The sequence below is a fragment of the Grampus griseus genome (genome assembly GCF_964374135.1).
Source record: "Grampus griseus genome assembly, chromosome: 2".
NCBI classification, from domain to species: domain Eukaryota; kingdom Metazoa; phylum Chordata; class Mammalia; order Artiodactyla; family Delphinidae; genus Grampus; species Grampus griseus.
In genome coordinates this window covers 143,330,480-143,472,961 of record NC_139018.1, presented here as the reverse complement: position 1 = coordinate 143,472,961, position 142,482 = coordinate 143,330,480, and the positions used below count along the sequence as shown (strand labels likewise).

Genomic DNA, 142,482 nt, shown 5'->3' with positions numbered 1-142,482 from the left:
TCGAGTTGCCAGATCTTCAGATCTTCCAGGAAAGCTGAAAATCTAGCAAGTCGTGTGAAATTTCTCAATTTTTGAAATTCTTAAAGATGCTATGCAGGCTGAGGCCAGACTTGGTCCCTCGCTGCCAGTTAGTGACCTCTGCTCTTGGCCTTTAGAATCCAAGGACTGCCTAAGCACAGGGTCCCCATACAGGTGATGGGATGGAGGTGGGATGGCGAGAAGGTTTGAAGAGGGGACCCAAAGTCCACAGGCAAGCAAGGCATAATCCTGCCCCCACTCCCCAAAAAGGGCAAGGAACTGCTCCAATTCTTCTTGGTTCTCATCTGCCATCTTGGTGCAAATATAGGGGCAGGAGGGGAGGGGTATGACTTCCAGAACTTGGACCTTGTTTCTGTCTCAGGCATTTCCAGTTGCACTTGGCCTGACCTCATTCTGCTGGCTTAGCTGATAAAGTTTGCCCACGAGGAGGGTCTTTCTCCCACTCTGCTCCCCTCTCTGTCCACAGCTTCCCCCCCCCCATAAGTCCTTGTGGCCACCAGAGCCCTCCCACTAGGAGGTCTGGCCCGTGACGAAGCTGGGAGGCTGGTGGCCAGCCAATCAGAGCAGTTGGCAGTATTGGTGGGAATTAATGACAGTTTAGCATAGGGGAAGACAGCACAAAATTTAGGATCAGACAGATCTGGATTCAACTCACAACTCTTTCTCCAGCTAGCTCTGTGACTTTGAGACTGTTATCCAACCTTCCTGCAACTCTCTTCCATCATCTGTAGAATGGGGAGAGTAATTTCTCCCTGGAGGAGATTAAATACAAAGGTTATGGAAAGTGCCTAGCACGGTACCTGGCACATATATTAAGAGCTAATCTATAGCTGTCATTGATCTCCGACTCTTCTTTTTTTTTTTTGTGGTATGTGGGCCTCCCACCGCCGTGGCCTCACCCCGTCACGGAGCACAGGCTCCGGACGCGCAGGCCCAGCGGCCACGGCTCACGGGCCCAGCCGCCCCGCAGCACGCGGGACCCCCCCCGGACCGGGGCACGAACCCGCGTCCCCTGCATCGGCAGGCGGACTCCCAACCACTGCGCCACCAGGGAAGCCCCGACTCTTCTTGATTTGAATTTCTAACAGAAGATACAGTGCCAGGTTCTAAGCACCCAACTTATAAACACACTCTTGGAACAGAAACAAGTTGGATACCATCTGCCCATGTTTTATAGATGTATTTCCATTTCATCTTTTACCTTCATCTCCTCTAAACAAAACCATGGTGGACTGAAAGGTAATAAATTATGTATAAAGTAGCCTTCCACTTTTCTTCTCTTCCTACTTGGCCTCTCTCCACCCACCAGGACCTTTACTCCAGTCTCCGGTGTCCATGACTCATCAGCCCACAAATATTTATTGAGCACACATCTTGCTCCCTGCGCTCCTGGGACCCACAGCCAGTGAGGGTGGCAGATAGGCAGACGGATGATTGTAGCCAGCATGCGGTTAGAGGGAAGCTCGTGGTGCTGGAGGGGCCAGGGGCAGGGAGGACGTCTGGTGATATCTGTAGTGAGGCTTCAGAAAGGATCAGAGCTGTGGAGGCAGGAACGGAGAGGAGACGGAGGCCCGAGACCTGCAGAGGGAGCATGGGGAGAAGGTACTGGATACTGAGATGCCAGGGATGAGGCAATGGGGAGAGCCGGGAGGAACCCCCGTTTCTGTTTAGATGGCTGGGTAGATGCCACCAACTGAGAGTGAGAGCGGCAGAGAAAAAACGTTGCCCTGAGAAGTGTCAAGTTAGACTGTGCAAGGTGGCCTTGGAGGTGTTGGTGGGACATTGGGTAGAGCAATCCTGTAAGTGACAATAGTGAACCTGCCATGAGCCAGGATACAAAGTGTCTTCAATGCTCTCTCTTATTTAATCTCCACAATGGCCCCGGGGGGCCCGCTTCACTTTTCCGGTGAACATATATCGAGACTCAGAAATGTTAGGTAATTGGGATTGACATGTATACACTACTATGTATAAAATAGATTAACGAATGAGAACCTACTGTATAGCACAGGGAACTCTACTCAGTGCTCTGTGGTGACCTAAATGGGAGGGAAATCCAAAAATGAGTGGATAAATGTATACGTGTAACTGATTCACTTCGCTGTACAGCAGAAACTAACACAACATTGTAAAGCAACTATACTGCAATTAAATTTTATTTTAAAAAGTGTTCATGGCTAGTATAAAGTCAGTGATGGCTTTCACTTTTGCCTTAAAAATCTGTATGTTTTTAAAAAATCTAAAATTCTATATAGTCCCCCATCAAGGACACTATGGTTTTTGTTTTGGTCTCTCAAGATCTAAAAACACTTAAACTACCAACTTGTAAAACAATTCTTCCTCATAGAGATCTATTTTCTTAAGAACAGCTTATAATAAATATTTTTTAGATTAAAAAAACAAAAAAGAAATGTTAGGTAACCAATTGGTCCAAGGTCACACAGTGAGCCAGTAGCGTGAGTCTGTCTCAGACAGCCAGTCTTCCCACCCATTTGTTCATGCATTTGTTCAGCTGCCGTTTATTGAGCACCTACTATGAGGCTGGCACACTTTTGGTGCTTTGGACTTATCAGTCAAGAATATCTTCCCTTATGTGGGTCCTCTTCTACTGCACATGCTGACTCTGCTCAGGGGCGGCTGGGTGTGCAAGACGGTGTTTCTGGGCTGGAAGAGCAGGCGGGTGCTGTCAGCACACCAGGGACAGCCGATCCTGCAGAGACTCTTGCCCTGGGTGCTTTCACCCGGCTCCCAGCAGCCCTGCCAGGGCTCAGGAGAGAGGCCTGCCACTCACTAGGGAGACAAGCTACGATGACGGTGGCCCGGCACCTGGGAAAGTAGGAGACCTCCCCTCATTTTACAGAGAGGGAAACTGAGGTAGGGAGGAACCAGGCATGGCCCAAGGCCTCCCAGGGAATCGGGGACAGAGCAGATGAGAACACAGCCCTGTGTTTGCCTGGCTTCCCCTCGTTCAGGTCATTGACTCTCCATGGGGCCTGCCCTGGGGGAGCCGGCCTCACACACTCACCTCCCAGGAAGGCAGGGCCCCAAGGCTCCCCCCAGTAGGCACTGGGGCAGGTCCGAACAGCCCGAGCTGGCCTCCCTGGGACCCACGCCCAACTCAGGAGCAGCTGGTCAGTGGGCGTGGACTTCCTGCTCACGTGACCCCTGCCCCTCGTGTGCCCCCCTCCCCTTCCTGGGGATGAGCTGCAGCTGCCTGAGCCCCCAGGCGGCCTGTGCCCCTTCCCTTATGGCTCGGGGGTCCCGGGGAGAAGAGCCGGCAGTGAAACAAGCCGAATGCCAGGACGCAGGGGCAGGAGGGGGTGGAAACAGCTGCAGGCCCCTCTTCCACATTTAGCCAGGCGACTGCTTTGCCCTGCTCCTTCCTCTTTTTGGGTGGCCACTGCCTCCACGTGGGAGTGTGATCCTGACGGCCACTCCCAGGATGACTCATGGGCCGTGGCGGCCCAGAGAAGAATGCCTGCTCCTGTCAGTGGAGGCTTTTTTAAGCCAGTTGAACCTGAGCAGCTGCTCCATAGGGGGCTGGGGCTGAGGCCAAACGGGGCTGCCCCTTGTGTCCTGTGTCCCCACCTCCCCTTCAGGGCCTCCCAGCTCCAGGGAGCCTACATTATGTCAGCAGAGAGCGAGGGATGCCAGAGGCCGCTCTGGGAGCCTACATTATGTCAGCAGAGAGCAAGGGATGCCAGAGGCCGCTCCGGGAACGCAGCGAGGCTGGGGCGGGGAGCCGGGCCGGGCCGGCCCTGGGTGGGAGAGCAGGGGAGGTACCAGACCCAGCGCCCAGAGCCCCAGAACCATCACATACCACAAGCAATTTCTGTTCATTCTCTAAAAAGAATGTCCAAATCAGCTAGTCCACAGTGTCCCAAATATGAACGATTTGTGAAATGATTTCAAACGTGGACAAATTTGAAAAAATTTTTTGACGTAATGAGTGATTTGACACTGATTTATTAGAGGATGGAGCTACTATTTGAAGAGGGATACGTTTAAGACATACATTAAGCAGGACGTCACTGGCGGTCCAGTGGTTAAGACTCCACGCTTCCACTGCAAGGGCCACGGGTTCAAGCCCTGGTCGGGGAACTAAGATTCCACATGCCGCATCGCCCCCCAGAAAAAAGAAAGAAAAAAGGACATATATTAAGCAAATGTTGTGCTACAGCTCGTATATAATCACGTCATAAAGAAAAAAACCTCAGGGATATATAAATGAGTAAAGATTGGAAATGCTGGTTGCGGCCTCCTTCCTTTTGGTTTTCTGGTCTTTCCCTCCCTCCTTCCCCGGGTCTCCATCCAGGGAAGACAGGTGTCTGAATGTTTCTGTGAATTTGACTTTGGTTTATTGGGACCAGGGTAGCACTTATTACAGCCTTCAAGAGTTCCGTGGTGACTTGGGCTGTCGCCTGGGATGGGGCAGCTGAGCCATCATCAGATAGAAAGTCCTGTTGGTGAGGTAGATAGAGTCACTGGGTGGGGCTGGATTAGAGCCAGGAAAGTGGGAGAAGGTTGTGATCCTGGACGCTCGTGTAGACGCCGATGAGTGGGGAAACCAGCAGACGTTCCGGGGCTGGCCCCTCCTGCCTGCACCGTCCGGATCTGGGTGAGCCCTTCTAAAACACTTCATCCCACCCGCCCCGGCGACAGCTCAGTCTGACCCTGTCCTGGGTGGGCATGCCCTCGGCTACACGCCCATCCCACCCCGAAACCACTGCTGGAGGGTAATGGACAGGTGTTTCCTCTCCCCACCCACTGAGTCTGCACCTCCATACAAACCTTGTGCTTTGGGCCAGACCAGGTGGAACCAGAAGGCTGGGCCTCGGAAAGGACAGCTGATGGAGCCGTTTTTGCCTGACGCTTCTGCTGGATCAGTGCGTGCCTCCCCCACCCAGCGAGTAACGCACACAGTGGGTGTGGGACCCGCATTCACTCAGCCTGTCAGCCTGCCAGGAGCACCTTCCCCTGCTTCCTCAGGCAGGTCACATGCATCTTGCAGGTCTGAGTATCCTGAGGCTCTCCCTGCCTACCCCCTTCCCAAGCTACATTTACTCCTCCTCTTGTCCTCCTTCACAGCATCCCGTGTTTTCACTGAGCGTAACTCGTTATGTTGTTCGCCATTATGCATTTGGTTTTGTGACTCTTTGATAAACGTTGGTCACCCCAATAGATTGTAAACTTCAAGAGGATGAGGAACAAGGTGGTTTTGTTGAGTATTGATTTCCCAGTGCCTGGCTCAGAGCTGGACTGTTGAATGAATGAACGAATGAATGAATGATAGACTTTGGAGTGAGGCAAGTCAAGATTGAATCTTGAGTCAGCTACTTCCTAGGTGAGGGGCCATGAGCATCCTTCTGAGCGTCACCTCCCTCTGCACCTGTCAACAGAGGCAAAATTGTTCCCCGAGCTGTGCGGTTGAAAGGATTATGATACTGCATGGAAATCATGTAGACCGAGCCCAGCTTCATATTATGAGTCTTACGATAATAATAATTGATAATAATAATGATAGTTCTGGTGTTTAATGAGTGCTCATATGTGTCCCATGATTTACAGGCACGCTCTAATTTAGAGCATTCTCATCCCTATTTAAAAAAAAAAATATTTATTTTTGGCTGCATTGGGTCTTCGTTGCTGAGCGCAGGCTTTCTCTACCTGTGGTGAGCAGGGGCTGCTCTTCGTTGCGGTGTGCGGGCTTCTCATTGCTGTGGCTTCTCTTGTTGTGGAGCACAGGCTGTAGGCATGTGGGCTTCAGTAGTTGCAGCTCGAGGGCTCAGTAGTTGCGGCACACGGGCCCTAGAGAACTTGGGCTTCAGTAGTTGTGACTCTCGGGCTCTAGAGCGCAGGCTCAGTAGTTGTGGCACACGGGCTTGGTTGCCCCACGGCATGTGGGATCTTCCTGGACCAGGGATCGAACCCGTGTCCCCTGCATTGGCAGACGGATTCTTAACCACTGCGCCACCAGGGAAGTCCCCTCATCACCATTTTATAGATTAGACTATTGAGGCTCAGAGAGGCTGACTTGTCCAAAGGCACATGGAGAGCAAGCGACAGTGCCTAGGGGTTTTTCTTTTTCTAACAGCTTTACTGAGATTTTAATTTACCTACCATAAAATTCATTTTTTTTTGAAATATACAATTCAGTAATATAGACGATATTGACAGAGCTGTGTAACCATCATCACCACCACTGTCTATTATTTTCAATTTTTTCATTTTTTGGCCATGTAGCATGTGGGATCTTAGTTCCCCGACCAGGGATCGAACCCGTGCCCCCTGCATTGGAAGCGTGGAGCCTTAACAACTGGACCACCAGGGAAGTCCCTCCACCACTATCTATTTTTTAAACACCTGATCACCGCAGTTAGCAGAGACCCTACCCGTTAGCAGTCACTTTCCATTCTGCTTCCCCAGCCCCTGGCACCCAGAGACAGCATCTACTCTGTCTCCGTGGACTTGCCTATTCCAGACATTTAATATGTATTTCACATATTGTATGACATCCCATAACAAGTGGCCTTCTGTGTCTGGCTTCTCTCACTGAGTGTAGTGTTTTCAAGGTTTATCTGTGTGGTAGCATAGATCAGTATTCCATTCTTTTTATGGCTGAATAGTAGTCCGTTGTATGGATGGACCACATTCTGTTTATCCATTCATCAGTTGATGGATATTTGGGTTGTGTCACTCCTTGGCTGTTGTGAATAACATTGCTATGAACGTTTATGTGTAAGTCTCTGTGTGGAATATATTTTCATTTCCCTTAGGTATATACCTAGGAGTGGAATGGCTGGATCAGTGGCTAGCTCTACGATTAACCATTTGAGGAACAAGTAGACTATTTCTCAAAGCTGCCTTACCATTTGACATTCCCAGCAGCTATGAATGAGGGAGCACACAGATTGAAACCTAGCCTGTGCTTTGACTGCTGGGTGGATTACTCTGAGTGGTGCCTTATCCTGCACTAATCGTGGTTGTGGGTCAGGGGCCTTTGGAGCAGATATTCATGTGCCTGGCCGGCTGGGCCAGCAAAACCGATGTTCAAATAGGATGTGCCCAAACTTGTCTTCCCCTTGGAGCCGTGGTGTTCCTGGATTCTGAGACCAGCGTCTTTGGCAAATGCGTAATGGCAACAACCAACACACAAGCTAACAATTATTGAGCATGTACTGTGTTCCACACAACGAGCTGACTGTTTCATGCAACTACTCTGGCTGGCAGAGTCTCTGTTTGGTGACCATCGGCAGCTTGGAGATCAGCTCATCTGTTTTTTCAGACACTCAGATGGAAATGAGGGAGGCTTGCCTACCGGAGGTTCTGATGCCATTGGCTGGGGAAGGATTTGTGGGGGCAAGCTTAAAATCTGAAAGATCACAGGCAGCTGAAATGAAAAGGAAGCTTCCTAAGCATGAGTGTGAAGCCCTGTTTCTTGGTTCAAAACTCAGCTACAAATATTAAACCTAACGATTATCCTTGTTCTGGTGAAATGATTGGGCAGGGGGATGGGGCTACAGGTAATTCCCATTTTCTGGCTGTGTATCCAAAGCCCTGAAGGCATTTTTTAAAAGATTGATTCCTGGATCATATCCCAGATGTATAGAATCAAGATCTCCAGGAAAGGGCTCAAGTATTTGTATATTTCAAAGTGCCCCAGGTGGTAATTATGTAGCTTTTGTGAGCCAGTGACTAGTGAACTTCAGACTCTGTGCAAATAAAAATACTATCCATAAAGCTAACCTGAGCCAACAGAGGCTTCCTAGGGTGAGGTGGAGCCTGGGTGCTCCAGCGACCCCAGCAGCAACTCAGGACCCCTTTATGAGGGGCCAGAGAGCTAAAAAGCCACGGTGGGTAGCAGTCAGGTCTGTCGCACCGTGAGACCCGGGAGTAGGACCCTCAGCATCAGATAGTTTCTCCCCTTCCTCTCCAGCAAGATGCCTTTGATCATGCACTGCAATTGGTGGCTGTGTGATGATCCTGGTTGCCAGGGGCAGCGGCCAGCAATGCTACTGAGAAGACAGGTCCTGCCTACTCCATGTGCTCAGAAGACCCACTCAGAGGCCGTCTTCTCCCAGCGTGGCAACACCGTGGGCTTGTTCAGAATGTTACAGAGTGACAGGATGCCGAGGCAGGCGGCAGATGCTAAGCGGCCTGTCTGCCCAGACAAGAGGGACCCGAAGCAGCAAGTGCGTATCACGAGCTGCAGAGACGCACGACTCTTCCTGGGATGCCCTCCGTGACTTTCCTGAGATGGTGATGCCACAACGCAGAGCTTTCCAGCCTGTGTCCTCACCTCCTGCTGGGACAGAGGGGAATTTATTCCCAACAGGGGGCCGTAGAGCTCTCCAAATGTTGAACAGGATGATCTTCAGACCTTTAAGAAGGAGATGACCGCGATCAAAGAGAAAGTGGATTATTTAGCAGCAAGTTTGGAAAAAACCTCCGAGAGAGCCCTGCAGGATACTACAGGGTCTGGGAGGGCTGATGGGAAGATCTCTGATTCTGGCCTCCACAAGCCACGTCGAATTCCTTCTACTCTGGCCTCGACACCTGGCCTCTGCCAGCCGCTTTCCTCTAGGGGAAGCACACATAACAGGGGCTGGATCCATGTATAGGCGGTGGTTCTGGGAAAGGCGCCCGTGAGAGATTCGGTTCCCAGGCAGCCGCCCCTCAGCTCTTCCTGCCCTGCGCTCAACACTTTGGTTTGGCCTCACGCAACCTGCACGACACCTTGTAACACATTAACAGGCCTGTTGGCTCAGGAACAGCTGGTGGGGAGCCTCAGCCTGCCAAGACCTAAGCCCACGGGGCTGTTTCTCCCGGGCCCCAACTCACGCGGTGGCTGGCATTTCCAGGGAGAGAGATGAAGTTCACATCCCCCGAGCTGTGGAGAATCTCTCCTGGGGTTACTCTTTCAATGCGCATCAGCAGGAAAGGAAGGAAACCACCTCCTGATGTTCCTAGGGAGGGTCCCAGACACCTCGTTGAGTCCCAACAGCCTGGGGCCGCTGGGAGCACCGAGCAGGTGGTAGGCCTGGCTGGCAGCCAGGTGCTGGCGGCTGGACCGCCGGCCCCGCATGCACCAGGCGGGGACTTCAAATCCTCTGACGGCTTTGCTGGCCCAAAGGGCACAGCCTGCCCGTGGATGGGAAGGGGGGCCTGGGCAGAAGGAAGGACTGGAGGAAGCTGTTGAACAGAATCACGGCTCCCAGCCTCTGAAAGCAAGGCCAGCCCTGCAGTGTGGGCTGCAGCCACCTAAGAGGGGCCCAAGCGGACTCTGCAGGGTCACCCCAGCTGAAGCGTGCTCTTAGGGCTCTCCCAGTCGATGTGTCTCCTGATGAGTTCACACCCTCAACCCTGTGGCTTCAGGGACTTTTTAAAACTGCATCTGCAGCCCACGCCGCTCGCCTGATCTCCGGACCCACCCACGCAGCTGCCTGGTGCACATCGATGCTTGGACGTGAGGGCATCTCAAATCCAGCAGGCCCTTCCAGCCAGCGGAGAAATCTGCTCCCCATTCTTTTGGCGGGGGGCCCACCCTCCCTCCACCCTCCGTCCACCCCAGCTACAAACCCCTGAGTCATCTTGATATCCTCCCTCTAGCTCACCCTCTTCACGTAACAGGATGAATTACCGGCTCTGCCGGTGCCCAGCGTCGTGCACACAGGAGCGAGAAGAATGCGGAGGAGGAAGGTCACAAAGGATGTGTAGGGTGTCTCTTAGTTTGCAAGTCATGTTTGGTTAAGGGGAGTGAGCAACAGAGAGAGAGAGAGAAAGTTTATCAGGAAGCAAGGTGTCAATTAGGCTCACCGGGAAGTCCTCGAAGTCAGGCAGAATGGAAATAGGCGGAAGGAGGCAAGATATATGAATAGGTGGGGGGACTTCCCTGGCGGTCCAGTGGTTAGGACCGCGCTTCCACTGCAGGGGGCACGGGTTCCAGCCCTGGTCGGGGAGCTAAGATCCCACATGCGGTACTGCACGGCCAAAAAAAAAAAGTTAAAAAAAAAAAAAAAGGTGGGAAGGGCTTCCAGGCAGGAGGGGCTGAGCGAACAAAGACACAGAGGGAGATGCAGGCAAGGACCCCCTGTGGGACACTGTGGGACCCACGAGGCTGCAGATTAATTGGCACAAAGTGTGATGGGTTAGGTTAGGGCCGCGCTCCGCCAAGCCATCGGAAGTTTGTAGGTCGTGTTGGGGTGGCGGATGGGGCAGGACCGGCTGCTTCTGAGCAAGACGGACACGTCATAAATGTGTGTTCAGGGACGATTCTGGCGGCAAGATGGGCCGGGGAGAGGGGCCTGTTGTGGCTGGGCAGAGCGTGGACTGTGTCAGGGTCAGGGGATCGGCAGGGGTGGTAAGGGCGGGGGAGTTTTGGTGGGCGTTGGCGGGGGGAGTGATTCGAAAAGAGAGTGGGGCACCTTCTTCCTTTTTTTAATTTTATTTTTTCAAATGAATTATCATTGGAGTGTCGTTGCTTAACAATGCTGTGTTAGCTTCTGCTGTGCAGCAAAGTGCATCAGCTCTACGTATGCATATATCCCCTCTGTTTTAGATCTCCTTCCCATTTAGGTCACCCCAGAGCACTGAATAGAGTTCCTCATGCTGTACAGTAGGTTCTGGGGCAGCTTCTATATCGGTGTCTTCTTTGCAGTCCTCCAAGGAGACAGACGGGTGCTGAAGGGTAGGGTGAGGAGAAGCCATATTTTTAGGAACTTTGCTGATACTAAGGGGGGAGGGAGAGCAGGGGTGGGGAGGGAGGCCCACAGCACCTCAGCGGGGCCACGGTACAGTGCCTCAGCCCAGCTTTCCTCCTGGTCTGTCCGTTCACCTCTTCACTCATCAGGGCTCTGGGGTTGCCAGTGACAGAAACCCAACTTGAAGTAACTTGCACCGAAAGATTCTAGGTAGCGTTGAAAGAGCAAATGGTAAAAAGAGTAGTAGGGGGGTCAGATCTCAGGGACGACTTGGAGCAGGGCTGAAATGCTTTCGAGACCTTGACCTGCCCCCCTCGTTGCCTTTTGGGTCCCTCAGGGTGGACTGATAGGGAACCAGGTCACTGCCAGGGCTGTTGCCTTGTATTGAATAGCTTCCCCCATAGCAGCAAGACTGTCCTCCATCTCGATTTCTAGCCCCAAGTCCACAATCCCAGGGAAGCGACCTATTGGGTGGCTTGAGTCAGGTGTTGACCTGTGGACCAGTCAGCTGGGGCCAGCACTGGAGAGGTGTCATAGGAGTCCCTGTAGTGACCACATGGAAGAGGGAGGGCCAGGCTTTGGAAGAGAGGAGGTGGGCAGACAACCGTGGGGTCCAGCACCCCTTCACAAAACAACAGGGAGAAATAAGGGAGGATGCAGAAGACAATGAGATGGGCCAGTGATTGGCTGACCGACTTAATCCCTCTCTGGATGAGGTTCTTTTTCAAGTTAAGACATTTGTTCGTGGATCTGTTGGTTCATTGATTCTGTTATTCATCCAACAAGCATTGACGGAATCCTTATTCTGTGCCAGACCCTGGACCAGGCATATAGAGGTGAAAAAAAATAAGATTCCCTTCCCTCCAGTAGCTCACATTTTAGCATGGGAGAGACAGGTGATAAATTCTATAATGATAATCATAAATAAGTACTAAACAGAGATGGGAAATAAGGAAGAAAATAGTGATTCATTCCTCTTGGAAATCCAATAAAGGCTCCAGGAAGAGGTGAACTTTAGTTGCCCTTGATGGGCGGGGTAGGGATTCTCCAGGCAGTGATGCAGAAGGAGTGCTATGCGGAAAGGCACAGACCGAGATAGTGTGTAGGGCATTGGGAGGGGGGGTCATCTGGTGGTTTAGGATCGCCAGAGTGTAGGTTAGAGGGTTGGAGATGGAAAGTGGCAAGAGGTAAGGTTGGCTAGGCGCCTAGGGGCCACTTCTCGAGGGGCCTCAGACATCACAGGTTTTGGAAGGGTGTGAAGTACAAGATGCTGTAAGACTATTCTGACAGCAGAGCGGGGGACGGATCAGAAGGAGGAAGAGACTGGAGACAGCAGGCTGGTCAGGAGGCCCCCGTGAGTGTCCAGGAAGGCAATGCAGAGGTCTCGTGCTCGTGATTGGAGAGCGGAGAAGCGGAAGGTGCTCGTGATTGGAGAGGGGAGAAGCGGAAGGAGGTCACTGCAGAACTTCACCGTGGGCGGGATGAATCCACGAGCAATGCAGGGAGGAGACAAAGTTGGCTGGGGAAGAAGCGCCCGTCTGAGAATTCCCTGTTATCCTCCTGAGGAACAATCAGCTCCTTATAATAATGGAGCAGCCGGAAAAAAGGCAATGGCTTGCAAGCCAGACAATTTGTACCCTAGAAGAGACGTGTCGCTTACTGATTATGTGAATTTGGACAAATGGGTTAACCTCTGGGATATGGGGGGGGGGGCAGATAGTAAATAGCCCAATGTCTGGCACATAGGATGTGCTCAACAGGTGTCATTCGAATCAGAATCGGAACCTTTTGGGAATCGATGGCTGGTTTCAATATTGTGTTTTGGAAATTGGAGAGGTACAAATGACAACTAATAGCAGTAATGGAATGAGTTGAGTCTCGAGGACAGCGATTCGTTTTCATGGCACGAGAAACGTTCTGACTGGCCATTTCCTCTGGCACCATCTTCCTTTGTACTGAAGCATATTTTTAAAAACTCTTTGGTCCCCATTCAAAGGAGGGTCTGACTCCTCTGCTTTCATGTCACGACACACTCTGAGGGATGCTCTCACCCCCTTCCTTTTTCCCTTTTATGCCAGGGGCCCTGGAGAAGAGACAAACAAGGTGGTGCTTATCTCGTTTGAAATCCTCAGAGAGAAAGAAGACAAAGCATGGGCTGTGCTAAGTGTCTGGAAGCTGTTTGTTTGATTTTCGGCTTGTTTTTGTTCCAACGTGAATTGAATTGTAGACACACGAGAGCAGCTCCTAATAGGTGCCGAAATAGCGAAGTGGTGAAATGTCCCCAACACCCCTCACTCACGTGTGCAGCCTCCATTGATCCTGCTCAGCTCGCTCCTATCCGGTCTTGGGATATGGAGTGAGTCGGGGGCATCACATCCTCTCTCCTAACAAAGTCGTAGCTACCGGAGAAGGGATTGTGTGGCCACATAAGAGAGTCAATAAGAATAGGGTAGAGGGCTTCCCTGGTGGCGCAGTGGTTGAGAGTCCGCCTGCCGATTCAGGGGACACGGGTTCGTGACCCGGTCCGGGAAGATCCCACATGCCGCGGAGCAGGTGCGCCCGTGAGCCATGGCCGCTGAGCCTGTGCGTCCGGAGCCTGTGCTCCGCAACGGGAGAGGCCACAACAGTGAGAGGCCTGCGTACCGCAAAAAAATAAACAAATAAAATAAATAAAGAAAGAAAGAATAGGGTAGAAATCCATGCAGAAAAATGTGTTGTCTCTGAAAGTACTAATGCCCATTTAAGACCTTAAGAGGGCAAGGCCAGATCACTCTTTTATGGGCTGAAGAACTAAGACTCTTTTATTGCAAGTAACAGAAACCAAGTTGAGTTAAATTTAACAAAAATGAAAAAAGCAGAAGGTTGGATTTATTATAAGGACACAGAGGTTGTCTCCTAGAATAAAAAAAAAGGCAGATATAAAGTCAAACCTCTGGAAGGGACTGGAACCAAGAGAAAAGGAATCGGCCAAGCTTTGGTCAGTTGTCCCCCGGCCCCGGTCCAATCAGTCTGGCCTAGGATCCAGGACTTTTATTGAACAAGCATGGCTCCAGGAGGGCCCACCCTGTGAAATGGGATCACGGAGGGTCTGGAGCACAGAGTAGAGACCTTGGCTCAAGACAGAGATATGGAAGCCTCAGAACATGGGGGTCTTAAAATATGATGAAGTGATGTACTCCGCATATGGTGTTGAATGATTCTGCAGTGTTCATTTAGGAGTTTACTTTTAACATAACAGAGATATATGAACGAACAGCTGTTTATCATTTCAGAAGATATTGTACCCCAGTGCTTCATATTCAGACATTCATATTATAGATTGTTGCTGATAAATATTTTATAGATGATGTAAGATAAAATTGTACATCAAAAAAAAAAAATGGGGGCTTCCCTGGTGGTGCAGTGGTTGGGAGTCCGCCTGCCGATGCGGGGGGCGCGGGTTCGTGCCCCGGTCTGGGAAGATCCCACATGCCGCGGAGCAGCTGGGCCCGTGAGCCATGGCTGCTGAGCCTGCGCGTCCGGAGCCTGTGATCCACAATGGGAGAGGCCACAGCGAGAGGCCCGCGTACCGCAAAAAAAAAAAAAAAAAAAAATGGGGGTCTTTGAAACTCTGAGAAAGTAATTGACCCAGTTTACATGGTGTGGATCTCATTGTAAGAGGTAAGACTACTTAGGAAAGAGATTGCAATGGGGAGTGTCGATTATAGACAGCAACATAAACTCTATGGGGAAGCACTGTTCCCTCATCTCTGGGCCCCTACCCTCACCTCCCCAACTCAAGGACAGCAGTGTACACGTAACAGGGGCTGGATACATGTAGAGGTTGAATCATATGAAACTACTATTTCTAAGTTCAAAATGTTTGAACAGCAACGATTTCATATTGTTCAAACTAAACACACGATGCACGTATGTTGAATTGCACGGGGACCTGGCTTTGAATCTTCATTATGGGACCTTGGGCAAATCATGGGCTCCATGGTTTTGAAGGTCCTTCCTTGCTCCAAGGTGCTGGAAATACAACTTCCAGATTTAATCCTAGGGACAAACTGACAGTCAGAGGCAGGAAAAAGCTGGAGTCAGATAGCTCTGGGTTCACATCCCAGCCAGGCACCACCCCAGCTTCTGCAGGCCCTCGGTGAGTCAGGCAGGCCTGCCCCGAGTTGATAATGCCACCTCCTATCTGAGCCAGCACTCTCCCATTTAATGGTGCAAAGCAAGGAATAACTTTTTCCAGCTGAAGCCTCTGGAACATCTTAGGCAGCACAGCCAAGTTGGGCTGAACCCAGGCCAGCATCCTGGGCCACAGCTCAGCTCAGCTCAGCAGAGGAAGCCAGAGCTTGAGGTGGAGGCTTTGTGAGCTGCCTGGTAGCTTTTCCTGGCTGTGAACCAGGTGTGGGCGGTAGCCCCCAGGAGATCAAGGGCCTGGGGAAGGCTTCAGGCTCTGTGCAGTCCCTCCCCTTGAATCCCATCTTCAATAGCGTCTGTCGGGCAGGAAGCCCAGGGCTGACATGCACGCATGCCCGGTGTCCTGACTTCTCAGGGCAAGACTTTCTCAAAAGCATTCCTTGAGCATCCGCTGTTTTCAGCAAATATGAATCAGTTGCTGTTCTGCCCTTTCCAAGAGCGAGAGCACGGCCAGTAATGGAAGGTAACTCTTATAGCGTGCTAACTGCATAGCAGGGGCTCTCCTACGCTCTTTGTGTACATTATCTCTTTCAATTTTCTCCAAATCTCCCTTAGATGGAAGATACTAACAGCTTTGTGTGCTGGAGAGGAATCTCAGCCTACAGTGTTGAAGGGAGGTCGTTTTAAAAAGTTGAATGGGGGGGCTTCCCTGGTGGCGCAGTGGTTGAGAGTCCGCCTGCCGATGCAGGGGACACGGGTTCTGTGCCCCAGGAAGATCCCACATGCCGCGGAGCGGCTGGGCCCGTGAGCCATGGCCTCTGAGCTTGTGCGTCCGGAGCCTGTGCTCCACAACGGGAGAGGCCACAACAGGGAGAGGCCCGCGCACAGCAAAAAAAAAAAAAAAAAAAAAGTTGAATGGGGAAGGGAAAATCAGGAAGAGGAAAAATAAATCCACAGGATACTATCATAAAATATTGAGCCACTACTAGGTTAAAAAGAACCTACGGAAATTTCCCAGAATTGCAGAGCCTTTTAGCGGCAGGGTTAGGATTCAAACTCACATCTGAAAATCAGAGCTCCTTCTCAGCAACATAGAGTAACATTTAGAACACTTACTATTTGTGCCACGGGCTCTGCCCGTCCCTTTGCATGTCTTGTCGCAGCCGTTTGAGGAAGTTTCCATTATTACCAGCATCTTACAGATGACGAAGCCTGGAGAACAGGGAACTACCAAAACGTGCCAGATTGCACACAGTTGCTAAGTGGCGAAGTGGGGATTTGACCCAAGGACACCCGCCTCTTGTGTATCTTACTGGGTTTGAGGACAGTGGCAAACATAGCATCGTCTGGCTGTGTTATAGTAGAAAAGTCGTTCCTCCTTTTTCCTCCCAAGCTCCATTTCACTTGGGGTTCCCTAGAACAGAAATATTAAAGCAATTATGGGGACTTCCCTGGTGGCGCAGTGGTTAAGAATCCGCCTGCCAATGCAGGGGACATGGGTTCGATTCCTGGTCCGGGAAGATCCCACATGCTGCGGAGCAGCTAAGCCCGTGCGGCACAACTACTGAGCCTGCGCTCTAGAGCCTGTGAGCCACAACTACCGAGCCTGTGTGCCACAACTACTGAAGCCCTTGCGCCTAGAGCCTGTGCTCCACAACAAGAGAAGCCACCGCAGTGAGAAGCCTGCGCATCGCAACAAAGAGTAGCTCCCACTCGCCGCAACTAGAGAAAGCCCACGCACAGCAACAAAGACCCAATGCAGCCAAAAGCAAATAAATAAATTTATAAAAAGTAAATAAATAAGTAAATTCTTAGAGCAATTATGTAGTGTAGTATATTCATGCAATCGATTACCCCTCAGCAGTCCTAAGAAGTGAACTATCGATACAAGTAACAGTATGGATGAATCCCAGAAGCATGCGGAGGAAAAGAAGCTTGACATAAAAGGCTACATATTAGATAATTCCGTGTATATGATGTTCTAGAGCAGGCAAAACGAATCTATGGTATGATTCTGATATTACTCAGCTAGACTAGTGGTTGCCTCTTGCAAGAGGGAATTAACTGGGAAAGGGCGTGAGAGAACTTTCTAGGGTAATGGTGATGTTCTATACCTTGATAGGTGCTTGGTTATACAGGTACATGCATGTGTCAAAACTCAGCCAACGTATACTGGAGGCTTGTGTGTTTCATTACACGTAAACTTTACCTCAACAGATTTTAAAAAATTAAATGAATATTGAACGTTAGTTAATAAAAAGCATGCTGAAGCAGTTAGAGGGAAAGGTTCTGGTGCTCACAATTTGCTTGGAAATGCAACCAAAAAATAAGGTTGATTTCTGGATGGATAGAGAGATGGATGAATAGATAGTTATGTGATAAAACAGATGCAGCAGAATGTTACTGGTAGCGTTTAGGTCATGGGTATGTTGGTGTTTGCTGTGAAATTCTTTCAACTTGGCTGTAGGCTTGAAATTTTTCATAGTAAAGTGTTGGGGGAAGCAGTTATGTGGAGCCCTGGGGTCCCCTAGTGGTGAAGCAGGGGGTCCCCAGAGCTCAGAGCTGTTCCAGGAGCATCTCCCAGCAGGCACCGTCCATCCTCATTCACGTCTGTTACAGCCCTTGTGCGGGACCCAGTTCTGAATAAGCACGAAAATACACATTTCCCTGGCTCTTCCTTTACAGAAAATAAAAAACGGAGGCCCGGAGGAGCCTTGCCCAGAGTCTCCCAGGATAGCCAGGACTGCTGATTTCTAGTCACTTCAGGTTTATCAGAGCCCGTTTCCCCCCCCAAGATCACAGGCTTTTGTTTCATAGCCCAAGGCTGCGAATCACACCTGTGTGCAGGAATACAGGTAACTGATCCCGGGCGCCAGGAGCCAGGGGCACACGGGGCAGTTAAACAAACCCCGGTTGGGACGCTGCCTCGTGTTGTTTCCTATAGGTGTATTTGAAGCAGTAGGAAACCAGAGTGCTTTCTACAAATAAATAACCCGGGAAAAGACAAGCCCCTCAGATCAAAGGCGGACTCTGGCCTAAACTTGAACCAGAATCGAGCATGCTCTTTCGACTCTGGTCTGGCGGGCAGAGAGAGGAGTGGAGAAAGTCTATCTGCTGTGCAAACATTCTCTGTCTCTGCCCTTCCTGGGTTTGTGTGAGCCTGAGCACGGGAGTGGGGAGGAAGGCTGCGCTCTCTGAACTTCTGCCAGGCCCTGCCTCATGACATTCCAGCCCGGCTTCCAGACACAGCAGGTGCCAGCACATTGGCTCCTTGTTGTGTCCGAACCCAGGGGGCTCCCCCGTGGGCCACACGCTGGTCTCAGGGCTCTCACGTCAGCCTTCTGGCGCCCCCGGTGCTTTGAGGAACCTTTCACAGTCTACCTCCTTTGTCCTGAGTTTGGTAGCCCTACTGGTTAATATTAGTGCTCCTGGGGGAAAAGGGAGATGGAAAGAGATGCACAGAAAACAGCAAGTCTGACTCCGCGTGGCTGACACGCTTTCAGGTGATGCTGACGACGCTAGTTCCTGGACCACACTCTGCGCGGCACTACCAGTGGTCCCATTCCCCCCCTGCAGGAAGCTTATGGACAGTAAGCAAACTCACAAGCAAATATATGATTATAAACTGTGGCAAGTGAAGAGAGGACACTGTGAAAGGTACTGTCCGAGAGGACCTTCTTCAGATGGGAAGAAGCTGTCAGGAAACGCATCTCTAAGAACAGGGCTTTTCATCGATGGTTGTACTGCAAATAGTTGTGATTTCTGTGTGCTCGTGAGAGGAGGTGAACTCAGGGTCTTTGTAGTCTGCCATCTTGGCTGACTCCGTCTGGGCTTTAACTGAGACCCGAGGATGGCTGGAGTGGAGGAAAGCATTCCAGGGACAGCATGTGAAAAGGTCCTGGGGCAGGAAGGAGCTTGATATCTTCAGAGGAGATTATAAAGGGGCCAATGTGGCAGGAGTGGAGACTGGTGTGAGAGGATGCTGGAGAGGAGGCCAGGCTGGGTGAGGAGTTCTGACTTCATTCTACCTGTGATCGGAGCCATTAGAGGGTTTGAAGCAAAAATGTGCCGTGACCTGGCAGACTGGCTGGTCTGTGGAAGATGGATTGGGGTGGGGATGGGGGGTAGGCCACTAGATGGTTCTTATGGAATCCTACAGGAACGTCCTAGACCATGGTGGTGGCAGTGACTTTCTTTTTTCCGAATGTGGGTCACCTTTCCAAGGGACATGCATGTTTGGGGGACCTGCTACAATTGGAGAAAGGAAGTCCCTTTCCCCAACAAAGTAATTTGAGGCCTCATGGATTACAATGGACATCTTATGAGAGCAAGAAGACTTGTAAGAACTAACCTCCGTCTTGCCCTTCCCTTTTTGTTCCTTATTAGTCAGGATTGTTTCTATAGCAAATGTCAAAGACACAACTCAAATTGGCTTAAACAAAAAGGAACGGTATTGGCTCAGGTAGTTGAAAAGTCCAGGGACAGCACTAGCTTCAGGCAGAGTTGGGTCTGGGTACTCAGGTGTCATCTCTCTCCACCTCTAGGCTCTGCCTTCCAATGTACAAGCTTCATTGTCAGGCAGGCTCTCCCAGCACAGAGGCCAAGATGGCCCCAGCGATTCCAGGCTTGCCAGCCATGGTAGGACGAGAACCAGCTGTCCCAATAGTTCCATGCCCTCTCTCTTTGTCTTGGGTCACGTGACCATCCCTGAGCCAATCACAGCAGCCAGGGAAAGGAACATATCATTGGCCAGGCTGGGTCACACATCTACCTCGGGAGCCAAGGTGGGTGAGTCAGCCCCACTTGAACCAGGGGGACTGAGATTGAGGGAGGATATAGTTCTCTATGCTGTACAGTAGGTCCTTTTTAAGTCAATCCCCCCGATTGGATAACTGATGAAGCACTGAGCCATGTGGACCCTGCTGTGATGAGAGGCGCGGTTTCTCTCATCACCCCCGCCCCAGCTGTGTGGTCCCCTGCCATCCTCTGTCCTCCCCATTAAGCTCCAGCGCCTGGCTTCCTGCTCCCGCCTGGCATGCTTCCCCTGCTGGGTCCCTCTGCCTGGATGTCCTCACAGCACCCTTGCCCTGTCCCTTCAGGTCTCTGCTCGTGTGGCACCTTCTCAGTGAGAACTTCCCTGACTGTCCATATGAAATAGCAGCTTCCCCCCACATTATCTGCAAGACTTTTCTCTATGGCTCTTAACATCATGGGACACACACAGGGTGTGTTTATTTGCTCTTCTTTCCTTCTCTACTCCCACCCCACCGCCACTCCTAGACTAAGCTCTAACCTAACCCAGGGCAGGGTCTTTGCCTGAGTTGTTTCCTCTGTGGCCCAGTGCCTAGAACCAGCATACAGTAGGCACTCAATAAATATGTGTGGAATTAATCCAACCCCGGCGGAGTCCTCCGGGCTGCACTCCCATTCTTGCCCGTCCCTCCCCTCCGTCCCTGCCAGCTGCATCTTTATAAAATACATGTTTTCCCCTGGCTCCTCCACTCTGCCAGGGGCCCCCCAAGCTTTTAGGATAAAGTCCAAACTCCTTAACTTCACGCCGAAGGTGCTTCAGGAACCGGATCCTGCGCTCTGCTCGTCTCTGCCGTTCCTCGGCACGGACTGCACCCTCACTCTTATTTAGCAGGGGAAAATGCTCTTTGAAATAAAGCTATCTGTGGGAATGAGACGGCACCCCTTAGTGTGGAGGATGGGTCAGAGGGGGCCAGCAGAAGACCCCAGGAGGTGGTGAGGAAGGGGCTGGAGCATGTCACAGGAATCTTTCTGGAGCCTCAGACACAAGCGGGCACATATAGGGCAACTCAGGCCAGGAGAAGTACCAAGCCAACTGCCGACGCTAGTATTTTCAGTTACGAGAACACAACGGATCAAGTGTTTGTTGCTACAGTCACCTACCCGCTAGCAGAGCACACAAAATGAGCGCGGAAGGTGTGTAGCCAATGGTTCGCCTTGGGCAGCTCCAGGTCCTGACTCGGTCCCGGGAGAGGCTTCCCTCTGAGGGTCGCTGAACTCTGCGATCGGGCTGCTCTGAGCATCACTTCAGTTTTCAGCTGCCAGCCGCGGGGGGCACAGGGCTCTGATGGCTGGGCTTCACGGCGTTTGCCCAGGACGGGGCGCAAGGGACAAACGCCCCGTAGCCGGGCAGCATCCCGGGCTCCCTGACAAGCTTTCCCTTGGCAAGGAGAGGAGTGCCAGCCAGCGGGGCTGCTGTGCCCTCTGCGAATCACGCCCCGCAAAGCCAGAGTTGAGACCCAGGTCAACTTGTCCTTGAAGTCAGGTGACAGCTCCTGTCCCCAAAGACCTACTTGCATCCGCTGATGTGTAAGGAGGCTAAAGAGGTTGAGGAAGCTGGAGTGGACAGGTGGGACGTACCCTGTCTCTCCAGATGAGGCTCGCTTATCTGTGGACCCATCGGATGCACTGGGAAGACCCGAGAGATGCTCAAAGGCAGGGAAGGGCAGTGAGGCTCCTGGGAGAGCAGTCCTGTACTGGGAGAAAGCATCACGTGCCCTGTGGACTCAATGTTGGGGCCAAAGGAACAGGGTAGAGGGGGACCCAGCTGCCCTAGCAGAGGGCTTTGCCCGGACCTGTGTACACTGAAAGAACCTAATACGTACCTTGGAAGCCTGGGCAGCTGGCTGTGGGAGCGTGACAGGGTGGACTCTTCCTCTCTGTGCGATGAGACGGGCAGCTCCCGTGGTGGGGACTCACCCCAGCGCCATGCACCAAGTTGGCAGCAGTGGGCTCGCCTCCCCTGCGGCAGGGGGGTAGGGGAGCGGTGCGGGGCTCAGCCAGCGGGGGGCAGAGATGTTGCTCGTTGCTCAGCTCAGCCCCGAGCTCAGTGGCTGGGGCATCCCGGGGCAGACAGGACTGATCTGTGGATGCGTGTAGGTGGCCAGGAGGAGTCTCAGACACCCCGGAGGAAAGAGGAACCAAGCAAGGGGCCGGACTTCCCCTGTGAATAAGGAGGCTCGGGGGTGTCAGGTGTCTAACGCCTGGGACTAAGGGTAAGGGATGCCGGGATGCTTGGATTACCTTGAAGAGTAGGTAGTGCCCTCTCCAGAGAGCGCTGGGGTTGGTGGAAGGGGCCAGGACCCTTCGCTGCAGCCTCTGGTCACCTCAGACAGTGGCAGAGGCGGGCTGGCCTTGGACTTGGTGAGTCTGGGAAGATGCACCCACATCAGTCATCTGACTTCCCCTCTTCCTTCGTGATCTTGGGGGAGAAAACCAGTTTTAAGAGGGAAGTTACTCTTTTTTCCTCAATTGAGGACTTGAAAGATTTTTTTTTAAAGAGTTATGATTTAAAAACTTATCAGCTTGTTACATGCCTCCAGTTTCTGCTTCCATACTCCCACCTGTGTTTTTCAGAGAGCATTGGACACAGAGCCCAAAAGTTGCAGAGCAGGCAAAGAGCCAAGTGGGTTGTTCCTCCAGCGATCGTTGGGCAAACCCATTCGCTCATTGTCTACGTCCACTGGGCAGCCACCTGTGTGTTGGGCTGCAGGAAAAGACAAAATGGGTTTACACAGAGGCTGCCCCCAAGGAGCCTTCTGCCCAGTGTGGGAAACGTTGAGGAGCCCCAAAGAGAGAAGGAGATAGTTCAAAGAAAGATTTGATCATTAAGCTGTGAAGGCAGAGGAAGAAGCAATTGCTATAGACTTTAGGGCCAGAGGGAATTCCTCAGGGGGATTAGAAATGGAATCTTAAAACAAACTGTCAATTTCCAAAGGTCAGACATGGCAGCTGGGAGGACCGTGGCAGAGAAAGAATGTTTATATCAAGGAAGCAACAGAGCATGCGCGAGTCCATTGGGGGGCCAGTAGGAGGTTCGTGTAACAGTCTGGGACCAAGAATGCCCGTGTCAGTGGCCATGCTTTCTGGGTACTGTTTCCTTCTCCCCATTCACCACCTTTTTAACATCCCCCCTCACCCCACAGGTGTCGTGTCTTCATCCGTGGAATTCCCCAGAGAAGTGGTCATTTAATACTGGGGTGTGTCCACAAGTCATCTCTTATTTATTTTTTTCTAGCTCCTTCCTCTTCCCTTTCGGGAGCTCTGGTTTTTTTTTTTTTTTTTTTTTGCGGTACGCGGGCCTCTCCCGTTGCGGAGCACAGGCTCCGGACGCGCAGGCCCAGCGGCCATGGCTCACGGACCTGGGAGCTCTGTTTTGTTTCAACGTTAGGCAAAGGCCAAGCCCTCGTGGAATAAAACAAGGAACCAAATTGCCAACCGAAAGGACTTCCTCCCACCTTCCCCCTCCGCCCCGTCTGTACTCTTTCTAATAAGAAAGCTTCCTATTTGAGGACCCAAGACTCTGGCCTGCTGTGTCTGCCACCCTTCACATTATCCAGGCAGGACTTTTTGCCCAGAGCCCAGGGTGGGGCTTCCAATAAGTCATATTTGTGTTTCTTCCCCCACTACAAAAACACATTGCACCACTGGGCGCGAGCTCCCTATGTAAAGTCCTCTAGGTCAAGCTTTTGCGGAAGCATCTCTTGTTTTGCGGTACCTCTCAGGGGATGGCATAGTGCTACAAATCTGTCCGTGAAAGAGGTTAAAAATCTCATTTAGTGAGCGAGGCTGGCGATCGGCTGCATCAGGCAGTGAACAGAAACCAGACAGGGATGATGGTGATAAACTGACATTATGGCATCTTACGGCCCGGCGGACCACTCACTGTGTCACACACGTGGCACGCATCTTTCCATCCCATCCAGGAGTCCCAGAAGGCAGCTGGAAGGATTCCCCCATTTTACAGCTGAGGAAACAGAGCCTTGGACTGTTAAATGAATGGACAAGTTCATACATGGCTCTTTTTTTTCAAAAAATTTTTAAAAATTATTTATTTATTTATGTCTGCACCAGGTCTTAGTTGTGGCACAAGGGATCTTCATTGTGGCATGCAGGATCTTTAGTTGCAGCATGCGGACTTCTTAGTTGCGGCATGCGGACTCTTAGTTGCAGCATGTGGACTCTTAGGTGCGGCACGCATGCGGGATCTAGTTCCCCGACCAGGGATGGAACCGGGGCCCCCTGCATTGGGGGCGCAGAGTCTTACCCACTGGACCGCCGGGGAAGTCCCCACACAGGGCTCTTAAGTGGGAGATCTGAGACTTAAACTTGGATCTTGTGACGCAGCCTGCATGCTTAGCCAATGAGCCGTCAGGTATTCACGAGTGACACTTAACTGGTGGTTGACAAGTGTCTCTGGACTGAATTGACCCTCTGAACTAGTGGCTCTCAAACTTGAGCAACGTCAGAATCACTGGAGGGCTTGTTACAACACTGAGCCCACCCCCAGCGGCTGAGTCAGTAAGTCAGTAGGTCTGGAGTGGGACTGAGAATCTGCGTTTCTAACAGGGGGAGTCAGGGACGCCACCATAAGAACCGTTGCTCCTAACCGTCTCGAAGCTCTCGTTTGATCTTCTAAACCACTCTGAGTATTGAGGCTCTAAATCGCGAGTTTCTACAGTGATGGGAATGTTCCAGATCTGCGCGCCCAACACGGTAGCCACGAGCTACCAATGGCGATCGAGCTCTTAAAATGTGCCTAGTGTGACCGGGGCACTGAGTTTTTAATTGTATCTGATTTGAATTAAATGTAAATGTCCATAGCCACGAGTGACTAGCAGCTACTGTATTGGACAGCACAGCTCTAAGCAAAAGGGCAAGTTAGATATGTCATTGTTGCTAAACTGTTTACTCCAGGGTTTAACCTCAAGCGAGTCAATGAGAAACTCTTCCTTAGGAAACATCTGGTTTGCTGGGAGGGTCAGTCTCATCATTTAGACTGCGATGCCTGATGCCTAGGGTGATGGGACCGGGGGATCTCTTTGGGGGCAGGGTTCTTAACCTTCCTTTTCCACCAGGACCAGCACAGTGCCCACTCATGGGATGCTAAGGCTACGTGTGTTGCATGAACAGGAGGGAAGACTGGTTTCAGAGCTGCCTTCTTCCCAGCTGCAATGGGTGAAGGCTTTGACGCTCCCAGCTCTGGTAGCTGATTCAGTGATGAGACGAGAGATTTGGATTTGATAGCACAGCAGGACCTGACGGGATTTGTTCAGATATGCTTGGGAATGGGAGTGGTCCGTGATGGTGAATTTCTCATATCACAGGGAACTGCAGTGTCTCTCCTCCTTGGCTTTGCAGGTGGCTTCCCACTGGGGATTTCCCCTATCAAAGGAGGTATTTTGTTTGGGGAAGATAATTTAAGACTCTATGGAAGTATAAAGTGTTCCTGAGGCTATCCAAACTGTGACTTAGACCCTCAGTTGAAATCGGGGCAGGAACAGATGGGCCCAGTCTTCCCCCCCTTTCCCTGTCCTCCCAGGCAAGCAGGGTGGCAGGGAAGGCGACACATGTCCCATATTTTGGAGTCAGATGGCAATTTTCCTATCCATTTACTGCTCCTGATCATGAGCAACAATCTTCTGCACTGTGGGCCTCAGTTTGCCCATCTGTAAAATGGGGAGGGTGGGATTGCGTGAGATCCTTGCTACTCAAAGCATGGCCCACCGCCCAGCAGCAGCAGCCTCACCTGAGAGCTGGTTGGAAATGCAGAATCAGACCCCACCCCAGACCTGTGGGATGGGCATCTGCATTTTAACAAGTTCCCCCACGTGGTTCAGGTGCACAGCCAAGGGCTGGCTGGAAAGGGTCTCCGATTCCCATCAACTCCTGCATTCTGTGAGCCTGACGCTAACTGGCAAGTGGCTTAGTCTTGAGGAATTAGAAGCCCAGTTTCTGGAGAAGAGACCAGGTTTTGGAATGTCCCTGGTCTTTGGGGAAGGTTTTTGATCTTTGCAGCAATGAGAGAGGTCCCCGGGGCAGGTATGTTTCCAAAAGAAAGGAGTCGCTCATGCCAGCGGAGCACGTATCACGGGGTACCCTGGGAGATGCTCTGATTTGCAGAAGCCAAGGGTCTTCTAAATGCTTCTCTCTGAGGAGGGGGGCGGGGTCCCTGTCCCTGGGGTCCCCGTCCCTGGGGTCCCCAGCATAGCAGCCTCACACTGAGAAAGGGCTCAGGGCTGCCAGCATTCTCCAGACTTGGGACGCTTCCTGTGTTTCTCTGTGATCCAGAAGGATGCTTGGGCTGCCCTGTCTCCTGCCTCCTCCTTCTCCCTGGGGATGCTGCGTCAGGACCAGGTGACCTTTCTCTTCCGGGGGGAGCTGGGCCTGGGCTGGGATGTGTGGCCGGCAGACCAGGGAGTTGGCTGCCCACTGCTTGGTTCAGGAGAGGAGCGGGGGGGGCCCTGCTAGGGAATGTTATGGAGGGGGTTCTGCAATTCATCAGGGGAGCTTTCTGTCGAGAGGGAACGAGCTCCTGGGGCTCTGCCTTCCTGTTTCCGTGGTTTCTGGTAGCCACTGAGGTGGACCTGTGGTTTCCTATCCAGAGAGGGATCTGAGTCGAGCCTGTGCAGGTGAACCCAGCCTGCACCAGCCCCGTTGGGCCCTCCAGGAACCACGGCATGGATTTTAGGGCCTGTGAACAAGAAACCTAGGTCATAGTGAAAGGGAACACCAATGCTTTCCTGACTGCAAGAGAGCTGGAGGGAGATTCTCGCCAGCTTCCCCAAACTTCACCCCGGTTTGCTGTCAGGATCATTAATCTGTCCACACGGCTCAGATCAAACATTGCCTCCTCCCACTGTGCCTGGCCGGGAGGTAGGTGGGGGTAGTGTTATTGTTCCTTTTTTATGAAGCGTGGACTCTGGAGCCGGACCTCCTGGGTTCAAATCCTGGATGGGCCCCCTGCTGGCTCTGTGACCCTCAGCAGAATCTCAGGCCCCACCACACACCTACTGAATCAGAATCTGCATTCTAGCCCGCTCTCCAGGGGATGTCTGCGTGCAATAAAGTTGGAGAAGTGCTAGCTGGGTTCTCCTCTCACTATCCTACCAGCTCCTACATTCTCTTAGTTTGCGATGACATTGCAAATCATTTAATCTTTAGGAATTGGAAGCAAGTTTCCGAAGGAGAGAGCAGGCTTTGAACTTTGCCACCTACTAGCTGTGTACCCTGGCTACCAAAAGAAAAGTGACACTCTTTGTGCCTCAGTTTCCCCATCCGTAAACTAGAGATTAATAACGACACCGAGCTACGAAAGACTCAATTAGCCAGTAGACGAAAAGTGCATAAAGCAGCCCCTGACACCTACAAAAGGCGGTGTTAGTGTTTGCTATGATTATCATTACTGGCATTGCTGGTGAGAAAGCCGCGAGCTTCAGACGGATTAACGAATTTACTCAAGGATGCCGTGTTAGCCTCCTAGGGCTACCGTAACAGAGTACCGCAGGCTGGGTGGCTTGAACGACAGAAATGTATTTTCTCAGTGTTCTGGAGGCCAGAAGTCCAAGATCAAAGTTTCAGTGGATTTGGCTTCTTCTGAGGCCTCTCTCCTTGCCTTGCAGGTGGGCTCTTCCTCCAGCATCCTCACGTGGTCTTTCCTCCGTGTGTCTGTGTCCTGCTCTCCTCTTCTTATAAGGACACCAGTCATACTGCATTAGGACTCACCCACATAACTTCATTTCCTCTGTCAAGGCCCCTTCTCCAGATACAGTCCCAGGCTGAGGGACTGGGGGTTAAGACTTCAGCATATGACTCTTGAGGGAACACAGTTCAGCCCGTAACAGGTTCAACCATTAAGTGGCATAAAAGTCAATCAAACTATGTCTCAGAGATTTCAAGAGGGTGTGGTTGTTCCAAAGCCCCCCCTGTCTCAGCAGGAGACAGAGTGGCCTATATACACGTGTGTCATCATAAAGGAAGTGTCCAGATCCATTAGGCTGAAATCAAATCTTTCCCCTGACCTCCGCTCAGTGAGGCAAAGAGGGAATGTCCAGACTGTTCTGTCTGGACAGTGGTACCATCTCTTTTATCTCCCTTTGCCCAGGAAGTGAGCAGCTGGTCATTTTGGAATATAGTGCCTAGTGTTCCTGCCTCTCTCTCCTCTTGACGGTAGGATATTCCGGGCTTGGGGGTGGGGGGCAGGATTCATATCTGACTGTTTTCTGTACCACTCACAGGACATAATCTGGAGACCAAGATAGATGAGCTGGTGTTTTTAGAGCCAGCCGATCTCAGCTGAGCCGCATAACAGTCACTCCCGGTTATGGGTAGTATTATTGTTCCCATTTTAAAAATGAGAAGGCGAAGGCCCAGAGAGTTTGAGTGACTTGTCTAAGGTCACACAGCTGGTGAGGGCCGGAGTTGGAACTCTAACCAGGTTCTCAGCTCCATCTCCCAGGCTCGGTCACCCATCGTGCTGTGTATCCTTCAGAACAACAGCTCCCACAGCTTGAGCACTGACCACCGGTCAGGCCCAGAGCTTTACGATCTTTGTATAGAGCATCTCGTTTGATCCTCACAGTGACCTTGGAATTTAAGGTGCATTATTTCAGTTTTTTTTTAATTTATTTATTTTTGGCTGTGTTGGGTGCTCGCTGCTGTGCGTGGGCTTTCCCTAGTTGCGGCGAGCGGGGGCTACTCTTTGTTGCGGTGCGTAGGCTTCAGTTGTTGTGGCGCGCAGGCTCCAGTAGTTGTGGCACGCGGGCTCGGTAGTTGTGGCACGCGGGCTCAACAGCGCAGGCTCAGTAGTTTCGGCACACGGGCTTAGCTGCTCCGCAGCATGTGGGATCTTCCCGGACCAGGGCTCGAACCCGTGTCCCTGCATTAGCAGGCGGATTCTTAACCACTGCGCCACCAGGGAAGTCCCAATTATTTCAGTTTTATGGATTAAAAAGGCGAGGCCCAAGTGGTCACACGGTTTTCCCCGATGTGAACTGCATGGCTGGGATAGAAGACTCTGGAGCCTGCGCTCCTGGTCACCACAGTGTCCTGCTGGTCTGAGCCGAGCCTCGTCTAGGTTTGCATGAGATGAGAATTGCCTTAGTGTGGGTGTGACAGGGAGAGTGACGGCTGTTACTGTGCTGTCTCCTACCCCAAACTGGCTTCCGGATCACCCTGCAGTCCATCTCACCCCCAGCCTCAGACCTTACACTGACCCTCCCCACTACCCCCTACTCTCTTTCTTAATTTCTTTTTTTTCACATCTTTATTGGAGTATAATTGCTTTACAATGGTGTGTTAGTTTCTGCTGTATAATAAAGTGAATCAGCTATACGTATACATATATCCCGTATCCCCTCCCTCTTGCGTCTCCCTCCCACCCTCCCTATCCCACCCCTCTAGGTGGACCCCAGGCTTATCTCCCTGTGCTCTGGGGCTTCTTCCCACTAGCTATCTCTTTACATTTGGTAGTTAATGATAATCCCTGAAGAAAGTTCTGGCTTCTGCAGGCTCTGCAGGCATGGAGAACCCACATCCCCCTGGGGTCGGGGATGCCAGGGGGCATGGACTTGCTAACGCTGCTGCCCCAGAGATGTAGGGGCCTCTCTGGAGGCTTGAATAACACCTGTGCTCCTTTCTCTCTGCAGGTGACAGGTCCTACCCCAGGGCAGCTGAAGGAAGAGCAAAGCCCCAGCCCCTGGCGTGTGATGGCAGCAGCGAGGAGACCCGGAGACAGAGGGTAGCAGGCGACGCCTCTCATCCCTGCTTTTCCTCCTGCCCCTCCACGCCCCTGGGAGGCCTGGCAGACACGGCGTGGAGCTGCAGCTGGACGGGAAGGTGCTGAGCTCCTGGAAAACTTCAGCTTGTTCTTGTGAAGACTTGTGGAGTATCCCGCGGTGCCGGCCCTTCCTCTTCCAAATGGCTGCCAGAGGGGTTCACCGCACCCTGTAAGGAAGAGCCCAGCTCAGGACCATCGGGACCCAGCAAGGGCAGCCTCCAGCCAGCCTCCAGCCAGCCTCCAGCCAGCAGCTTCCTGCGGAGCCTTCTAGCATCGTTAGCCAACCATGCACTCTTCGCAGGCCTTCAGCAGCTGGGAACCCTTTCAAGACTGTATGTTGCCAGCTGGAGAAGCTGAACCCTAACTCGTGTTGCCAGAGAGCTTTTAGTGGCCAGCTGAGAAAGCTGTCCTCTCTTGGTGAAGAATTCCCAAGTGAAAGTTGAGAAGCTTTGGGATTCACGGCCACAGAAGGTTTCTCGAGGTTTCTGTACTCAGGCCCTGGAAGCCACTCACGGAGGACCACCCCCAGCAATGTGGGGTCGCGACCTCTTTGGAGCAGGGGGACCTCTCTGTATCCAGTGGCACTCAGATATAGCAGGTCTCTCTCTTGAATGTTGGGGAAAAGAGGTTTTGAGCAGTATCCTGCCAGTGGGAATTGTTTTTACATCCATCCCGAAAGTGATTCCTTTTTTGTCTCTGAAATGGTCAGAAGATGTCAGGGCCACAAATTCCCTGTACTCCAGCCTTCCACTCTGCACACGGGAAGTCGAGGCCCAGAGAAGGGAATGTCTGGATGAGGGTCACCCGGCAGTTAAGGCGGGAGGGGCGCCCGCACCCAGATTGCCGCCCGCACCCGGGTACCTCCACCCTGGGTGCCGGCCACGTTCCTCTGCCAGCTCACGGCCCAAAGTTTGGGTTCCCTTGATGGAGCCCCAGGTTGATTTGGGGCTTCTCAGCAGCAAAGAGCAAACTACCTTTGGTTTTTCTAAACAGATGGAGACTCGAGAGCTGGGCTCTGGCTTTCCCCGAGGGCCACAAAACACTCCTGTCCCGGTGTCACCTTCTTTTTATTGCAAAGAGCATGAAAGCAGACACTCCTCTTCTGGGGGCCATGGGAAAGGCGCCATTCCCAGATGCTGTGACGCCTGACATCAGCGGCCCTGCAGAGGCGACTAGAATGGGTCCTGTTGTTCTCGGCATATCAGGCCAGGGCCAGGCAGGGTGCCCGCCAGGAGGACACTGCGGGCATTGACGTTGCGAGTATGGTTTCCTCCCTCCCCCGGCCTCCCCGGCGCACCTGTGCGGGAAGGACCAGGCACAGGGCCAGGGTGCTCTGTTTCAGACCCTCTTGCCGAGCTCACACAAAGTGCTTCACCAGGAGCTGAAAGGTCAGAGATGATCAGATTTGTCCCTGAGCTCGTTCAAAGGGAGGAGCCTGTGTGGGATGAGAGAGATTTCTTTCTCAGTGTGGGAGAATATCTGTTTGTTTCCAGGCATGACTACAGTCATGCTCTGCGGAGGACCTGGGGACGTGGGCATGGAAGCTGGAGCTGGTCACTCCCCAAGCCCCTCCTTAAGCACTCTTGTGCGGCACACAGGACTTGAAGACAGAGATGTTTCTCCAAGGGCATTATATTATGAAAGGGGAATTGGCATTATATTATGAAAGGGGAACTTTTTTTTAAAGTTCCTGTCTTGAGGTTTATCTAGACAGGTTCCCGTATTCACCTTCTATCTGAGTACAAGGGGGAGAAAAGTGGCTTTCGTAAAAGAGGAATGTAATAAAATTCATTTAATTCTGTCACACATAAAAATAAATTCACAGTCTAGGGCTGTTTCAGTTCTCCACAGGGTCCGAGCCTAGGTTCTTACTCTCTGCATTGTCATCTTCTGCACATGGCTCCCGTTACAAGGCCAAAGATAGCTGCTGAAGATCCAGGCATCATATCCGTATTCCAGCCAGCAGGAAAGAGGGAAGAAAGCCTTCCTGCTTTCCCTAAGGACATATCCTGGAATTCACACACTGTACTTTTACTATATTGGCCAGAACTTAATTCCGAGATCACAACTAACGTAAGAGAGACTGGAGAAGGTAGCCTTTATTCTAGGTGGCTGTGTGCCCAGATAAAAACCCAGGGGTTCTTTTCCAGGGAAAAATGGATATTAGGAGACAATTAGCTATCTCTGCCCTGCCTTCCTCTTGGATGGGTAATATTAGAAGGGTTTATAACACACAGGCATCATATTTAGGATCTCAATAGTATCATCAAGACTTGTTTTACAAGCACAGACTGATATTAGAAATCAGCTATAGTCCACATCCTCATTTTTCAGATTAGGAAACTGAATCCCAGAGAGGTTAATCAGATCAGCTGAGATCACACAGCAAGTTGGTGGCATCTATTTTCCAGCTCATGTTCAGTGGGAATATTTTTTGTTTTTCTCTGTTTTTAACTTAAGGGGGAAAAAAAAGCCCTTCATTCTGGAGGGTAGTGAGCTCGAGCGCCAAGGATGAAATTCCATCCATCACCGAGTCTCTGAGCTGCAGGACACAGGCGGGACAGTGACAGGGCTTTCATGACCTGATCTGCCCAGCCCTGAGTCATGGCAGCTGAGGACTTTGCATTGGCCGGCTGGAGTATGCCCATACTGGCGCGACCTCTGCGTGTGTGTGTGGCCCTGTCTCTGTGTGTGTGTCTGCCCCACAAACCGACTCCAGCCTGGGGAGGCTGCAGGTCTGACTCAGTGTGCTTTTTTATTTCAGGGAGCGCTCTGCCAGCATGAGAGCGGCTCACGGTCCGGACGTCTCCTTTAAGGTGCTGCTGACAATCGGCTGGTTCGCCCTGGCCCGCTTTCCCGGCGCCGCATCCACAGGTGAGCCACTGCAGAGCAGTTGGACCTCTGCATCTCCACGAGGAAGGCCAGGAGAAGGAGCCGCAGGGTGGGGTCAGGGTGGCTGGGCTCTGGCCTGCCCCTGCTAACTCGCTGATCCTGGGCACGTCTTATCCTGGTCTTCAGTTTCGTCATCCACAAAATGAGGGGGTTAGACTAGGCTCAGGGGTTACAAACTCAGTGTCTACAGGAACCAGGCACATGACACAAAGCAGTGAAGCTGGCCAGGTAGAGATGTGGTCACCTGGGGAGTTCACGCCCCTCTTCAGGGACACCCACTTCTCAGTCCCGGCCAGTTGCTGCCACATGGGGAGGCGGGGCCCCTGTTGCAAGACCTATTGAATTTTTAAGAGAAGTCAGAAATCTAGACTTTCATGTAAGAGCTCTCTACTTGTTAAAGGATGGCAACCAATTGAAATTTTACCAAACACTCGGGGTGGCGGTGGAGCAGAGCAAAAAAACGCGTATCTGCCAGCCGGCCTGCCGCCTCCGAGCCACCTGGTCTCAGTGTTCCCTTCCTGCTTTGCCGTCCTAAGATCTGGGCGCATTAAAGCACCTTGTTAGCCGTGATGCTCTAGGTGAGGTTTAGATCTCTTTTTCTGATCTCGATATCGTCAACTTTTTCTTTGAGTGATTTTGAATTAAAATCCAGAAGCACTAGGCAAGTTTGCGTGGGCTACAAAAAAAGCAAAATCAAATAAACCCAGCTTGGGGTGGAAGCTGAGAGATGGGGACCATTTAAAAATTTTGAATAGAGGTTGAGTAATAATACCATCACCATGGATTGCTTTTAAAAGAAATGCTATTATTATCACTTGAGCTGAATGCTTTTCTACAATAAGAATAAAGGACCTTACATTGTATTATATCTTGTTTTTCTCAACCCACTGGTGCAAGGAAGTAATTTCTAATCATAACTAGTGAAATCCCTTCAACGTGATTCCTTGTAGAATCTTTTTGATCCTTAGGGGACATAGCAGGCAAGCAATATTTTCACTCTCAGTGCAACAATTGTCAATATTGCCTGAATTCATTCATTTAGTCCTTCCATCATTTATTCAGTTAATAACCACCAAGGGGACACTGACCCTGTGCCAGGAACTGGGTTTAGGGTTCTCTTTTAAGGTGAATCACCTTGCGGCCTTGGGGAGGTCTCTGGGTATTTCCTCTTACATCCTGGGTCTCTCTCTTCTGTTTGACTATAAACCATTTGGAAAGGAGGCTGTGCGTTTGATTCCCTCTTGCTTTTCTGTGACGTCAGAGGGATGCAGAAGCCAACCCCCTGCCATTCATGCTCCGAGTAGGGCTTGCATCCGCTCTGAATCCCACTTCCTGCAGCCCCTCCTGGGAAGGGTGGCTGCTGTGGTGATATCTCAGCAAAGGCCTTGACCGTTGCCAGCTACTCACTGATTCCTACAGATGAAGAGCCACTGAAACCCACTTTTACCAAGAGCAAAATCTCCATCTCCAGCGAAGGGGCGTTCATCCACGGCCAGTCTTGTAACTGCTGTGCTTATGTTGTGGGGTCAGAGCTGCTGGAGCTCTGGGAATTGTGCTCCCGATGACAAGAGAGCCTACGAGTGTCAGGCTGGCCGCTTCCAAACCCGGATGCAAAGACTGATGCAAACACGTGCAGTTGGAGAATAAAGGGGCAGCTGGGATTCTCCTAGGAGATGTGGGTGGTGAGACCCCGTGGAGTTGGAACAATTCCTTCTCGGCACGCTTACGGCTCCACGCCTGGATCTCTGGGCTCGCCAGTCGCCACATGCGTTCCCCGCGTGGCTGAGGAGTCACCACCTTGGAAACAGACACTCCAGGTCCAGGACTAGGTGGAGGGCAGCCCAGGGCCTCTGACTGACCTCTGCTGAAAGCCAGCCAAGCACTTCACCCATCTGAAGGCAAACCCAGGGGTGGGCATTGGCCCTCAGGAGCCCCTCAGCTGGACGGAGGCCCCAGAGCCCTCGTGATCATCCTTGGTTACTGAGGGCCCAGGCAGAGGCCCCCAGCCCCCACCACTACCTCGGCCCATCCTGGCAGCTTGCTGGCAACCCTGCTCTTACATTAAAATGAAAACTCCACGGATGAGTAAATGCCACAGTTTTTCATTGTTTTGCCACTATTTGAGTCCCATGGGCTTTACAGAATCTTGGAAGAGCTGCTTTAGCAAAACTCCAAAAAAAGTGAAATTCTCTTCCTAATGAAAACGATCCAAACCCTGAGTTCGGGCTGACAGTGAGGCAGATGGGGCATAAAGGAGGGTGTTAGGGAGCATGGGAGGGGACGGTGGGGAGTGGGACTCAGGAAACACGCACCAAGTGCCTGCCCTGCGCCTTGCAGAGAAGAGAAGGGCCGGCCGCTGCTTTCAGATGGGCCGGGCCGATGATGTGATGGGGGCTTCCGGAGTCCACATCTGGCAATGCTGAGTAGATAAAGGAGCAGCGCCCTTCCAGTTCTCTTGAAATATATAAACGTGAGATCTTACCCTAGAGACAGCCGCATCGAAGTCGAGTCACATTGAGAACTGACATGCTAGTAATTGTACTGAAGCCAGAATTCCTTCTGGGGCCCCACCCAATGTCGTGGATATTGTCCACTGCACCCACCTGGCTCAAGAGACATGGCTTCCCTTAGGGACCCTTGCTCGGTGCCCAAGGGTGGAATTTGCATCCATTCCTTCCAGTACCTTCCCCAGGGTCTTCACCATCTGAAACCTTGCCCCCGCCATGGGTTTACTACACCTCACCTTCCTTCTCCATCCCGCTCCAGTTATTTAAAATCTACTATTTGGGCTTCCCTGGTGGCGCAGTGGTTGAGAGTCCGCCTGCCGATGCAAAGGACACGGGTTCGTGCCCCGGTCCGGGAGGATCCCACATGCCGCGGAGCGGCTGGGCCTGTGAGCCGTGGCCGCTGAGCCTGCGCGTCTGGAGCCTGTGCTCCGCAGCGGGAGAGGCCACAACAGTGAGAGGCCCGCGTACTGCAAAAACAACAACAACAACAACAAAAAACTACTATTTCATGCTTGCTCACAACTTTCTAGTGAGAGAAAAAAAGGAGGGCATTGGGGCTCCATCTCTGAGGCAAGCCATTCTCATTTTGTTTTGCCTGTTGCCTCTTCCTGTTCCTTTCCCTCTGGGTTTTTCCCTGCTGTCCAGGGAGATTTTCCCAGTTTCTGAGACAGTCCTCCTCTGTTCACCATACATGGTACCCCACTGGGGTACAGAGCCTTCTTAGCCATAGGAGGAGAGACTCCTCCCACTGCTTCTACTTGCGTCGGGGAGACGTCTGCAACACCCACCATGGGGGCTTTGAGTTCAACTAAACATTCAGACTCATGAGGCTACCACAGGCCATGCCTGGCATCAGGATAACTTCAGAGGGCCTAGGACAGAAACACCGCCCACCATCAGAGCAGCGTCAGGCGTTTCTCTTCCGTGAGAGTGGTCTTGGAAGCATTCTACAAGCCTCCAGAAGCTATCTTCTTTTGTTCCCCAGATGACAGCTCCTTAGGTGAGAGGGAACAAGACTGTGATTGGACAGGTGTGGGTATTGCCCCGTCAGAGCTAGTATCTCTTATAGCAACTCCATAGACGTAACTTTCAGAGTTGCTGTGTGGGATTTGCCCAATTACGAGAGTCCCTGCACAGGGAAGCCTTCAAGCAAGACATCTCCACCAGGATCATTATAAATTTTGCATAGTTCCTCCCAGTTTAGATGCCATTTACTAATCAGGGGTCACTTTTGTTATAAGATGTTGCTTGGTAACATGCTTTATAGAATACTATCTTTCTCAGGCTTCCAGGGAAACAGAGAAAATTAACTAAAAGTCAAATTCTCAGGCAGAAGGGGAAAAGGCTTTGCCAACTTTTTAAACAATGCTTTCCAGGGGAAAGGATGCCTTGGAATACAAATAATCTGGGTAAATCATTGCCTAACTTTAGATCTTGGAATGTCTTGAGGAGTCATCTGGTCTACCCTTCATTCTATAAAGGGAAAAACTGAGTCCAGAAAAAGGAAGTGACTTGTTCACAGATAAAGGATGAACTAATGAAGGACATTCGACTAAATCTCAGGCCTCCTGGCTCCTATATCAGGGGTTCTCTTTGCTTTCTAGGGCCCTGCTTTGAGCTCTAGTAGGGAGAAGGCAAGGGCCATGAAAATGCATGATAGACTCCCCACCCCACCCTGCTTGTGGTCTGTGGCAGTCCTTGCTTGGGGACGTTGGTGGGTGGTAGCAGTGACACCTCTCTGTCCTTTGCAGCGGCAGCTGAGTGCCCTGATCAGTGGCCTGAGCTGCAGCCCTGGAACCCTGGCCATGACCCAGACTACTACGTGCACGTAGGCCAGGGCAGAACACTGCTGCTTATCGCTTCTGCCACGGTGCATTCCATCCGCATCTCAGAGGGAGGTAAGCCAGTCTCCCTCCCCTGCCCCATCTCGCTCTGGTCCGCTGCCTCAGAGCCTAGCAGATGGGATGCAGGTTGCCATAACTGTAGATGGACAGAACAAATGTCACGTGCTTTGGGTTCATGTCAGTGCATCTGGTTGTCGGAGCACTGAGGAGTGGCTTGTCAGAGGTCCAATCTTAGTGAAAGAAGCATTTATAGAGGAAACTTCTTATTGGTGCTCTGAGCATTCCTGAGTATCTGACCTTCAGACGCTTGCTCGTCGAATGCAGCACAGGCAGCGATAGCAGTAAACCAAGCAGGCGTTATTTACACGTCACAAGGCAGAGAGAAAAGCAACCACCGTAAGCACAGCGAGCATAGAAGTATTGGAAAGACACGCCTCTTGGCCTGCCTGAGGGATGACATGAGGGGCTTAGGAGGTCTGCCCTTGCCTCTGCTGTAATCTCACCACTAAGACTTGTCTTCCTAAACCTCACTCCATTCCTGCCTCTTCAGGGAAGCTAGTCATTAAAGACCAAGATGAGGCAATTGTTTTGCGTACCCGGCACATCCTGATTGACAACGGAGGAGAGCTGCATGCTGGGAGTGCCCTCTGCCCTTTCCAGGGCAATTTCAGCATCATTTTGTATGGAAGGTGGGTAGACGGCTTCCATGGGTCACATGATACTCTTGGATCTGACGGGAAGGAGGTTTTTCATGGAAGAGTGGGAGGTAAGACAGCAAGGCTTTAGTGCAAGAAAGGAATTATCATTAGGTCCTGCCAGATGGTAATCATGAATGAGACAGACAGTGGCGATTCGGGTGAGTTGGAGGAGTGCGTGAGGCATTTTATTTATTGTGGCTCAGGTCCGGACTTAAGTTACAGAAACCCCTGCCAGCCTTCCTGCTGCCTTCTAATCACGTCATGGCTGAGGGAGTCTCTGTGAATGTTTATTAATAGCCAATGATGGACAAGATAAAGAAAAATTCCATGCAGTATTTGCCTCTGGTGTGCTCCCTCTTCAAGCAATTGAGAGTTCTCAGAATCAGTAACCAAGAGTACACAAGGGTATGCAGTCCAGGTGATCCCACATCTGATATGGACCAAAATATAACATATTTAGAACTGGAAAGAAGTACCAACATGTTAACTATTGATAAGTATTTCTGCTTGGCCTGTTGGGCACATTTTGGTCTGGTGGGGGACAACCTTGGTTGCCAATGCTATGTCTACGGACCTCGAGCAATCACCAGGTGTAACTGGGTCCAGGGTGGCCACAGTGGGAGTCAAGAGCAGTGCCGTCCCCTCTGGGCTTAGCATCCAGTAAAGAGAGGTGTCGGCCGACCATGGAGAGCTGTTCTCTCTTGTAGGGCTGATGAAGACGTTCAACCAGACCCTTACTTTGGCCTCAAGTACATCGGCGTCGACAGAGGAGGTACCCTTGAGTTGCATGGACAGAAGAAGCTCTCTTGGACATTTCTGAACAAGACTCTTCACCCCGGTGGCATGCAAGAGGGAGGTTATTTTTTCGAAAGGAGCTGGGGTCACCGTGGAGTCATTGTTCACGTCATTGACCCCAAATCAGGGACAGTCATCCATTCTGACCGGTAAGGTTTGCCCTCACGTGAACACATTCATTCATTCGACATACACTTCCTGAGCATGTGTCCTAGCCAGACGCCACTCAGGATGCTGGGAGCACAGCAGTGGGTGAAACAGACAGAAATCCAAGCTGAATTGAACAGGAACAGGCATGTTTGCACACACATACACACATGTAAGCACAGCGTAGTTTTAGGCTGTGATCATCGGTAATTAGGGGGAAGAGACATAGTGAGAGGGTAGAGGGTAGCTAGAAGAGACCACTTGGCATCACGCGGTCTGGAAAGGCCAGTGTGAACAAGCAGCATTTGAGCTGAGGACCGCTGGGTAAGGCTGAGTCAGGGAAAGAGTTTTCAAGACAGAGCGGCAAGTGCAAAGGGCCAGAGGTGAGAAAGGGCGTGATGTTCTCACAGGGAGGAAGGGCCAGCAGAGATACGGGAGGGCAGAGGGATGGAGATGAGATGCCGTAATGTCAGAGTTTTAGGCAGGGGTGGGTGTGGAGGCCTTGGAGGCCCAGTGAGGAGGTGGGTTTTATTCTTAGTGGGACGCAAAGCCACCGAAGGGCTTTAAGAAGGGTACGATCTGATTTAAAGGACCTGGCTGCTGTGTAGAGAGCGGATTGTTTGTGGAGGGCAAAGGTAAAGCCAGCAGAGGTGGTTAGGAGGTTGCCGGCGAGGACTCAGGTAGAGGCGGTGGCAACAGAAGTGGATGAACTTGAGAGATATTTCGGAGGCAGATAGGGCAAGTCTCCCGCTCCCTGACCCTTGCCCTGGCTCAGGTATCCTGGCAGATTCTGCAGAGGGGGCTCTCCCGGGGGCTCTCTCCCTGGCCTTGCAGAGGCTGTCCCAGGCCACTCAGAGAGAAAGATCCATTAGGAAGGGCACAGCTGGAATAGGCAAGCAGAGACAGCTTTCCTGGTGCTGCTGGAGGACGGGCGTATGGAACTCCTCAGAAACAGGTCATGAGCTGTGAGCGTCCACAGGAAGGCAGCAGGGAATCAGCTATGATATGGGACGGGGTGAGCAGAAGCACGCAGGACAGCCAACCTTGCCCTCTGGTGGATATTAGTAACAATAATACGGTCACTGGACTTTGTGCAAAACCCTGTGTTAACCACTTTATCTGCTGTATATAACGGAATCTTCAGAAACCCCCTGTCAGGTGGGTTCTGTTGTTATACAGATGAGAACGCTGAGGTTGGGTGAAGCTAAATTTGCTCAGAGTCTCAAGGCTGGGGAGTGTTGGAGCTGCGATTCAAACCCAGATCTGCTCAGGCCCTAAACCACTATATTGTCCCCACGGGGGCTGACAGCCACCTGCTTGGCCTGGGACGGAGCAATCCTCAGACCACAGTGTACGGAGCCAGGCTGAGCTGATGGACACAAAATCTATCAGAGAGCCTCTGCCTTCACAGGAGAGAGAACAGTCTCCTCAGTTGTGTTCTGACTCCTTGGTGCTGCTGCATTTTTGTTTTGAATTATATTATATTATATTATATTGATTTTTTTATTATTATTAACTTTTATTGGAGTATAGTTGCTTTACAATGTTGTATTAGTTTCTGCTGTGCAGCAAAGCGAATCAGCCACAGGTATACATATATCCCCTCTTTTTTAGATTTCCTTCCCATTTAGGTCACTACAGAGCACTGAGTAGAGTTCCCTGTACTATACGGTAGGTTCTCATTAGTTATGTATTTTATACATAGTAGTGTATATATGTCCCAATCTCGCAGTTCATCCCACCACCCCCCTTCCCCACCTTGGTAACCATAAGTTTGTCCTCTACATCTGTGACTCTATTTCTGTTTTGCAAATAAGTTCATCTCTACCATTTTTCTAGATTCCACATGTAAGTGATATTATACGATATTTGTTTTTCTCTTTCTGACTTACTTCACCCTGTATGACAGTCTCTAGGTCCATCCACGTCTCTGCAAATGGCACTATTTTGCTCCTTTCTGTGGCTGAGTAATATTCTGTTGTATGTAGGTACCACATCTTCTTTATCCGTTCCTCTGTCGATGGACACTTAGGTTGCTTCCACGTCCTGGCTATTGTGAATAGCGCTGCAGTGAACATCGGGGTGCAGGCATCCTTTTGAATTCTGGTTTTCTCCGGATATGGCGCTGCTTCTTACGTAGTACAGCATGGTTACTTGCAGCAGCCAACCTGAAGTTGAATTCATTACTGAAGTGCATAATGAGATGTTATCCCAATAGCTGATGTGGAGGTTCCAAAGGCAGGATACCTGCTCCTTCCTAATCTCCTTCGGGTAAAGTATGAGTCAGTGGGCTCAGGAATCTGAGAGCTGAATGTGTGTGAGTGAGGATATTAATAAACCCTGGACACACACAGAAACACAGGCTGTGGTCACCTGAGACCTGGCTACCTGGAGGTTACCTGCAGAAACAAGAACTTAGGTCGGCTCTTGAACGGTAGGAAGTATTTGATTGGCTGGAGAGAAGATAAGGATGAATGAGTGAAGGCAGGAGTGGGCGTGGGGTATGACCATGGGACCCTGAGCTGTACTAGGCTCATAGCAGACGATTCCTGGGGCGGAGCACTGGAGAAGGAGGGGGCCTAGGTGGGGTCAGACCAGGTTATGGGAACAATTAAAAACCAGTTTGAGGACTCAGGAGTGTCCATACATTCCCCCCCGCTCCCCGTACCACCACTGTTTTCCTTTTCCCAAATCTTGGCTATTCATGCTGGTTTCTTTTTCTAGACTCGTTTTAGAATTATTTTGCTTTAAATTAAAGAATTAATTTAGAATTAAATTTGAATGAAAGAATTATTAATTCTTTCGGAATTTCCGTTGTCATTGTACAAAATGTTTTTACTTAATAAGTTCACTTTACACTTAGAGTTGGAATCATCACACAACTGGGTCTTTCCTTTGTAAATTCTTGTCACCTGTGATATAGGTTTTTTGAGATCTATATTTCATAGCTATTGTACGTGGATGAGGGAGGGTTATCTTTGTCAAGTCTGAGATGATCGATTCTTGCTGTAATGAAAGCTTCTTTCTTTAAAAATCATAGCCCTTGAGATCTTTGGATGGCGTGTTAGTTGTCATACCACAGGTAGGTGCTTAGAGTTCTCTTTTTGGGCCGCTGTTAGGACTGTTAAAATCCCCTCTCTCTGCCCTTTTTAGGTTTGACACCTATAGATCCAAGAAAGAGAGTGAACGTCTGGCCCAGTATTTAAACACGGTGCCCGACGGCAGGATCCTTTCTGTTGCCGTGAATGATGAAGGCTCTCGAAACTTGGACGACGTGGCCAGGAAGGCGATGACCAGATTGGGCAGCAAACACTTCCTACACCTTGGATTTAGGTATCGCCCATCACTTCCACCTCCCCAGGGCTCCAGAACACTGAAGCATCGCTACCGGAGGCTGACTTTCCCTAACTTCCTTGCTCGTTTCCCCAGGCGACATCACCCTCAGTGGTGACCCTGGGGGGCGCAGACATGTGATCCATCCTCATTGGACACGTTAGGGCTTGTTCTTAAAGGGAGCCTGGTTTTCCTTGTAAGCATATTCCACTCTTCAAGCTCCACAGGTCTCTGTGTATATGAACTCATTCATTCAATCGGCCACTTACAAAGTATTAATTGAGCATCTACTGTGTGTAAAAGCCGTGCCTCAGATGTACAGCTAATGGTCATTTTCCCTTTCTTTAGCAGCGGGGTCAGAACACGCCTGGGGGGATTGGCAGACATCTGTTTTAGAGACCACGTAAAGTGCGTCTGCCCAGCCAGGCCCCCCGGCAGAAGGAGCCCTTTGATGTGCTCCAGGGCATGTTTTGTTTGCCTTGGATTGTAGCGTCATGCCTGACTTTGGCATGCACGCCTGTTGGCACCAAGAGGAAGCCCTTTACCCCACAGTAGCCACACCTTTGAATCGTGTTGAATCAGATCTCGGTTCCGTGGAAAGTTGAGATCATCTGTCCCGTAGCTACTGGAGATAGGGATGCACCTCCTTCCAGCTCTGTGGACCGTGGGCAAAATGGGGGCAGGCCAGAGCCTTTTCTGGGCTCTGAGCAAAGCAATTTTACTGCCTGGGCAGAGGTCCCCTGGGCAGGGACAGGACTCCGGGTTCAAGGGTGCTTTTTCTGACTGCCCATGGGCTGCTCCTTCTGGAAGGGTTTGGGCAGGAAACTCAAGAAGCCAAAGAATGACAGTGACACTTTAAAACTGTTAAAACTCCTTTGTTAACCAAAACCAAGGGTGCTGCTGTTTCACTGTGTTATAAGCCAAAAGGCCAGTTCGTTAATTTCCAATGACAGGCAGAACCACAAAGGGACTGGCTACGTAGGGCCTCAGCAGAAGAAGGTCCAAGATCTAGCGTCCGATTTGGCCTGAATTTGAGCCTGGGCTGCACCTCCCGCTAGGTGACTGCACAAGTGACTCACCCTCTCTTTGCAGGCTTCCTGTGTCTGTACAATGGGATATTTGAGGAGCCAGTTCAAAGGGCTCTGGGGAGGGTAACTGTGATAATACGAGCAAAATACCTGCCACTGTGTGTAGCACAGAATAAGAACTCAATAAACGTTAGCAACTATTCTCTCCTTACAAACAAGAGCCGCGGAAGGATGGGTGCTGTGTTCTGTAAGTGAAGGAGATAGGTAGGCAGGGATTACATTTTTACCCTTCATTTGTATAGACCCACTTTGAATGACAGACTCAAAGCACCTAAAATCAGTAGAAGATCTGAGACTTGGAACCATCCTTTGTTCATTCACCCAGGAAGGGACTGTTGAGCAAATATTGCCATAAGGCACTAGGGCTGAACTAGCTGGTACTGAGCTCTCACGGTAAGTTGTGACCTGTCTCTGGAAGTACTGACCTCTCGCCGGGAGGCAGACATTCAATGGGAATTGATGACGGGGCGTGAAAGAACAAGAACAGGAGGAGTGAGAGGTGAAGTTGCCAAGGTGGGCACAGGAGGGCCTCTTGCTTTGGGCCAAGGAGGTTGCTTTTTACGCAAATGGGCGGGCACTGAAAGCTTTTAAGCAAGGGTGGCACAGTCAAATCCTCAAACTCGATGAAGACTTACTTTCCAAGATAAGAGATCAACACAAAAATAATCAAAGTTATTGAGGACCAAGACCTACTGACATCTCACAGGAAGTGAGAGGCTGGGTTAGGTATTAGGGGGAAGACAAAAACGGATAAGAAAACCTTCCCACCCTAGAGCAGGGCACGCTTCAATGGAGAAGAGAGGAGTGTATAACTTTCCAAAATGGTACCCCTTCTTTTTCTCCTTTGCTTCTCATTAGGAAGAAGAGGTATTTCTTTCCTTCCCAAGGCCCAAGGCTGATTCCTGGGTACTCAGTCACATCTGCCTGTGGCATTTTCCTCGAGATTAACTCATGAGAGAAAGAAGCTTTCTCCCTTGGAGCGTGTGTCCTTGTTTTCCTAAAGGAATGAGAGCACTTGCTTCAGAACCTAATTGAGCCTGGCAGGTGGTACGTAGGTCTGTGGGCTTGTTTGTTATTTGTGATTCATACCCTGTCGACTGCCAGCATGGAGTTGCAGAGGTTCACAGTCCACAAACATCAGGCCAGCCAAGTGGTTCGGAAGGCCAGGGCTTGCAGAGAAAGGCTCTTTTTCTTCTGGAGAAAGGGAAACCCAGCCTGGAAACTAATTTCCCCCAAACAGCCTCTGTGTGACACTCTGCGTCAACTCTACCTCCAGTACAGGCTCAGATGTGTGAAGAACTTTTTTGTTTTTTTTTTTTTCAGACACCCTTGGAGTTTCCTAACTGTGAAAGGAAATCCCTCTTCTTCTGTTGAAGACCACATTGAATATCACGGTAATAAATGGCGAGAGGCCAAATTCCCTCCAGTGTCTCTCTGACCAAGGGACTCAGGGGCTTTTTGAACCACGCTGCACCCTCAGAACATGGCTGATCCACCACCCAGCACCCTGTTGAGTGACTAGCTGCTTAATGGCCAAGTTACATGAATGGCAAAAGTCCATACTGATTTAAGGCCAATCACTAAGATAATATTTACATTTGCAAAGAAATCGTCATTGGTTTAATCCAAAACAAGTGACACAGGAAAGATGAGAACTGGGACAGAACCAGCAAGGGTAATATTTTGAGCTATAAAGACGCTTTGGGGGCTTCCCTGGTGGCGCAGTGGTTGAGAGTCCGCCTGCCGATGCAGGGGACACGGGTTCGTGCCCCGGTCCGGGAAGATCCCACATGCCGCAGAGCGGCTGGGCCCGTGAGCCAGGGCCGCTGGGCCTGCATGTCCGGAGCCTGTGCTCCGCAACGGGAGAGGCCACAACAGTGAGAGACCCACGTACCGCCAAAAAAAAAAAAAAAAAAAAAAAAAAATGACGCTTTGGGAAATTCCCTGGCGGTCCAGTTGTTAGGACTCCACGCTTTTACTGCCGAGGGCCTGGGTTCGATCCCTGGTCGGGGAACTAAGATCCCACAAGCCTTGCCATGTGGCCAAAAAAAAAAAAAAAAGATGCTTTGGATGGGCTGTTACTACATAGCACCAGCCTCCCCTGCCCAGGGAAGGTTTCGGAAGGTACTGCCGGTTCTAATCCTGGAGAGGAATTCACATGAGAAACCATGGGGTTCCAACGTATAGCATTGTTGGAACACTGCAGTTAAACTTGCAAAACTGAAGCAAAAGAAGGGACAATAAATAATCTGCTCTGGAAAGATTGGCCTGAAATTTTTTTAACAAAATGACTCAAGATCCATGTGTGTAGGGGGCTTTCTCTGCATTAGCATCACATCCTTCTGAATTTGGGGGTTGGTCTGGTTGCTGACGCCTCTGATCTCCTCTTTGACAGGACACCACGGCTCTGCTGCTGCCCGGGTATTCAAACTCTTCCGGACGGAGCATGGCGAGCTTTTCAATGTCTCTTCATCCAGCGAGTGGGTTCAAGGTGAGGAGTTTGGGACACCTTGGTAACATTTCACAGGGGGCTAAAAGGCCAGGGCTTTGAAGAACGAGGACTTTTCTTTTGCACCAATAGGACCACTTGACTGTGGCAGTTTGCACAGTTTGCAAACTGAGAGCTGTCTTTAATTAATCAAGTCTCCGTGGTGAATAGCCCAGGGGGATGTTTCCTCTCAGGGAATACCTCTTCTGTGCCAGGCGCTGGCACTGAACAGAGAACACGGACAGGAGGAGTAGGAACCAGCCTTCAAGGAGCCCACACACACGGGGACGGGGGCACGGAAAGAAGCAATCCTCACTGCCATCCTTGGATAATGGGTTCATGGATGGATTTCATCTTTCTCCTTTTGGCAGTAGTGAAGAATATCTATTGCTTTTATAAAATAAGATAGTCAATAAGAGGCACTTTTAGGGCTTCCCTGGTGGCGCAGTGGTTGAAAGTCCGCCTGCCGATGCAGGGGACACGGGTTCGCGCCTTGGTCCGGGAAGATCCCACATGCCGCGGAGCGGCTGGGCCCGTGAGCCATGGCCGCTGAGCCTGCACGTCCGGAGCCTGTGCTCCGCAACGGGAAAGGCCACAACAGTGAGAGGCCCGCGTACCGCAAAAAAAAAAAAAAAAAAAAGAGGCACTTTTAATAAAAAGGTGGGAGAGGTGGGGGAAGCTGACAGATGGTTTAGAAGCCTCTGGTACCCAGCCTGGTGAGAACCTGGACAGATGGTATTCAATTCCCATTGTGCCAAGGCTGCTTGGGGGCTACACCGAGTGTGGCTGGCTCTCCTGCACCCTTGCTCGTCTGACCCTGCTCTTTGCTTTCTTCCCAGATGTGGAATGGACAGAGTGGTTTGAACATGACCAAGTGTCTTACACTAAAGGTGGGGAGAAAATTTCAGACCTCCGGGCCACTCACCCAGGGAAGATCTGCAGTCGCCCCATTGATATACAGGTAACCAAATAGTTCTAAAGGCTTTGTCTCGAAGAAGACTCTCTAGATCACAGACTTTCGTGCCATTTGAGTGGCGTGAGTCTCACGGCCCTCCTGTGACGTTGGTAAAGCCAGAGAGTACTGTTCTCATTTTAGAGACTGACGTGGAAGCTGTGTATCTGCTCCAGGCTTCCCCACCAGTGAGTTTCAAAGCTAGGCCTCAGATTCTCTCCTGGATTCTACTGCTGAGTTCCTTTTCCTTCTCCCCAGCTGCTTCTTCAGCCACAGCTGAGGGTACCCAGCGTGGGGTTGGGTTTGCCCTACTCAGCTTCACTCCTCCGTTGGTCTCCTTTGGGGCCTCGAGTGCACAGGATCTGGCCGGGACTTGGGTGCAGGCGGAGCCTGGCCCAGGTGGAGAACACCTACAGCCTTGTCCTCCACTCAGTTAATGAAAACCGGCGTTTGCAGAATGGACGGTGTTTGCTCGGGATCTTCACTTGGAGTTAACTCTGTCCAAGGGGGACCTAGACTTTCTCAGCTGCCTTCATCATGAAAGTGTGGGGTGAATAGGCAGCCCTCCCAATTCAGTGGCTCAGCTGGTAAGCTTCCGAGCTCAAAGGACCAGAAGAAAGACAGAGACATGTGCAAGGAAATGGAGTTTATTTCCTTATGCCTGGTCTTCTTCCAGAACAAGGTTTGGGGCCACTTAACTGTTAGAGAATTAGGAGTCATTTGAGAAAGACCATCCCTGCCCATTTTATCCTCTTTCATCCAATACAAATAGCAACATTTGTACAGCACCTTCTTTCAGATGATCTAACCGCAGGTCCCAGGTCATCGGACTGCCTCCACCCCTCCACCCCCTGACCCCCACCCTGAGGCAGTACTTCTGCCCTCTGCCTTGCATCGTAGAGGGACTGTGGGACAAGGGACCAGTTTTCCAAGAGAGGACACTCTGTTCTGCAGTTAGCAAAGGCCAGGGAAATCTTTCTCATTGTTTGGCTAAGGCTCCCCGTTCACATGGCTCCAGCGTTACTGAGAAGGATTTACCCAGATTCAGTTACACCTTGGAGATTCTTCTTGGGTCCAACAGAATCAAAAAGTGCTGACTCCCCCAAAGCACATACTTCCCAGATTTAATTTTAATTTTCTCTTGCAACCCTGAGTGTTCCAGCTCTCATTCTGAAAGAGCCATCGTTTTATTCCTCCAGTTCACTTGGCTACAGGAAGTCCAGTCTTGTACCAGCACTCCCTCCCCAAGTATTTCTGGAAATCCTCGAGGAATGCTTCCATGCTCTGCAAATCCCTCTTGGTGTTTGCTCTGCCAGCTGCCTGGCTCCAGATCACTGTTGTTTAGAAGACCACTTCTCCATGCTAGGAAAACAGCTTTTCTTAGGCATTTCTAGCTCTCAGTAACTTTGCTCCCAGCACAGATATGGGCTCTTCCCTGAGAGTGTCAAAGCACAATTAATCCCAGGCTAACACAGTGAATGAAACTTTACTAAAGGCTTGGAGATAGCAGAAGAGACTGGAGAAAGTATACATATTTTTCCATATGTTACATATATAATCATATGTGACTGTTCACCAGTTCCATAATCCAAGACCTTCCACGGGGACCCAACCCCAGACTCTGTAACCACCAGTCTGCCGCCATATTGCAGGGCCCAGTTGCCTTCCAACAAAAGGAGTATCCTTGACAATGAATTCCCCGAGTTCAAAGTCTCAACTATTTGAGGTCCAGAGAAGAATAAAAGACCCAACAACAGTTTTCCCCATTACCCAGAAGCCTGGGCCAGCCTTCCCACAAAAGTGCATTCTTTGACAATATTTTGCTGAGCATTATAACCCCTTATGAGTTCAAAACTCTCAATTCCAGAATAAAATCTTGGCTTTGTCTTGGCAAAACAAAGGTTCCTTGAGGCAGTCATCTAAAAACATGTCACGTGCCTCCAAAAGTGAATCAAAGCTCCGCCCCTAAAGGAAAGGAGGAAGTGCTGCATTCTGGAAATGCCAGGTTCATCCCTTTTCTCCTCACCGTCAACCTCTAATCAGTAGTGACCCCAGACTTAGCCAGAACATCTCTTTCTAGTCATAAAAGACAATGAGGTGGACTATACTGCGGGTTTTTCTGAGGTCAGAAAAGCGAAGCCAGGCTTGTCCTGTGTTTACCACAGGTGAGAAAAGCAAGGTTGCATCCTCTTTATAGATAGAGTGTCAGACACATCAGCCAGGGGCTCAGTGGCCTAGTTAATTAACCCACCAGAGAGACTGAAGCAAAACTGAAATGCCCATGTGCCCATTTTTGCCACTATGGGAAATAACAGGTCACTGTGGTCACTGGCCACCTCTGACCACCGTGCAGGCCCCAGTGCACCTGAAGGGCTGTGGCCGCCCCACACAAGGGGTCCCCCAGATACTTGCTCTACCCTGACGTGGTCAAATCCTCTGGAGGGGAAGGGGGTGTTAAGGACATTTGTCACCTAGGCAGGATGGCGAGTTGGAAAGAAAGAGGAAATAGGACTTACACAGTTGACCTCAACTCAAGGAAATCTTTTCCAGATCTGATAGCTTGTGATTCTGCAGAATCAAAACCAAAACCACAGTCCCCTGTTCCCATGTCATTACCCTTCCTGCGGTTCTCCTGGGTTGAAACCTCCTCTCCTCCCACCTTCTCCCTTAAAACCCACCCGCCCTTCAAGGCCAGTGGGACCTGCTGGACTCACACATCCTTGGGGCTGAGACCATCTTGGGCAGTCCCCTCTTCTCCCTCAGCCCCGGCACAGTGGCTGGAGATCAGTCTGGTGGTTGGAAGATGTATTTGGAAACCAGATAGCTCCTAGTTTGCATCCAGCTCTGTCACTTGTGAGCTGTGGCTTACCAACAGTGACAGGACTAAGGTTAGACGCGTGAGGTGCCCGAGGCACAAAATTTAAGGTGGCTCTCACTCCCAGGTGCCGACTCTGCACTCGCATGACCCTGAGAGTGAGTGCTGCCTTAAATCTTGCACCCTGGGTCATCCTCACTAGCAATCCTGGCCATAGATATCAGTCAAGTTATTGAATTTAGTGTCTCAATTTCCCCATAAGCAAAAATGGAGATAAGAATTGTTCCCTCATGGGCTTCTTTTGTGGATTTAATGCAACAATGCATAGTGAGTGAGTGCCCATAATTTTTTTATTATTTTAAAATGATTTTCCTATGTTATTGTTTATTATGATATTGCTAGTTATTTTATAATTATTATCACGAGTAACAATCACATTGTGTCTACTTAAAGTGAAGATCGAGGTTCACTGGACGGTGGTAAAGCCCTTTTTACTCTTTTTATCCAAAGCTAAGGTCGTTCTTACGGTTAGAAAAAGGAAAACAAGAAAAGCAGCAAGACTGAGTAGAGGTTTCCTGAAATGTTTACCGGACGTTGCACCTTAAAAAACGTCCAGCTCCGTTGGATGATGTTTTCAGGCTCAGTTCTCAATATTAAGGGGTGTCTTAACTGAAAAACATGCTGGCCTCAGGAGAAGAGATCCGGGGGTCAGAGGCATGGGCTTGACATTCAGGTGACCTTGAACTTGCTTCTAAACCCCTCTGAGCCTTAGTGTTTTCCTCTAAGAGCAAGTCCGCAATGCCTGCCTCTCTGCTGCAGAGACCACCCCGGATAATGGCTGTGAGTGTGTTGCTTGCAGGAAAGGGCTGAATTTTCTTTCTGGCTGGACTCATGTCTCCATAGCTCTCCTTCCAAGCCAAGGGCAGCGGCTATCTGCTGGGTTCAAAGCAGGGTTTCCTAAAAGTTCCCCCCCACCCCGCCTTTTTCGATTGACGAAACTTTACCTTCCTATTTGCCTGGCCCTGGTCCCTTTGGTTTCTGTGCCAACGAGGATAACAGCTGCAGCCCTTGCTCTAAATTGCAAGTCTCTGATGACAGCCCCAGTCATGATGCAGACATACCCCGGCCCTGGGATCATGCCCTTCTCTGAACCCACTCCCTAAATTCTCTACCTGGCCTTGAAGCTTCTCGCCCATCAGCTCTCATCAGCTGAGACTGTGCTCTGTGCCAGGCCCTGGGCTGGATGCCGGGATCAGGGAGGGAGGCAAAACCTGGCCTTTCCAGAACCCACCAGCCACTGGAAGGAGACAGACGCTGAACCGAGGGCAGTAGTGCCTGAGGGCAGCAGTGGAGGGGCTGCGAAGCACCAGCCATATAGTTGGATGCATCCGGATTCAAGTGGGCAAGTTACCCAACCTCTCTGAGCGTCCGTTTCCTAATCTGTAAAACCAGCGACAGCCTCATAGACCTCACAGCCAAGAAGAGGGAATGAAATAACGTATGTAACCCCATAACTCCAAGAGGGGTTCTCAAATATGACTTCCCGTTGGAGTCACCTGGGCAGCCATTAAACGTCCTGATGCCCAGGCCGCCCCCTGGACACAATCAAACCTGAGACTCCACAGACGGGGCCTGGGCGTGAGTGTTTTTAGACTCCCCACAGGATGTGGAGCCACATTTAGGCACCAGTGGATCGATCATAGTGAGTCTTCAATAAATGTTGGCCACTCTTGATGGTGCTCGTGGTGGCGAGTGGGACAAGTTGTAAGAAAGCAGGCAGCACAGCTCCTAAAAGAGTGCGTGCTGGCTGTAAACACTCCAGAAAACGTTCACCAGGGCAGTCAGTCACTGGTTTGGATACCAAATACGGTAGGACGCCAGGCAAGATGTTTATCCATCCTGTGACTTCATGCTGTCTTTCTTATACAAAATCGAGAAGGGGAAATGTCCGAATAATAACTTAAGGCCATTGTGAATAAGTTTTGCAGCAGGAACAATTTTAGACTCGTGCGTATATGTTTATAACATTAATCATAACCTTCCTTCTTTACAAAAAGAAATGACTTTGCTCTGTAATTTCCGTGCTGTTCCCAGGCCACTACAGTGGATGGAGTTAACCTCACCACCGAGGTTGTCTACAAAAGAGGCCAGGATTATAGGTTTGTGTGCTATGACCAGGGCCAAGGCTGCCAGAGCTACCGTGTGCGGTTCCTCTGTGGGAAGCCTGGTAAGCAGCTCCTTGCTGGGGACAGAAATGCAACCGTGGCTCGGTTCCTTGAGCTGCCAGCTATGCATTGGGAGTTTTGATGGCTGGTTCAACTGCCTCTGGGCATCTCAGTGACCCCACGCTCCTACCAAGCTCGTGATGGAGAGCACCTCTGTGACACAGGAGCTGTGGGAGGGTCCTCGGAGTTGGCAGGAGCCATCAGAGCTCCACCCTGCCCACATGCCTTTCAGGAAGGGGAAGGGCCTGGTCCAGGAAAACCAGGGTGCAGTGGACAGAGCTGACCTTCCTGCAGCCCTCCCCTGCATAGACACGCAGCTCATGGCCTCTTTGGGGGATGTTATTTTAAACCCGGTTCTCGAGGTGCTCGTTAGAAGGGATTGGAAATGGTCGGTTTGTTCTCAGGGGCACTTGGCCATCTCCAGAAGGCAGTGATTAGGGATGGAAGTTCTTTGGAGGGGAGGCTTACAGCTACTGAAAATAATAGTTGAGAGGGACTATATTTGTTTCACATCTTTTGCAAAACAGGTGTGGTGAGGCAGCCACATTTAACTCCAGCTAAGGAGTTTGTGGAAAATTCCCGTGCCCAGAGCTAATGAATGGCTCTTTTCTGGTAGGGTTTTTGTTGACTTCAAAAAACCTTTGAGACTTGGATGGGGTGAGCCTGGTGATTTGGGTTTTGGATAGGCAAACCTGGCATTTACTGATTTAGGGAGGGGAAGGGAAGAGGTGGGGAGTCAGAAGTGTGGCAGGAGCAAAGCTTTATCTCTCAGTCTCTCCTGTTTTGGGTTAACAGTGAGGCCGAAACTCACCGTCACCATCGACACCAACGTGAACAGCACCATCCTGAATCTTGAAGACGATGTACAATCATGGAAGCCCGGAGATACCCTGGTCATTGCCAGTACCGATTACTCCATGTACCAGGCAGAAGAGTTCCAGGTGCTCCCCTGCAAAGCCTGTGCCTCCAAGCAGGTCAAAGTAGCAGGTAGGACATTCCCTCACCCCTCCCTAGGTCTGATGAAGCTGAAAATTGTTAGGCTTAAAGTTGACTGAAATCAAAACAAATTTGTGTCAGTCAGCTATTGCCATAATAATGCTGCATGACAAAAAAGTCCTTAAGATTTTATGGCAAGCATTTATTTCTTACTCGTGCATCTACAGGCTGTCTAGGGTTCAGCTTCTCCACACTAAACTTGGCTCCAGGCTGAGGGTTGGGTTCGGGTCAGCTCCACGTGAGTCTCATTCTTCCTAGGACATACTCTTCTCACGGGGGAGAAGTGAACCGAAACATGGGAGGACTCTTAAGGCCTTGCGATCAGAACTAGCACCCTTTGACACCCACTTTCCATTGACCAAAACAGATCACGTGGTCCAACTCAACATGAATGGGGAACTCTATTTTTCCTATTAAGATAGAAGGGAGGGAATGAACATTTGCTAGGCAACAATTAACCTACCACAACATTTTAAATCTCTTCTTTCTGTAGCTTTCACATTTTCCTTTTTCTTCTCCTAAATCTTGACTTCGATGCCCTGTCATTTATGTTGTGTGAGGTTACTGGAATTACAGATCGTTAGAGGTTAAAGAGACCTCAAGTATAGTCCAGGTCAATTATTCTTAGTTGGGGGAGTTATGTATCAGTTAGAGTTCTTTGTTGTAAGCAACAGAATCCAACTTGACTATCTTAAACAAAAAAACGAATTCGTTGAGGCTATTCAGTTTAGAGAACTAAGTGAAAGCTGCGTGGCCAAGGTGCAATAAAGGACCAGGAACAGGGCAGCTTCAGGGGTCTGGGTAGCAGGAACGAATGGGCAGCATCCTTAGGGCATCACTGTTTGCGCATCCTGGGACATGGTGCTCAAAAGTTACCTTCCAGGGAGATGGCACTGATTGGGCTGGTGTCTCATGTGCTCACCCTCTGGCTAGGGCACCTTCAATGACTGTCCTTCTACGACTGCATTGTATGGACAGAGTCGCTCCCCAAAGGAAAATTGGGATGTATTACCAGAGAAAGGAGAGTCAATACTGGGCATTAAAAATGTCAGCTGCTATATGTGGAATCTTAAAAAAAGGTACAAATGAACTTATCTACACAACAAAGAGAGTTACAGATATAGAAAACAAACTTATGGTAAAGGGGGGTAGGGAGAAATTGGAAGATTGGAATTAACATATACACACTACTATATATAAAATGGATAACTAATAAAGATCTACTGTATAGCACAGGGAACTCTATTAATACTCTGTAATGGCCTATATGGGAAAAGAATCTAAAAAAGAGTAGATATATGTATATGCATAACTGAATCACTTTGCTGTACACCTGAAACTAACACAACACTGTAAATCAACTCTACCCCCATAAAAATTAAGGAAAAAAAGTATTGGCTGCCGCAGAACCATGGCACCTGGAGAAGTATGAGAATTTGGGGGTAGAAGGAAGACTATGAATTGAGAAAGCGTTACCAATATATTCAGAGTATCTATCATTTTGGAAATAAAACTACAAAAGGTAAAATTCAACAGAATCTTTTTGGCTAGTGGAAGAGTGCTTGAGAAAGAATTTGGGGGCACAAAGGTTTCAAAAAGTGAGAACGTGTGATGGAGTCCAATGGCATAATTTTTTTCATGGGGATGGGGACCCTGGAGGGCAGGTAGCTGAGGCGGTCCACAAATGCTGCAGCTGTGATCCTGGGGCACCAGCTCTAGACTCAGAACTGCAAAAGGAAGGCTGTAACTGTTTCCAGAGATTGTGATGTGGTGGGTGTGGCGAGAGAGAGGGAAGGGGGTAGCAGTTTGTGGGCAGAGGCTGAGATGACCAAACATTTGTTCCTTGACAAGGTAACAGAATGATACCTTAAATGATAATTTGTTTGAAACCCCTACCTTCTTCAAAAAAGGTTTCGGGGTCTCTTAGAATGAACACAAGTCCAGGTAGATCTTCCTCCGGGGCGGGGGGGAAGAAAAAAAAAAACAGAGTGAAAGATACATGTCTAAGTAATGAAAGACTGATGGATGGAGAATAAAGTCAGCAGAAAGGGGGGTGGGAAATGAAGTTAGCAGAAGCTACTGAAATAGACCATAAAATGTATCTCTGAGCTTCCTGGCAGCCAGAGCAGAGAAAGGAACTTCACCAATTACTTAACTAATATTGTCTAATACAAGGAAGGGGACCAGAAGCCAAGAGAGGCAACTTTCCCTTAGCTCTGGGCTACTGGGGAATCTGTCATAGGGGCTTTCACGTGGTGGATACTGTGCAACAACGTGAACCATCACCCTGGAAACTGTCTGATGCAAAGATGCTCTCTGTGTGCGGCTGTTTACGGTTTGATTTATCACGTTAGACGGAGGGTCGTGCTGTTCGTCACATTTTCTGAAGACGTTTTGAGGAAGACTTTTTTTTTTTTTTTGATAGAGGGCAAAATAGTTTAAAGAGGTTCTAGGAATGGCAGTGATTAGCCAAAGGACGTTAGACAATTACGTAACTTCCCTTTGCCCCTGTTTTCTCATGTATAAAATGGAGATAATGATCACAACTACTTCAAAGGGCTGTTGTGAAGATTAAAGGAGTTAAAGAGATACTTAAAGAGATACTTAAAATAGTGCCTGGAACGTGATAAGTGCTCCATTCGTGTTAGCTGTTACTAGTAGTAGTATTAGGTGCAGTAGTTTAGCAACTAAACTTAAGGATGGAAAGGAGGGAAGGGACATGAGCCACAGGCCAGTGGTTGAAACCTGTATATTTTATAGCTTATCGATTCCGCTCTTTGGGGACATGCAGTTTAAAGGAAGTTATAGAGGGAGAGAAGCAAGCCATTTCTGTCATTATTAGTAACAGACACACGAGGTCTGCCAGGCCTGCAGTTGTCTACGTGTCCTGATGCTTCTGGGTGTGGAGGCTCTTCCTGTGAATGTGCATGCCCCACCCTCCCTCCACCCTCAGGCTGGACAGGCATCCTCACTCCTCCATCACAAGGACACCCGCAGGGAGGTGGCAAGGAGCAGGTCATCATGTATTCAACAAACAAAGAGCACCGTAGTCTATGCCAGGCGATGCTCCAGGCTTTGGGAAGCCATGGTGAACCACATAGACAAGTTCTCTGCCCTTAGGCAGCTGTGAAAATGGATATCCAGCAAAGAATCATCCCAATAAAAACGAAATCCCAAATGTGAGAAAGGCCATGGAAGGGGAAGATGGGGGATTGATGGGAGCATCGGAAACGGGGGTTTGGCAAAGGCGTGGAAGACTCCCCAGAAGAATTAATGATTGAGCAGAGAGGTAACCAGGAAAGAGGGGAGGGGCAGCAAAGACCCTGTGCTGGGAAGAGCAGGCAATGCTCCAATTCCAGAAGAAGACCCAGGTAGCTTGATAGGGAAACGGGGGGCTGGAGGAAGCGGAGACCCCAAATGGCACCTTGGGGCTTTCTTCTGAGTACAATGGCTTATTAGACTTCCTAGACCCCCACTTACAGGACAGCACCAAGCGAAGCAATTCCTAGTGATTGTTGGACCCTTGGGTCTTCACTGGGTGCCTTCTGCGTCTCCTGAGGACAATACATGTGGACAGGCCTTCTGGGATGCCAGGTGTCCTCTGGGACTCTTGTCAGGAGTGGCATTCAGACCATTTGAGGGGATGTCACTGCTCACTGTTTTTTGGTTTTGGTTTTGGTTTTGGTTTTGGCTTTGGTTTTTTTTGCGGTACGCAGACCTCTCACTGTTGTGGCCTCTCCCGTTGCGGAGCACAGGCTCCGGACGCGCAGGCTCAGCGGCCATGGCTCACGGGCCTAGCCTAAGTGACCCATGGAGCTGGGGCTGCCCTTGTGGCTTCTGGGAGGGTGAAAGCTTGCCTTTAAGGCCTTGCCTGCAGGGAGGTAGGAGGAGGGGCACCCTGGGAGGGGCACTTTGTTCTCACTGGCCCTCCTCTGCACCTCATTGTTGAGCACCCTAGACCTGGAGGGGAAATTTCATCTTGAGCAAGTCCTAATAGGGCAGCAGTGTGTGCCAAGAGTGACCCTGAGAATGAGGAAGCCGTGCGATCCTGGGGCACCCCCGCCTCGCCCAACGGCGTGGTTTGGGTGTGCATGATGGCGCGTTGCTGCAGGTGGCAATGTTTGGCCAACAGTTCCAGGGGCTTCATGAGGGCTGTGCAGGCTGGACAGAGGGTGAGACGGGGCTGCTCTGGGCCCTGAGTACCAAGGGAGGGAAGGGTAAGTGGAGAAGATGATGCATCCCCCTCAGGACCCTCCAAACGCCCCTGGTTTAGGACTACCTGTGTCTGTATCTCCAGCAGCTCCCCCACCCTGCCAAGCCCCTCCCTCCTTAAAGGTACTAGGCTCAGAGTGGACCATCTTGCTCAGAAGCTTTAGGGCGTACATGAAAACAGTGCCTCCTGGTGGACAGCGTCGGAAAAGCCCCAGGGAGGGGTATCTATGAGGCGCGCGCGCGCGTGTGCGTGTGTGTGTGTGTGTGTGTGTGTGTGCGCGCGCGTGTGTGTCTTTCTGTTTGTCTGGCTGTCCTAGGGAGGCTTACATTTCTCCTCTTCAGCTCCAAGCCCGTTCTCTGGCCCTCCATCCCCCACTGACACGGAGCAAGGACTCCACCTGCTTTGTTCTTTTCCATAACTGTGCCCCCCATCCAATTACCAATTCGTGTTCTCCTCCCCAGGCTGGCTGCAGAGAGGGACACAGCCCTCCTGGATCCTCCTTCCTCACTGCCCCCAAATTCCAGTAAACAGGCCTTTTTGCAGAACGATTTTCTGACGAGAAACAGATGGGGGTAACAAAGTCATGAAAATGTGTGAATCATCTAAAAAAATATTTCAAGGTTTTGCCAACCACAGTGTGATTTTCAACACCTCCTGACATGGCAATTAGAAATCTCCTCCTTATGATTCTTAAGCTGAATCTTATGTAATCGTTTAAAATAAATACATCCTTCGTCAGTAAAAAAGAAAAAGAAAAAAGAAATCCCCTCAATTTTCTACCCTATTTTCATTCTCAACTTCCCACTTTGTTTTATAAGCCCCCCATCACACACTTTGAAGTACTACTACTAATTAGTATTAACATTGTTTGAGTTTCCCGTGATACGCTAAAGCACTTTACGTAAACCGACTTGCTCACTCTTCATGACAACCTGACAAGGCGGGTGCTACTGTTTTCTCCATGACATAGATGAGGAAACTGATGTCCGTGGAAATTAAACATCTAGACTCATGCTTTCCAATATGGTAGTCAGCAGCCACATGGGGCTGTATAAATTTAATTGAAACTAATAAAAATTCCATTCCTCAGTCCTGCAGCACATATTTCAAGAGTTCACTGGCCACATGTGGCTAGTGGCTACCATATCGGACAACATGGACTAGAGCATTTCCATCATCTCAGAACTTTCTAGTGAGGGCTGCTGGTATAGACCAAGCAAGTCTACTTGGTCGATCTGAGCCAGGATTCAAACTCAGAGCTCTCTGGCTCGAAGGTGATATGTTCTGTTTCATCCTTCCTCCAGGAGGGACCCTGTTCCCAACTTCTTCTCTCAAAGATGACTGGACTGGAGGAGGGATCTGGGAGCTCTGTAGTTTAAATTTGCCTTTCTGGGACCCTCCAGCCTAAGTCCCTCTGGGCTTGTCCTCGTGGTCTGAGAAGGGCAGACCGCACTGCCCCCTCCTGCAGAAACCCTGGGCCCTGCTGGGTCTGAGCCACACGTACAGGGGTCTGTTTCTCCCACTGGAAGATCCTTGATGTTTTACCCTTCTCGACTCCGGAGTGTTTAGTGCCATGCTTGCCCTGTAGAGAGGGCTCGGAAGAGGGCAGATTGTGGAACCGGGCCTGTCGTAGGATGAGTACTTGGAAGGGTCGATGTTTTATTCCTGTGTGGGGCAACTGTGTAGAGTCCTTGTGCATCCCATGCCTTCCCCACCCCTCATCTGTGCTCATGGCCCTTGTGGATTATTCGGGACAAATCTGGCTTGGCCGCGTCTGCTTTCCCCTGGTTGGCCTTCCTGTATCAGAGCCTGGAGACAGAAGGGAGGGGTGGAGGCCGCGTGGGAGAATTCCACAGACAGGGTGGGATGCTGGGAAAGCGGGGTGCACAGCTTCCCTGGGACAGTGGCCTGGGAGTGGGCTGTAACTGCAGCAGCGGGACAGATAAACTGGCGGTAAGGTTTGTAAAATCCTGATAGAGAGCCCCACGTAGGGGAAGGAGGCGGTGGGACCGGAATATTCTTTCAGCTCTCAATCCGTCTTACTGAGTCTGCTCCCAGGAGTCTAATCAGCACAGTTGTCCATCTACCTGGAAGTCAGCCCTACCCCCGGCTGCTTTTCCCCGTGGAACAAAGAAAGCTGTGGAACCTGTTCTCTTGCATGCCCATCATTATAGGTGTGAAGCTAGCGGTGGGAGCCCTGGGTTCCAGCCTTCACTTGGGGACAGCTGCATGTGTCACTTCTGTCACACTAGCCCCCTACTATGCCCTCGGGGCTGTTCCAGGCACATTCCATGGATTAACTCATTTCACAGCCATAGCTACCTTTCGAGATATGTGCTATTGTTATCTCCATTATATAGATAAAGGGTCTGACGTTCAGGAGCTTAAATAATGTGTTCAGGGACTCACGGCTATGATCTGAGTCAGAATCCCACCCAGACAGCCTGGCTGCAGAGCCACAGTCCTCCGCATCTGTGCATCTGTCCCACCTCTCCAGTTGTGTTGAGACTGGGTCCCCGAGGAAGGCCCTCTGGCCACCCACAGGAACAGGAGCCTCTGGTCAGCACCCTGCCTGGACACCACTTTTTTTTTTTTTTTTTTTTTGGTCGCGTCGCACGGCATGTGGGATTTTAGTCCCCGACCAGGGATCGAACCCGCACGCCCTGCATTGGAAGCTCAGTGTCTTAAACACTGGAACCTCCAGGGAAGTCCCTGGACGCCATATTTTACGGGGGGGATGCTGACAAATTGAGAGGAGCCTCCTGAACTCTGAAACGTGTACACTTTGAGGGATGGTTGGAAATCTGGAGGTGCATAGCCTAGAGATGCGGAGGCTTGGCCTGGTTTCCTGGCTCCCCCAAGCACCGTGGAGACCCCAAGATGCAAAGGCTCATGCTGAGGGTTAGTCGGGGAAGACTTCACTGAGAAGGAGCCACCAGAGCTGGATCTTGAGGGACAAGGTGATTTGCTCCGTGGACGAATGGAGGAGGCTGTCCCAACTAGAGAGAGCAGCTTCGATAAAAGCTGAGATGTGAACGAGCAGAAGCTTGCTCGGGGAATGATGGGTGGCCGGGTCTGGCTGGAGCAGAAGGGGACGTGTGGGAGTGATGGCGGGTAAGCCCACAGGAATTGGGGTTTTACTCTGTCCATGCTGCGGGCGGCTAGGCAGCTCTGTGCCCCCCGGAGCTGCATGGGAAGCTCCTTTCCCGCACCTCTGGCTGGTAGGACAGAGCTTGTTGCTCCCTGTAGCCTCTTCTGTAACGTGCTGAGCCCTGGGTGGCGGGGCTCGGGGGGACATCCTTTTGGGAAGCAGGCTCTATGCTGTGCCTCTCGGGACCAGACCCTCAGGCCCCCATCGCTTGCTTTGGCAAGTTCACCTCTGAACTGCCTCTAGGGCTCTGGCAGGCAGCGCTCGCTTCTGCACCCCAAGAACGGTCCCGGGTGGCTTTGCTCGGTTGAGGAAGCCTTTGGAAGTTTTTCTGGGTGTTGCCAGGAGAGCTGTTCATTGGGGGGTCCACTAGTGAAGAGGCCTGGGTCCACCGTGCCCAGAGGCATGAGGCCTGGAAGACCAGGAACCTGCAAGTACTTGGGGAAAGATGCCCAGCTCTGGGAAAAAAGAAGGGTCCATTTCTACTGACCCACTTACCTGCAGGGAGTGTTCTGAGCTGGGTGGTTCGGGAGACTAGGGAAAGCGGGGGGCTCTCCGAGCACAGCCTGCCTATCAGGGGATCCTGCGTGGGGAAGCAGCGGCCGGGCTCCAGGACCTCGGCTGTGCTTTAGTCACTGGGAGGAACCCAAGCAGAGCATGACCTTGGAGCAGACACAGGAGCTCCTGAGCTGGAGGCCGCCTGCTGACTACCCCCTGGCGGCAGGTCCTCCCCGAGAGAGAGGGAAGGCAGTGCACCCCCAGTGGCTGGCATGAGAGATCACTGCTGCCTGGACGCAGGTGACATGCTCAGCCCTCGAAGTCAGAGTCAAGGGTCCACGGAGAGTAAAGAGGTGCTGGAAAGACAGGTGTCACGTTTCAGGTGCTTATGGCGAAGGTCCAGGCCCATGGCACTCACTGGGTCCCAGAGCCAGAGCCTGGTGGTGAAGAGAAAGTGTCCCCAGCACCAGTCGTAAGGGCTTGAAAGGGCATCCCATCCTGGGGGCCGCGTCCCCCCATCCTCGCCCTGTCTCCACCAGGCCGGCCCTGAGCACCGTCTGCCTTCCGTTTCCTCAAATGTGAAGTTAGCAAGCTGGCCTAAGTGACGGCAGAAAGCCATTCCGGGTCCTTCCGGGTCTGACTGTCTATCCTTAGATGCAGTTATGATCGATGCTCAGTGTGTCAGTCGCTGGACCTTGGGTGTTCAGGGCTGGCACGCGTGGGAGTCTCTTTCCTTGTCAGCATCAGACGCTGCTCTGGGTGCTGGGGTCACTCAGAACCCAGGGCAAAGCTCTTTTTGCAGAAGACCCTAACCTCCCCCCAACCCGAGGGCCTCGTAACTGGCTGTGTAAAGGCCCCAGAGCCGATGGGCAGAGGACGAGCCAGGGGTGGGAGAGAGGCTCCTGCATGGGTGCTAGAGGGGACTCTGCTTCTGGACCTTAAAACTGGACAGACTCGTGGCCCTGTGACCCAAACCAGAAGCCACAGTGGGATGTGCTGGAGGATGAGGCACCGCTATTCTGCAGCACTAACTTGTTTTAAACTCTTTCCACTGGTTGATGTCAGGACCCTGAATGAGACTTAAGGCCTGACAGCCGCCTATCCATGGCATCCCTTTGACAGGGGACACAGACCTTCGGCTCAGGGGATAACAGTAAATTCCAGTAAATAGACTCTTTGAAAAGTTAATTTTTTTTTATTACCTGAGACTTTTTAAAAGAGGGACTCTGTTATAGACTAACAGCCCTCAAAGGTGTCCACGTGCTAATCTTTGGCAACTGGGAATGTGTTACCTCATGTGGCAAAAGGGACTTTGCAGATGTGATTAAGGCTCACGAGATGGGGGGTGAACCCGGATTATCTGGGTGGGTTCAGTGGAATCAAAACGGTCCTTAGGCTTCCCTGGTGGCGCAGTGGTTGAGAGTCCGCCTGCCGATGCAGGGGACACGGGTTCGTGCCCCGGTCCGGGAGGATCCCACATGCCGCGGAGCGGCTGGGCCCGTGAGCCATAGCCGCTGAGCCTGCGCGTCCGGAGCCTGTGCTCCGCAATGGGAGAGGCCACAACAGTGAGAGGCCCGCGTACCACAAAAAAAAAAAAAAAAAAAAAGGGTCCTTAAAAGGAGGGGTACAGGAGGGTCAGAGTCAGATGTGATGACATAGCAGATTGGAGGAAGGGGCCACCAGCCGAGGAGTGCTGGCAGCTGCAAGGGTCTGCAAAAGGCCAGGAACTGGTTCTCCCCTGAGCCCCTGACGGGACCAGCCCTGGCAACTCCCTGACTGCTGACCCAGTGAAATGGATTTTGGACTTCTGACCTCCAGGACTATCAGAATAGAAATTTCTGTTGTTTTAAGCCACTGAGTTTGTGGTAAGTTGTTACAACAGCCAGAGGAGGCAAATACCGATTCCAAAGGGAATATTTTCTCAGCTTTGCCGTGCACCCGTCTCACATCTTAAACTGAGATGCTTCAAAGAAACCACCATCTCCCTGAGTCTGCAGAATTCCAGAACAACAAACATCCTTTAAAAGGCTGCAGAGCCACCCACGGGATGTAAGCTGGGTGAAGGGGTGGGCAGGGAAGCCAGCGCTCCTTGGGGATGAGAGAGCAGGGTGAGGTCACCATCAGTGGGTGCTGCTCAGGGCTTTTATAACCACAGCCTTTGCACGTGGGCACGAGTGGTGTCACGGGGCTGAGCCGTGCCTTGTTGCTCAAGTCAAGTGAAAGCCCAGTGGTTCAGGCTGCGAATCGACATGAGAGGTTGTTGCTGTCTCTACAATTACATCATCAAAAAGAAGAGAAAGCACCTACCAGGCAGGTCAGCATTCTCAGGGACCAGATGAATCTAGAGGCAGCCTGAGGTCTCTTTATTCCAGAGAAGAGTTTGGGATTGTTGTGGAGGTGACGATCAAAGACAGTTCCAAAGTTCCAAACTCCCGTCACCCTGCACCTTTCTTTTTTTTTTTTTTTTTGCGGTACGCGGGCCTCTCACTGTTGTGGCCTCTCCCGTTGCGGAGCACAGGCTCCGGACGCGCAGGCTCAGCGGCCATGGCTCACGGGCCCAGCCGCTCCACGGCATGTGGGATCCTCCCGGACCGGGGCATGAACCCGTGTCCCCTGCATCGGCAGGCGGACTCTCAACCACTGCGCCACCAGGGAAGCCCATGATTGTTAGTTTTTAAACATAGGAAGGCCTAATTGTAAAGCAGCTATACTCCAATAAAAAAAACTTCCAGAAAAATTATAACATCAAGAAAAAAATAAAGATAGGAAGGCCTAGACGAGTCTCAAAACAGAACATGAACCCAAATGAGGGATGAAATGAAGCTACTAGCAGGGGAGGGCTATTGGATTCAAGGCTCTTGAGCTTATGGGAGGGGCTGGGGCTGAGGTCAGTGGTACGAGAGAGAGAGCATCCTCTCCTCCAAGGCCAGCGAGAGGGAGGGAGGTCGTGGTGAGGTCAACACAGAGTGGGGTGCAAGCTTTCTTTCATTGTTCTATATGCTACCATAGTGGCATCCAGAGCCCGGCAGTGCTGGACACAGAAGCTCCAATCTAGTTCTTTCTAGAAAATTCAGTTGTAGACACACACTCTACAGGAGGTTGAGGAGAACGTAGATTTGCCGACTTCAGCAGAATATGGATCTGCACTGCTTTAAAGCATTGGCTCTCAAGAGAGGGTTTGTTTTGTGTCTGTAAGACTCCCAACGGGTAGGCGGTCCAGGGCGTGAGCTCTGTGGGATCATCCAGAGATTGGGTTTCTTCTCTCACGTTGCTCTGCCACCTCCAGATGGGCGAGGCTGGCCCACCAACAGCGTCCATATCCCAGCCCTATGGTAGAGTAGGAGCGACCTGAAGGGTGCACACGTTCCTTCTGCTATCCTGTGACCACACTGACCTGCAGGGAGGCTGGGAAATGTGGCTGTCCCGGAGAGCCTTGTGTCTAGCTAAAATAGAAGATTCTAGTACGGACAAGCAAGAAGAGGGGACAGAAATGGAGGGAGAAATAGTCATTTTTGCCATGGGCTTCAGACATAAGCATGCATGGCTGTGAATCCTGCCTCTTCACTCAGGCAAGTCATTTCACCTCCCTGGGCTTCGTTCTTCTATAAAATGGGACTCGGGGCCGCGGGGACCACCATGCACCACGTGAGCAGCGGAAGCACCTGGCTTCCAGGGCCCTGGAAGACAGTGGGCACACGCAGTACCTCTGATTTCCCACTTCCCCTCCTTTCTGCCCTAGGGAAACCAATGTACCTGCACATTGGGGAGGAGGTAGATGGTGTGGACATGCGGGCCGAGGTTGGGCTCCTGAGCCGGAATATCGTGGTGATGGGGGAGATGGAGGATGAATGCTACCCCTACAGCAACCACATCTGCAACTTCTTTGACTTCGACACCTTTGGGGGCCACATCAAGGTATGAGTCTGCCTGGCTGAGGCCATCAACCCAACTAGGAGGATTCCAGCGATGCCAGCCTATAGGCAGGGATTCTAGGTAGGAAAGGGGATGGAGGGGCAAAAGGTAGGACCAAGGGAAGGGTACCTTTCTGGAAATTGGAGGGGTCTTATGTACTATCCCTCTGTGTGCAATTCCATCTGTCCATACTTGGGAACAAGAGAGATGACAGAGGAACGTCTCTTACCCTGCAGTCACATGGCACGTGTCACACTGCCTTCCTGATTTTCAACTTTCAATCATAGCTTTCGTTCCCTTTCTTCATTGTCTAACCCTGGCCACTTCCTAAAAGAACGGGCATTTAACTCACAGAAACTTGCATTTGCAATAGATCCATTAAAATACAGATAAGATGGGGACTTCCCTGGCGGTCCAGTGGTTAAGACTCTGTGCTCCCACCACAAGGGACGTGGGTTCGATCCCTGGTTGGGGAGCTAGGATCCCGCATGTTTCATGGCGCGGCCAAAGAAAAAAACAAAAACAAAAACCAGAGAAGATGATAAACAGGGGAGAAGAACTAGAAGTTCTAGCGTTACATTTACCTGTGAGTTTCCTGGTGGAGACTCAAGACCAAGACAGATATGATGAGCTGCAGAGTTCTCATTGCGCAGTGAAAGAAAATGGTACCAATTCGTTGGAGCTCATGTTTTCCTAGCATTCAACTCAAAGAGGAATTCCTTTTGCATCTCTCTGTGAGGTGCCTTTATCTGGCATGTTAAATATCAGACGACACCCCAATGTTCTTCACGAGGTCATTGCTTCCAATGATTTGAGATTAAAGCTGGTAGAATAACAATATTACCTTGGTGTTCTGTAAAGACAGTTCTTTAGAAGTTAAAATCATATGCTTTAAGGATGAGACTTTCTGGTAATCTAACTGAAAGGAATAATTGAGTGAAACTTACAGAGTTCATAATGGGGGACCTACTGGCATAGGTAAGACCATTTTTTCTGTCATACGGGCCTAATATAAGATTTCTAGCATTCCTGGCCCCTGCTCGTTAAATGCTAGCAGTGCTTCCCAGTCATTGCAACCTCCAAAAACTCTTCTCTGTATTTCCAGTCCGTTTCAAGGGATGAGATGGGGACAGAGTTGGTGGTGTAATCTTCATCTGAGAAACTCATTAGGGAGACTAAAGCAGAAATAGCAGGTTTATGTTACGCAAGCTGCTGCAACCCCATTTCCCATGTTGAGAGTAATCCCTAAGTGATCAGAGCACTCCTTCCCACTTTGCCCAAACTAGGCCTCAGAATCATTCTTAACACAGCTCTCAGGGCAGCCACTACTGGAGTTGGCGTTCCAGCTGACACCTATTTTTGGAAGGCATGGTTAGCCTGTCCTTAAGTCATCCTTCTCTAGTAGAAGTTAGCTGAACTCAGCTTGGGACAGGAATCATTTTTGAACTGTGCTTTTCTGGTGAGCTCCTGGAGTGTAGACACTGAGTGTGATCAGGTGGTTCCTTTGGAATGTGTAGGAATGGCTCTGGGTATACTATGACGTGAGCATGTGAAGCATCCCACAACTCACACTGACAAAGACCCCGAGCTCAGCATCCCCTTCTTACAGCCAGGAGAGGGCCTCAGATGGTGGACCAAGCACGGGCTCTTACTGCCCCGAGGTCCAGCCTGTCCTGGATTCCCCAACCGTCCTAGGGCATGCTGTTTGCCAGTCTCCCCCGGATTACCTCAGGGTTATCCCTTTCTTATAACACTCAGTGGCTTAGGAGGTAGGAAAAGAGGGTTGAGGCAAGCCCCAGCCGCTGCACGGTCCCGCTGCACCTCTTGATTCCAAGCAGTTCATTGCCTTGCAACATTCCTATGTTATTAGCAGCAGCCTGTCTCCCTTGAGGTGGGAAGAGTCAGGCGTCTTAACCCATTTGCGGAGAATGTCTTTCGTTCACTGAGTACCCGAGGTGGGGATCAGCAAAGCACACTGAAGACGACACGTGTGCATTTCTGGAGAGTGGGCAGCAGCGAGGGGTATCAGGGAGCATCTCATGGACTCCTTCTGACTCTGGGCTCTCCTCTCCCAGTTTGCACTGGGGTTCAAGGCCGCACACCTGGAGGGCGTGGAGCTGAAGAACATGGGCCAGCAGCTGGTGGGTCAGTACCCAATTCACTTCCACCTGGCGGGCGATGTGGATGAAAAGGGAGGCTACGACCCGCCCACGTACGTCAAGGACCTCTCCATCCACCACACGTTCTCTCGCTGCGTCACTGTCCACGGCTCCAATGGCTTGTTGGTGAGCACATCCTTCCCGGGGAAGCCAGGGATCCAGAGCCCCTTCACCCTCTCATCCCTTCCCTGCATGCCGGTCTGCTCGCTGCTGGGCCCAGGGACCGTTAGCAGTGGCAGCATGCTTAGATCTAGTCACTTGGTCCAGGGCCACTGGGGCTTGAGCTCAGATTTTAGAACAGTATCAATTGAGAACAGGTCACTGACCAAAGAAGGAGGAGAAAATAGGGGTGTATCTTTGCCAAAGGCACCAGGCTACAGAGATGGGTGAGCAATTAGTGGTCACTGGGAGTCTAGCTCTTGCTGCACCTTGGTTTCCCCAAGGATCGTTCCATGACTGTGTGCCACGGCAAATCTGTTAACTGCAGACAAGGCAGGGGTCACGCCAAGACTCTGTACTGTGGCATCTGCCTGACAGGCTTGAGGTAGTGGCAGCAGTGGCCCTTTTCCCTTTTCTTCTGTTGAACCAAGTGTCATCAGAGCAAGCACTCCTGGGAGAAACGCCTTCATTAGTAAATTGGTGTGTGTGTGTGTGTGTGTGTGTGTGTGTGTGGCTTGTCTTGATTTGCACAGATCATTTTTACACTAAAGTGATCCTTCTTTAAATGAATTCAACTTATATCCTCCATAAATTTTTCAAGCTGGACATTACCAAATGCCCTGAATCCAGTTTGTGTTTGGTTTGGTTTATGTCACGTTTAGAGAAGCATTTGATAATTTTACACGAAGTGGAACTTTCTTTCAATGCACTAAGCTCATATCCTCTATGAACTTTTAAGCTGGATGGCACGAAACGGCATCCAGCAAACTGAACCTGGTGGCCAGACGTGCTTTGCTTGCCTTAAGTGTTTCAAGAACCATTTGAATTAGTTTTCATCATTTAGAAATGTAGAGATTTCACATAAAAGTCTGCATTCTTGGCTTCTCTTAAAAAGTAGTTGGAATTGGCAACACGAGACCCACATTCTTGCCTGGCAACAATGGATTCAGACAAAGTCATAGCACCCCACCAAGCTGGGCTTATGCTCTCTGGTTTACGCCATGCCCACCACTTCCTAGTACCCTACAGTAAATGCCCCAGGCAGGGCCACTCATCTCGTTGCCTGTTGGCCTCCGTGGGCATTTGAGTCTGTGACCCCTGCTTTAATCCAAACATAAGGAGCTTCCCGCCACGCCTACGGGGATAGGAAGATGAGGAAGCCTGTCAGTGTGTGGCGGGTGAAGCCACTTTCAGGTCTATTCAGTGTGCTCCTACAAAGGAATGCCTGCTGTGGCTGTGTTTTCAGTGCTCTGACTTAAAACCCACCGAGTATAAAGAAGAGAGCACTGGTTTGGGGGCACAGTCTAGAAGGGCCTGGTCCACAGGTCATGGGCTGTGGACCTCGGGCAAGTCGCTTACCTTCTCTCAACCTCAGCTCCCTCCTCCATCAGGTTGGGGACATAACACCAAACACATAGGGCTCTGAGGGGCCAGCGCCACGAGGGAGACCCAAGACCCGGTGCCCTGCCCGCTGGGCTCACGTGCAAATGTTGGCTAGGAACCAGGGCCGGTTCCCCCAGCAGCAGGGTAGAGGGTTGCAGCTGGAGTAGTTGCTGGGAGACATGGGATTATTTTTCGGGTCCAAGAAAGAGGCAAAGGGAGATGTTTTCTGGCAAAAGCAGAAAGATAACAGGATTTCGAATAAATTCGGAAGGTTAGGGATGCAGTAGAAGACACAGGATGAACTTGGGCTCTGGAGCCAGACACTGTGGGTTCCCATCTGGTTGCCACTTCCTAGCTGTGTGACCTGGGTCAGGTCGTCTCCGTGCCTCTGTTTCCTCTTCTGTAAGATGGGGAGCAAAGGACACGGACATGCCGTGCCAAGGGGCCTGGCCCAGGTTGGGCCCTGGAAGCAGGCGTCTGGTGGTCCCGTTCGCTCGCGCGGTGTGCCGAGTGAATGCACGGAAGGCAGTTGGTGACTGAGCTGAGAACACGTGCCGAAAAGAACAGCGTAGAGTTGGTGAGGAGACACCCCAGTTCTGAGCCTTAGGAGCTTGACCTGCTTTAAGCATTTGTTCTGAAGTTTTGTCCTTAAGTTTAACTTAAATTCGACTATGTCTAATGTTCCTCGAGAGAAAAATATGAAGGTTACGAGAAGTCTGTAACTCCAGATCCGGGTTGATTTGAGTGGAAGCTGTTCTGAACCTCTGGGCAATCACGTGCGCGCACACACACACACACACGCACACACACACATACTTGCCCTGTGGACATAAGGCTGTGCTTTCCCACCCACTTGCTGTGTGATGATCTTGGGCAAGCTATTTAGTCACGTAGGTCTTCAGTTTCCTCATATGTGCTGTGCAGAACAGGATGGCAATCCCCCATGGCTGTTCGGTTAGAAACTATAATATGCGATACTTTGGGCCATCTTAGTAATACAGACCTTCCTCTGAGCAGTGATCCCAGGTCTCACGGGCTCGTGTAGGGGGAGGCAGGGCCAGAAAAGTGCTGGGGGTGGAGCCAGAGGGCCCTCATCAGGGCAGCGCTGCAAGGGAGCATCTCTGTGCACATGCAGGCTGGGGAGAGGTGGGGAAAGTTAGCACAGGCCAGGCGTCCAAGTTCATGGATATGGGCAACGGACGGAGAGCGGTGTGGGGGGCATGGAAGGCAGGGGGCGAGGAGTGGCCATGGGAACTGGTACCTCCGGAACAGCCAGGTGGGTGAGTTGCACCCACGGCAGAGATAGATTTTTGGAGCCAGAGCTTTGGACAACTCAGGACCCGAAGACCCCGCCTACCAAAGCCTTCCTCCTGTCTGGCCGCCAGGGATGCCAGTCACCAGACGGGGAGGGCGCATCCCTCAGCTCCCTGGGTGTCGTCCAGACGCCAGGTGGCCCAGGTGCTTTGCACAGGCCTTGCCGAGGCGCCAGCACAGCCTTATCTCGATGGCCACGCGGGGCTCCGGCCACACTCCGCTCAGGCCCGCGCTCGGCGGCCAAGCTGGTGCTTAGGACCTGGAGCGTGCAGATCTCTGTGGCCTTTCAAGGGGAAACCAAACAGCCATGGCTTAGAATCTCAACGACGTACGCGCCTCTGCATCTCTGAGCCAAAGGGGCAGCAGGATAACGGAGGGCGTTCTGTGCCTTTCTCTGAGAGCCGCACCCCTGGACGGGAGTTGGGGTGTTAGGGATCACCTCACCCTATAAAGGCTCCATCACTGGGGCAGACAGTTCCGGGTTCAGAAAGGCTGCCTTGGGAGCTGCACTCCCTCCACCAGGATTTCACATTTGCTTCCTTTGTTTTGGCTCTAAGGATTTACCCACGGCTATGTTTAGAAAGATGTTTTTAGCTGATGGGATGAAAGGAGGCCAACAGCAGACAAAGACTGTTTTCTCATTTAGAGAGCAGAGGCCACTCAGTAACATCGTGAATGCCTTTTCCCTCACGCCGTCCCCAATCCGGAGGTACCCTAGACCCCAGACAGGCAGTCACTGGCTTGTTGGAAAAGGGAGTTCCTATGTGTGCCCAGCTGGGAGGTGCTGCCCCACCTCACCACTGCTAGACACGCACTGGTACCCCCATCCTCAGAGAACAGCCTCCCTCATCCCCACCTCCTCCTGGGGCGGCCCACCTTTGGTCTTTCCCTTTCTTCACCACCAACTTTTGGAAGGAGTGATCTGAACTTAAGATTTCTGCCAGCATCTGTTACTCAACAAAAATGTGGGCTTTGCAACTTTTGTTCCCCTGAGCCCTGGTGACAGCTCTCAGTTATGTAACTCCACACACTAGCGCTCAGCTCCTGCCCTGCAAGCCCACTGCCCCCTGCTCCCTCCTCATCCGACTCACCCTTTCCCATGGTGACAGTCAACTAGCGAGGTTAAAAGGATAAAGTCGTAGCAACCTGTGTTCTAATCCTGCCAGTGTGAACTTGACTGACGGATACTTTCTCAGCCTCAGTGTCCTCCTGTGTAAAGTGAGGGTGATGATAGAGCCCATCTCAAAGGCTTTGGGGGAACCTTAAAGCAGGTAATGCATGTGACATACTTAGCAATGATATTAGATAGTATTGTCGCTGTGCCTCTTTCCCTGTGTTCTGTGTAAACCTCACTGGTTCCGTGAGATAGTGGTAGGTATCCCTCCCAGCACACAGAGTAAACCCAATAATTAAATGACCTTGGCAAACACTGAGTATGTGCCTTTCCTCCCCATTTTAGGGATTCACCGTGCATGCTGGCATTGTCAGGGTTGCAGTGAAAATGCATTTAATGCTGGTGATCCTAGCAATGTCAAAACTCATTTCACTGCAGAGCCCTTTATTCACACAACCTTGCCTTTCACAGAGTTAGTGTTCTACAAAGCAGAGCCTGGGAAATGCCTTTCCTGATACTGACACTGTTGACGGTGTCCTTCTTGAAACTGGGGGAGTTTGCACCAAAGCTCCGGGATGCTGGCAGATGGGGGGCAAAGGCTGCCTTCAAAGGAAGGGGCTACTGCACATTATCTGCGGGGTGGACAGCTGTGGGTGTAAGATGGGCTCACGCTACATCTTACTGTGTGTTTCTGAGCTCTGAGGCAGGGCACGGGGGTCACCTAAGTGTTCCTTCCTGGGAAACAATGAATCCATTCCAGTTCTCTTGAGAAAGGTAAAAAAGACTCCGGTACGGATTCTGCCTGTTTTCTCCTCTTTTCCTTTTTTACGGCAGAGTGGATGGGAGAAGTAAACATGTCCTGTCTTTCTTTCTCACCTCATTCACTGCTCCAGATGTGTTACCTCCAGTAGCAGGCCAGGATGTCCTCCAGTAGCAGCCAGGATGTCCTCCAGTAGCAGCCAGGATGTCCTCCAGTAGCAGCCAGGATGTCCTCCAGTAGCAGCCAGGATGTCCTCCAGTAGCAGCCAGGATGTCCTCCAGGAGCAGCCAGGATGTCCTCCAGTAGCAGCCAGGATGTCCTCCAGGAGCAGCCAGAATGTCCTCAACAGCTGCCACATTGACTATGCAGGGGGCGCCCTACATGGATTGCAGCCAGTCCTCAAGCCCTCCAGCCTTAGGGAGACACCTTCCCTTTGGCTTTCCACTAAAGAGGACTGGAGCTCCTTTACCTCTTTGGTGGGAAACTCAGTGCCCTCTGTCCCAGTCTCAGAGTTCTGGGGATTGTGGGCGAGGCTTCTGTTTTCCCTGGTTTCCCCTTTTTCCAGTTTCTTGAATTCGGTCTCACTCATTTCTTGCTCCATGAGCTGCTCTCATCTCTCCTTCCCTCCTGAGCCCAAATGAGGAACCCAGACTCCTGGGCTTGTTTCCCCACAAAGTTTCACTGGCCAGGGCTTCCGCTGGCAGAGTGGGAAAGAGATGGGAAGGAGGTAGGGGTGCATGATAGGTCAGCACAGAAATCAACTGGAAATGGAGAAACAGGTCCCTCTTCTTAAAAACCCTCTCCTCCCCTCCCCTCCACCTGGCTGTGGGGGTCCTTCCTTCTCCTCCCCCACTGCTCCTGGGCCGCCTTAAAAACTCATTCTAGGGACTTCCCTGGCAGTCCAGTGACTAGGACTCTGCGCATGAGTTCAATCCCTGGTTGGAGAACTAAGATCCCACATGCCACACAGCGGGGCAAAACAACAACAAAAAACACATTCTTCTCCTTATTAGGCAGAGTGATTGGGTTCTCCGTCTCCTTTCCCAGCTTCTATTTGCATATTCAGAAACTCATTAACACACCCTGCAAAGCAAATTACCACCTACTCCAAGGCTCTTTTCTTTAGCAGCTCAAGAAAAAAAAAAGAAAAGAAAAATAGAAAAGAAAAGTAAACAGCAGAAGCTCAGAAATTACAGTCTTTCTTTTAATAGGATCCTGTTTGTAGCCAGGTTTCTCACTAAGATGAATTATATCATACCCACCCTAGAAGGCAGAATCAGACATACAGTTCATCTCTGTGTGTATTTGTTTTAAACAGTAATTTCTTGTTCGTACTGTGTACGGGTTTCAGGGGGAAGTCATCACTTGGGGTGACTCTATGCCCTGATTTGCAAAGAACAGTTCCATTTTACGCCTGCTATCCCAGATGAATGACTAACGGTACCCCCTTTCCCTCTCGATAATGTCCTGGTTCAGACAGTAAACTAAATGGTCACCCTAATTGAAGCAGTTTCTGAGAGCTGGGGAGTTTCATCCTTCACAATGTCATGCCTAGACTCCACCTAACAACAGCTGAAGACTTAAAACAGCTCTCAGGAATCGTTTTCATGATTGTCAGTCATAAGGGAATATGTCCAGAAGGACAAAGGGAAAATACAGTTTGTGCAAGAGAATGGCAGGGAGCTTACACGCTGCTTCTGGATAGCATGCGAGGGGATTCAGTGAGCACCCGTAAGTCCATACGTATGTGTCTGTTCATCCAGCTACTCACTATCTACCTATCTATCTGTCATCTCTGTCTGTCCATCTCAAGCTATGTCACAGTTTAAGTATCTAATTCTGGGAGATGTTCTAAGGAAGAACAATCGTACAGTGTCAGAGCTGGAAGGGATTTCAGAAGTCCCCCTAAGGACACTCAGGCAAATGACACCACAAGTTTGTGATGAACTTGAACTTGTGTCTTCTACTCCCAGCCCAGGGCTTTCTTCGACCTTATCATGCTTCTCTCTGGACTCTGTATGCCACCTCACCCCACTACTAACGAGAAGCAAGAAATGCAACACAAGATGGGAGGTTTCTTTTCTGGTGCTGTTGAGAATTGATTAGGACACAGGTTTTGGATCAGACAGATGGAGAAGCAAGTCTCAATCCGTCCTTGCAAGAGAAGTGACTCGGGCAGCTTTCTAAGTCTCGGTGCTATCAGTAGAAAGGGAATAGTAGTTTCGATGAGGATTAAATGAGATAATATGTGTAAAACATTTCACAGTAAACAGTAGTTATTTTTATTCCTTTCCAAAAGGGCTTTTCTCTCCAGAGCACACCTCAAGGGGCCTGGAGGGAATTTCTTATTCAGGCATTTGTTAGAATAAGAATGTACCCAATTCATTACTCACTTGCATTCAAAGAGGACACCCAAAGTGTGATCCAGACGGCGGGCACCTGCGTGCCTAGGATTTAAAAGGAGCTACGGGCCCGGGTCTGAACACTGTTCCATGTCCCTCCTCTGGGCCTGAGTGTCCTCTTCTGTAACGTGAAGGCATTGAACTTGCTCTCGATGTCCCTGCCAGCACGAGCAGCCCACGTTTTTCTTGCCTGTTCCTCCCATGCTTGTCTTTCCAGGCGATTTGCAACAAACTTTCCTAGCTCACTAGGAGGAAAGGAAGCAGTCCCATTGCATGACCTTGGTATTGACTAAAATGCTTATTGGTGCACTGAGTAGCATTCAAGATCACGCCCTTGCCTATTACCAAAGATTAAGGAGGCGACCCTTGTTTGAGAAAACAAAGAGCTTGCCTGGAATAGGGCAGTTGTGCCCGTGCTCCGTCCTCATGGGTGAATGGACACAGTCAGAAAACTGGGGTTCCAGGGGGCTTCCCTGGTGGCACAGTGGTTGAGAGTCCGCCTGCCGATGCAGGGGACGCGGCTTCGTGCCCCGGTCCAGGAGGATCCCACATGCGGCGGAGCGGCTGGGCCCGTGAGCCATGGCCACTGAGCCTGCGTGTCCGGAGCCTGTGCTCTGCAACGGGAGAGGCCACAGCAGTGAGAGGCCCGCGTAACGCAAAAAAAAAAAAAAAGAAAACTGGCTTTGCACATGTGGGTTTTGTGACCTTGGGCAAATCACTCAACCTTTCTGAGTCTCATTTTCCTCATCTCTGAAAAAAATTAGTACAGGATTATGTAAGATTTCAGCAAGATTAAAAGATATAAGAGCCCAGGCCAGCGCTGGGACATAAAGGGTCCTAGTTCTGGATGCTTCTAGAGCACGTCTGCCTGGGAGTTGGGGAGTAGGTAAGATTTGCCATAGAAAAGGCTCTGGAGGGAATTGGGGTGTTTACCCTCGATTAGTGCTTCTCAGGGACAATTTTTTCACCTCCCTTCCCCAGTGGAATACTTGGCAATGAACGCCTGGAGACGTTTTTGGTTGTCACAGCTGGGAAGGTCCTGCTGGCATCTAGTGGGTAGGGGACGAGGGATGTTGCTAAACTTCCTACGATGTACAGGACGCCCCTCGAAATGGTAACAGTGCCGACAGGGGAGTTGTTTGGGGATGATGTGTGAATTTCTCAGGGCCTGGTGCAGCAGTGGGTACTTACTAGGTGTGGGTAGAATGGTGTCATAGGGGAGCAGCAGCTTCCCTGGTTGGGGGACATCACTGGGCAGTCAGGACGCCGGGGGTGGGCATGAGGATGGAAGATCTCAGATGGTGTTTCTCACCATCCTCATGCCCCGCTGTGGACAGGGCACCTTGGGCGGTAGCGTGCATCTCACCTATGGGGTGTTCAAGTGAAGCACGATGCCCGTTTGTCAGGGATGCCCGTGAACAGAGCCCTGCTTGAGAAAGGGAGCTAGGGCTCAGGCCAGAGGCCCTCTACCCACCTTCTCGTTCTCAGACTGATGAGTTCATAGACATTCAGACCCGGAAGGGGCCTCGGAGATCCTGGACTTGGACTCCTCCATTGTGTGGTGGGGAAAGTGTGTTGGCGAGAGGTTGGCAGACTTGTCTGAGAGCCTGTGACGCTTGTGGGCACAGCTAAGGCCGTACTCCGCGTCTCTCCATGCCTTCAAGTGGTTTCTCCACTCGGCCCACTGACTGTGATTCCAAGAAGAATATTGAAGAGCTGGAGTTTGCAGCATTTTCTGGTTTTCTGCAAGTGTGGCTCGTTGTGGTTGCAGGCTTCAAAGCTGGCTTGCCTCCACGGGAGAGGGCACAGTGAGGAACCAGCCTTACTAAGAAGCCCCCCTGGCCTGGCTCAGACGGAGCTCTCCCTACCCCCCTTTCTGGTGGGACCTCCACATGAAGTCCTCGTGAGCAGTGTACTCGCCGTGTCCTCACCAGATTAGGCTCCCAAGACCTCGTCCCCGGTCTCCAGTCGGGCTCACCTCTAGCGGTTTGTTCTTCTCCCCACCCCATGAGGGTTCAGTTGCAACACCTCCAGCTGGAAAGGACTTCAAAGTCACGGCTCTGTCGTACCCATGTCAGGTCCACCTCCAACCCCCCAGATCCCCTCTCAGAGCCCGGTGCCTGGCTTAGGTTGTTTGACGTTTGTTGAGTGGCTGAATGAGCACATGAGTAACGGCGCTGGGCGAACTGTCGCTCTGTCTTGCCCCCTGCAGGTCAAGGACGTTGTGGGCTATAATTCTTTGGGCCACTGCTTCTTCACGGAAGATGGGCCAGAGGAACGCAACACCTTTGAGCACTGCCTCGGCCTCCTTGTCAAGTCTGGAACCCTCCTCCCCTCCGACCGTGACAGCAAGATGTGCAAGATGATCACAGAAGACTCCTACCCGGGGTACATCCCCAAGCCCAGGCAGGACTGCAAGTAAGCACCTCCCTTTCCCTGCCCTGGCCCGCGCCGGGCCTGTGTGCACGTGCTCACACGACTTCCCAGCCCTGCGTCTGACTTCTCACTCTTGGGTTCCCGAGCGGCTTAGACCTCACAGCCCTTAACCACCCAAGGCTCTCAGCTGCTCAGACAGAGGGCAGGAGTGTGTTTTCGACTTCTCCCTTCTCAGTGTGCCTCCCAGGCATCGTTTTTGGCCAAAGAGAACCACTGTTCTCATCCTCGGGCTTTCCCTGAGGCCACACGGTGCTCCTTTGAGGAGAGGAAGAGGGCTGCCACCTCGGAGCCCACAGCGTGTACACGTGGGCACCAGCTGCACTGGTCTGTTTCTTGACGTGAGAGAGTCAGAGACAGAGAGAGAGAGAGAGAGAGAGAGAGCAAGAGAGGGAGAGCTTCCCGTCCAGTCAGCCTTCTGAGTCCAGGGCCTCTCCCTCAGAGACAGCCATTTTTCTAGGTTCTCCTGACTTATAGTTCTTCTAGGGTCCATCTCAGATTTAACCCACAAATGTGCTTATACCTTCAAGAGCCATGCCCCATGCAAATTCTGAACGTGTTAAAGGCATACATGCACCCCAGTTTAATGAGAAAACTGGGTTTCAGATGAGCAAGTCAAGGGCATCTCAAATCACTGATAAGAGGCTCATCAAAGCAACGTTAGAGTCCCTGACATGGGCCACCCCTCCGCCCCAGGTAGCAAGGTGGGAGCCAGTAGCCCTCTGTCTGACGCCATTCAATCTCTGCCCCCCGCCCACAGTGCTGTGTCCACCTTCTGGATGGCCAATCCCAACAACAACCTCATAAACTGTGCTGCTGCGGGATCCGAGGTGAGCAGAAACATCCCTTTTTTGGGTGGGGCTGGGGGAGAGGAGACGGCGGGGGCCAACCCTGAAAGATGTGTGCCCTGAGCCCCCAGTCTAGGTATCCGTGCAGTCAGGCTTAGCGTGAAGAGGGGAGAGCCAGCTTGGGAGGCAGATGGACTCTGGCCTTTCGTCACACTGGTGATCGTAGCTAATGAGTAATCAGTAGCCTTATTAGATGCCTGGCACATCTGTGTTCTAAGCTCAAATTTTTAAATTATATATTTCACACTTTACTTTTTGTGTGTGGTGTGTGCACAAGCTCATTTACTTTTATCTATTTATTTTTGGCCATGCCACGCAGCATGCGGGATCTTAGTTCCCCATCCAGGGATTGAACCTGTGCCCCTGCTTTGGGAGCGTGGAGTCTTAACCCCTGGACTTCCGGGGATGTCCCATAAGCTCCAATAATTTAATTCTTGTGTCAACCCTATGAGGTTTGTACTATGGTGGGGAGGAAAGTTAGGCAGGGACATGCGTAGGATACAAACACGGTATTCTGTCTACACAGCCCTGCCCTTACCCACCCCTTCATGCTGCTTACCTTCCTGGGGAGCAGGTCAGGTGCCGTCTCTGGGCCGCAGCTTCCATATCTGCAGAATAAAAGGGTAAAGCCAAGGACACTCAGGCAATCCTCCCATTACGTGTCAGGAGGGGGAGATTAACCCCGGCAGTGACTCTGAAATCCAGCCATTTGGCACCCATGGCTGATACAGTAGGACCACAGATACAGTAGGACCACAGAAGGGTTTTAACAGTCAGGATGGACGCCCACCCCCCAAAATATATTCGCCTCAAACTTCTCGCTGTTTCCCGCGGGTGTGTCTGGGAATGGGCGTTGGGGCCATTTGGGTGATAGCGCTAGGCCCACCCCTAGTTTGGGCCATCCCGTCACCCCAACAAGAAGCTCCCTGGTGCTGAATTCTGTGGCTTTTTCCCCCATGTCCTCCTCCACCAGGAGACTGGATTTTGGTTCATTTTTCACCACGTACCGACGGGCCCCTCGGCCGGAATGTACTCCCCAGGTTATTCAGAGCACATCCCACTGGGAAAGTTCCTTAACAACCGAGCACACTCCAACTACCGGGTAAGTCCTTCCAGGCCTCCCCGCCCGCCCACTGGTCCTTCTTCCCAGGCCTGTGCATAATTAGAGCTGGAAGAGCCACAGCTCCCCCTGGCAGCCCCGGAGCTGGGCCCCTGAGTTCGATTTCCCAGTTCACTTGGGGATGGGAGCGGTGGTGACCCCAAAAAGCCAGGCCTGATCTGTGAGCTAGGGAAGGTCAGGACCTGGTTCTGCAGGAAGATGAAGGTAGCATTAGCATCCTCTCCTCTGGTCGCTTTTTTTTTCTGGGAAGCGGGTCCTCCATCCATGCAGTGCTAGGGAGGCAGGTGGAAAACAGACATTTCTGTCATCTTCGTTTGCTCATCAGTAGTTCTGTGTGTCCAGCACCAAGCGAGGTGCTGGGGAAAGGGACTGGGCTCTCGGGTGTGTCAAGGGCCCCCAGTTGACGACAGCATCCAGACAGACCAGAGTCATGGGCACGTGGGAATGGAGCTGGCAAGCAAGGCTGAGACCAGAGATGCTGTGCTGGGGACAGAGGTGGTCTTGGGGACGCAGGGGCAGTGTGCAGATAGAGGCCCGAATGTCAAGGCTGTTCTTCTGGGCCGCTCCCTAGTGGTACAGATGAAGAAACAGAGGGTCCTAGAGGAGAATGGATGTATTCAGTGTCAAAACCAAAGAGACTCAACTAGGGAGAAGCCCATGAAGATGAGAAGTAATCTCAGAATAGACCTGTGTATACAGCTAGGAGGTGGGGTGTGCCTGGGAGAGCTGTCTCCTTACGGAGCAGGTGCAGAGGCTCTGGGGGCTGTGGGAAGCAGGGGCGGTACTCCTTGTCGAGATCCCTTCGTTGAGAAGCCTTCCCATGAGCCGCAGGTAGGCCACGCAGTACCTGGATGTTTGGAGAGGTTGGAAAGGGGAGGAACACGTGAGGGAGGATGGTTTCCAACAGGGAACTAGGCAAGGACTCCTGGCCACAGATGGAGGGAGGGGCCCTCGGGGGTGGCAGGGTGGGAAAGGAGCAAAGAGGATCCTCGAGCTGGATGGATTCCGCTGCCTGGATTCCGATGGGTTCCGAGCCAAGGAGGAGCCCCGCGCGTGGTGTTCACACCTGGTGAGCCCTGACTCCGTGCCACCGTGTGAGGGTCCTGCTCCCAGACTCTTCACGTGGCTTCTCTTATTTGGTCCTCACAGCAGGAATTCAGTGTTATCATCCCATCTTACACAGACTGCAACTGAGGCCCGAGAGGTGAAGGGATTTACCCAAGGTCCTAGCTCATGAGAGAACAACCGGGAATCAAGTCCCACTTCTCTTGACTCCCATCACCACTGCTTAATTAGGAGTCAGTTGAAGATCACAATAGCCAGTGTCCTCCAGTTCTGTAAAGAAGGAGTCCAAGCCTCCCTAGGAGGCCAAGGGAATCCAGCCCTGAAGGTGGACTGAACGGGGCCTCACTGGGCAGCCTCACTCCCACTCACCCATGGCTGACAAAGTGGACACCTTTGGAGCCAAATAAGAAAGCGAGGTTCTTTCCTTGGGTCAGGCGACAGCCAAGACGAGACTGGGGAAGGCTCCCAGACCCCTGCCCCAAGGTAAAGACGGGACTTAAGTTCGGCATCTTCTTTGCATCGCTGCAGACACATTTCCCAAGAAATCATATCTGTCATCCTCAATTTGGGGCCTGGGCTTACAACTGCCCAAGGCAGTGTGAGTGTGGGGCATAGACTTCGCTGTGTGGCCTTGGACAAGATACTTAACCCCTCTAAACCTCAGGGTCCTCATCTCACCTCCAAGAGGACACCTTATTCCAGATTTGACTTGAGCAATGCAGAGCAATGCAGGTTCTTCACCTCCCTCGTTGCAGACCCCCTACTTCTATTAATGCGTCCTGAGAGGGAAGCTGGTTTCACTGGAGCATTCAAGAGTACGCAGTGAGGCTGGGTGTGAGAAGATGCCTGCAATCTGCTGTCCGAGCTCATGTGTCCCTGAATGTCCCCTCTCCCCAGGCTGGCATGATCATAGACAACGGAGTCAAAACTACCCAGGCCTCTGCCAAGGACAAGCGGCCCTTCCTCTCCATTATCTCCGCCAGGTAATTCTATGGGCACGTTCTGTGTGCTGCGCATGGAGCTCGTTGCTGGGGGTACCATGGTGAACATCGAGCAGGGCCAAATCTGAGTCAGGGCTGAGGCTTCACCAGCTGATGGGAAAAGAAATTCTGAGAGGTTTCTAAAAAAATCAGCAAAATCCAATACCTGCTTTTTGATAAGTTGACAGGACTGGCCAGGGCCCCAGCAGGTTGGACCAGGATAAAAAGGTGAAGAGAAAAGAAGGGAGGAATTTCGCTATCAATTTAATAGGAACATTCAGGTTGTAGCTATAAGTACACCTGGAGCTCAGCCCAAGGCCAGGAGCTGCTTTTAAGAGATGCTGTCAAAACCTCAAGGTAATTAGGAAAATCAGTACCCTTTAAGGAGACCAAGTGCTTGGTCTCTGTCAAAAGTGGGTAACACCGGGGACTTCCCTGGTGGCGCAGTGGTTGAGAGCCCGCCTGCCGATGCAGGGGACGCGGGTTCGTGCCCCGGACTGCGAAGATCCCACATGCCGCGGAGCGGCTGGGCCCGTGAGCCATGGCTGCTGAGCCTGCGCGTCTGGAGCCTGTGCTCCGCAACGGGAGAGGCTGCAGCAGTGAGAGGCCTGCGTACCGCAAAAAAAAAAAAAAAAAAAAAAAAAAGTGGGTAACACCAATGACATGATCATGTCCATGGAAGACATGACATGGAAGACATCAGGAGCACCCAGGCTCAGTGCTCCATTTGGTGGCTAAGATGTAGAAGCCCAGGAAAGGCACCAGGTCAAGGTTACCCCCAGGGGAGTAGAGAGCTGGGCACCTCAGACTCCCCTTCCTGGCCACAGGGCTGCATTGCATGCCAGGCTTGGGACTGGCTGTCTGAACTTCCTTCTGTGATTTGACCCCTCCTTGGGGCGGCGGGGTTCCCCAGTGGTGATGATAACAAGAGCAGTGACATGTCTGTAGGATGCATGGGGCTGGACCCTGGGGAAAAGACCTCTGATTTCCGCACCAAGCTCAGGAAGTTCCCTGCAGAGCCCAGGGGGTGTGAGTCGGTTGCTGTTTAGCCCGAGTCTTCCGGGCACCATAAGCAGAGAGAAACTCGCTGCCCAGAAGGCAGTCAGTTCAGGCGTCCCCTCAACACGGCCACCTGTGCCTCCCCATGCTGTGTTCCAGGTACAGCCCCCACCAGGACGCCGACCCGCTGAAGCCCCGGGAGCCGGCCATCATCAAGCACTTCACTGCCTACAAGAACCAGGACCATGGGGCCTGGCTGCGTGGCGGGGACGTGTGGCTGGACAGCTGCCGGTGAGTGTGACGTTGGCACAGCGTGGGACGATGCTCCTCCCCTGGGCAGGGGACAGACACGAGCGAGACAGAGAGAGGAGTCCAGACATACCGATGTTTGACCTTCTGGTCGCCCACCCAGGCAGAAGCATGGAATGGCAGCGGGCAGTGACCCAGAGAACCCCCTAGAAGCAGCATGTGGCTTCAGCCCACCGTGCCAAGGGCTGTGGGGCATGACTTGCCCCCAAATAGTCACTGGGCTTGGCTGTAAGTCACGTAACTTGTCATATAACCAGTCAGCGAAAGGAAGGAAGGAAGGAGGAAGGAAACCGGCACTTTGTAGGCACCTACTGTGTGCTGGATCCTTGGGTGCATTTATTTCTCACCATGTTTCTTGGAGATATAAATCCTCATCTCCATCTTAGACAATGAGGCTCAGTTGAATGAATTTTCCGAAAGGTGAATAGTTGAACTGGGACTTCAAATACCAGCACGTCAGACTCCAAGGCGCAAAGGAAAAAGACGAGGAACCCCGAGTTCTGATATAAGGTCCCCATGGAGAGCCACGGCCCACACTGGACAAGAGCCGGAGGGACCGGCAGCTGAGTTGGGACTTCCTCTAAGGGAGTAGCATGAAATGTTCTCCTCAACTCCCTTTACTGTTAAAAAACGGGAATCAGAAACTCTACATGGGAAATAAGTGTATTTCTCCATTTTATCATGACCAGTTAAAGGAGAAGTGAAGGGGGACTTGCTTGTGAAAGGAGCAAGAGGAAGTGAGAGTGTGTGAGGAGAGAAACAGATTTCACACACACACACACACGCACACGCTCACACGTGTAAAGGCTTCTCAGAAAAGCAGAGGCCTGGGCAAGACAGACACTGACCCATGGATGGACCCCAGAGAGAGCCAGACACACACAGGGATGGAAAGGGAATGTCGCTGGCAGAGAAACCGGGGCGGGTTTTTTTGTGGGGTCAGAGAAGAGAGGAAGGGATAGAAGAGGATTTTGAGAGTTTTGGGGAGAGGGGAAAGGGAAGAAGAGAGCCTCTTCTGGGCTTCTGAAGGGCGTTTAGGGTATCAGACGGGAGGCAGGCTTGCTCTGATTGGCTCTAGAGAGCAGAGGTTGCAGATGTGGGCAGATTTCCACTCAGTAGCAGGAAGAACTTTCCCGCAACCCAAGACGCTAGTCAATGAGAAGAGCTGCTCATCCCTAGAATAAAGGCCCAAGGCCACTTGAGAGAGAAATTATGCAAGAGGTGAGTGAAAGAGGAAACAGATGCGGGTCAAAGCTAAACTTCTCTGCGGTGTTCTGCCTCCAATGAATGTCTAGATTGCTGGAAGTTCAGGTCCCCGTAGGGGAGTGGATGCCAGACTTGCGGCCGAAAGACAAATTGTGAAGCACTCCCCTGCCAGCGGGGGTGGATCTTCTAACCCTTCCCCAGCCTCCTTCCAAGGCAGCCCAGAATCTGGCTGGTGCAGAGGTTGTCGTCCCGTGAGTGGGCACAGCCAGGGGCTGACAGAAGATGGGGATCCCTTGAGAAGCTTTGAGCCTTTGGCCACGGTGTCCGTTTCTTAGGAAGGTCACTCCAGCAAACCACGCCGTGGGTGGAGGCACTCCTAGAAGTGGGAGGGACAACTAATAATACGGCAGTGGTCCAGAGGAGAAGGAGTTACAGTGAGAACTTAGGTGAAAATGCGCTTCGGGAGAGGGAACAGGCTTGGGTGGACGGTAACTGTTTTGCTTTATGTGTGTTAAGTTTGAGATGCTTTTGAGATACCCCCGTGGAAATACACCTAAGTCTGGAAGTGCAGGGGGGAAGGGCGGCTGATTTTAGAGTCACCAGCCGACTGGTAGGGGTGGAGGCTGTGAGTCCTCATGCCATCCCCAGGGGCACAGTGCAGAACAAGAGGACCTTGGGCAGAGCACTGGCGGACAGCGGTGGTAAGGAAAAACCATGAAGGGCCTGGGAAACAAAAATCAGGGAGTCCTGGGAGAGAACTACAGGGCCCTGGAAGGTGGGCCTTGAACGGTGAATTTGAACTGGATGGGCTTCAGACAGGCAGAAGTGCACGCGTCCCGGAGGACGGGGAACAGGGCGCGCAGAAGCAAACCGGGAACTAGGGAGACTTCAGGCGGCCGGGACCCTCCCTGGAGCAGAGGGAAAGTGCATTCACTTGGGCCTGAAGCATGAGGGCAAGGATTGGGCTTAGGTTTCTGGATGCCGTGAAGCCACCGGAGTTTAGGAAGCAGAGAGTGGCACTTGGAGGGGATGTTCACCCCTGGGACAAAGGAGGTGAAGGCAGCCACCATATCTGGACCCACGGTCCACGGCAGCGCAGACCCAAGGCTCGGCTCAGATTCTGTGGGACCCCTTATCACTCACAGCCAGACTTCCTCCAGAAATGTGCTCCTCCTGGCCCGCAAAATGGACAACGGCAAAAGGGAGCTGATGAGATCGCTGCAGCGTAATTGCAAACTTACTTCTCAGGGCCAACGTCCGCCTGACTTCTGGGAAAGTTAGAAATCAGCTATCTGGGTCCTTCCTGCTGTGGCTGAAACAGTAATGAGGATGGCTACGGGCAATGCAACTGCATCCATTACCCCCACCGTTACCCAGGGCGGGCTGGTCCTGAGGGTGGCAAGACCTTCCACGTCCCTTTGGTCCAGTATCGCACTGAGCCCTGGAATCACAGGTGGGGGTGGGCTGGAGAGGGAGGCCCATGGAGTCCAGTCTGAACGCTGCTAATGCACGTTGCACCAAACGCTGAGAGCCCCTGCGTTCACTCTTTTCTCTTTGGAGTCAGACACTGTGTGGGTGGGGATCTAGGCGATCCCATTACACAGAACGTGTAAGCCTGCTCCCTGAGCAAACCCCGTGCTTATGCAAAGACCCCTGCCCTACACAGGATCCACGGTAAGACACCAGGGCAGGGAGGAGTCCTTCCCTCCACGACTTCACTGACTGTCTGCTCTTGTCCCCAGGTTTGCAGACAATGGCATTGGCCTGACCCTGGCCAGGTAAGAGCCAGTTATTGCCCTTGGCACCCTGTGGGTTGCTGTCTCTGCACGTCTCATTCCGGACATCTTCTCTCTACAGTGGTGGGACCTTCCCGTATGACGATGGCTCCAAGCAGGAGGTCAAGAACAGCTTGTTTGTTGGCGAGAGTGGCAACGTGGGGACAGAGATGATGGACAACAGGATCTGGGGCCCAGGTGGCTTGGACCACAGCGGAAGGACCCTCCCCATAGGCCAGTAGGTTTGCAAGCACGGCAGCTTCTTTGTTCTGCGTGGCTTAACCTAAACGACAGCAGTGGAAAGAAAGATGCTAGGATGTGATTTCTACCTGTGGACTATGAATTCCTCTGTCCTCTACTGGTCAGAGAAATCACTGAAACAATGGAGATTAACCAGCAGGGGGGTGAAATCTAGAATCAGAGAGAGAAGTCAAAAAAACTGTGTCGAATATGAGTCAACAGGGAGACACAGCTGTCAAAACATAAAACGTTGTTCTGAGCTACGTTAACGGGAATTTAGTGTCCAGGATGGGCGACCGTGGCTTCCTCTCTCCTCGGACAGCACCCCCACTGGGAGCATCTCATCCACCTCTGATGGTGGCAGGGTGATAGTCACACACAGATTGGGATCTTCAACCAGAGGCTGGGACTAGACGTGGGGAAACAGCCCGGGAGATGCTGTCACACATTCTCAGGGCTGCTATGCGCCTACAGGATGAAACTCACTCTGTGTTAGGCTTAGAATTGGTTTTGTGCAGGAAAGAGTTTTCTAGCAGTCAAGTTTGTTAAACAGCAGAAGAGCGTGCCTGTCCTGGAGGGTCACAGGCTCTCTGCTGCTGGATGATAAGCAGGTGGCTGGAGAGGGAGGGGGTGACTTGGAGAGCGGACGCACCAACGGAGCAAAGGGACTTGGTTAATTCCTCGGAAAGCTGCAGCTTGGGTCAGTGGTGAGGAAGTCTCTCCTTCTGATGGTGTTTCTGTTCAGACAGGAATTCAAGCCAGAGAGCCACAAGCAGCAGCGGGCTAAGATGAGCCCTTTCTGCCCCTCTGAGCTTTTCCCTCTTTCTCTAGGAATATGTCCTTCCTGCCTCTACAGGTAGGACATAGGCCTGAATTCCCAGCCCTCGTGGGATGGGTATCTTTGAAAAGAGTTTGCAGAGAGAACCACAGTCTCCTTTGGCATGAGTAATCCAGAAGCCCTTGTTCCTGTCTAGCCTGAGCGGTATAGCCGTCCCTTCAGATCGTTTTTATGAGCAACGCTGGGTTTGCATATTTGGGTTTCTTTGCTGAGGGTTACCAGCCTCCCCAGGGCCAGAACGTTCTGACGACTTCCAGAGGTGAGTTTGTTTATGGAGGCCTGACAGCTCTGTCAGACTCAGGCAGGTCCCTCAAACTGCATTTGTAAGCAGGAGCCCAGGACCCCACGGTCCTGATCGTGAGGGATTCATCCCGTATGGGCCTGGGTCGGGGTCCAAGGGTAGAGTAAGCACACAGTTTAAATATAGAGCCAGTGAGAACGGGCTGTCCCTAAAATACCTTAAATGGAAAAACGCATGGCGCCACTCCGTGAGAGCCAGGATTCAAGGCGACGACATTCACCAATTGCAAATATAAAAATACAGAAATACCAGAAGCCCTTGGCACACCGTGTGCTGCAGGGACATTGCCGAGACTGGTGCCACGAGGCCCTTCCTCAGGGAACCGTATCTGGTGAGGGGAGCTCAGCGCTGAAGTAGGGACCAGCTGGAATGTGACTTCTCCCCATAGATCGCCTTTTTCTGCTTGTCCCTCTTTGTGCCCTTTCTTCTTTATGTTCACCATGGAAGGAGAAGGCCCTGACCCAGAAGTAGAGATACCAGTAAAAGCATAAACATCGGGCTTGAAGAACGAGCAAGCCTAGCTTTGGGGCCAGGCCCAAAAAGGATCGGCCCAGCCAGACCCTCCTAGGCCCTTGTTTCCCACGCCCTGCTCAGGAGTCCGTGGCAAAGGAGAGAGGCATCTCGAGCACCCTGCCCCCTTGCTGGGCCGAAGGCAGAATTTCCAAGTCCCCAGTTCTCCTCCAGCCCCTCCTATAGCTCCAGCTCCAGGCCTTTTGCCTCTTCCTCCAGCTTTCCCTGCCTCTGGGGTATCAGGCCCTTCTAGGGGTCCCCTGGCAGTTCACAGTCTTGCCCTCCCAAGGGGGCCTGCCCTCCCTTCTAGGGATGCTTGAAACATCACCATGCAGCTATTTTTCTGTTTCATTATCACCTTCCATTCTGTGTCCTTCCTCTCCCTAGTTTCCCAAACCCAGCGTACTGCCCATCGAAAGGCTTACTCACAGAGAGAAAGCTCATCTGGGTCTTAATCTAATTAAATTGTTATAGCAACTGAGACCAAGGCGATAATGAGTAATGGCTCTACTCTCCCAAGGGACACGATACTGGCTCTCTCCGGTAATATTTATTTATCCAATGCCTCTTCATAGGATGGGAATATGTGGGGAAATGTTTGTTTTTTGTTTTTTTTTCGGTACGCGGGCCTCTCACTGTTGTGGCCTCTCCCATTGCGGAGCACAGGCTCCGGACGCGCGGGCTCAGCGGCCATGCCTCACGGGCCCATCTGCTCCACAGCATGTGGGATCTTCCCAGACCGGGGCACGAACCCACGTCCCCTGCATCGGCAGGCGGACTCTCAACCACTGCGCCACCAGGGAAGCCCTGGGGAAATGTTTGTATAGAGGACCGTCTCTCAAACCCCAAGCCAGCAGCTAGACATCCATCTCTCCATCCATCCATCCATCCATCTAATAATTCATCCAGTAATCATTTATTGACATTTACTGTGTCCATAAATGCTCTCTCAGTGAATTAATTAATGCCTCAATAATGTTCTGTTAGAGGGGGAGTTTGGGGGATGGGAATCAGGAATGGTTTACCCAGAAGGTCTCTTACCATCCACCTCGGAGGGTGTGAACAGTGTTGCGGCACAGCATGGCAATCAGCCTGACATCTGGCTTGCTTAACTCCATAGGAATTTCCCGATCCGAGGAATTCAGTTCTACGACGGCCCCATCAACATCCAGAACTGCACTTTCCGCAAGTTTGCAGCCCTGGAGGGCCGGCACACCAGCGCCCTGGCCTTCCGCCTGAACAATGCCTGGCAGAGCTGCCCCCATAACAACGTAACCGGCATTGCCTTTGAGGACGTCCCGGTGAGTCCTCGAGGCACCGGGGTGAGCTCCCGGCAAACCCAGACCTCGGGCGGTGATGCACAAGTCCCTGCGGGGCCTGGAGTTTGAGCCGTTGCCACCACCGCAGGGGTTGAACATTCTTCTCCAAGCAGGCTGGGCCACGTCCCAGGTCTGTCTGCATCCAAACTGGAAAAGTACAAGTGTAGTTTGCCCCACAGGTCAAGTCTGGGTAAATGCCCCCTTGCCCTCACCCTGCTCAGAACCCACCCAAGCCTCAGAAGGAACTTTCCACTGCCCTCAAGGTTCTGAGGCTCTGGTCCTCCAAGGCTCTTGGGTTCAACCTACCGAGTCTGGTGACCGGGCCACTTCAGTTAGCACCATTCATCTAAAAAAAAAAAAAGAAAAAAACAAACAAACAAAAAAACCCCCCAGCAATTCCCAAAGGAATCGTTGCTGAAGATGCTCTGTTTAATTTCTCCCGGAGAGTGGAACATAAACAGGGCCCTCCTAGCCCTAGGCAGCCAACAAGTTAGGAGCCGGGGGTGAGGAGGTCAGGACAAAGGGCTGCGCTTTGAGACGAGGCAGGTCCGGGGCTCCTGTGCCTTTTCTCTGGGTTACAGCTTGCCCAGACCTCCATTCCTCCTCCAGCCCTCTGCTCCTGCCCTCTGCCTGTCTGCCCAGTTCCTGGCAGCCTGAGCGAAAAGATGTGAAACTCAAGTTACTGAATTTCCTTACTCAGGCCACCGAGGGCCTGAAAGAGGTCAGTCATGGAAATCTCCAAGGGCTCATGTTGAAAGACTGACTTCCTGAAACACGCCGCACACTCTCACACACGTTCTCTCTCCCGCATAGCCATGCGTCGTGTGTGTGTGCGTTTATTATACATGTATATGTACTTTCTCATACATTCACTGCCACTCAGCCTCATTCCCTCTCCACATACACACACACACTCACATTCACTCACACCCACACGCGTGCGCACACACGCACATACATTCACTCACACTCACACCCACTCACGCGCGCACACACACTCTCACACGCACACACTCCTGTGCCTGCCTCCCCATCCCTGCAGTGTTTTGAGCCACGTATTAGAGCTCTCTCCAGGGTCACACACAGCAGCCAACCCTCCAGCGAGCAGAGGCCAGAATAACGTGCTGGGTCTGAGAGCTGAGGCACAGTGAACGTTTGGCTGTGTCTCTGGCTCCATCCGAGAGGTCAGCCATGCGCTTTCCTGTGCTGCCCCAGAGCATCTTTGGTTTGGCTGGTTTGTAACGTCTGGAAATCGGAAACTTCGCCCTGGCCTGACGACAGCTGCTGCTTCCCTTCACCTTCTGGTCCAGCCTCACATTCCTGGGCTGTGTTTAGATTACTTCCAGAGTGTTCTTCGGAGAGCCTGGGCCTTGGTTCAACCAGCTGGATATGGACGGGGACAAGACGTCGGTGTTCCATGACGTGGATGGCTCCGTGTCCGAGTACCCTGGGTCCTACCTCACCAAGGACGACAACTGGCTGGTCCGGCACCCAGACTGCATCAACGTTCCGGACTGGAGAGGCACCATCTGCAGCGGGCGCTACGCACAGGTGGGGATGCAGGGCGCACGCCCTCAGTGTCACCAGTCGCTCACTCACGGGACAAGCATTGAGTGAGAGCCTACTGCGTGCCTGCCTCTGTGCCAGGCCACAAAGGGACATAGGTTTCTTCTTCATTCTTCTTTCTTTCTTTTTTTTCTGGTAACCCAGTAGGATTTTCAAAAAGTCCAAGTGAAAACACTTCGTAAGCAGCATGCTTAGAAAAAGAAGTCAGACTTTGGCACCTAGTAACTGTGTGACCTTGGGCAAGTCACCTAAATTCTTGGAGTGTCAAGTTCCTCATCTGTAAAATCAGGATAATAGTTGAACCCTTTTAATGAGCACATAGAGTGCTTTACCAGCCCTCTCCACCAGAAATGCAGTGCAAGCCGTCCGGGTGATCTTAAATGTTCTAGTAGCCACGTGGAAAAGGCAAAAGAAATGGCTGAAATCGATTTTAATAATATACTTTGTTAAACTCAATATATTCAAAATACTATCATCTCAACATGTAATCAGTATAAAAAAATCATTAATGAGGCACCTTACATTCATATGTTTTTCCTGTTCTAAGTCTTCGAAACTCTCTGCATATTTTATACTTATAGCCCAGTCAGTTTGGATTCGAATTTTCTACAATTAAAGTAAAAGCTAGTCCTACCAAAACAATAAAGCTATGTTTAACTATTTAGCTGGAAAACTATTTTACCCCACTTTTGGTTGGAAATTTAAGTTAATTAAAATGAGATTGAAAGTTGGGGTCCTCAGCCACACCGGCCACATTTGCAGTGCCCAGTGGCCACATGGGACAGCGGGCTGAGTCAGTGCCTGGAATGTGAAAACATGAGTTACTGTAGTATTGTTACTGGTGTCATGTGGAAGGAGAGCTGAGGACTAGATGAGCAAGGGGAGAGAGCCCCCGAGGAAACGAAGAGCTGTCAGATCAGGAGGGAAGCGCATGAGCCCAGTGACCCCCCAAGGGGCAGGAAAACGTAGGAATGAGGAATCCTCACAACCGTCCCGCAGGCAGGCATTCCTCTCACCGCTGTGGGCAGCAGCATCCCGGGCATTAGCAAAGAGAGAAAGGTGGACTTCCCTGGTGGTCCAGTGGTCGAGACTCCATGCTTTCACTGCAGGGGACCTGGGTTCGATCCCTCAGGGAACTGAAATCCCACAAGCCCTGAGGCACAGCCCCCCCCCCCCCAGAAAGAGAAAAGAGCTAAAAGTGATTTCGGGTCTGGGGAGGGATGGGGCAGGGGGCTAGTGCCAGCGAAGGGGAAGGGCCATGGGGGGCAAGGTGGGCCCCTGGAGGCGGGGCCGTGCTGGGAGCGGGTGCCAGTGGAGGCGGGAGAGATTGGTAGCGGGAGGGGGGCACAGAGGAAGGCAGGGGTCCGGGGCAGGGAGGTCCAGCGTATTTCTTTCCACAGTAGAAGGGGAGGTCATGCAGTGAGAGGGCAGAGAGTGGGCCTGAGCTGGGTGGCCCGCAGAGAGTGATCAGGTTGGGAAGAGGTGCCGTGGAGACTGGAAGATGCTGACAGAGGCGTGCGGAAGGAGTGCCAGGTGGTGCTGCAAACCCAGTGGAGACTGTACACGGAGCATGGAAGGGGCATCGTTCCTCCTGGCTGCAGGACTTTCTCAGCCCTGCTCCAGAGCCCTGCAGAGGAGGCGGACCCGTGGAATGATCCAGGCCGAGGCATCTGCTGCACGGGTGGGCAGGGCAAGGGATTTGATGCTACGGGAGCGAGTGGTTGACCTGATGGTCTAGGGCAGATAAGAAGGGAAGTAGAGTCAGAGGGAGCTGACAGATTGGGGTCATGACCTGAATAACTAAAGGCTGACCAAACCCTTAAGGCTTGCAGGCACACTGCGGGCCTTATAGCATCCCTGATTCGAGGGCGAGACATCCCATGTGGAGCCTTGATCCTGAGCTTCCCTCCCACCCTTTCTTTCTGATACATTGCTGATTTTCTGCCGAAAAGGGCTGATTGTTAGTTAGCGCTTGCAGGTTACCATACCTGGCTACTGGTGAATTATTATTAATTATCTCCTCCCTCCACTTTGCAGCTTACAAAAGGCTTTACTATACCTTTAAATTCTTATACCCATGACACCGCCATACTAGGGCAGGGTTGAAGTTTCTCTTCCCATTTTATATGTGATACAACTAGAGGGGAAGATAACCCCTTCTTTCCAAAGGCACAACATTATTGCATCTTGATGCGATGGTCTCTCCTGGCCACAGCTACGGGGATGTCACCCGATGAAATGGGACAGGTCCTAAAACAGGACACAGTGTTTTATTTATTTTAACGAATGATTTATTGAAGTAGAGTTGATTTCCAATGCTGTGCCAATCTCTGCTGTACAGCAAAGTGACCCAGTTATACACATATAGACATTCTTTTTTTATATGCTTTTCCATTATGGTTTATCCCAGGATATTGACTATAGTTCCCCGTGCTATACAGTAGGACCTTGTTGTTTATCTATTCTAAATATAATAGTTTGCGTCTGCCAACCCCAAACTCCCAGTCCATCCCTCTCCCTCCCTCCCTTCCCCTTGGCAACCACAGGTCTGTTCTCTATCAGGACACAGTCTTTTAAACCAAGCGTGGCCCAAATCATCCAGGCTCTTTTGTTTTGTCCCTTGGACTCGGTGGCTGACAGTCTTGCTTTCATATTTGTCTCTGAAATGAGATGCCATTCATTCCCCCGATGTGCACTGATAGCCACATGGTCTGGCCACACGGGCCAGACACTGAGAATCAGAGGGAGAAGTAGGCAACACATCAGGCTCTTTCTCAAATACAGACAGCACAGCAGCCGGTTAAAGGGGAGTTGCATTTGCAGCAGAAGTGTCATAAAACTCTCTCCCTTCCTCCTCTTTCCTGATACCCCTCCTTTTCCAAAATTCGCTGACTGTTAAGCAGACTCCCCTCAAGTTGCCACTGGTCTCTCCTCTACACTTTTTTTGAAGATGTACAGAAAGCGTTAGCTGGATTGCACAGTACGGCTCAGGCCGCATTCACCAGCAGAAAGGGATGCCCCCTTATTTGGCCTTCTTTCATTCAAGCTTTCTAAAAAGGGCTCTGTGAAGAGAAAGTCCTTTTGCAAGCGTAGTCTGTAGTCAGATGCTAACCAGATGCTCTTGGAATAATCCCTTGTCATTGCCTCATTGTGTGTTTCCTCTCTGGGCTTTAAAAGATGTACATTCAGGCCTACAAGACCAGTAATCTGCGAATGAAGATCATCAAGAATGACTTCCCCAGCCACCCTCTCTACCTGGAGGGGGCTCTGACCAGGAGCACCCACTACCAGCAGTACCAGCCCGTCATCACCCTGCGGAAGGGCTACACCATCCACTGGGACCAGACGGCCCCTGCCGAGCTCACAATCTGGCTCATCAACTTCAACAAGTGAGTGGGTGCCTGGCCGGGAGCAGTGTGACATGGGGACAGCTGCTCTGGCTGAGCTCAAAGCAGCAGTGATAACGGTGCCTCGTTGCAAAGCCCCGGGCTTCCCGCTCACAGACCCTCAGGCTCGCCCACGTCATCCCTGCACGAGGATGGATCTAGACGTGACATCACTCGGTGGTTAAGAATCAGAAGACCTGGGCTGAGCCCCCGTTCTGGGCGTGGGTGACGCCGGGCAGGGCGTCTCACCCCTGGGAACCTTAGTTCCTTCATCTAGGAGATGGGGTTAGTCTCACTCTGCAGAGCTGCAATGGGGATCGAGTGGGACAGTGTCTGGCAGGCGTTTCACCCAGGACCTGGCTTTACGAAGGGCTCAGTACACGGTCAAAAACCCCTGGTGGCTTTTGTTACCGTTTTATGAGGGGGGGAAGGGGGCGGGAACAAGGCTCTGCGAGGTAGAGGGATTAAGCTGAGGGCGTCTGGAGAGAGCTTCATGTATTTACGTTCATGTATTTTCTATGCACATCATTAACTTGTCACAGTAGTCCCATGAGACAGACAGACATCAGTTGCAGAAAATGATACCCAAAGAGCTGAAATGGGCCCCACAGTCAGGCTGGACCGGGAAGGGGCTGAATCCAGGTCTTACAGATCCTGGCTCTTCCACTCCAGCCCTATTGAAAGAACATTCATTTTTCTTTCCCCCAGCCAACGATCCACACAGAGCACCCAATGCAGGCCCTGGGGACGCCCCACCGCCCCCTCTCATTCACTGCAGTCACCGTTTCTCCCTCTCTCCTTGAACGCTTTGTGACGCAGTCATTACCAACAGCAAAGCCTTCTTTCAAAAGTTCCCACTGAAAAGTGGAAGCGCCGTTTGGTGGAGAACGCTTTGGTCTCTGGCCAAGGCACACGGGGAGGCCCTGTGGCCTGGACATCCTCGCTTGTAACCTGACTGCACTTCCGATTCTAGGGGCGACTGGATTCGAGTGGGGCTCTGCTACCCCCGGGGCACCACCTTTTCTATCCTCTCGGATGTTCACAATCGCCTGCTGAAGCAAACGTCCAAGACGGGCATCTTCGTGAGGACGTTGCAGATGGACAAAGTGGAGCAGAGCTACCCTGGCAAGAGCCACTATTACTGGGACGACGACTCTGGGTGAGGACCCCCCTCCTGGCTGCAGGAAAGTGGTCATTCTCATGCTGTCCCCCGGCCTTTCCAATAATCCTCAGACCTGCCGTGCCGTGGGTGCCGGTTAACGTAGGATCCTTTCCTAGGCACTTCTATTCTCAGACAGCTTGTGTCATCCACCAGTGACATTTTTAAAGCTGTGACGCTTTGGGAGTAAAGTAAGCGCTCTATTAATATACACATGGATTGTAGTGCATATACCTGTTTCAGGGGGAAAAAAAGTGAAAGCAGTGAATCTTAGAACTGAGAAAATGTGGTACAGGACCTCAATTCCATACAACTCAGTCGGAGCAGATGATAGTATCCCTAATTTAGGGATGGGCAGGGACTTCCCCGGCGGCCCAGTGGTTGAGACTCCCCGCCTCCCCTGCAGGGGGCACAGGTTTGAGCCCTGGTTGGGGATCCCGCGTGCCGCGCAGTGCGGCCAAAATAAAAAAAAAAAAAAAATAGAGATGGTCAAAGAAGGGACAGGACAAATAGGAATGCCTTGCTCCAGGGACACCGCACAAACTTGGCGCGGCTAGTTTTGAGCTCACACCTATCCGTAACCAAAATCCTCCCCCTTTTGCTGAACTGCACTAGGTTCTATTCAGCAGGGATCTAACGGGGGCAGAGTACTGTCCCCGGAGACAGTGAGCCATTTGGTCGCCTCCCCTGAAAAGAGAGTATTCTGACATCTGCAGAATGCCAGCACGTCTCCAAAGCGGTGAAGCTGTCGCTAGCCAGCCCTGCGGGGACTAAGGGTAAAGGACTGTTTTATGGCCATTTTTTCCATTCTTGTAGTGAAATCAAGGGTAACGAGACAGATAGAAGATGCTTAGACATATCTATAAAGGTAGGGCTTTCTCGGTTTGATTAAAGGAAAATTCAAATTTGAAAGTCAGAAGCGTAAGTAAAAATGTTGGGGGGCTTCCCTGGTGGCGCAGTGTTTGAGAGTCCGCCTGCCGATGCAGGGGACGCGGGCTCGTGCCCCCGTCCGGGAGGATCCCACATGCCGCGCAGCGGCTGGGCCCGTGAGCCATGGCCACTGAGCCTGCGCGTCTGGAGCCTGTGCTCCGCAACGGGAGAGGCCACAGCAGTGAGAGGCCTGCGTACCGCAAAAAATAAAAAAATAAAAAAAGAATAATGTTGGGGTTGGGGAAGCAGCAAGCAGCACCCCTTTTCCCACGTTAGTTCTAAGCCAGTGGTGGAGCAGGCATGACAGCAGGTGAGGAAGGAACTGTCTGTCCTACTGATGATGGAGCTGCTGGGGAACAGATCTTCCCAATGCTGTCCCCGAGTGCACCTACCCAGTCCCAGGCAGCCCCGAGCAACCGGGGTCCTCCCCACTCAGTGCCCAACTCCCAAAACTTAGGGTGCAGGGGGAGCCGACCGGAGTCCGCCTCTCTACGGGCTGACCTATGTACCCCCATCCAGCAACCACACGAGTCACTCCACTTCCCCCGGGAAGACATCAGTGAGGGGATGGGCCGGGGCCAGGAGTGTTTAGAAAAACCCTTCCATGTGAAAACCAGAGGGGGAATTAAATATCCTTCATACAACAGCAGAAACGATCAATATTATGATTTTAAAAATGGTAATAAGGTGAAAGTCTTCATAGCACCACCTGTGCACGATTTCTTCTTTTATCGATAGGATCGTGAGAATTGGGATGTTGCAAAGGTGTGAATTTTTCAAACGGAAACGGCCACTGAACGAGTTGAACCTTTTTGATCAACACATTTAAAAATTTGCGATTTTTCCCCTTTAAGCAGATTTTGCTGCTTAATTCAACCGTTTTGTTGGTAGCTTAGTTAAGCATACCTGTTGATTATTATGCTGCGCTTTAATTCAATGGTAGCCTTAGGGACTGTGGGCTGGGTTACGGGATGTCTGTTGCCTGTGCAAGAGCCCAGAGTCTTGGGCTTTGTGAATTCTTGGGCTGTTTTCATGATCTTTCTGCCTTACAGATGTGTTGCTCTTTCTTACTCACGTTCAGAGCACCTGCTTTCAATGGCTACCTTCTATTCTGCTATGGCCTAGGACACTTGTTATAATTGGGGGTAAAATAAAAAGTAAGTAGGCTACAAGTGAAGGGGTCCCGAAGTGTGAAATATATTTCACACCCTGAGTCACCTCTGTAAATCCTTCGAGGTTAAAAAAAAAAACCACTCGGGTGATTTCATCCGTGTCCTGGAGTTTGCCAGATGCCCCCTAAGCGAGGTATTGCTAAGCTATACATAAGTGTAGTATTCAGGTGCATGGCCATCAGTAGGGCTGCTCTGAAACACTACCTGGTCACAGCCAGGATTTGAGCCCAGGCTTACTGACGCCAGGGCTTCCCAGTCCAGCTGACTAGGACACATCCATGTCGAAGGTGAGGATTAGAGAGGGCAGCTGCTGTCTGGAAAATAAGGAGCGGGAGCTAGATGGTCTTCTAGTGCCCTCCAGTTTGGATAATTTGATATACCATGACAGCGGGGAAACCTGAATACTGATAGTCTTGTGCAGAAGCCCTAGGAACAGAGTCTCTGGGTCTCTTTCCAGGATTTTGCTCATGACCTTGTCCCCTGGGGTGGTTTCTGACCTTGTGTGGGAGCCTCTGGTGGAGAAATGATGACAGGCACCTCTGAACGGGCTTCCTCCTAAGCAGCTCAAAGCTTCCCCCGCCCCATGCAGAGCATGGAATGCAGAGGAAGAAGCTCTGTTCTCAGCCGGGGCGAGAGATCCCCCAGCAGTTCTTCCACATGAACACTATATTCTATTCAGGGGTTGCTTGATGTCAAGAAACGTAAAGCCACTCGAGTGAACTCAAACAAAGTGGAGGTGTTCCTGAGAGGGAAGCAGGGCATCTTCAGGAAGTCATCCCAGCTGGGCTTCCTGGGCTCCTGTGCTGGAAACAGCCAAGCCCTAGGGACCAGATGGCCCGCCCAGTTCTGCTTCCCACTTTCTCCTCACATTCACACACGTTCCCTTGGTGAGCATTTTCCTCACCAGGCACAGGGTTGGGATGGAAAATCCCAGCTCTGTCCCCTTTGTGCTGTGTGGTCCTGGCAAGTCACTTCACTTCTCTGAGCCATTGGGATCTGAGAAATTGGGATGATAACAGTGCTTGCTGGACTGGATTGTCTGAGGATTAAATGAGATAATATGTCAGTTTACGGCATGTGCATAGCATGGCATAGAGTACGTGCTCAGAAAATGAAGTGTCAGTGTTAGCTTTTTCTTCAATGCATTTGTTTTTAATTTCTCCAGCCACATAAAACCTTGTGGTAGGACTTCCCAGGTAGCGTAGTGGTTAAGAATCCACCTGCCAATGCAGGGGACACGGGTTCGAGCCCTGGTCCGGGAAGATCCCACATGCCGCAGAGTAACTAAGCCCGTGAGCCACAACTACTGAGCCTGGGCCCTAAAGCCCACGAACCACAACTACCGAGCCCGCGTTCTGCAACTACTGAAACCCGCGTGCCTAGAGCCCGTGCTCCGCAATAAAGAGTAGCCCCCGCTCGCCGCAACTAGAGAAAGCCCCCGCGCAGCAACGAAGACCCAACGCAGCCAAAAATAAATAAAATTAAAAACAAACCCCAAAAAACCTTGCGGTAGACACATCCATTTTGTAGGGCCCACCGGCTGTAATCACTGTGGCCAGCACGTAGTTCTGGGTAAATGCCTTTGGGGGAGGAGGGGTGGGGGAGGGGGGTGTGGACACCGAAGGGAACCACCCGCTCTGCTCCTGTGCACAGGCTGCTTTTCCTGAAGCTGAAAGCTCAGAACGAGAGGGAGAAGTTCGCCTTCTGCTCTGTGAAAGGCTGCGAGAGAATAAAGATTAAAGCTCTGCTTCCAAAGAACGCCGGCGTCAGCAACTGCGCGGCCACAGCCTACCCCAAGTTCGCGGAGAGGGCCGTAGTGGACGTGCCGATGCCCAAGAAGCTCTTTGCTTCTCAGCTGGTGAGTGGCCGACAGCGAGCCCGGGCCCTCCGAGGGGGCCCAGACCCCATCAGCGTCCTCTCCAGACATCTGCTCCGCTCCTTAGACCGTCTCCCGTGACCGGGGGTCGGGGGCAGTGAGGGGGAAGACCACCCATCGGGCCGTACACTTGACTCCACAAACCTGACGGCCACACTGGGTTTTGTTTACTTTGCAGACGACCAAGGACCACTTCCTGGAGGTGAAGATGGAAAGTGCCAAGCAGCGCTTCTTCCACCTAATGAACGACTTTGCCTACATCGAAGTAAGCAACCCTCACCCCTGCCCACAAAGGACCGCAAACTCGGTGGCTTAAAACAACAGAAACTTATCCTCTCGCGGTTCACAAGCCAGAAGTCCCAAGTCAAGGTGCTGGCAGGGTTGGTTCCCCCTGGAGGCTCTGAGGGAGGGTCCGTTCCAGGCCTCTTCTAGCCTCTGGTGCTGCCGGCAGCCCTGGATGTTCCTTGGCTGTAGCGCGTCCCTCCAACCTCTGCCTCTGTCTCACATGGTCTCTCCCCCATGTGTCAGAGCCTTACACCTCCCTCTGCCTGTAGTCCTTATAAGGACATCTGCCACTGGATTTAGGGCCCATCTGAAATCCAGGATGACCTCATCTCAAGATCCTTAACTTAATTACCCCTGCAAAGGCCCTAGTTCCAAATAAGGTCACTTTCACAGGTTGCAGTAGACATATCTTTGGGGGAGGCCGTCATTCAGTCCACTACAGAGGTTTGCAAAGAACCGACTGAAGTGAGTTTTATGCTTTGAAGGGCCGCACCGGTGACCTCTGTCTTCAGAGTCTGCGTGGGAACCCCCCGGGGCAGGAGAACCTCGGGGCTCTGCTGCCTTTGGGACCCCCTGCATCACACTGTGCGCTGCTTGTTGTCTGCAGGTGGATGGGAAGAAGTACCCGAGCTCGGAGGACGGCATCCAGGTGGTGGTAATGGACGGGAGACAAGGGCGCGTGGTGAGCCAAGCCCGCTTCAGGACCGCCATCCTGCAGGGCATCCCGTGGCAGCTCTTCAATTACGTGCTGGCCATCCCCGACAAGTGAGTGTGCGCCTCTGCTCCGGGCACCGGCCAGTGGCGCCGCAGACCCCCGCCCAAGTCCCCCTCCCTGTCCCTGAGACCTTCAGCACAGTCCGGTCTGAGAAGGCTTGGGGAGTGTCCACGGTCTGCCCACACATCATGGGTGCTGGCTGGGAAGCTACCCTGCCTGGGGCCTCTCCCTTTGGAGCCAGGGCCACGGTGAATGTAGGTCAGGCTGAGGCGGACGGTCTACCCAGCTACAAATGGGAAGCCTGCCCTGGCCCTGTGCCCCCATCATGACCCACTCTCGCGGCATGAGCTCATCCCCTCCCATACTTTCAGTATGATCCAAATGCTGGTGGCTTTTGGGAATCTCCAGCCCAGACCTCCCTCTGAAACACCAGATACTTTTAATCCAACTGCAACTTGGACCATGCCACCTGGATGTCTGCTATGGAACTGAATTCTCATCATTTCTTTTCTTCTCACTCCCCTTTTCCACGTTTTGGTGAAACCATCATCTTCCATCCGGGCAGCTAGATGAGAGTCTGGGCATCGCGCTGGGGCTCTTGTCTTTCTTCTGTTTCACCACCACCACGCCCCATAACCACATCCTGTCAACCCTACCTGCATCGCTGCTCTCCTGCTAGGTATCCTGCGGCATCCTCTGCATCGCTGCTCTGTCTGGGGCCTCCCTGTCTGCCACCCACACTGTCGGCAGTCATCCAGCAGGCTCCCTTGTCCAGCCTCCCCCTCGCGAATCCACCCACCATACTGGGGGGTTGAGCTTCTTAAATACACGTACCTCCTGTCCTTCCTAGAAATCTTTGGTAATTCCCCTTCCACCTTCCAAATCTAACTCACATATCACCTCTTTGGTGAGGTCTCTTCCAATCCAACCAAAAAGTTCTACCTACCCCCCGTACCCACAGGACCAGTGGACATATCTACTCCCGCATCTAGGGTATGGACTTCTTGATGTGGGGACCATATCTAACTCCTATTTACATTCCTAGTATAATGGGTGGAGAATTCACTCCAAAGCCACAACCTGGCATAGCAGACAGTCCAAGCGCTCAACGTGGTACCTGTCATATAGGAGGTGCTTGGTAAATATTTATTGACGAAAACAAATGTACTACTTCCGAGATGCCGCACGATGGGCATGACGTGAACTAGACTCTTAGGTGAGATTCCAAAGAATGGGGTTCTGCTTAACCCCCTTTTGTCTCCACTCTCTTCCCCCATCACAAGCTTCTTTAGCCTGACATTTTCACGTGCAGATTCATACAGAAGGACCAGATTTGCCAGTTTGGGGAAATACATGATCATTTAGAGATTTTTAGTTTTCATGCCTTTTGGGGCCAAAGGACTTTTTCTGGAAATGAAACAGGATGCAGAAGCCTGGAATCAGAAACTGAAATGCGGAGCTGCTCTGCTTAGAAGCAGGAGTGAGAGGCGTGGGACTACCCCATGCAGGGCTGCTTTCAGCCCGTGCTGCGGCCCTGGTGCACCTTGCCAAGTACCTGGTGTGAGCCGTGCCCTGGGTTGGCACTGGGTACCCAGATAGGAATTGGGCACCACCAGACCCCGCTCTGACCTCCGGGAAAGCGGCAGTAGATGGGGCAAGGCAGGTCCTGCCCCACTGTCACCGCAGGCCCAAGCCAGGCCGCCCCCCCCTTCCACCCCCTCCACAGGGCCAGCCTTGCCACTGCTCGCACCCAAACCTTCAGGGATGGTTCCCAGGGGCTGTCTCTGCCCAGCCACCCCGTGGGGACCTCCGTGCTGACAGATCAGGGGCTTGGAGGGCATGAGATGCCCATACGAGACAGACAGGGACACCTGAAGTGTGCAGGCAGCTTCTGGGTGCTGTCAGGAGGCTGGGCGCACGAGAAGCTCTGTCTCCCTGTCCTGCCCCTGGGAGCCCCGTCTGGAGGGCATGACCTTTGTTTGAGTCCAGCCCAGCAAGAAGGCTCAACTGAGCCAAAGGGATGTTAGCTTTTCTCCTGAACGGGAACAGAGCCTGAATCCAAAGTTGAGGATGTGTTTGCGATGCTCCCCGTCTCCTTAACAGGCACAAATCCCTCTGCTTCCCTGAAGAGCCAGATGCAGTCCCCAGCTCGCTTCCCCTCTGTTCCTACTGCACCCAAGCTCTTTGCCTTTTAAGAGCTTGCCTTCTGCTCCCAATGGGACCCAAATGGGGGTGACAACAGCTTCCAGAATCCTATACAGTTCTTCCATGTCTGGACTGTGGTCTGTGGTTACAGGATTCCTCTGAGCTGCAAACTAGAAGCCCCAGTCGGGCCTCTGCCCCTGTTTCTATTCCTGGGGGAGGTGTGCACTTCCTGCCGTCTGGTCCAGCAGGCTGAGTCTGCCACCACGACGGCGGCTGTTTTCCCAGCACTTTGGCCTGAATGCAACCAGGGCAGGGGAATGGAGACTTTGCTCCCAAGCTGGGCTTTTGCAAGTCAGGACCTTCAGGCTGGGCATGCCCATTGCTCTAGGCCTCTGCCTCCGCCCAGGCACCAGGCACGGCTTCCCCTTTGGCAGGTCCTCTCAGATACTTGGTAACTATTTGCCTCCCTCACCCCCTCTGTAAAATGGAACGGTAACACCGTCCTGCCTGAGCGGAGAGGGTGGGTGTGAACCTAAGGGGTTAATCCTCCTCCGAGCACAGGGTGACTCCCCACTCTGGCTTCTCCCAGCACCACGTCTCCATCTTGTCCTGCGCAAACAGGGTTTGCATATTTAAGTGAAGAGATGCGTGCCGCGGTCGTTTGTGTGCCCGGCCCTGTCGTAGGTGCTGGCCCCCAGATGGGGTGCTCTGCGTACCTGCTCTGTCCTCTGTGGGGACAGACAGGGAGCAGCAGGGAGCTGAGAGCAGGCGCAGAGAAGGCCACAGGCACCAACCGCAGCCAGATGTGTGGGAGGGCGTTCAGGATGTGGGTCATCACATGGAAAGAGCCGGTCAGCTCGGCACGCGGGAGGGGCTGCCTTTCCCCAGTCCCTGGCGGGCCTCTGGGCACTGCTAGCTCGAGTCCCACGAGGCACAGTCCAGCATCCCTCCCAGGGAACCCCCGCATCCAGCTTGTCGTCCAGTCCTCTTATCCATCCCTTCTTGCTCAGCTCCATAGTTCTCATGGCATCGAAGGGAAGATACGTCTCCAGAGGCCCGTGGACTCGAGTGCTGGAAAAGCTCGGAGCAGACAAGGGCCTCAAACTGAAAGGTAAGGGGTGTAGACGGGGCCCTACCCTGACCGTGAATCCAGATGCCCAGGGCGCAGGCTGCTGCTACCCGCTGCTGAGACCAGACCACTTTCCCCCCAGACCTGGGTGGGGTCTCAGAATCCTCAACACAACTAGTGGTCTGCAGGTGTGTGTGGGCAAGAGGCCGCCTTGTCCCCATTCCTGCCCCGCAGCAGCAGCATTCCAACTTGTGACCGGACACCGGAAGGAAATTGCTCGAGCTGCTCACCTGTCGACTCAGCAGGTGGCCCTTTTTTTTTTTCCACAAAAGTATCAGCAGAAAAGTGGCTCAGTTTGACCCTCCTACCCAGTTCCTGCTACTCCAATCGGCCAGGGGCCCTACGTCTTCTGCAGCTTCCCAGCTCATGGCCAGCATTTGTACAGCCCTTTGCAGTTGGCAAAGCTCTCATTTGAGAATCTCATTTGAGAATCAAGGTCACACAGCTCTTCTGCCATAAAGCCTGGCACAGACCCCTTAGGGAAGACGCCAGCCAGGACAGAAATGTCAGCATTTTATTATCGTCACTGCAGACTGTGATGGGAGAGTCCTGGGGGAGGTCGAGAGGCGAGGCCGAGCAACGCTCCACATAGATAATAATGATAATGTCCGTTGTAGTTACCATGTAATGCTCAGCCTTGCACCTTGCTGCACATCCAGTAACGATCTCAGTTATTCATTAATAACCTGTGTGACAGGTACTGTTATTTCCACTTAAGGTGAAGAAACAGAATTAGTTAAGTAATTTAAGGTTAGAGTTTGGATCCTTATTTTTTCGAATCCAAAGCCAGCCATCCTTAGTGGCCATGCTATCCTGACTGCAAAACACATCAAAGCTAGCAGCCTATCTATCACGTGGGACGCTTATCCCAGGCAGCTTTCAGAGAAAAATCAGGAACAGTGAAAGTCCTTCAAACGAGCCAAAAGAGAACACAAGGAAAATAGAAGCGTCTTCTCCAGCCTGGTCCTGAAAGCATTTGGGGGCCTCTGTCCTTTAAATTCAGACCCTGTTGCCAAAAGTTGATGAACATAAAGGTGACATACGTCAAGGGACACTTTCCCAGTGGTGACGGGTGTGTGCTGCCTGCCAGGCTGGGCCGTTCCCGAGTGTAGACATGGACCCCCAAGTCCCTCGGACGGGGTCGAGCTCCGAGCTGTGAGCCAGAGGGCCCTGCGTGGGGCTCCGGAGTCTAGAGTTCTGGTCTGGGCTGCACCATCTACTAGGTGCCCTTGGGCAAATTCCTCCACTTCTCAGAAATCCCTTCTAAAGCCACAGAACGTTGGAGCTGGGGCAGAAATCTCGTAGATGCATGCCATTATTTGACAGGGACACGGGGCTTCAGGGACGGGTAGAGACTCGCTGCTAATTGTAGGGTCAGCTCCAAGGTGGCTGGGGTTCCCGGGAGGTCTCCTGTGGGAACCAGAGAGCACTCTGCACAGGTGGCTGGGAGGCTCAGGTGAGACCCTGTGTGCCCCGTACAAGCCAATGCCGGGTACCACCAGTAACCGGCCACAAAGCTCTTCCCGGGGGGCGGACAGTCCAGTGTGGCTAGAGGAGAGGGTGCCTGGTACGGGCAGGGGAATGGCGATGGGGAAGCCTGGAAGGTGGTGGCATATAGCCATGCTCTGGTGAAGTTTCTGCTCATGTGACGTCACTGCTTTTCAGAGAAAATGGCATTCGTTGGCTTCAAGGGCAGCTTCCGGCCCACCTGGGTGACTCTGGACACCGAGGACCACCATGCCAAAATCTTCCAAGTTGTGCCCGTCCCCGTGGTGAGGAAGAAGAAGCTGTGAGGACCGCTGCCACCTCAGCGCTGCCCTCCAGTGGACTCTGACGATGGACTCCCGGCAGCCGCCTGGGGCAGCCTGGCTGGTCCCCCAGCCCCTGTCCAGCAGCTGCTGGGGAAGGCCACGTGTCAGCCCTGATGGGCCAAGGGGAGGGTATCAGAGACCCCTGGTGCTGTCACCTGCCCTCACTCAAGTGTCTGCCTGCAGCCCCAGGGGCAGTGTTGCTGATGCTGGAAACCTTCTCTTTCCTGCAGCCTCTTGGGTGCTTCTCTCCTATCTGTGCCTCTGCGGTGGGGTGGGGTGTGTGTGTGTGCGTGTGAGGACCGTACGAGGAGACCTGCGCTGCGCTGGCAGCAAAAGTCCACTTTGGCGGGAGCTCTGCCCCAGCTGGGAGGCAGCCTGGAGGGGGCGCTGGGTCGTCCACAGATCCCCATGCTCTCCAGCACGCACGTTAGGGTGGTCGGTGTAGGAGGAAGAGCCCTGGTCCTAAGGAAATCTTCATTCCTGTAAGCAAGAACCGACCTCCGCGGGATTCGGAGCTGGCGTGCAGACCGGGATTCCGTCTTCCGTTCACCAAGATGGAACCGGCTACCCTCGGAGAAGGGCGAGCCTGCCTCCGGAGGGGTTCAACCTCTCAGGAGGCTTTGGCACCCAGGTTGGGAGTTGGACTAGGTGACTTTTAAAGGTCCTTTCAGTTCTGAGATGCCAGAACTGCGATGCTGTGGCTTTTCACATTGTGCCCGGAACCCAGCAATAGGTGAGAACGTTCCTTCCAGCCAACATCCATGATGCTGGGTGCTCCGGGCGTACAGGATGGAGCGGTGAGAAGCATTGCCTAAGGCAAGGGGCTCGCAGTCTGGTGGAACAGGTGGTTGGGCGTGTGTACCTCTGATGCCAAGCGGAGAAAGCCAAGAGAGGTAAAGAGGAGGTCAGAGGCAGTTCCCGGAGGGAAAGAGCTTACGCGCTCAGGTGGTCAGGAAGCTTCCTGCAGTAACGAAGGGCAGGGGCATTTGGGTGGGCGGAGATGAGGCAGCCTCTGGAGTGGTTCCTGCCCACATCTGCCGAAGACGGGTGACTTCAAAGTCGCCCTTTGCCCTCGACTTGCTGGCCACCCGTAATAGAGAAGCGGGCATCAGAGGGGGTGATGGGCTGAGCTCATTATGGCCAGAGCACTGGGTCAGCTGGTCCACCAACCACTCCAAGAGGGGGTGGAGTCAAGTCGAGAAAGGGGAGCTCCTGCATCGGGGGCCCTGAGAGCCCTCGCGGAGGCCCACACGGACACACTCACACCTCAGTGAGCCTGGGGTTTCAGAGCTGGAAAGGACCTTAGGAAACACCTAGTCCAAAGCCTTTGTTGTATGGATGGGACACATGAGACCCCAAGCTGGGGAAGAACCACACGGCCAGGGCAGGGCCAGGACGGGAGCCCCACTCGCCGCACTTACTGCCACACCACGCTGCCTCAACAGCCGGCCTGAGTGGCCTCGCGAAACGGGGGCAAGTCCCCTTGAAGGGAAAGAAGATCAGAATAGGAAAGAGAGTTGGCCGATGACTGTTTCTCTCCTGGTCCTCTGCTTGCACAAGGGCGCCCTCCTCTGGGCTGTGGAGGTCCTGCAGCCTCCGCTTGGCTCAAACTACCTGCCCTGCCGAGCCGGCGCCCAGCAGCTGCGGTCACCGCACTGGTGCTACCTGCTTCCGTAGGTCTGCAGGCGCGCCCAGCAGACACGTTTTCGGTGAGCCAGCTAGGTGGCTCCGGGATCTGAAGAGCTTTGGGTCCACCCCAGGCCCTCTCAGTCACTGCCTAATAACCTGCTCTCTCCCTTGCCCACCTTGGAGAGAGCAGGAGAGCTTCCAGAGAAAGAAAACTCTATCTGTGGCTTATACTCCCTCATGAGGCACCAGGGTCGCTCTGGGTCTCGTCCCCTTTCCTGCCCCGACCACAAATTCTTTCCTTCCTTGGCACCATCTGCCCAGCTGCACCCAATGAGACTCGGCCCAAGAGTTCACTGCTCAGGTTGAGCCAGTTGCCAAAGAGGTCTCCCCCACTAGACAGGTCTTTCGCTGCTAGGACCTGACGGTGGGACTCTGCCGCTTAAGACCTGGCAGCTTCAAAGGCCCGGGTCCCAGGAAGGACCTCTTCCAGGCAGGTCAGAGGCCATGGGGAGGAGAGTTCAATGACCTCGCATTCTTGTCTATAGTTCTGTTGAGTTTTCCTAAACTCTTAATGCAAGGGTCTCATACTGTGAACCACTTAGGATGTGATCACTTCAGATGGCCAGGAATGTTGACTGTCTTTGGTTCAGTTCATGGAAAAAGAAATACCTATTTGAAAATCCTCAGAGTTGTACATATGTCTAACAGTGCAGGATCTGTGCATAAATCTTTCCTTCCTAAACCATTCACCAAGAGCCCGTGTCTGGGCATGTTCTTGGTAGCACAAATTTTCTCACTGCTTAGAAAATTGTTCTTGTTGTTCTTTCTGTCTGTAAGCCTCAAAATGAGTTAGGCCTTTAAAAAACAAAAAAACAAAACAAAAAAAACACTCCTCTGAAACGCTTGTCTTTTTCCTGTTGCCGAAATAGCTGGTCCTTTTTCGGGAATTAGATGTATAGTGTGTTTTGTCTGTAAACATTTCTTGTAGGCGTCACCATGAACAAAGATATATTTTCTATTTATTTATTCTGTGTGCACTTCGAGAAGTCATTGTCAGAGAAATGAAGAATTGTCTTAAATGTCATGTTTGGGGATGTCCTTTGGACCACTTGAAAGGGGTGTACCCAGGGCCTTCTGCTTGCAGCAGAGGGTATCGGCTCTGGTTTGGAAGATCTTGCTGTACCATAGTAAACATACAAAGGATATCATCCACCTGTCTGCGTGTTTTGTTTTCCATTAAAGTGGGCCTCATTTTAAGCCAGAGAGCTACAGAAAATAAGATTGAGGAAACCTCCCTTTGCATCTGCCTCTCACTTCCAAGAACTATTCATGTGTCAGAGTCCTACCTTGTCCTGCCCTAAGGGGGCGCCCACGAGAGCAGGTAGAGATGGTCCTAGGAGAGTGAAGATGTCGTTCATGTGGCTGGCCGCATCCAGGATGCACTACGTCCTTCTTACTCCTAAGCCATCAGTAAGCTGTCAGGGCAGCACCCTCTCCGAGGGGAAGCCAGGGGTCAGCAGTGTGGACTCGAAGCCAGACTGTTTCTTCCTCATGGGCACAGTTTGGTCAGAGGCCAAACACGGTATCTGAGAAGAATGTGGAGACTGAGGTGGAGAAATAGGTCCAAATCAAGCTGCCAGACAACAGGGGCAGAAGCACCTGGGCAGAGGTGAGAGGGGCTCGGGGGGCCTGGAGAGGAGAAAGTGAGAAGCTTAGAACGGGGTTAAATGGGAGGGTCTTAGAGCTGTGCTCTCCAGCAAGGCAGCCACTGGCCACACGAGGTCACCTACATTGAAATTAAGTAAAATGAAATACAAATAAAAATTCAGTTCCTTGGCTGCACTAGCCACATTTGAAGCGTTCAATAGTCCACATGTCTAGTGGCTACCATACGGGACAGGAAAGATATAAAATATTTCCATCAACAAAGCAAGTTCTTCTCTTAATGATTTCCAGGAAGCTTCTGGGGCTCATACACTGGACTTTTTAAAAAATCTATGCTCCTAATGTGTGTGTGTGTGTGTGTGTGTGTGTGTGTGTGTGTGTGTGTGTGTGTGTTCAGTCCACTTAAAGCGGCTGGCACCAGACTGGTGCTATCAAATTGTCAATAAACAAATGCAGTCGTCTCTCGGTAACCGCAGGGGATTGGCTCCAAGACCTCCATGGATACCAAAATCCGAGGATACTCAAATCCCTTACAGTCTGCCCTCTGTTTCTGTGGGTTCTGCATCCGGGAATTCAACCAGCCTCTGACTGTGTAGTATTTTCCATCCGCGGCTGGTTGAATCTGCGAACACAGAACCTGCGGATATGGAGGGCCAGCTGTCCACCTGACAGAGCAGCCTGAGCATCCTAGGTCAGTGTGCAGTGGCAGGCACACGGGCCCTGCCCTCCAGAAACTTCACCTGGAGGGAGAGCTCACATTTGTACACTCATTCAACAGCTATTGCTGGGCACTTGCTCTGTGCTGGCGCAGCACAGAGGAGCATAAAGGAGCGCCGTGGGGACCCTGCAGTCCTCACGCCCAGCGAGTGGTGTGTAAGAGCTCCAAGTGCAGGGAGGAGTTATCAGCTGGAGTGGTCAGGGGTCAGGGAGCAGAGGTGGGACTGGAGTCAGCTTGGGAGACAGGGTCAGACGAGGGATGGGGCCTTTTCATAAGAGGCACAGCCTGTGGGCAGGGAAAGTAACCAGAGGTGTGGGCTTGAGGATGGCCGGGCATAAACCAGAGAGCAATCCTGAGAGGGAAGATGGGTTGGCCAGACATTGGGCAGGTTTTAGGGACCCCTGGATTTGACTATGGGAGGGGGTCCCTCGTGACGCCTCCGCCAGCAGTTTCGCTGCTTGAGTGAGTGCACAGCCCGCTGGTTCAGTCGGCGAAGTCAAAAAGGCATTTGGGAGGATTGGGAGACCAGGCTCAAAGGAAGTGTTGGTTGAGCAACAGGAGACTGTAGCCAGCTCAGCACACGGAGCAAGAGATAGCCCAGAGTGGAGAGAGAGGATGGACTTGGGGGCCCCTCCCACACTTGTCTCTTCAACAGTCACCAGACGCCCAGGGGAGTCACTGCCAGGCTGTTACGTGACAAGGTGAGCACACCTAGCCCCTGTCTGCATGGAGACAGCCATAAAAATATGGAAGCAACCTAAGTGTTCATTGACAGAGGAATGGATTAAGAAGATGTGGTACATATATACAATGGAATATTACTCAGCCATAAAAAAGAATGAAGTAATGCCACTTGCAGCAACATGGATGGACTTAGAGATTATCATACTGAGTGAAGTAAATCAGAAAGAGAAAGACAAATAGCATATGCTATCACTTACATGTGGAATCGAAAAAATTAGCACCAATGAACTTATTTACAAAACAGAATCAGACTCATAGACATAGAAAACAAATTTATGGTTACCAAAGGGGAAGCGGCAGAGGGATAAATTGGGAGTGTGGGGTTAACAGAGGCACAGTGCTATATATAACATAAACAACAAGGGCTTACTGTATAGCACAGGGAACTGTATTCAATATCTTGTAACAAACTATAATGGGAAAGAATTGAAAAAGAATATAGAGATATATATGTATAAACAAATCACTTAGCTGTACACCTGAAACAAGCACAATGTTGTAAATCAATCATACTTTAAAAAAAGAAAAGAAAAGAGAGGAAGGTAGGAAATTCAGAAGAGTGGAGTATGCTCTGGGGGTTCCCCTCTCTTACGGGCTCATCCCTAAGCAAGTGAGGGGGGCCGACAGAACCCCTCGTGGGGAGACCGGGAGTATCTGCAGTAGGGAGAGACTGACAGTTTACTTCTCTGTGCTTACTGAGCCCCCAGACTCACAGGCCACCCGACCACTGCCGGAGCTGGGGATGAGAAGTCTCTGGTGTCTTACTTCCCTGTCATTTGGGAGAGTAGAGGCTGAAGGTGCCTCTGCCCTCGTCCTGGGGTGACAGAAGGTGGATGCAGGCTGGAGCTGCCCAAGGTTCCCAGGAGAACAGCCTCTGGGTAAAAGCCCCTGCACCCGCTGGCTGGCTAAGGATGCATGAGGTTTCCATGCATCAAGAGCACATCACGGAGGGACTTCCCTGGCGGTCCGAGCTTCCACGGCAGGGGGTGTGGGTTCGATCCCTGGTTGGGGAACTAAGATCCCACAAGCCGGGCAGCCAAAAAATGAATTAAAAAAAAAATTTTTTTTTTTTAAAGAGCACATGTGGAGCTCAGCGCAAGTAAGCTAGCTTGAAGGGACCCTGCCCCAAACAGCTGTCTGCTCAGGTGAAGGGATACCTGGCAGAAAGAGGTTATGGGGCATCTCCAAAGGCAGGAGCTGAAAAAGGAAGAGGCGCCACCCGTATTCAGCTGGGAAATGTATTGCTCAGATCCAAGTGGGTAAGGGAGCATTTGGGAAGAAACCAGAAGACATCCCGTGCCAAAGAGCCATAACACCTGCCATAACAGAGAGCACTTAAGGACAGTTTGCAATAGCACAAATTACTGAAGACTTTTTACCCCTTTTCCTCTAATCCCCCCTCTCTGTGCCCCAAACCGGTAGGAGCCAGCAGGAATGGGGAATGATGGGAGAAGTGGAGTGGGAAGCAAGGCGGAAGCAGAGAAAAAGAACAGCCCCACTTCTCCACCCCCATCTCCCCTGCAGGGGCTCAGACAGGGCCCAAGCAGGTGGAGAGCAGGTAAACTCGCTTTAGGGGCAGGAAGAGAGAGCCCTGGTTTTTAGCCTTTGCTGATGTCCATGGTGTAAATACTCTCGTCGGCCAATTTCCAGCTACAGTGGTTTCATAGCCAGATCCCAAGATTCCTATTTAACCACTGGTTCTGCAAGCTGGTACCTGCTGGCTTCAGCGCAGGAGTTGAAGGCGGCGCTGAGAAAAAATACAGCTCTGCTAGTTTGTATCCTTCAACAAAACAATTACAAGGAGTGGAAGGGAAGAGTATAAGGTTTATACTCCCCTGGGAAGTGTCATGTCGACTCCCTTAGAAGAAGGAAGCTGCTCAAACAGAGTTTTGCTTGTTTATAGCTCTTAAACAGATCTTTTTCTCCCCTTCCGACTCTAGAGGGAAAACACTACACCAGGTTGAATAATACTACAATGTTGGGTATGCAGAATCTCTCCTGAGCAAAACCCCAAAGGCGAAATCACCAAGATTCGTTCATAGGATGACATAAAATTAAAATTTTAAATTGTAAATAAATAAATTGAGGAAATGAGTTTAAAAAGACCAAAAAACCCAACTGCCACTTTTGAAGAGCCTGGAGCAAAAGCAGGAGGTCGGGAGCAAAAGCAGGGGGCTGTGCATGCGCCCTGCACACACCACCACCTCAGGGGTGGGCGAAACACCTAAGCCACCCCCCTGGCCCGACCCCTGGACACATCCCTACCCTCACCCCATATAAGGAAAAAGCTTGCCCCCTCTCGGGGAGCGAGCAAACAAGGGAACCTGCTGTTTGTTCTCACTCCCCAGCCGCAGCAGGGTCCCAATAAAGCCTTGCCTGAGTTTTCTGTCTGGTCTCTGATCAATTTCTACTGTTTGGGGAGGGCCAAGAACGCTGGTTGGTAACACCCGTTTGCAAGGCCAGGATTATGGCAGGATTATGCTTCTTGTTGGGGGTCCCTGAACTTTATTCACATAATTTGCAAATGGTCCCTTCATTAAAGGATTGGTACGATGCCATCTGCTTTCTACTGGGACTCCGCCGATATTTTATATATGAGACACTCTTACAAAGCAGTAAAGGGAGGGTGGGGAACACCAAAAGAAAACAGGAAGGTGTCAATTCACAGAAAAAGTATATAAAGGTGTCAATTCACAGAAAAAGTATATAAAAGTATATAAAATAAATATATGTATTTAAAAATTCAGCCTCACAGCAGTGTAAAGCAATTACTCCAATTGAAAGAAAGAAAGAAAGAAAGAAAGAAAGAAAGAAAGAAAGAAAGAAAGAAAGAAAGAAAGGAAGAAAGAAAGAAAGAAAAAGAAAGAAAGGAAGAAACTTTAGTCCGAGGTGGGGGGGAAATAAAAAAATAAAATAAAAGAGTCTCTAGTTAGAAAAAAAAAATTCAGCCTCATTGGTAATTATAAGATGCAAACTGAAACAACAGGGAGATACTATTAATCACCTATCAAACTGAAAATATTGCGAAGAATGCTACAAGGCAAGAAGAAACAGACATTCTTAGATGAGGACAGAAAAATAATTTGGCATCTTTTCCATAAAGCAATTCTGTATTATGTAAAAGTGAACTGAAAATATGTGCAGACTTTGGCTCCAAAATTCTGCCCAAGAATTTATCTCAAGAAAGAGCTGGGACTTCCAGGTGGCACAGTTGTTAAGAATCCACCTGCCAACGCAGGGGACACGGGTTCAATCCCTGGTTCGGGAAGATCCCACATACCACGGAGCAACTAAGCCCATGCACCACAACTACTGAGCCCACAAGCCACAACTATTGAACCCACGCGCCTAGAACCCATGCTCTGCAACAAGAGAAGCCACAGCAATGAGAAGCCCATGCACTGCAACAAACAATAGCCCCCTCTTGCCGCAACTAGAGAAAGCCCGCGCACAGCAATGAAGACCCAACGCAGCCAAAAATCAACCAATAAAATTAATTAATTGATTGATTTTTTAAAAAAGGAAGAGCTTACAGTAGTGCACAGCATTTGTGACAAGGATATTCACTGCAGCATTTTATATGATAATGAAAACTCTGAAACAATCTAAATAGTCAGCAATCAGACTGGCTACACTGAGATACAGTCCCTTTCCCAAAATGAAGATTAAAAATGACTGTTGAAATGTTGATAATTATGAATGCTGGGTGATAAGGAACGGAATTCATTATACCACTCACTCTAGTTGCATGTTTGTGTGTACATTTAAAATACTTCCTCAATAAAAAACTTCTGAAAGTTGGAAATAACTATTTAGAAAGTACTTAGCATTACGGATCAAGAGCCTTAAAAATAGTCCTTTTCATTGACCTAGTAATTATTTATCTGGGAATGTAGCCTAAGGAAACAAAGCTTAGGTATAAAGATGTTCTTTATGGCATTATTTATAATCATTTGACACGTTCAAAGCACCTAAACGTTTGACTCCACGGGAGTGACTAAATTACGGTCTCATTTGATGAACTATTACACCTCACTGAAATAATATTGACAAAGAGCTTGTAATAACAAATTGTGCATTTGCAAAGTCAGTTGCTAAATCATTGTGGGTTCTGTAAGTCACAGAATATTACAGGCTCAAAGACCTCGGAGCTCAATTGGCCTGGCATTCTGCACGTGAGAGATGGTCTCAGACACACACACACACACACACACACACACACCCCTCCAAGCCCTGCTACCTCCACCAAGCCCACACTCGCGTTCCTTCTGATGGTGCCAGTGCCACAGCCTCCAGGCTGGTCCCCCAGCCTTCGTACCTCCTCCTCCCTCCCCATCTCCCTCCTTCCTGATCTTGCCTCTCAAAAGCCCAAGGAACTAGTATGCGATAGCAAAGGCCTCCTCGGTGGCCACTTCCCTTGGTTAAATTCCCTTGGTGAGAGTTGTCTGGTGCATCTGAGGTACAGTAGAGGTGATCCATTCTAGCCCGGGGCATACATTGATGTAAAATTAGAAGTAGGGGCTTCCCTGGTGGCGCAGTGGTTGACAGTCCGCCTGCCGATGCAGGGGACATAGGTTCGTGCCCCGTCCTGGGAAGATCTCACATGCCACGGAGCAGCTAGGCCCGTGAGCCATGGCCGCTGAGCCTGCGCGTCTGGAGCCTATGCTCCGCCACGGGAGAGGCCGCAGCAGTGAGAGGCCCGTGTACTGAAAAATAAACAAACAAACAAGTAAATAAATAAATAAAATTAGAAGTAGGAGCCCAAAGGCAGAAAACACCATCTTTGCCCAAGAGAATTTAAAGGAGGAGCAAAGATCTTAGGGCATTTGGAAAGAAGCTTCTCTACTAGGGGTTCAGGGACCTCCTTGGTGCTGGAATGAATTCCTCTAGTTCAGTTTCTTCCAGACCTTGGTATGTGGATTCCAGGCCTGGCAGAACTTGTCACCCCTGTTTATAGAAGTGGTGAGGCCCAGGGACATCAAATTGTCACTCAAGGTCATCCAACGTGGGCTGCAACAGGAGGCTGGGATCAAAGGGGCCTCCGTGTTTCCAGGCCCATCACTGAAGCCTCGCTCCCCACAAGGAAGAATGCCGGTTGGCGGGCCCAGCAGATGCAAAGCAGGCCAGATGTCCCTGGAATTCCTGACATTCCAGGAGGGCAGCCCTCCTTGCGGCCCCAACTCCAGGCCTCAGATTTGTGGGCTCAGAAACTTCACCCTGGCAACTTCGGCATACTTCTCTGGAGGAAAAAAAAAAAATTGCTCTGAGTGTGCTAGGGCACTGTGCACTAAGATCTAAAAATCCTGCAAGGCGGGCTGCTCAGGTCCAGGGTTTGACAGAACTGAAGTGATGGCTCATTGATAGGCTTCAATCAATTCAACAAGATCTAGGGAGAGTTTACCACGTGGCCCCAGCTGCCAGCTCAGATTTCCCCAGATGCTGGGCCGAGTGGAGAGGGCCCCGGAGTTTCCGGCTTATGACACTTGGATGAGACCTGAAATCTGCCCCCCGGAAATTTCCTTGTCCTACCAAACAGCACAGTCAGCCTGCAGTCCATCCTGGACTAGGGCAGCTCTGCCCCTAGTCATTTTCAGGGTGACGCCACGTGACCTAAGCGTGAAGGTCCTCAACAATGCAAGCATCTGGGAGTGCGGTGCCAAGGAGGTGGGAGCAGTGGATGTTCCCGCCTGAACAGAAGCAGACCCACTCTGCTCTTGCATACGCTGCACTGGGCAGATGGCCATTCTTCCGGAACAATCTCTGCAGCCCATGCAGACTTCTATCCCATCCCCCTCCTTAGGCTGTGGTGCTCCAGTGAACAGAGCACTGCCTCCAGAGGGGAAGGATGCCATTCCTTCCTTGCTAGCAGTGACCTTGGGCCAGAGGCTTAACCCTACGAGTCTCTGTTTAATCATCTAAAAAAACAAACAAGGGCTTCCCTGGTGGCACAGCGGTTAAGAATCCGCCTGCCAATGCAGGGGACACGGGTTTGAGCCCTGGTCCAGGAAGATCCCACATGCCACGGAGCAACTAAGCCCGTGCGCCACAACTACTGAGCCCGTGCTCCGCAACAAGAGAGGCCACCACAATGAGAAGTCCATGCACCCTGCTCGCCACAGCTAGAGAAAGCCCAGGTGCAGCAACAAAGACCCAACACAGCCAAAAATATAAGGAAGTAAAATGAATAAATTTATAAAAAAGAAAAATACAATAACAGTTAACACATATAGAATGCTGTGTTGAGCACTTCACGTGGATTCACGCATTTAATCCTCACAGCACGTCTATGAGGCAGGAACTTTTATTAGTGCCCACAGCCTTAAGCAAGCTTAGATGATGTGCCCAAGATGATCCAGCTCCTAAAATGCAGGACCTGGCAGTGCAACTCCAAAGCTGTGCTCTAACGGGCCTCACACTAACAGCTAGCAAACTGCAACCTTGCAGGGCTACGGAGAGTAAATGAAATAAAGTACGTCAAGAGCCTGCACACAGTGGACGCGCAATGAACGGAAAGGACATCGAGCATCTTTTAATGCCATTTGTAAACACCAGGAGGGCAGGGGCTTTACTGCCTTGTTCGCCTTCACCCCCATCACCGGCTCAATTCCTGGATCTTGTAGGTGTTCAGTAGGTACATACGTGGCGAGCGGGTGTGCAATGAGGCCAGGTGGACAGGAGCAGCCGTCTTCCCAGGCAGAGCCCCACGACCTGAGTTCGAATGCTGGCTTTGACACTTCCTAGTGGTGCGACCGCGGAAGAAATACTTAACTTCTCTGTGCTTCAGTTTCCCTGTGTGTAAAATGGGGGTGATGCTATAGTATCGACTGCACAGGGTTGCTAGGAGGATGACGTAAATTAATTTACGTAGAACAGGACACACGGAGCAGATGATCTTTTAGGTTTCAAACAGAAATCCAGAGAGAGAGGCATATGCAGATGTTCACAAATATTTGGCAAGCACAGATTGAGTGACCTGTTCATTAAAATAATAGCTGAAGAATTCTGCCCGAAGGGTGGGTGGCAAAGTCAGAGCTTCAAGCAATGTGGATGCCGCGAAGCATGCCGGTCTCTGCTGCCCCCTAGTGGGCATGTCCCTTAACTTTTTTTAAATTAATGAATAAATGAAAATTTCTATATTTATTTTGGTTTCTTTGTTTTTCTTTTCATTTTATATTGGCGTATAGCTGATTAATAATTTTGTGATAGTTTCAGGTGCACAGCCATACATATACATGTATCCATTCTCCCCCAGACTCCCCTTCCATCCAGGCCGCCACATAACACTGAGCTGAGTTCCCTGTGCTATACAGTAGGTCCTCGTTGGTTAGCCGTTTAAAATATAGCAGTGTGTACATGTCAATCCCAAACTCCCTAACTATCCCTTCCTTCCCCCCTTCCCCCCTGGTAACCATTAGTTCATTCTCTAAGTCTGTATGTCTGTTTCTGTTCTGTAAATAAGTTCATTTGTATCGTTTTAGATTCCGCATATAGGAGATATCATGATATTTCTCTTTCTCTGTCTGACTTACTTCACTCAATATGACAGTCTCTAGGTCCATCCATGTTGCTGCAAATGGCATTATTTCATTCTTTTTTATGGCTGAGTAATATTCCATTGTATATATGTACCACATCTTCTTTATGCATTCCTTTGTCAATGGACATGTCGATGGTGTCCCTTAATTTTTGACTTGATTTTCTTTCACAGGAAGATGCTAATGGTCTCTTCAGGGGGACCCCTGCTCTAGAGGGTTCTGGCCAAATCACTTTCCCCAGCTGTGCCTTGGTTCTCTGGACGGTGAGGTGGAAAGAATGAACATTTCTAATTTCTACTTCGCCTGATAGGGGTTTTATGAAACAGGCAGAGCACTGGCTGGTTCTGTGATCAGAGGCAAACCCCCTCCCCCTCCCGTTTTACCTGTGAACAGGAACCGTCCACATCTCCAAGGCAGAGCAGGTGCGAGGTTCACACAAGGTGGATAATAATGGGAGGCTGGTGGAAGCTCTCAAGTCCAAAACGTGTTTGTTGTAGTCATTACCGTCCACATCTTCCTCCTCTGCTCCCCAGATGAGTTCAGCCAGGCCTGTTCTTCGGGACTTTCCTCCCAGACGTGCACCCTCAAGGACCCCCAAGTGAACAGCCCAAGCTTTGGCTACTGTCAAGGCCCCTCCGCTTCAAGCCCTGGCCTCACCCAGCCTGGTCAACAAGGTACCTCGCAGCATCATCACAGGAAAACGTTTTTTTCATCAGCTTTCAGTCAAAGGGTTAATTTTTATGTTCAATAAGGAGCACACACATTACAAAAATTGGAGATGAAAAAAAAAATTGGAGTGGGCAAAGATGCCCTCCTTGAGCAAACTTGAGTCAGGTTCCTCTGAAGCCTCATCTCAACTAGGCCTCAACCTTGGCCTGCTGAGCCCTGTGTAGCAAAGAATCCTCCCAGGTCAGGTTAATCCTCCCCCGCCTTGAAAACTCAGCCTTGGGCCAGTCTGGTAAGAATCCAGTGAGGCCAGGTTAGCAAGCATCCCCCTACCCTTGACAGCTAATCTAATTTTCCATCCACTGACCCTCTCACTCTGCTCTTTGACTAACTGCATTCAGAGTTGAATTCAATCTCTTTCCCCTTTTGCAACACTGGTAAATAAAATCTTCCTTGCCAATTTTAACAAGTGTCTAGTACAAAATTTTTCTTTAACACAGTCCACCAAGAGACTGAGAAGCATGCAAATTAAAATAAATTAACATTTTATACCTCGAACTATGCCTGGCATGTAGGTGATCAATAAATACTTCTGAATGAATAAATACATTAATGAATTAAAAATAATGCCCAATTCTAGTGAGTTTTTGGCAGAATGGATGGGTCTGCTCATATACTGCTGGTGACCGTGCAAACTGATATAATCCTTTCGGAAGTAAAATGACAACGTATAATAAAAACGTGTCCTTTGTTCCAGTAATCTTGAAAACAATACTAAAGGAGTCATCTTAAGGCAGAAGAGAAACTAATTTCAATGAAATTGACAATTTGGGTCACTAACAAGAACCCAAATATTCAACAATATAGGAAGAGGTCAAGAGAGTGGCGATACAGCACAGAACGAGGGTCCTGACATCTTTGCTTTGTTTCATACCCTGTTTAGACAGATAAAAACAGAGAATAAAAAAAGTTAGGAGATCAGACCAGTTGCAGAAACTTCTTCAAAGCAGCTCTAGTGAAAAGCTCATAAGGATCTAGAGCTCCCAGAATCCAGGAACAAGCAGAATCATCAAGACCCAGGAGGTCAGAAACTCAGGGCAAGTCCAGAAATTTCACCAACAGAAGCTCTGAAACCTTCACTCTAGTTGTCCCACTGTTGATGACTCAGCTACCAAATCATTCAATCTCTGGCCGAGAGGATCTGATTTGCCAACCGGGTGTGTGCCCAGGATGAGGTCTGCACCTCTGGTCCAAGTGACTGTGACCATCCAAGGTGGGTGGGATAGGGGAGTAGGGTCACTCCTGCGAACAGGGAAGCCTTGGGATGAAGCAGACACTCCTGGAAGGGGATGCGGATGAGACACAGATTAGACTCATGCCCTTGTAAGTAGCAGAGCCGCGTCTGACACTGCAGTCTGGCCCAACTTTCTCTGCGGGAAAAGGATGGGACTGTCACACAGCCAGTGAAATGTGAAGGCCATACAGCAGCAGGGAAACGTCGTTATGACACGAGGCTAAGTGGGAAAAGCCAAAAATAAAATTGTTTCTGCTATGATGACAACTATGTGATTACAAAGTTCAGAGATAATAACCTGGAAGGAAGCTTGGTCAAATGAACAAGGCTTGAATAGCTGGGAGGCTGTGTAGGTGGGTGAATTTCTTTCTTTCATGGAGATCTTGTAACATCTGTACAATAAGGCTTTCAAGTCTTATTCTGAAAGCACAAACCTGGTAAGTCAGGGAATATTAACTCTTAAAACATGAAGAGGGCTTCCCTGGTGGCACAGTGGTTGAGAGTCTGCCTGCCAATGCGGGGGACATGGGTTCGTGCCCCGGTCCGGGAAGATCCCACATGCCGCGGAGCGGCTGGGCCCGTGAGCCGTGGCCGCTGAGCCTGCGCGTCCAGAGCCTGTGCTCAGCAACGGGAGAGGCCACAGCAGTGAGAGGCCCGCGTACCGCACAAAAAAACCCAAAAAGAAACCATGAAGAAATACTACTTAAAGACCACTGGTTTAAGACCTTAGATTCGACCCCATACCTGCATAGCCTCACTGTCTCACCCTCATCTTTGTTCTGACTGCTCCTGTCTTTAACATTTACATGTTTTCATCATCAGTTTCTTTTTTTAACATTAACTTGATTTTTTAAATACACAATTAAATATTATTTCTCTTTACTGAGTTTTGTGATGCCCCTTACATCACGTGCCTGTAGCGAGTGCTTCACTGCCCATGCCTAGCCCTGCCCTGGCCAAAAGCAGCATGTGGCATGGCCTTTCCTCCTCCTACAGGGGCGGGAGAAACATGGTTATTAGGTAGAGAGGAACACTCCAGCCTGACCCTCCCAGAGGGCAGCCAGGGCTCCGAGGTCCATTGCTAACCAGAGGGACTCTCCGAAGGCTGGACAGGAAACCTTCTAGGGAGAGTGTTACCCACCCCCACACCCGACCCCACCAAGGTCTAGGACATTTGGTAAAAATCACAGGACGGCACAGCCTACTCATCAAGCAAGGCCACACAGCCTGAGCCCCCTCCCCTTCCTGTTAGGTTATAGAAAAGCTGAGAAAAAGCAATACTCAGGCCATGAATTGCAGCTCCAGGAAAACAAACAATGCTCAGATAAGGAGGGAAGGGAGTCAGGAGAATTCACCAAAGATAGATGGTCTAGGCCAAGGTCTGGGAAAGGCTGTGTCTACAAAGCATGAACAAGAGGGGAAAAAACAAAGACGTGGTATCTATCCAAACATGCTGCAATTAGAAAACAACCACCACAAAAGAATATATGTACAAATACAGAAAAATATTCTATTCTGGGAAAAAATATAACACAAGGTGTAAATCAACTATACTTCAATAAAATTTAAGAAAATGAATAAAAAGAAAACATGAAAAAAAATGAGATTCAAAAACAAAGTTGGCAGTTTCTTGAAGAAAAGCAAACAAACAAACAAAATCCACAAGGTACAGCGTCTCCATTTGGACTTCCTGAATTCACAGAATTTAACAAAAACTTGGTTTCTAATAAAAACAGCTCAATAAAAACAGATTAAAAACAGAACGAGATTTAAAAAAAAACTCATTTCAGGGGCTTCCCTGGTGGCACAGTGGTTGAGAGTCCGCCTGCCGATGCAGGGGACACGGGTTCATGTCCCGGTCCGGGAAGATCCCACATGCCGCGGAGCGGCTGGGCCCGTGAGCCGTGGCCGCTGAGCCTGCGCGTCTGGAGCCTGTGCTCCGCAACGGGAGAGGCCACAGCAGTGAGAGGTCCGCGTACCACAAAAAAAAAAAAAAAAAAAACCTCATTTCAGAGCTAAGAAAAAAATTGGTGCCCAAAACACCAACACAAAACTGAAAATAAGTTAACAATAGAAGATAATTTTTTTTAGGTGGGGAAAAAACCACCTAAATTGCAGTTGGAAATGACACACCATATTCTACGAGAATAACAAAAGATTTTGAAAAATCTTTTTAGCAAAAGTACTGAATGACAGGAATGAGGCAGGATCCCCAGGATCTGATCGAAAAAGCAGTCGCTTCTAAGAGGAAAGATGACTGGCCTCAGACCGCTCCAATGGAGCAATGCATGTGTTACACAACTTGTCAGTGTACAAATAACACTCTTAAAGAAGAATCAGGAGACGGAAGGAAGTTTGAGAATTCCTCCACCTTGATGAGGGATTAATACATACTAAGTTGGTTTAATTTAAAAAGAGGGGGCTTCCCTGGTGGCGCAGTGGTTGAGAGTCCGCCTGCAGCTGCAGGGGACATGGGTTCGTGCCCCGGTCCCGGAAGATCCCACATGCCGCGGAGCAGCTGGGCCCGTGAGCCACGGCCGCTGAGCCTGCGCGTCCGGAGCCTGTGCTCCGCAATGGGAGAGGCCACAACTGTGAGAGGCCCGCGTACCGCAAAAAGAAAAATAAATAAAAAGAAAAAGAGGTTTAACATTACAAAGGAAACAAGTACTAAAACCCACAACCTAAAGTATCAAAAACTAGGGGGGTGGAAGGATGTCTAATTAGTAAGTTCTCATGTTTCATAGTTTACAGTCAAAGATGTCATGTGAATATATTAAATCAAGAGGCATGAAAACAAACATGAAAAAGTAAAAACTCTGGTGGTCCAGTGGTTAAGACTCCACGCTCCCAGTGCAGGGGGCATGGGTTCGATCCCTGCTCGGGGAACTAAGATCCCACATGCCGTGCAGCGCGGACAAAAAAATAAAAAAATTTAAAAAGTAAGAATGAATTTATATATGTGCATGTGTATATGTATTATACACCCCCGCCCCTCCTTTAAACATGACATTTCTCTTGTTCATGAATCTGCAGATTGGGCGTGGCTTTTCTGCTTCCTGCATGGCTGGGCCAGCATTTGAAGGCTCACTTGCTCACCTGTCCGCGCCTGGGCTGGGATGACTCCTAGCTGGGGCTGGTACAGGCGCAGGTGGGGCTCTCTGAGCATCTCTCTCTCTGTGTGGCTCCTATATGTGGCCTCTCCACTAGGGTGGCTTCAGGGTAGCCAATGAAGATGTGGTTTTCACGTCTATTATATTGGCAAGTGTAATGCCCAGTGCTGGCCAGGATTTGAGGTCTACTGTTAGCAAAGCTAAGTTAACAAAACCACATTGGAGGGTCATTTGGCAGTCTACATGGGAAGGTTAAAATTTGCTTCTTCTAGCAATTCCACTGCTAGGAATTTGCCCCTCAGATATAAACACAAGTTTACCAAAATAGTTGGTAATATCTGTTAAAATGTCCAGTGCAGCACTGTACCTACTAGTGAGACCCTGAAAACTCAACGTGCATCAGCAGGGACTGTGCAGGGGAACTGTGGGTCAGACCTCACCACCACCCAGCTCATCCTGCGCCACCTTCAAGCAAGGCCTGAACTACTGAAAGACTCTCCCAACTTGACCCTCACACCAACCACTGCCCGCTTCCAATCAATTCTCTGGTGTAGCCAGTGCAAATCAGATTACCACTTGAATCCACCCCACAGCTAAAATCCTTCAGTCCTCCAGAATCTCTAGCAGACCCTGTGCACCCCACACAGATGCTACAGTTCCAGCTCTCATCCTCATTACTGGAACGTACAAGGTCTAGGGCTTCCCGGGGGAATGGGGGTGGGGAGGATAGCCAGGGAGACAGGAGTCAGGACAGCAGGCACTAGCTTTATCGCCTGGTAAGGTAGTTCTGTACCTTAACAGCTGGCTTGCAGAGGTGGATTTTCTAAGTGAATGGGCCCCTCTTACATAGGAATCTTCCAAATAAATCTTCACTTTCATAATTCTTATTCATAAAGGTGTACTGTTTCTTTAAGAGATCCCAGAGACTTGTATAAGCTCTCGACCCCCATAAAACCTCCATAACTCACCTGTCCAGCCTGGTCCTGTGCTGTGCCCCAGCCTCTTCATTGGCCTTCCCGCTGTCCCTCCTCTGTTCCGTCTAACCACAGGGCCTTTGCGTGGACTGTTTCCTCTGCCTAGGTTACTCCCTCCTCCTGCCTCAGAGAGGTCCCCTCTGACTATCCCAAGACTCCTCCACTTCTTGGCACTGTACTTCTTACCTATTTCAACGGTTGCCATTTCACTTTGTATAGGATTAGTATTTGTCTTTCCCCACCAAATCACTGTTTCACGATGGCAGGGGCTGTATCCGCACTGTTGCTGGCATCTAGTGGTGCCCAGCATGTAACAGAAGCTTAGTCAATACAGGCTGATGTGGCCGCATATCCCATAGGAAGCAATGAGACAGACGTGTACACTGTGACACGGAAAGCCAGCTAAGTGGAAACACAAGGTCCTGGGCAGGGTGGAGGGTGTGCGCCCTTCTGTTTAATGAAGACAAGCATCCAGTCAGGACGGCTGCCCTGTATACGAGGCCAGCGCGACGACAGATGACAGAAACCCAACAAATCGCCCAAGTAAAAACTGAAAAAAACCCAGGGACAGGGCTGGTTTCAGACGAGGCTGGATGCAGGGGCTTAGGCGATACCACCAGGACTCGGCTCTCTCCCTGCTTCTCCCCACTTCATCCTCAGACAGCCCTCCCCTGGAGGGGGCAAGAGGGTGGCAGCAGCTCCAGCCTCACTTCCCTGGGTTCAGATTGTATGAGAAACACAGAACGCCTCTTCCTGACGTGGCTCAAGCAAACTCACCCTGGGATTAATTCCTCCCTGGAGTGGGGGGCCTGCAGGGCAAACATCCCCCTACAGCACAGAACAGAAAACAAAGAGGGTGTGGATCACTGTGGGGAGATCTGAATAGTTACCAAAAGAAGGGGAAATAGAGGCTGTAAGGCCAAAACAAATACATATCACTGTAAACCAGTAAGTGTACCTTTCTTTTTTTTTTTTGAAAACAAATTAACAGTAGCTTCCACTGGGACAAGGCAGTGGTAGCAGGGGAGGCCAAGGCTTTTTGCTTTGTACCATTCTTTAACGATGACGTTTTCTAACCGTGTGCATGCTGTTTTTAATTTGTTAAAATCACAATGGAAGCCTTTTTGAACAAATGATTTTAGTTCTTAAAAATGACACCTGTGTATAAATTCCGTAACTCTTAGAGTAGGCTCTGACGTATGACAGCAACATCAGACAGTAACAGGTAGCACATCATATTAGTACCATACAAAAACACCACAATTTTAGGCACTTTATCAAAGAAAAATGTTTAGAAGTGAATGAGGTTATTGAGTCTTCCGCTACGCTCTGCAAAGAACTCTGCTCATGCCCGATTTACACCCTCGAAAATCATCACATTAAATGGAACACACAACTCTCAACACCAGCATTACTCTTTCCTAAATAAAGTTCTATTCTCACAGAACCCCTGGACTTACAGACTACATAAAACCTGACAGATACCAAGAGTTCTCTGTAACTGACAAGAGGGATTCAAGTCCAAGAAACTCAGAGTGAATACTTAGGATTCCCAAGGTGCATTATTTTCTGTTCTCTGCATTTTCTGCACAGGTTTGGGATTTACGCATCCCGGTGTCCTGACTGTGTATTTAGATGCGTGCAGTGCTCCTGTGGAGCGTTTCTAATCTCACAGTAATGAAGTGATGTCTGTGGCATGGAGAGCCTGATTCAATTTAGTCAGGAGTCTTAAGCTGGTCTGATGAGAACCTGGTATCCTTTCAGTTAACAGAAATAAAAAGCATGGATACAGCAGGCTGCCGGATAAGAGCAGGTGCAGCGAAGGGAGCGGTGCCACAGTCCGGCCAGAGACTCCCCACATTTATGGGGAAAAGCGACACCGCCAGCTTTCCATTTAAAGTGATTTTATAGTAATCGTGAATTTGTCAGTGTCCCATGTTAATTACAAAACCTCTGTCTTCTGACTTGAAGCCTTTTAAACAGTAATTCTTACACTGACCAGAAACTGGTCACGTGGCAGACCTTTGCCAGCAGAGAACTCATGGCTGTGTGGTTTCCCACGCCCACCCCCGGCCCACGCGCCCTGGCTGAGCTCCCCGCGCTCCGCTGCAGAGCCTGCAGCTGCCCCGCTACAGCTCTTCCCTTTTACTCCCAGCTCGATTGCCTTCCTTCGAAGCCCGAGGTTTCGGCTCTCCCCCCTCCTTCTTTTTGCCTTTCTCTTGCTTGGTTTTATTTTTCTCTTTGCTTCCTCTTCCTTTGCCAGGGTACACCTGTCCCTCCAGAGTTACATCGGCACACCTGTCTTGACTGACCAAGAAGTCCTTGATCTCCCAGGCGTAGCTGCCGTCACGCAGCATGAAGATGGCACGGTCTGACCCCACGATGAACCTTGACAGAGAGACGGGACCACAGTCAGCTCACCGCTAGTACAGGGCTAATGGGTCAGAGAGGCCCTGTGGCACTTAACCGAGAACTCTTTTTTCAAATTCTACATGAATACAGAATCAAACATTCTATTTTCGAAGGTCTGACAGTCACTGTTTGAAAATACTAGCTGGCTGAACCATTTAACACCTCGGCTCAGATCAAAACAAAGGAGACCCTGCGGGGAGGGGGTGTGATGTAGACGAGGCTGCTCGCGTGAAGGGCGGGATTAGGAAGAAGGCCTCGGGAGGCTGCAGACGGGGCTCAGGGCCTCTGCCGGGGCAGCAACAGGGAGGCTGCCATTTGGGTCCGTTTTACAGTCTGAAGGGCCCAGCTAAGCTTCCATCTGACAGAAGGCCTCTGCTGATAAAGGCTGAAAAACACCAGTTTAGATCAGGTCATAAGAGGCCCATGAAGGGCTCAGGAGGGTGCTCGGCTACTGGACAGAAACCCTAACCCTGGAAGTTAAACCAAGCATCCAAGCACGTCCACACTCACCAGGCCCCAAGGAGCAGGGAGGAACAGAATGGAGCCTGGGTGCATGGATGGACCACTAGTGTGGCCAGTGGGCACAACCCTTCTGTTCCCGAGGGGCTACACCTACGACACCACCCTTCCGTTTGTAACGCCCCACCACTTCAGAGATCGGTGAGAGCTCTGGACCAGTAACCACCACAGCACTGATTTGTTCCCCTAAGTGTCTACTTAAGCTAACAAAAGCATTCTGCCGGGCTTCCCTGGTGGCCCAGTGGTTGAGAGTCCGCCTGCTGATGCAGGGGACACGGGTTCGTGCCCCGGTCTGGGAGGATCCCACATGCCGCGGAGCTGCTGGGCCCGTGAGCCATGGCCACTGGGCCTGCGCGTCCGGAGCCTGTGCTCCGCAACGGGAGAGGCCACGACAGTGAGAGGCCCGCGTACCACAAAAAACACACAAAAAACAAACAAACAAAAAAAGCATTCTGCCATCCTAGACACTCTCTGAGTACTCCTTCATTCCTTTTACATTTCCTGAACTAAGATATTTGAAGACCCTAAATTTCAGAACTGTTTTTGGGGAAGAAAAAGGAAATTCCTTAAAATTGCATCTTAGGAGTATACTGACCTCTGACAACTGGGCTCCTTCACTTTAAAGTAACAGTCTGCTCCAAGCTTATGTGTAAACATAGCTACACAGAAAAGCATTCTCTGAGGCGCAGAGACTTCTAAAGGAAGAGGCACACTACTGTCAAACGGTAACTAATTTGCCCCCGACAGAGGCTAAGCTATACAGCTTCTTACTCAGATAAAAGAAAAGTTAAAGACCCAAAGATAAATAGCTTTAGGATCAAATGAGATATGAAAACAAACCAATAAATAAATTTACTGGCTTTGACCAAAAATGAACGCTCTTCTTCAAAGACAGAAGAAAAGGTAAATAAATAAATGTAAAAGAAGACAGACTAGATAGGAAAGGTCCAGAGCCCTTATAAGTACTGCCAGGAAGGATATGCCATTACACAGACACAGAAAAAGCTCCAGCACAGCCCCCATCTTCTCGGCAAGGCTGTTGCTGCTTTACCTCTGGACGTCGTAGTTGGCGTTGAAGAGACTGCCCTGCCAGAGGCTCGTGATCTCCTCCGTCTCCTTCTCCGTGGGGCTTCCTGATACAGTGACAAACATCATGAGAGTCTTGCCCTTCTTTGTCATCTTCAATATGCTCTCAGGCTTGCCCGGGTCTATCTGTGAGAAGTCTATAGGTGCAGAGGGTCTTTTGTGCTCTGGGAGATCTCCTTCTTCTATGTCGTCATCTTTCTATAAGGATGGAGGAAAAAAAGCATCAGACAAAGTATGCATTTCAACTGGCAAAGGCAAGCACATCTGCGTATGATGTCAGGTGCAGGTTTATGATCTAAATAATAACAGAAAGAAGTAAACCCAGGGGATTCCCTCCTCCACTTGACTTTCAAGCAAAGTCTAAATTTCAGGCAGCACTCATCACTCCAGGTCACCAGTCACAGAGAACCCCACGTGATGGGTTTCTAAAGTTTTTTCACCCTCAAAGAATCTACCCAATATGGTAGACTATAAGAATGGTCACATTCGGGTTTGGTCATACAATTAAATACTACACAGCGATGAAGAAAAACAAATACTGATACATGCAACCAATCTCAAAAATACTATACTGAGTGACAGAGCCGGGCACAAAAATCAGACACGTTATACAATTCGTTTATTTGAAATTCAAGAACAGGTAAAATTAATCCAGGACGACAGAAGTGAGAACAGTGGCTGCCTCTCGGGGAGAGGGTTACAAGGTGGGACTGACTGAGAAGGGACACAAGGGTACTTTCTGGGGTGTGGGAATGCGCTGTATTGTCACAGGGGTGTGGATAACAACAGATGCATCCATTTGTCAAAACTCATGAATTTTCACTGAATACTGAAAATCTGCACTTCAGGTACATCAATTCCACCTAAAAAATAAGAACCATAAACAAATATTCAGTTCTAGGTAGTAGGTTTGGTTGCTGCAGTGGTGTAAGCTAGCAATTCTGAACCACAATCTGAATTCTAGGCTTGAGCAAAGGAGTAACTGTATTGAGGCTAATGAGAACCAGGTTCTTCCCTTTGGGGAAGGGAGCTACAAATACAGAAGGGGGAAGAATGCACCTGAGGTACTGGGCTGGCATTGGAGGCAGCAGAAGGAACTTATGATTTTTGACAGACAGATAGATAATAATATTTAAAAGAACCAGGATTCCACAGAGAAAAGGCTAATTCCAGCAAAGAAAACAGAAGATGAGTCTGGAATATCTTCTTGTATCAGAAAGTGAGAAAGTGCTCGGAGAATTATGGGATGTGTCAGAATGACACAGAAGCCAACATGAAACAGAGCTCATGGGCCTAATCTGGAATAATTTGAAAATCAAAATAATGACAGAATGATTTATAACTCCCAAATAAAATAAGAACCACTGAATCCAGACCCATATAAACAAGTGAGTTAATTGCTAATGGTAGAATGCCAACCAATAAATAGAAGATAAATGAATTAAAACCACGTAAAAGAACCTGTGTTCATTGGAGAAAAGGCTACTCTCAGCAGCAAAAAGAAATGCAGGGACTTCCCTGGTGGCGCAGTGGTTAAGAACCCGCCTGCCAATGCAGGGGACACGGGTTCGAGCCCTGGTCCAGGAAGATCCCTCATGCCGCGGAGCAACTAAGCCCGTGCGCCACAACTACTGAGCCTGCACTCTAGAGCCCGCAAGCCACAACTACTGAAGCCCTTGCGCCTAGAGCCCGTGCTCTGCAACAAGAGAAGCCACCGCAATGAGAAGTCCGCACACCGCAACGAAGAGTAGCCCCCGCTCGCCACAACTAGAGAAAGCCCGCGCGCAGCAACAAACACCTAACGCTGCCAAAAAAAAAAGGAAGTGCAGTACTGCTCGATGTTATCACATGGACGATCCCTGACAACATTATGTAAGTGAAAGGAGCCAGACACAAAAGACTACATACACATTGTATGATTCTACTTTATGAAATGTCCAGAGCAGCCAAGTCTATGGAGACAGAAAGTAGATTAGAGGTTGCCTAGGGCTGGCTGGAGGGCTGGGAGGAACTCAGGGAGGGGTGACCGACACTACGGAGTTTCTTTTTGGGGTGATGCAAATGTTCCAAAATTGACTGTGGTGATGGCTGCACAACTCTTTGAATATTCTAAAAACCACTGAAATGTACACTTTAAATGTGAACTATACGGCATGTGAATTATATCTCAATAAAGCTGTTATCAAAAAAAAGAAAAAAAATCACACGAAAAAACCCAACCTAAAATGAAACAAAAAGCCCCTATACACTACTTGGGCCTCTTGACAAATCACTGAAGGGCCAAGGCTTAAGACACCAACAATAATGTACTGCAGGAAACATATTTTTAATAGAAGATGAGAATGAAATAATTCTGAAGCAGTGTTTGAAGGCGATCCATATTTGTATCAGACCTAGGATCTGACTTCAGCTCCACCTAACCAACCTGTGTGGCCTTGGACAAGACTCCACAATCCTCGAGGCCCGCTTCCTCGTTTCCTCGTCAGGAAGAGGAAAAGCAGAACTAGGTGATCTCCAAGGCCCTAGCAGCATGGCGCCAGCCTTTTCCTCAGCTCTGCCACCCTCTCAGCTGACCCACTTCTTCCTCATTTTGCTCTGAAGGAGCTGCTGGTGACCTGTAGGCAGGAGCATGGGCTTCACTGTCACAGGGACCTGGGCTCGGCTCCAGGTCCCAGCCCTATAGCTGTGTGGCCTTGGAGAAGTGGAAAATCACTTGCCTCACCTATAATGGGGGCGGAGGATAATGACGGTATCCCCCTCCTAAGTTTGTTTGGGGGATTTAATGACACAAAGGCGAGTAGTAAATACTTAATACATGTTGCCTAATACCACCTGACCCTCTGTAACCTGGTCTCCAGCCGACTATGGAAATCACCCTCTCAAAGTACACAGGAGCTCCCGGTGGCCAAATTCACAGGCTGTTTCTGACTGTATTCTCTTCTATTTCTCCATAACATCTGTCACGGCTGCCTTAAAATACTTCGAGACGTCTAGTTGGTTCAATTACCTGGAATATTTTTATTTTTCAAGCTGATCCTACTGATGGTCATGACATTAACTCAGTAGGTCACAAGCACCACTTCTTTTCCATGAAAATATAATTAAATAACCATTAGTCTAGTGCATACAGCAAAGGTAAGGATCGTTTCAAGAACCTTTAATTTCCATTTTATATGTTTGAGGGTGAGTTTCGGTTAAAAAAGGAAAAGAAAACCAGTACACTAGTTGCAAGCAATTGTCCAGGTCTATTCTTAGTTCCACTGCTTCCCTGAGTAAGCTTACCTGTTCTATCACTTTCTCTAAACTGAAAGCAATCAAACGCTTACCCCCAAGCAGGGCTGGGGTGGGGGGACAACCAAGCGGCCCTCCCCACACCCTACCCAGGCTTGTCTCCAGGCCAGTCTTGCATTTCTGACCGGCTTCACCACTTCTCCACTGCTGTTTGTCAAATGTAACAGCTACAGAGCTGAACTCCCTTTTCCTGTAAATCCTTTTCTTCCTCCCAGGGTCCTTGATAATAATACCAGCTACCATCTACTGTGTAGCTACTGTGTCTCGGGCATTTGTTATTTCCCACCTCAGGACAATTCTGCAAGATCCCCATTGAACAAAGAAGTGGATGAGGCTCAGAGAAGGTAAGTAACTTACTCGAGGCCACAGGCTTGAAGGGGCTGATGCTGAAGTACAAACTCACAGTCTGGCTCTGGATCCCTCCCCACCTGCCCCTCTGCAGCACCTGGTTACAGTAATGTAAGAAGGAATCACCTTCGGTTTTCCTATACCAACCAGGACTCAGCAGTAGTTGCAACGCGGTGGAAGTGGAAAGAGTTCTCCCCTTCCTGCCCCACTCCACACCTGAGGCAGGCCTCTCACTGCGGGGATGACGTTCACACTAGCAGAGGAGTGGGGGAAGAATTCAGGGATTGCCACCAGGGGAGGAAGCGCTGCTTCCTTCAAAAAAGCAACCAGAGACGGATCTGCTCTCCCACAGAAAAAAATAACTGCTACTGCGGAAGGGCGCTCACACTTGCAGAGTGTCTGCAAACATCAGCTCATTTCACCTGCAAGGAACCCTGCGAAGTGGGATGTTATCTGGCTTTACGGATAAGGAAAATGAGGATCACAGTTACCAAGGGTTAAGGCTGAGTTCAAAACCTCTGTCCTTTCACTACATTATCCTTGTCACCTTCCTGGTTATGCAGTCAATCAACTGCCAAGTCGAGTTAAGAGCATAAAATCTCTCACATTTCTTTCTCCCTTCTAATCCATTACTGCAGCTTCTAGCTTAACCCAGGTCCTCCTCGTCCCCCTTCGTTTGCACTCTGTTCACCAATCTGTATGGCAGTGTAGTGAAATGGTTAAAAGAACAAGCTTTAAAGTCAAGTGACCGAATGTGAAATTAAGTTAATTTGCTGTGTGCCTTTGGGCAAGTTACTTAACCTCTCGGTGCCTCAATATCATCTAGAAAACAGAGATAAGTACCACCCTCCACAAACAGGTAAGGGGATTAAATGAGATAAGAGTGTTTAGCCTTGTTAGCTAATGAACACTCAATAAACATTAGGCTGTCTCTGCCTTCAGAGTCCCTCCCTGCCCATCCAGCTTAAACTTTGCTGACCGATTAATTTTCCTGAATTTTAACCCTAAGCATGATATTCCACTATTCAAAAACGTTCAGACAGCTGAAACAACCACTCTAGGGCATACTCTGAAGCCTTTTAAAAATATTACAAGGACTATGCAGTAACCTGCGGAAATGCTTAATATATAGCAAAAGAAAAAAAGAACAGCAGAAAATTCCATTGATGCTATGCTTTCAGCTGTAAAAACTATGTCTGAATACAGAAGGGGAACCAAAAGACTACACACATGTTTTGGGATGAAGTTATGGATGATTAAACATGCCAGTATTATAACATTTGGGTAACACAATTTTTCAAACTCATCAGGGACTACATTTTCCCTTCTAAATAAAGTCCAAACCCCACAGGATTCAAGGCCTAGCAAGGCCTGGTTCTCACTAACCTTTCCATCCTTACCTCTCACTATGTGGCTTCAGAAAGCCTGTTCCAGCCAACCTATCCAATTTATTATATCAGCGTAGCTAACAGTTAGAGCTGCACTATTCTAGGTTCTTTCCAAGTTTTCTCAGTTAATCCTCACAACAACTCTGAGGTGGGTGCTAACACCTCTATTTTGCAGGTGAGGAAACTAAAGTCCAGAGAGGCTCTTTACCAGTCCAGATTTCCAAGCTGAAGTGGTTTGAACCCAGGGAGTCTAACTCCACAGCCTGGGCTATTAATATTTACAGCATTGGGCTTCCCTGGTGGCGCAGTGGTTGAGAGTCCGCCTGCCGATGCAGGGGACGCGGGTTCGTGCCCCGGTCCGGGAAGATCCCACATGCCGCGGAGCGGCTGGGCCCGTGAGCCATGGCCGCTGAGCCTGCGCGTCCGGAGCCTGTGCTCCGCAACGGGAGAGGCCACAACAGAGAGAGGCCCGCGTACCGCCAAAAAAAAAAAAAAAATATATATATATATATATAAATATATAAAAAATATAAATATATATATAAATATAATATATATATATATATATTTACAGCATTCTGCCCAGTCCCCTCACGTCCCATCCACCTCAGCTCATGCTGCTCGGTTAGTAATGCCATTCTCCCACATTCCCTGGTCTACCTAAAACACCATTTCCTTCCTGAAACCCTTGAGATTCCCACAGCACTTTCTTTTTATAGCACTCAGCCATTTCTACTGTGTACTGCAGTTATTTTTACTGTTAACTGCTATTCCTGATGGTTGGATCCCTTGTACACCTCTGCAGCACCCTTTTTTGTCTTGCTCAGGGTCTGAGTGTTTCCAGGCTAGGATTTCTGCACGAGATGCGATTCTCACTTTGGTGGATCAAAAACTGCACTTGCCAGAATCCAAAAAGACTGGGAGATTGCAAGGGAGATGGAAAGTGGGGAAGGAACTGCTGCACCAAGTTCCTTTTTCCTTAGTGGTTGGCAAACACCCAGATCGACCCTGAGCTTTCCTTCAGCTGCAGGTCAACATGAAAACTGCTTTCTTCCAGTCAAATGCATCAGATGGTACTTTAAACTCATGTCTGAAAGCCTCTATCCAATGCAAACACACACAGATAACCACAAAATAACAAAACATCAGTGTTGAAAGAAATCATCCAGTAAAATTTCATTCTGCACATAAGGAACCAGAGGTCTAGAGTGGAGACCCACTTGCCCAAGGTTACACAGTGAACAGAACCCAAGCTTCTGACTCTAGATCGCCAGCTGTGCAAATGAACCAGGACAAGACACCCACCTCTGGATGCGAAAGAGGCAGCAACGTGGTTTTGGTTAGTCAACCTTACCTAAAAAGGTTATTATCCACTCCCTGTAATTACACACTCCAGTGCATTCAAGTAACAAATCAGAAAACTGACTCTCACAGAAGCAAATCATTGCTCCCTTAAGCGAATAATGTGAGCTCCATGAGAGAGCGCCACTAGCCTCTGCTACCGCCTCCCACCCCCCTCCCCCCTCAAATTAAAGCCACTCACAAAATTACAAAAACTCGCAGCAGGGACATATAACCAAAATGGGCACTCTGAATTCCTACTAATTTAGAACACGGGAGAACTATTAAAGCTGAAACGGCCCTCTTGAAAGATAATCCTCACCATGCCCCTCTCCCATCCACTCGCCCCATTCTTCAGGAGTGTAATGGAAAAGGTCTCCCTCCCCATTAGCAGGGCGCACTGACCACGGGGAGCAACGCGGCGGCGACCGGGGCACTGAAGGCAAAGTAGGGCTGAATAGGGAGAGGCTGACCCGTGACCGGAGTGGCCCGGGGAATGGTGGAAGAGGACACTGGGATGAATGTCCTGGGACGGGGGTCAGCAGGGTGATCGGGGGTCAGAGGAGGCACTGAAGATTAGCGGTGGCTGGAGTGGGCCAGTAAGGGCTCGTGGCATGCGTAGAGAGGAGGTTAGTGGGTCGGAAGATTCCGAGACTGAGGTCTAAAGGGTCCCAAGACGGAGGAGGTGAGAGGTCCCTGGGAAGGGGCCCGGCACAGAGAAGAGCCTGGAGGGTGTGCGCGCGCCGCGGACCTCCCACTGTTCCAAAAGACGAGCCATGTCCGCGTCATTGTAGTCGCGAATATCCTTCTTCTTCTTCCGGAGAGGTGGGGTGGCCTCGCCGGGCGTCTCGGCTGGGCCCTCAGCGGCGAAGGCCCTCAGCGGCAGCAGCAGGAGCAGCAGCAGTTCAGAGGCACAGAGAAGGACCACGGCGGCACGGGCCCAGCCGGAGGCCGCCATCTTCGTCGCGCCGCGCCGCGCCGCGCCGCCGCGAGGACCGGACCTGCGCGAGCCGCCGGCCCCGCCCCAAGCCACCACTTTCCCGGACCCGCCCTCTGCCGTCGCCTGCGTGGGACACGCCTCCAGCCCCGCCTCCACAGGCTGGAGGCCTCAGTGGTTCCGCCTCCCTGCCCTCGGTAGCCTACCAGGCCCCGCCCCGGCCCATTTCCTCCAGCCCTCACCTCCTGAAGCCCCGCCTCCTCCGCCATCTTGGCCCCGCCCCGCCCCAAGGGTTTCTCGGGATGGTCCGGCTGAGGCTTTCACCCGGGGCTGGTTCGGACCCGAGTGCTCGCCTTCATTTTCCGCCAGAGGCCGACGTTTTTCTCTCTAACGCGCAGGCCAGGTCCAAAAATTCCCTCAGGGCCTCTAGGAATCCTCAAACAGCGCCTCACGAGGCCTCACGTTTTCGCCTGTGAAATGAATTAGAGCTGGAACTTCTAGGAGCTGCCTTTGCTCTAAGAAAGCAGGTTTCACGAGGTCACACGTTTCCTCCCAGTCTCCTGCAATTTCCTTTGAAAACAGCCAGTTGAAAAAGAGTGAGTGGCAGGTAGAGCAACTTTCTCAGGAGATCGTGAATAGATCGGGCCCAGGGCTTTGCTGCTCAGCAGAGAGTTCACTTCGTCTCTCAATATTACTGTCATCTCTTGAACTTGACAAAGCTTTTAAAAAAAATCATGACTTCTCATCTGTAAAACAGCTTCAGTATCTCTTCTGATTTTAACCTAATACTGTCGGCTCTGTTTAATCCTTTCCAAGGTTGAATCATTCTGTTTTTTGATTCTTACTTAAAAAGATTCAGCCCAGAGATGCTTTAAAATTCCACGGATTTTAAATGGCTGATCTGCTGAGTTCTTCTAAATTTTTAATTGGATAAATAAGACACGAATCACTTACTGAAGCTGTAGAATATTCGACCATCGTACAAAACCATTCTGCTCTATTCCACGCCAGCCACAATTCTGCTTCACACCAAACAGTTATCAGTCTGTCGAATACTGTATACATTTTTCTATACATTTCCAAACATCAAAGTGTCTCTAGAAATGGTTTTGTTGCATTTATATGTGTGTTTATGGCAGCACACTACAAATCGGTATGCGTATTAGCTCTTTAAGGGTTTTCCACTTACCAGTATGACGTGATGAACTTTCATTCTTTATACTGCAGTATAGTATATTTGGGTATTAATATGCCAATAGTTTATTTCCTTATTACCCTACTGATGGGCATTTACTACCAATTCTTCTGCTATTACCAAAAGAAAAAAAAAAAGAGCCATAATAAACCTCTTTATTCATGCCTTGTGTTATGGGCTGAATTGTACCCCCCCGAATTTCACATGTTGAAGTCCCAACTCCTCAGGACCTCAGAATGTGACTGTATTTGTAGACAGGATTTTTAAAGAGGTAATTAAGTTAAAATGTTGTTAGGGTGGACCCGGATCCAATATGACTGGTGTCCTTGTAAAAGAAGAGGAAATTTGGACACAGTCATGTATAGAGGGGAGACCACGTGAAGACACAGGGAGAAGATGGACATTTACAAGCCGAGGAGAGAGGTCTCAGAAGAAACCAACCCTGCTGACACCTTGATCTGGGACTTCTACCCTCCAGAATAGTGAGAAAATAAATTTCTGTTGTTTAAGCCACCTGGTCTGTACTTTGTTATGGCAGCCCTTAGCAAGCTAATATATCTTGCTTGGATAAGATTATAGGCTACATATAAGAGAAAGCTGAATTTGTGGCTTAAACAAGACAAGAGAGTGTTGTTGTTACTGTTCTTTTTTTTTTTTTTTTGGTTGTTGTTACTGTTTGATTTTTCTTTCACAGAAACAGTTGGATACTAAGCATCTAGGGCTGGTATTTTGGCTCTTTGGTCATCTGGTACCTAGTCTTTTTCTCATCCTGTTCCATCATACTGGCCGGTGGCTTCCATCCTCAAGGTCACAAGTTCCTAAATAGCTACTGGAGCCCTAGCCATCAAGATGGCATTCATCCAGAGGAAGGAGGAAGGAAGGAAAGCCAATAGGAGCACACCTTTTAATGGAGTCAGCTTCTTTTGTTTTTGTTTTTTTGTTTTCTGCGGTACACGGGCCTCTCACTGTTGTGGCCTCTCCCGTTGCGGAGCACAGGCTCCGGACGCGCAGGCTCAGCAGCCATGGCTCACGGGCCCAGCCGTTCCGCGGCATGCGGGATCCTCCCAGACCGGGGCACGAACCCGTGTCCCCTGCATCGGCAGGCGGACTCTCAACCACTGCGCCACCAGGGAAGCCCGAGTCAGCTTCTTTTAAGCAGCCTACTTGGATGTTCCACACAGCACTTCTGTTTACATCTCATGGGCTGGAACCTAGCCTTCTCAGGGAGGCTGTCTTCTGGCTGTCTACATTGTCACTCCAAATAAAACTGGGATTCTGTTATTAAGGGAAAAGAGGAAGTGGACGTTGAACAGGTAACTATTAGTTAACAATGTCTGCCTCACCTTCAAGCTTAGGACCATTGAAGTTTAAAGCTCTCCCACTGTAGGGTGGCTGATATCGTGCATACATCTGTATGTATACACGCTGTGCCATTTCCTATTGACATTAAGCAGAAACAACTCATAAGAAAAAAATAGTTTTTTTCTTTTCTTTTCTTTTCTGAAATCATAGGGGAAATGTCATAAGCTTTCTCCCCAGAGCACGTTGCTCCACCCAGTGGCTCAGTGCCCTGTCCTGGTGCAGTCATGCTAAAAAACATGCACAGCTGTGGCCGATCATGCGCTCTGCTGGGAGGGGTCACCCTGCTCACTTTGCCAGCTGCCAAGTTAAGGTGCAAAAGTGCTGGGATTCCTGGTCCGTAGTATCCAGTGATACAGAGAAAAAAAAAAAAAAGGCGTTTAGTGTTTTACAGAAGTTGTGTAAGACAAAATTCCAGGGCTCCTTTCATCTAAGGAGGAAATCAATTCAGTTTATTATCCAGTGATGTGCAAACATCTGGATTGATGGCATTTTCACCGATTTGAGGTTTGGAACTTGATTCAGTTCAACCCTGCGAGTGTATTTTTACTAAGGGTCTACTGTCAATCAAGAACCGCATGGGGGCACTGATGGAAAGAAAGATGACTATGAGAAAGTCCCTGCACTACAGAGCCTGCAAGCTAGCAGGGGACATAAACAATACACAGTAAGTATAATGCAGATTGCAGGAGGTCAGGACCTGACGGGATAATACGATGATAATAATATCCTTATGCTAAACAAGAGGAAACCCTGGTTTTGGAATGGCGTCATTTGTCTGAGGTCACACAGCTTGTGAAGTGGCAGGCAAGAATCCCAGCCCAGGTCTATTGGATGACGAGGTGTATCTCTCTCCCAGTGTAGCACCATCTCTATCTGGGTTAATCGTCAAGGCACTCAGGAGAGTTAAACTGGAGGCCAGATGGAAGACTCGTTGAAAAGGAGTCTGGAGGCAGGAATGCTCAGATGGGATGAGATAAGAGTATGAACCTGATATGAGGCCGTGTAGTAGGGCAGGAGAGGAGGGGACAGAAGTGAAAGAGATTGTATGGTCATGGCTTAAATGCGGCCACCGTTGCCCCGGGGTTTAATACTAACCGTACCTCTAGGTGGTTCAGTGACTGCAGATGGTAAAATCAAGCCCCCATCTACGCTCCATCTTAGGTGGCCTCAGCTGGGCTCCTCCTGGCTTGTGTCACGCCACAGCGCACAAGGATGTCTAGCAATATCTGTAATCAAGCAGGGATGATATTCAAACTGTTGAAAAACTGGAATGGCACAGTTTCCAGCTATTCAGGACCGAGAAGGTACCCTGTACCCCGAAGGGTACAGCTCGGTTCTGGAGGCTCTAGGGTGCCAAATATTAACCCTTTAAAGTCTGAATAATGGGGAATCATGGGAAGAGGGTCCTGAGGTTGGGGCTGAGGCAGAGACAGGGGAGGCCATGACCATTTATCATTCTTTACTTTAGTACTTTTTACCTCGGTGCAAGAAGAGTCCCCACGTATCTCCTGAGCTTTATATTTACTCGCATGTAGCAACTAACTGATTATCTTTTGACTACAATTACAGATTTCCAGGAGAGGATGTGATGGTCCCAGGCTGGGGTGGGTGTCTGTTCCTGGTCACCATCATTACTTGAGAGCAGGACTCGTACCATTAAATTTAACACTTAAAACTTGTGTTTGCAAGAGGGAAAGGGGGGGTGGGGTGGGAGGAACTGGGAGACTGGGATTGACACATATTACTGGGATTGACATATATTACTGACACTATGTATAAGATAGACAGCTGATGGGAACATACCTATAGCACAGGGAACTCTAGTAATGCACTGTGGTGACCTAAATGGGAGGGAAGTCCAAAAGGGAGGGGATATCCGTATGTGTATGGCTGATTCGTTTTGTTGTGCAGTGTAGGCTAACACAACATTGTAAAGCAACCATACTCTAAAAACAAACAAACAAGCAAAAACACTTGTGTTTGGGCTTCCCTGGTGGCGCAGTGGTTGAGAGTCCGCCTGCCGATGCAGGGGACACGGGTTCGTGCCCCGGTCCGGGAGGATCCCACATGCCGCGGAGCGGCTGGGCCCGTGAGCCATGGCCGCTGAGCCTGCGCGTCTGGAGCCTGTGCTCCGCAACGGGAGAGGCCACAACAGTGAGAGGCCCGCGTACCGCAAAAAAACAAACACAAAAAAAACCTTGTGTTTGCCAAGCACCGTGAAGAAAAGTTAAAAGGCAAATGGTAAACTGGGAGGAAAACTCCAACATGGCAGAGACAAAAATAGCTTACAAATCAGTAAGAAAAAGATGAACTCCTTGATAGAAAAATGGGAAAGGAGATGAATAATATTTTTATTTCTCCAAAATAAATGAACCTATTTATACATAAAAAAAGTGCAGAAGTGATATTGCACGAGATATCAAAGAAATGCAAATTCAAATAAGATATAATTTTTTGCCTATCAGTGGGGCCACAATAAAAATAAAGATACTGTACATCATTGGCAAGGCTCAGTAAAAAAGCATTCTCATTCACTTATGGGGATGGGGAGTTTCTGCATGAAAATTACGTGAAATGTATCAAAACTCTAAAAAAATGCCTAATTCCACTGCCAACAATGATTCTGAGGAAATAGACAATGAAAAGAATAGAAATGGTAATAATACAGAGCACTTACTATGTGGCAGGCACTCTTCTAAATGCTGTACGTGTATTTCTTCATTTACGCATCTTAACAATCCTATGTAACGCTCTCCACGAGAGGAGAAAACAGGAACCACCCTAAATGTTCAACCATAGTAGGCTGTACAATGCACATTTACAATGCAAACAATGCAGTCATTAAATATGATGTCATCGATGTATATTTGTTGATAGTAAAGATGTTTATTTTATATTGTTAAATGATAAAATGTTATAACATGGCATTAAAACGATATAGATATGTATATGTATGTATGGGAAAATAGCTGCGAACATGTACGTCGTGGCTGCCTCTGAGCATGGGATTTCAAATCAGTTGTATTTTAAAAGGAGGTGGGGGGCTTCCCTGGTGACGCAGTGGTTGAGAGTCCCTCTGCCAATGCAGGGGACACGAGTTCGTGCCCCAGTCCGGGAAGATCCCACATGCCGCGGAGTGGCTAGGCCCGTGAGCCATCGCCGCTGAGCCTGCACGTCCGGAGCGTGTGCTCCGCAACAGGAGAGGCCACAGCAGTGAGAGGCCCGTGTGCCGCAAAAAAAAAAAATGGGGTGGGGGACCCACATAAATGTACCAATGCTCCTAAAATACTGATTGATACTGTTCTCTTCACCAACATGTAAGAAAAAAAAGTCTAGTTTCAACTGAAATTCTCAGAATAATACACTTAATTCAAATTGTCTATAATACTGCAATTGCCTGGAAAATTTAGGGAAGTGATTTGAATTCCTCTCCTAAGAGGAAAAGGTAGGAATTTTATCTGTGTTATCTGAAACATCACCTATACGTTGCAGCACAGATATATGCAATTACGTTTAGAGAACTCACAAGCTCTGTTTCCAAAGAATTAGCTTCCTGGACCCTCCAAAACAAGCTGGTAAGAGAAATGGGGTGAACACACTTGCTAAGCAAAGGTCAAGCATTCAACCTTAGAGCTGTGAGCGGTAGATCACGATCACACACAGGCCGCACCCCTGCTGTGGGTTCATGAATGTCCATGACTCTGTCCATTACTGAGTAAGAGCTGCGGGCAACAGGATTTTGGTTCAATGAAACGATGCCTTCCTTGCAGAGAACTGCAAATGAATTAATTCATTGATTTATTACTTCCACAGACATTTATTGACAACCACGCAATGCGCTGGGTGTGGGGAAGAGATGAATAGATCAAGTCCTGTCCTGAAAGAGATGACAGGGTGGTGGGGAGAGAGTTAAGCTGACAGCTACAAATACACTATGCTCACGGCCACACTGAAGCTGGGCACACAGCACAGTAGGCACAAGGGAACAGAAATGCCTGAGTATGTCTCGGGGTCAGGGAGGCTCCATGTAGAAGGTGTGGGGAGCCTAGATCTCAGTACTTATTTTTTCTCCGCTACAGAATTCTGGAAAATGGAAAATACATCCAAAGATCATTAACCAGTAGGGAAATGGGGTAGAGAATTTATCTGTGAAAGCAACCTTCACCTCCATGTAGGGATCCCTGGTAAACTAGATCGCGGAGAGTTCCAGATCTCCCAGATCTTCGGACCTGAAGGCTCAGGTGTGCCTGCCATGCTATGACTGGCCCTACACACAGGCCTCTCTCACACACTCAGCTTCAGGTGAACAGAGACAGCACGGAGGGAGGGAGGGGGGAAGGTGGGGGGGGGAGAGGGTGGTATCTGGGAGTGATGGATGAGATCCTGCCCAGGTGCTCTTATTGTATGGAAACAAAATACACCAGAAAGAGGACATGCTGGGTTAGGAGAGTGACCTGTCACACAGTGACCCTGCTCCTTAAATGAGCTGTAGTCCAATGTATGTCAGACTGTCATTCATCACCTGTGGGGATGAGTGAATCAGGGAGAAGGAGGGTTAGGGGCAAATTTTTCCAGATATAAATTTCTCTCCTTTAGAAGAGACATTGAAAGGAAGATATTAAGGACGATGCTTGGCCACGTGTAAGAAAGAATGCCTGAAAATGAACTGGCCCACCTAAGAGCACAAAAAACAAAACAGCGACACTGCTGCAAAGGAAAGATACATTAGGGCAGAGAATGCCCCTTACTGACCACCAGGTGGCACTGTAGACCAGACACAGCTTGGTTGTTAGTCTGCTAAAATCTGGAGTGCAGTGTGAAAGTTGGGTATCAAAACCCAATAGGGCTAGATACATACAATGGAAAATTATTCAGTCTTAAAAGGGAAAAAAACTCGGACACACGTGACAGTATCAGTGAACCACGAAGACATTATTCTAAGTGAAATAAGTCAGACAGAAAAGGACAAATATTATGATTCCACTTATATAAGTTACTTAGAATAGTCACATTTATAGTGATAGAAAGCAGAATGGTGGCTTCCAGGGGAATGAGGAGTTATTGTTTAGTGGGTACAGAATTTCAGTTTGAGAAGATGAAAGGTTTCTGGAGATGGATGGTGGTGATGATTGCACAACAATGTGAACGCACTTAATACCACGGACCTGTGGCTAGGTTCACAAAAATGGCCAAATGGTAAATTCTATGTTATGAATATTTTACCCCCCCACACACACAAGAAAATCAGAGGCTCATACTGTTGTCTTATACCTGCTTAAAGTCCAGGCGGAGGATGCACCTACTGGAATAGGCAAAGAAGGAAGGACAGGATTTTTCCCTAATCTGGCCTTTGTCATTTCCACCTTTCCTCCCCAAATCCTCAGTCAGCTCTCTATTTGCATCTTGTTCATTCATCTATTTATTAAATGCCTACTACGTGTTGGCCCTGAGCTGGGCACTGAGAATACATTCTCCAGTGGCCAAGCCATTTTCTGTACAGCCCCCAGCTTCCTCCTGTCTGTTCCATTCACCTTCCGCCAGCCAGTCCTTCAGCCCACAACTTTTGCACCTTGCTTCTGTCAATTTTCACTTGAATGGAAAATACTTTGCACGGTACCTTTGGCTCATATCATATTTGAATTTTAAAAGAGGATTAGAAGAAGTACCAGGTGGCGTTTTCTACAGAAAAAGCCCTTACTGCTGTGAGTCTAGGGGTAGAAGCTGCCTTCCTCTGTTAATCCAGTTAGACGAAAATATGCTTCAGCAACAAACAACCCTCAAATCTCAGTGGCTTCACAGTGAGTTTACTCTTTGCTCATGTTACATGTCCCACACAGTCAGTAGAGGGTCTGCTCCACAGTCACCTAGGCTTATGGAGGCCCCATCATCTTTCAGCTGCACCACCTAGAACAGTCTGCCGAGCAGCTGCAGCAGGGGAGGAGAGTGGAGAATTACAGATTGGCTTTCCACAGCCTCCATCCGAGATAACGCACATCACCACCACTTACGTTTCATTGCTCAGAACTGATGACATGGTCCTGCCTAATTGCAACTGGACTGTCTGGTGAGTACCACTCTCTCGCCTCTAGTTTCTTGACTCTGTGCTCTCACTAGACCAATAGTGAAGCTGTGATGACCTGTTTTCCCTGTTGCTCTCTCTGGACTCTACTCTTCAGAGGGGGTAGAGCCCTCACATTACTTATTTTCTAACAGGGCCTGGCACAGTGTAGGTGCCCAGTGTTTGCAGAGTGGATGAAAGATGGTACAAAGTAAAGGTGACCTAGAGGAAGGTGGAGTCAGTATCTGGAAAGGATTAGTTTAGGAAGAGATGCCACATCTGAAAAATGAAGCAGGTAGGGCCAAGAAACCAATCCCATCCGATTTTAAAAACTAAACCAAACGTCACTGAATATAGCAAGACATTTTAGGTGTCACACAGCTCATTGCTGGGGTACAAGATTTCCGGCAACACCAACCATAGAAAGTGCCTATGTAGAAGAAAAGGAAGAGGTCAGGTGCCCCTGACCTCAGCGGCACCAAGTGGCTTTGGAAAAAACATTCCCTGATCCCAGAGCAGTTTCATGAATAAACTAGGCATGGAGGGAAGGGTCTGACTTTCTCATAAGTTTTCAGAGCTAAGTCCGACTGGGATGCTATTCCTGGGTTACCATGGAAAGACCTTGACTTACCCAACAGTTTTTCTCTGGTAGAAAAATAAAAGGGATTAATCCTACAGGAATTGCTACTAGTTTAGAAAATCGGCAGTTTTATTGGCCTTGGTTTGCAAAATAAGCGGGTTCATTTAGATTTTAGAAGATATATAAGGACCCTTTAAGTTACTGATATAAGCAGGGT

General features: G+C 50.5%; 2 protein-coding genes across 2 annotated transcripts; one reads left to right on the top strand and one right to left on the bottom strand.

The window, feature by feature from the left end:
* Positions 1–32,234: 32,234 nt before the first annotated feature.
* CEMIP (cell migration inducing hyaluronidase 1) lies at positions 32,235–103,395 on the top strand (the record flags this gene model as incomplete). Its single annotated transcript, XM_082648889.1, has 28 exons — positions 32,235–32,328; positions 36,605–36,751; positions 37,248–37,386; positions 38,103–38,339; positions 41,491–41,670; positions 44,082–44,152; positions 45,154–45,249; positions 46,086–46,207; positions 51,108–51,240; positions 52,034–52,225; positions 63,833–64,008; positions 66,081–66,290; positions 75,509–75,714; positions 76,490–76,559; positions 77,551–77,679; positions 79,660–79,745; positions 80,901–81,032; positions 83,999–84,034; positions 84,114–84,269; positions 87,041–87,221; positions 88,575–88,790; positions 91,983–92,194; positions 93,165–93,350; positions 97,106–97,310; positions 97,507–97,593; positions 98,221–98,378; positions 101,484–101,584; positions 103,268–103,395. The coding sequence occupies 28 exons, from the start codon at positions 32,235–32,237 to the stop codon at positions 103,393–103,395; spliced, it is 4,086 nt and encodes a 1,361-aa protein (XP_082505015.1).
* An 18,801-nt stretch (positions 103,396–122,196) lies between these two features.
* Positions 122,197–133,118, bottom strand: MESD (mesoderm development LRP chaperone). Its single transcript, XM_082648011.1, has 3 exons — positions 132,885–133,118; positions 125,731–125,963; positions 122,197–124,136 (listed from the first exon to the last, which is right to left on the bottom strand). Exons 1-3 carry the CDS (start codon positions 133,089–133,091, stop codon positions 123,878–123,880), a joined length of 699 nt encoding a protein of 232 aa, XP_082504137.1. The 5' UTR covers positions 133,092–133,118; the 3' UTR covers positions 122,197–123,877.
* Between the last annotated feature and the right edge of the window lie 9,364 nt (positions 133,119–142,482).

Coding starts and splice junctions, on each gene's coding strand:
- MESD (XM_082648011.1), bottom strand. CDS start 133,091: ATGGCGGCCTCCGGCTGGGCCCGTGCCGCCGTGGTCCTTCTCTGTGCC. Junction 125,964..132,884: donor GTCTTTTGGAACAGTGGGAG/GTCCGCGGCGCG, acceptor CCATCCTTATAG/AAAGATGACGACATAGAAGA. Junction 124,137..125,730: donor GCCAACTACGACGTCCAGAG/GTAAAGCAGCAA, acceptor CTCTCTGTCAAG/GTTCATCGTGGGGTCAGACC.